At 40.5% G+C, this 116,275-nt stretch overlaps 2 protein-coding genes and 1 long non-coding RNA gene across 10 annotated transcripts; 2 read left to right on the top strand and 1 right to left on the bottom strand.

The window, feature by feature from the left end:
• Nucleotides 1–6,352: 6,352 nt before the first annotated feature.
• On the top strand, nt 6,353–51,465 carry SLC26A4 (solute carrier family 26 member 4). The gene is made up of 20 exons (XM_058523249.1): nt 6,353–6,516; nt 8,287–8,426; nt 15,232–15,342; nt 17,245–17,429; nt 18,032–18,196; nt 23,529–23,681; nt 23,791–23,873; nt 29,007–29,154; nt 30,562–30,675; nt 34,484–34,561; nt 34,704–34,799; nt 35,840–35,946; nt 38,042–38,111; nt 40,099–40,191; nt 41,444–41,539; nt 42,465–42,695; nt 44,746–44,800; nt 45,939–46,084; nt 48,459–48,542; nt 51,212–51,465. The coding sequence occupies exons 1-20, from the start codon at nt 6,353–6,355 to the stop codon at nt 51,233–51,235; spliced, it is 2,343 nt and encodes a 780-aa protein (XP_058379232.1). The 3' UTR covers nt 51,236–51,465.
• On the bottom strand, nt 28,593–77,787 carry LOC131392938 (uncharacterized). 5 transcript variants are annotated; one of them, XR_009215813.1, is made up of 7 exons: nt 77,541–77,600; nt 61,048–61,195; nt 55,696–55,974; nt 51,460–51,722; nt 32,531–32,699; nt 31,711–31,819; nt 28,593–30,658 (listed from the first exon to the last, which is right to left on the bottom strand). It is a non-coding gene; the product is annotated as an uncharacterized LOC131392938 (long non-coding RNA). The 5 variants fall into 5 exon arrangements; XR_009215811.1 differs by lacking the exon at nt 28,593–30,658 and having other exon boundaries at nt 31,628–31,819; nt 77,541–77,787; XR_009215812.1 differs by lacking the exons at nt 28,593–30,658; nt 31,711–31,819; nt 32,531–32,699 and adding an exon at nt 44,630–48,559 and having other exon boundaries at nt 77,541–77,784.
• Nucleotides 76,764–96,377, top strand: CBLL1 (Cbl proto-oncogene like 1). Of its 4 annotated transcripts, none has more exons than XM_058523215.1 (6): nt 76,764–76,888; nt 83,702–83,869; nt 87,920–88,020; nt 88,421–88,504; nt 89,890–89,963; nt 92,867–96,377. In XM_058523215.1, the coding sequence occupies exons 1-6, from the start codon at nt 76,840–76,842 to the stop codon at nt 93,900–93,902; spliced, it is 1,512 nt and encodes a 503-aa protein (XP_058379198.1). In that variant the 5' UTR covers nt 76,764–76,839; the 3' UTR covers nt 93,903–96,377. The 4 variants fall into 4 exon arrangements, with proteins under 4 accessions (XP_058379198.1, XP_058379216.1, XP_058379206.1 ...); XM_058523233.1 differs by lacking the exon at nt 76,764–76,888 and adding an exon at nt 77,801–77,903 and having other exon boundaries at nt 87,923–88,020; XM_058523223.1 differs by lacking the exon at nt 76,764–76,888 and adding an exon at nt 77,801–77,903.
• Nucleotides 96,378–116,275: the final 19,898 nt, after the last annotated feature.

Raw genomic sequence — 116,275 nt, 5'->3', positions numbered from 1 at the left:
CTTCAAATCTCACCTCCTCAGGAGAGAGGCCATTCCTGACCACCCCACTGAAAGCCGTCCTCCCCACCCAATGCTGTGCATTGCCCTCATCAGTAATTCTACACGACATCATTCTGTTTATTTCTCCCATAGATTTTATCATAATAGAATAGTATCTATCTATTTACTTAAAGTCATTGTCCCCCACTAGACTATAAGTCCTTTGAGGGCAGGAACGTTGTCAAACTTGTTCACTGCTTTATCCTCAACACTTAAGATGGTGTCTGATACAAGTAAGGGGCTCAATAAATACTCACGGAGTGAATAAATGAATGGATGGATGGACGAATGAATGAATGGAATACTTAAACTTCCAACTCACGACAACACAGCAGATAGCCTTTACTTGAAACATCCATCAAATTTCCCTTCTCGCCCTCCATTGACAAACCACAGAGTTCATGGGATAAGGTGTGCAAGGAAACTTTAAAAGTTAAATACATTTAAATAATAAGAAACTTGGATGGGCCCTCAAGTTACTCTTTGCTTAGAAAACTATGCTATTATTTTATGCTAATGAAAGACAAATGTACTAAGCCACATATCAAATTTGGATTAATATTAAAGAATGTGATATTTCTTCTACTATCTGAGACATTGAATTATATTATTTTTTTTTAATTTTTATTTTTTTATTTTTTCCTCCAAAGCCCCAGTAGATAGTTGTATGTCATAGCTGCACATCCTTCTAGTTGCTGTATGTGGGACGTGGCCTCAGCATGGCCGGAGAAGCGGTGCGTCGGTGCGCGCCCAGGATCGAACCCAAGCCGCCAGCAGCGGAGTGCGCGCACTTAACCGCTAAGCCACAGGGCTGGCCCTGAATTATATTACTTAAAAATGAATTTTATTGACACTGAAAGTTGTTTTAAATTGGAATGGACAGCCACATAGGTTTAGACCAAATTCTTTTTTTTTAGTGCTCTTTTTAAAAAAAAAAAAATAGATTCTCATCTTTTTAAATTAGTTTCATTCCAATTTACAATTTACAATTTACAATTTCTCAAGATCCCATCATTAAATGACCAATCGATTAATAATTTAACAAATATTTCTCCAGTACCTATTACGTTGTCATAATTTGCCAAGGTATTATGGAGATACAAAAGAAGATTGGCATTATAATCTTACTTACTTGAAACATATACAAAAAAGACAAGCAGGAAATAGCAAAAAGCTTAACGATGACTATCTGGGTAATGAGATAAGAAGTGATGGCTATTTTAATATATTTTCCAACTTGTCCCCTATAGGCATGTCTTCTTCTTCTTCTTCTTTTTTGAGGAAGATTAGCCCTGAGCTAACATCTGTTGCCAATCCTCCTCTGTTTTGCTGAAGAAGATTGGCCCTGGGCTAATTACATCTGTGACTGTCTTCCTCTACTTTATATGGGACGCCACCACAGCATGGCTTGATAAGCAGTGCATGTGTCTGCGCCCAGGATCCGAACCTGTGAACCCCGGGCCACCAAGTGGAGCACGTGAACTTAACCACTACGCCACCTGGCTGGCCCCTTCTTTTTTAATACCATAAAAGACATATAAGGTATTCCTTCTGTCTTCAAGGAGCATATCTAACATCTGGAGAGGGAAAAAAGTAACATACAGGAAACTAACAGAGACCATTGAATACAAAACTGGATGGTTACTGAAAAGCAGCCCAATCAGTTGTTCGGAGCAGAAATCAGAACAGGTGAGAGAAAATTTAAGTTCTCTTTTTTGTATAAATATGGCAGAAATTTTGCATCTATTGTCCTGAGAAAATTAACAAGCACAGTGAAAATAAAATCTCAGAATTAGAGTTAATCTCCCTGGGGAAAATGACCACTTCCTCAAGCAATTGATTTTTCGGAGTTTCTATTGATCACAATGCCAACCCGAAATGTGAACACTGTTTCTGTTTGAAATGCAGATATCAGTGGGTTCCAAACACTGCCTCCAAACAGAAGTGATTTCAATTCTACATAAAAAATAATAAATAAACTACAAACACTACAATTCAAAGGTAGAAATGATAAAAATCAGAATCTAGGTTGCTTTTGAAAATAGAATTTTTTGGCATTATTTGCATGTTTCCATTATTTTGCAATTCTTCTAATTAGAGAACTTTTTAATTCATAAAGAAAAAAACGAAAGTAAAAATTTACACTGCAATATTTGCCCTCTAGACCAGGAAAAGGTAGCAAGATGGACTGTTCTCAATTCAGATTAACACAGGACTCAATTAAATCATTCTTGTAACACACAGTTACAAGATACAGATACACTTATGATATTATATATATATATCCATATTTCGTCAATTCTAGTATGCCCTTGGTTCTAAAACTCACAATTATTTTATGAACCACTAAGACAGAAAAAAATGCTGCCAATTGAACTATAGCACATAATCAATTGTAAGATGAGTTCTGATAAATGTGAAAAATGTACATTTTAGAATCGGTGAAATAGAGTATACATTTTGTGACCATTTGATGCACGTCTGCTGCACCCGTACATGTGAGACAAGGGTCCATACTTCTTTTGTTCATCATTGTATCGATGGCCAGCACTAATAAATTCTCAATAAATCCTTGAATGAATGAATGAGCGAATGTGTAGATCTAATAGTGGAATATGTCTTACACTCCAAATGCCTAAATGATAAATAAGAAAATGCATTTTAAATCAGCATTAACTGCTAAATAAGTGCTGGAAAGTAACAATAATACTGTCGGACATTTATTTTCAAGTGACACATCTGTCTCTTTGGAAAGAAGTTCTGGAAATGATTCAATTCTGGTAAACAAGAACCACCCACCTCTATGTGAAAGAGGTGAAGCTTAAATCAAGCTTTAAGCTACAAATCGTAAAGCCTAAGTGAGTAATTTGAGGTGTTTAATATAAAGAGCAAGTTGGGTGGGGAGAGCAAGCTGTTATCACCGCCTACTCTTCTCTGTTTTTAAAAGACAGCCAAATTCAGACCTGTGAGAAAAGCAGCTCTATAATTTTAGAGAAACCTGTAAGGGAGATGTCATTCTGTCCATGCACCATTTATTTGTTCTGTAGAAAGGGCATTTAACAAGAAAGCCATATCTTCATCCAGGTACTTGCAGGGGCTTATTATGATGTGATGATTATTAAACCCAATTCTTACATAGAAAGATGCAGTTCAAAGAAGAATTCTGTATATTCTCCAAGGGAAGTTACGCCCTTGCCTCCTGGTGTTATTTGATAGTCTATTTTCTCCTCTCTTCTCCTGACACCTCTACCTCACTCCTTATTCCTTTGAATCACTACCACCACCACCAAACCATCACCAAGTTCTGATACAAAGTGGTCCACAGAGCTGACTGGACCAGACCAAAAGTGTTCAAAATGGCAAGTAACAGGGAGCAGAAATCCCTATCAGAATGGGATATGGATTATATTTATATTAGCACAGATTGCCTCCAAATTAACTCAGTAAAGAATTGTGAGTCGTCTATGTGAGTTACCGTGGAACTAAGTATACGAATTGATAGTATGAAATCCTAGGCAGCCATTGACAAAGTTAAGAAAAATCCATATGTACTCACCTGGAAAGATATCTGTGACATAGCCTTAATGGAAAAAAAAAAAGTTGTAGACCATATGTAATGTAATTTTTAGTTTTTAAAAAAAAATATGTTTGGGCTATAGATATATCTGTTTGGAAAACATAGAAGGTAATAATGGTTGGAGGGAGGCATAGTGCTTGCCCTCAAGAGGTTTTTGTTTAGTGAGGGAGATAAGACTTGTATGTAAATAAAGTTATGATACTAAGGTAGATAGTGAGAGGCATCTTAAGAGAGGATCAGATAAAGTGCCAAGAGAGTCCAGAAAAGGGACTGGATTAATTCTGACTGAGAGCATCAAGGAATGTTCATGGAGGAGATAGTGCTTTAACTGGATCTTGAAGGTGTGTGTGAGGGTATACAGAGTGCTGTACATTCAGAATCTACTTTAAAATAAATACTTGCCTCTATTTCAGTGGAGTTGAGTTACATATCCAAGAATAACGTGCTGCATACAGAAAATGCATGTATAGTGTATATATATACACTATATATACACGTGAGAGAGACGTGTATGCTTATTACATGTAGCAATTTATTAATAAAAGTACATTTTGAATAACATACAGAACCTTAGAGGGACTTCAAACTCCATAGTAGGATGGTCAGTAGCATCCCTGTCCTCTATCCACTGGATCTCAGTAGCATCCCTTCAGCCATGACAACCTAAAATATCTCTAGACATTGCCAAATGTCCCCTGGGGGGCAAAATAGCCTTAAAGAACCCCTGGTATATATAAACAAAATCTCCTCTGCAGGTGAATAAGAATTCTAAAGTCCATGACCTGGATTTTTCTTTTTAGGCTCTTTCTTCAATGGTTTTTAACCTTATTTGAGTCATGTAAATTTTTGAAGATCTGTTGAAAGCTGTTGACTCATGCATTCCTCAGAAAAATGCACATGCTCACGCCGTGTGGAATACAGTTTCAGGGAACTCACGCTAGGGCTCTCCTCCAAGGAGTTCTACTTCCTGGAGCTTATAGAATTGTCTTGGCCTGTATTTTCCAGCTGGGTGGGCCACTGAAGGCTGGTGTCCAGAAGGTCCATATTTTGGAGCCTCTTTTGCATTTACCTCAGAACACTGACAATCAAGGAAGAATCTTCCCATTTACCAACCTCTCCCTCCTTTTATCTTAACCTGCATTCATAGTTTTAGCAAGATTCATCCCAGCAGAAGACAAAACCCTGATGAGGCAGGATAGATCTGGCTCCCCTGCACTCCTTTCTCGTCCTGATTCCTCTCTAGTGCAGCTTATTCCCTTCTTGATTGTCCAGATGAATGAGAAGAAAGATAGAAAGAACCAGAGTCAGTCAGGTAAGAAAGGGAGCCATCTGGACGCTTGATTTTGATTGTGAAATATAACACACACACACAGTAAAATGCACAGACTTTGTATCTAAAATTTATGAATAAATTATGAACTCTCTATAACCACTATAATTACGAACTTTGGGTACTTCTAAAGAAAGACTTTCTAGAAATCCAAAGCCTTATTAAATACAAAACTGGCCTCTGCTCCTTTCCTCCTCCCCACCTGGTATGAGAGCTGTGTGCCACCCCGTGGAGTTTCCTAATTCACACAGCCTAGGAGTCAAGGTCCGAGCTCCCAGCAATCGCTGACCTCTTCTTCCAGCGGGCTCTGCTCCCCAGGGGCTGTCTCGCCCCAGTCCTCGCAGCCCACGTTAGTAATTAGGCAGTGAGTGAGGATCCGGGTGGCCCCTGGGTGACAGCCAGTAAGATTGTCAGCCCTTCTGGTTAGAGAAAGGGAAAGAATGTGGGAGGGGTAGGATTTCTTTCCTGGTGGGATAGGTGAGGAAAGACCGCTGCCTGTGTGTCCCTCTTTTCGACTAAGGTGTCTCTGTTGCTCCATAAATAAAACGTCTCCCTGCCTTCTGCGAGCGCTATAAAGGCAGCAGAACGGCCATCCCGGGGGCATTCCGGGCGGGACACGAGCTGAAACAGGTGAGATCGCCGCTGAAGATGCAGTCCACCTCACCCCGCTCTGGCTTAACTTCCCGGGAGGCATCCGTAGGTGGGGATGGGACCAGTGCGGGGCCATGGAGCGGGTGGGCAGGGGGCAGTACAGCCTTCTTTCTGAGAAGCTGAAAGCGAGAAGGAAGCTACGAAAACGCCCGGGGAAGAGATCTGCTCCACCCGCCCCAAGTTCTGTCCCCAGGAGAGCTTCGACCTGCTGCTGGAATTTGCCTGCAGGGCACGCAGCATCGGGACCCCGGGAGCGTGGCCTCAGGGTCCCATGCCCCGCCCTGGAGGCCCGTGCTTCTCTCCCAGTCCGCGCCTGGGGCTGCGTCCTGGGTCGGGTGCGGGCAGAGAGGGGCTCGCACAGGGTCCGCTGCCCACCTCGCACTCGCCCTGGGCCCCAGCCCGGGTTTGGGTAGATTTCAGGACGCGGACAGCGCCCTAGCTGCCTCCGGAGGGGACTGGGTGGAGCTCCGGGAGCCCCCAACGAGAGGCTCACTACCTTCAGAGTCCGGGAGCCCCGGGCAGCAGGCGTAGGCTAGGGAGCTGAAGGTCCCCAAGTGACCCCCTTGCAGGCTGGCGGTGCGCCTCGAGCGTGCAGGCTGGCGGTGCGCAGACCAGGCTCTCCGGGACCTGCTGCAACAGGTGGGGCGGGGAGGCAGCTAACAGGCGGTCGTCTCTTCCTGTCCCTTCCCCTTCACCTCCTCCTCTCCTCCCTCGCTCCATCTCCTCCCTCATCATCGTCCTCCGTCTCGAAGGTCATGGCAACGCCGCGCGGCAAGTCGGAGCCGCTGCCACTCCCCGAGTACAGCTGCAGCTACGCGGTGTCGCGGCCGGTCTACAGCGAGCTCGCCTTTCAGCAGCAGTACGAGCGGCGCCCGCAGGAGCGCACGACGCTGCGGGAGAGCCTGGCCAAGGGCTGCAGGTAGCGGCCGCGGCGGGTCTGGCGCGGGGAGTAGCGGAGCCGGGCGGGCCTGTCCTGCGGCGAAACGCCCGGCGGGGACGTCTGGGCTGCTACCGGAGGACCGATTCTGGTTCTCCCTTCCGCAAAGCTGTCCGTCGTCGGAGAGTGGCTCCATCATTCTGGGCTCGAATTGACTCTAGTCTCGGAAACTCATCTTTGGGGAGGGTGTGTTCCGGGAGACCCATCTCTCTTTCTCCTCTCTGGAGGACACCTGGAGTGCGCCTTGGGGGACAGCGGGTCCCTATGGCCTTCTTGTGAAGGTCAGGCTGAGGAGAGTGGGGAAGAAAGGGGCTCGATTGAAAAGAGATGATGGGTATATCCGTCACCTGACCATGCGTCCTTGAAAGCCCCAAGCTCGTCTAGGGAGGATAGCACTCAGTTAGGGACACGGAATGAAAGCCGGAAGGCAGGAGAGCGCAGTGTGCGCCAAGTTCTTTACTGTCAGGCAGTGGGACCCCCCCAGGGAGAACTCCATCCGTCTCTAAAGTCAAACGGTCCAGTCGTAATCAGATCCCCCACACAAAGAACTAGAGAACCGTCAACTGCTGCCAGATTTTCTTTCTTTTTAAAAACCTTTTATGATAGAACATTTCAAATATATACAAAAGTAGACATAGTAGTATAATGAACCCCCCTCTATGTTTTTACCCATCACCCAGCTTCAACGATGATCAACTCAAAGTTAATCTTGTTTCACCAACCGCCACCCACTTGCCCCCCTCTATTTTTTTGTGTGTGTGTGAGGAAGATCAGCCCTGCACTAACATCTGCCAATCCTCCTCTTTTTTTGCTGAGGAAGACTGGCCCTGGGCTAATATCCGTGTCCGTCTTCCTCCACTTTATATGGGACGCCCACACAGCATGGCTTGCCTAGCGGTGCGTCGGTGCGCGCCCCAGATCCGAACCGGCGAACCCTGGGCCACCGCAGTGGAGCGCGCGCAGTTAACCGCTTGCGCCAGGGGGCCCGCTCACCTCCACTATTTTTTTTGAAGCAAATCTCATAGAGTGTACTTTTCGTCTGCATATATCTCTAGGGACACTTTTAAAAACATATAACCACAATTCTGTTATCACACTTTAAAAAATAAAATAATTCCTTAATATCAAAAATTGAGTCAACATTAAGATTTCCAATTGTCTCATAAATATAATTTAAAAAATAATTTATTTGAATCACAAGTCAAATAATCTCCACCTACTGTTAATATATTTTTTCTTTTATCTATGGGTTGTTGAATTAAAATTCTAAGTAGCAAGTTACAACAAGGTATACATTCATCATGTTAAGATTTTTGTAAAAACTGGCTCCAAACTTGTATTGCCAAAATACACAGTGCATGTTTATTTTTCTGTGAAGAAAAAGGAAAGAAGTAGAAGGTGCCTGGGATTGAAATATGAAAATTAATCTCCATTTAGAGACTCCACATCGATCAACCTGTGGCTGGACCAGAAAATGGGTTCTTGTGTAGGGATATTTTTGCAGAGGATTAAGAAGGTGAAAGAGGGGAGGGAGCACTTAATCCTGTGTTTTCTAGTACAGTGCATTTAAAAGGGTAGATGGAGTTCTTGGCAGAAGCATGGCAAGCACTTCAGTGTTAGTATTTTCCACGCAATTCTCCTTCTTTTTCTAAATAGTTATAAACATCAGTAGAGTTCAGTTCAAAATTTTGTAACTTGCATTGGTTGTGACCAAGAGTGGATTGCAAACCCAGTTTTCTTGCCTTTTCACAGTTGTTCAAGAAAGAGAACCCTTGGTGTGCTGAAGACTCTCCTGCCCATCTTGGACTGGCTCCCCAAATACCGAGTCAAGGAATGGCTGCTTAGTGACATCATATCAGGAGTTAGTACTGGGCTGGTGGGTACGCTGCAAGGTAAGGTTTTGGTGGATTGGCTCCCAAGTGATTGAGAGTCACGGTCTCCAGCAGCAGTTCATAACTTCCCCCTGACTCCCATGGGTCTGCTCCAAATGCTTGCTCACACTTCAAGGCCTTCAGCTTTCCTCTAGCGCCTCTCAGTGCCCCTTAATGGAGAGATTTGCCTCTTTTCTCCTCTTCCTTAGAGTTCTCTTCCTGGGAAACCCTGCTGCTTCTCTAGCTGCATGGCTTCAACTAGAGCCCCATCACCTAAGCAGTGGCTTCCCAACTTTTATGGACCACAACCCACAGTAAGAAAGATGTATTACATCATGATGTGGAGACACATATCTCAAGTGTTATGAAATAACACTGACCCTCACTGAAGTGATACACTCTAATATTTTCTATTCTGTCCCATTCTATTCTGCTTATATGTTTTTAAATGATGATTGCAGCCCATTAATTTTACATCCCACATGTGGTCTTGACCTGCAGATTGAAACTGACAAGGGAAAGTGAAGGAAGTATTTTAGCCTGGACTACACTCAAGTGCTTTTTCTGCACCCTCCATCCTCGCCTATTTTATATCTTCCCCTTATTTTAATCTTCTAGAAAAATGTCCCAATAGAGGTGTTTTTTTTTTTTAACTAGCTTTATGCCATATTTCCATGAGCATCTTGGAAATATGTTGACTAGCTGGTAAATAGCAGTATGGGCCTTCTCCTTTGTTCCCTATCCCCTTCATATTTCTTTTGCCCTCCACCTAACTCTACAAAACCCCTGGACCATGACAACAGAAAGCTCATGTATTTATCATAATTTTATGGAGCACCCAGTATGTGCCAGGCACTAGGTATGTGGACATGAATAAGATGCACCACCTGCTCTCAAGGAGCTCATAGTCCAATGGGGAAATAGATAACAAGTCAACATAAGGACTATAGCAGGGGTAACATTGCCTGCTCAGGAAGTGCACACAGGGGCACTCAACCCAGCCTTAGGGGATTAGGAATGGCTTCCTGGAGGTTGAGTTGTCAGGGCTATTTCCCTGAAGGTTAAGTCTGAGTTTGCCAAGTGATGAGAAGGAAGGTGGGGTGGGGATATGTGTCAAAAGATGGCTTGACCATTTCAGAAGTTAGTAATAATTGTTGAGCAATATCGTGAGCCAAAATTTGCCTGTGGAGCTTTCAAGATTACTCAGGGCAGGCCAGGCAGATGTGCTGTGAGAAGGATGTGCTGTGGCCCTAGTGTGGAGCCCCAGCCTGATCAACCATGTTTTCAGTCACAAAGGTGGATGAGAGAGAGGTGATGGGGCTCTCATATGCAGTTCATCAGTTAAATGATGCCAAGTGCCCGTGTGCGCGGCAGACTCTGATAGCAGTGATGTGGCAACACCCTGTGACTCCTGGGGGACAGGAACTGTCTAATTCGTGTTTGTTTAGCTATTGCCTCATTCAGAGACTGGCACAAAATAGATGGGCCCATAAACACTTAGTGAAGAGGATCAAATTGCATTCCTGATAGTGAATCATCTTTATATATGAAAAAAGGATATTTCAATCTCCGTGTCTCCCAAGTTTTCATAGACAAGTATCTTATGGTAATTAATTTAAATTTTAGTTTTATTTATTAAGTACCAGATGCCAAGCTAAAGGCTTGGCCAGGTATCGCAATTAATTCTCACAACAACTACTATTATATCCTTTTCAATAGACGAGAAATCTACTAACTCTTGCCCAAGGTCATGGAGCTGGTAGGTGGTAGAGCTGAGATTTGAACCCAGAGTCTAATTCCTAGGATCTTAATTTATACACTGTGCAGTTCCTTACTTTATGAGTAATATGTTTTCCAGAAACAGTATCTCTATAAAGTTATCTTTGTAAGGTGAATTTCTGGGAGGTTCTTTTATACATTTGTCATCATTCATTCACTTAATAATACTGATAGACCAATTCTGTAAGCCAAGAGTCCAGCCATGGGGATTCTGTGGCTTATTGACAGGCACATGTACTGACCTCACGGAGCTCGTGTCAAGCGGTAGACAGAGGAATTCAATAAATAAATAGATAAATAGAAAAATAATTACAGAGGCTGGCCCCGCGGTGTAGCGGTCAAGTTTACACAGTCCGCTTCAGCAGCCCAGGGTTTGCCGGTTCGGATCCTGGGCACAGACCTGCTCACTGCTCATCAAGCCATGCTGAGGTGGCGTCCCACATGGAAGAACTAGAAGAACCTACAACTAGCATATACAGCTGTGTGCTGGGGCTTTGGGGGGAAAGAAAAAGAAAAAGAATTACAGATTGTGATATCTTTTGTGGTGGATTAAATATGCTGTGATAGGGTTTAATTTGGAGATAGAGGGTCTGTTTTAGGTAGAATGGTCGAGGAACGCCTTGCTGAAGGGATGAAATTTAGTCGGAGATCGGAGGATGAGAAGGAGACAGCCATGTAATGAGCAGAAAGAAAAGTGTACCAGGCAAAGGTGCAAAGGCCTTAAGGTCAAAAAGAGTTTAGTATTTATTTTCAAGGGAAGAACGGGAAGAATTCTAGTGTGGGTGGAGTTCAGTGAGGGGAAGGTAGGTGGACAGAATGAGATAAGGTTAGGTAGGGCTGGGATGGCGCTGAGGAAGTGAAGCACTGAGCACTCACTCTCAGGCGGCCTCCTTAAATATTGCGCCCCAGGCACCTCACTGGCCTCACCCTAGTCCCAGCCCCGAGGTTAGGTATGTCAGCTCGAACCAGATCAAGCAGGAGAGCTGCACAGATCTGACATACATTTTGGAGCAAGAATCACTGATCTGTGCCGATGGATTAAGACTGGCTGAGGAGCAGGTTTGGGACGGAAAATCCAATTTCCTTTCGGACATGCTAAGTTTGAGATACACTTGAGACATCTCAGTGGAGATGCCCAATACAGAGTTGGAGTTACTAGAAGTGTGCAGGTCAGAGGAGAGGTCTGGGCTAGACAAAAACATCCAGAAAGCATCAGCGAGAGGTAGTGTTTAAAGGAGAGCGAATGCCTGAGACTACGCAGGGAGAAAGGGCAGATGGGGAAGAAAAGCGGGCTGGGGGAGTTAAAGGTTGGGGAGATGAGGAGGCTGGGCTCAGGAAGTTAGAGGAAGAGAACAATTGGAGGAATATGGGATCAGAAGCCAAGACAGGAGGTTTTTTTACAAAAGGCTAGAAGGGCCGATGGTGCCGAATACTCTCGAGGGGAAGAGTACGATGACGGAACACAGAGAGTGCTTTTAAGTTTTGCTGTGAAGCAGAGGGGAGAAATGGCTGTCAATGGAGGGAGATAAGGGATGAAGGTAGAGTGAAGGGAGGTCTTATTTTTCTTTTAATATGGGAGATACTGGAACATATTTGTGACTAGTGGGAATGACCTAGTAGAAGGAAAGTGGGTCAAGAGGTAGAGGAGAAACAACTAAAAGTGATCAGAAGGGGCAAGTGTGGATGGGTTCAAGGACAGGAGTGGGAGGGTTGCTCCTTAAAGACAGGAGGGATCTTTCTTTCATTTTCAAACGAAGAAAGACAGACAAAACAGTGCAGATGCAGAGATGTTTGAAATTTTGAAGAAAGGCAAATTCCGGGGGCCGGCCTGGTGGCGTAGCAGTTAAGTTCACGCGCTCTACTTCAACCGGCCGAGGTTGGCAGGTTCGGATCCCAGGTGTGGACCTACGCACTGCTTGTCAAGCCATGCTGTGGCGGCGTCCCATATAACGTGGAGGAAGATGGGCACGGATGTTAGCCCAGGGCCAATCTTCCTCAGCAAAAAGAGGAGGATTGGCGTCAGATGTTAGCTCAGGGCTACTCTTCCTCACACACACACTAAAAAGGCAAATTAGGGGCATTTAACAGATTCATCTCTGAACCGCATCTGCATGGAGAAGGGGGATGGGCAGTTTGAGGAAAGTAGGAGAGGTGTGAGAATTTTTTTTCTCGGAGAGATGAAAAGCACACTTTCTGAGGAAATGAAATTGGATCACCAGGAAGTGTTGCTGCCCATCTGGGGCTCATGATCATGCATTTTATATGAAACTGGTCAGCCCAAGTGCAGATGTCTCCAGTCCAGTTTATCTAGCTGCTTGAATAGTGTCATGGAAAAGGTGGATGCTTGGGTTCAGCCAGATTGCAGTTTTGCCAGACAAGAGGAGGGATGGAGAGAGAGAATGAAGCAAGGGACTAAAGAGTATTTGTGAAAGTCTACGGACAAGGAGGCAAGTGAAGACAGAAGGGCGCCAAGGAGAGAGAGAAAGTGGATCAGTTGATGGAATATAGAAGCCTTGTAAGGACAAAACACTATTGCAATAAGAATTCTGGAGTAGGTGAGTGGAAAGGCTAGGTGGCTAGTTGGAGAGAGGGAGGCTCAAAATTGAGATTTCAGAGGCGGTCCTGCAGTTTCTAGTGATGGCAAGGTCCATGATACAACCACTGGCTGGCAGCTGAGGAGTCGGGGAAGAACTCCTCAGAGAGGACAGGCTCCAGTTACTGAGAAGCCAGTAATGCTAAGGATAATGGGGTCTTTTGGACTTTTGTTGTTAAAAAAAAATTCCCACCAGGCAGCAAAAATCCAATGAAGCCCTGCTGTTTTTAGTTACAGCTATGGGGAGCCTGCTCTCCACTTTCTACTTTTGCCTTCTAGATGCTTCCAAATGTTTGTTAGCACCATTTTCATCAGTATATACCACCATCCTACACATGAAAGGGACCAACACAGAGATTCCATAGTTTAAATCAATGGCTGAGATTTCTTTACAAATTGTATAATTTCAAAATTGTTGTACCAACTTCCTTTATAATAAAGATAATTACAGGGGCCGGCCCCGTGGCATAGTGGTTAAGTTCACACGCACTGCTTCAGCAGCCAGGGGCTCGTGGGTTCGGATCTTGGGCACAGACCTACACACCACTCATCAAGCCATGCTGTGGCAGCATCCCACATACAAAATAGAGGAAGATTGGCACAGGCACTAGCTCAGGGACAATCTTTCTCACCAAAAAAAAAAGATGATTACAGTATATTTGAGTAGCAGTTGTCCCTAAGTGGGACACTATATGAAAACTGAAAAACTCCCCATTTTCCAGGCTTATAAGAACGGCAGAGCCCAGTTTAGGGAAGCGAAAGTTTGAGAAGGACTTGAAAAAAATACATAGGAGGTAGACAGATTGTTTTCATTCCTGGCTCCTTCTTTTCTTGTCTTCCCTTTGTGGAGTCACCTTTCTATTCCTTGTTCTTGGGATGAGTGATTATTGCAATTCCTTGTTGTAATTTTTATATTAAAATAATTGCATCGGTAATATAGATTTTTCCAGAATGCAAACTCTGTAAGGGCAGAGACTTTGTTTTATCCACTCTCATCTTCCGCCAAACCTATACCAGTGTCTGGCACATGGTAGGCACATAATCATAGTTGTTCAATGAATGAGTGCTCATTATAGAAAACATACATAAAAGGAACATGAAAAAATACCTCCTCCACAAACCAGAAGTTTCTTCTGATCCTACCATAGAGATAACCCATTAATGTCTTTGTAAATATCCTACTAGACACACACATGCATATCTAAATAAAAGTATAAAGAAACGTCTGAGGATGATAAGCACTAACTTCAGGATAGTAGTCGCCTTCTAAGGGTGGAGGCAGGAAAGAGGATATGATTATGGAAGAGTATACAGAGAGTTTCAACTCTACTGGCAATAATTTATTTCTTAAGCTGAATGTTGGATACATGGGTGTTCAGAATAATCTGAATTATTTCATATTATATTAAAAGTCTTTCCAGATTTTTTATGCATATAACACATATGTTTACTTTTACAAAAGTGGGAGCATGCATCCTTTCCACAATTTTGAATCTTGCTTTTTCTCACTTTTTTCCCTTTTACTTTACATCTCTCCATGTTAGTACATGTATTTCTATACATCACATCAATTTCATTTCATAGAACTGCTAAGTATGAAGTATAATTTAGTTACCCATTTCCTGGTTTGGGGACATTCATTCAGTAAATAATTTTGGGTGCCTGTGGGCCACAATATTTGGTTGTTACCACTGCGTTTTAGTGTTATAAATGTAATCCTCTATTCATGACCCAAGGGTCAGAGGGCTTGATTTTCTCTCACTGTGAGGGAGTGAAATGTGGAAGGTAATGTGGAGTAAGATGTGCTGACTACTTAAGAACTATTTAACCAAGGAAAAGAATACATCATTATCATCTTCCAACTCCCATGTCCACGGCAAGGTTGAGATTTTTCCATACAGCATGGCATTCATGGACCCAGAGCTGCTGGGACAGCCTTGTGGAGGAGTTGATCTCCTAGTGGAGTTGTCTTGCCTGCTGCTATGTACAATTGTCATATCTTTTCTTTGTTTGGATCTAACTTCTGTTCTCTGACAAGGAAGGAGAAAGGGTGGTGCAACAATCCCCGTGTCCCTCAGAACACAGAGAAATACTGAATTCAGACGAAACCGTCTACGTGCAAAACCGGTCTGAGCCTTTGGGCTGAACTGAGGAAGGTTTTAATCAACAACTGACTTGACTTCTTTTTTCCACTCAGCTGATCAGTGGATGATTGAATTACTGATCAGTTTAGTCAATTCATTTGAGCAGGTGCTGCGTGTAGATGCAATCATTATCCCAGCTGATTCAGATCATGTTCTGTACCCTAGCATAGCCAGACACTGTGTGCAAAATAAGGAGACCACTCAGGACAAGCTGCACATTGGGGTGATCTATGAAAAGGCCTTTTTTTGTATAGTAGAAACATACCAGAACTTTTGTTTGCGAATTTAATGATTTTGGATGTACTTCCAGGCATGGCGTACGCTCTGCTGGCTGCAGTTCCTGTTGGATTTGGTCTCTACTCAGCCTTTTTTCCTATCCTGACATACTTTATCTTTGGAACATCAAGACATATCTCAGTTGGTAATTATAAGCATGTATTACAATTGTATTTATCCATGTTTAACGTGTTTTGGCTATATTACCGGTATTATGCTGCCATATCTTTGTTAATGGTTTCCAAGGAAATGGGGCTTCGGTAGCTGGCCTGCTTTTCCTGTTCAATGATGCAGTGGTTCTTCTTATAGAAGAATAGCTCTTTCAAAATACTATGCCTTTACTTAGCTTTATACTTAGCTCCATCTTTTAATGAAGAAGAGAAAATTGAAAGATTGTTAAAATTATAGCTTACCTTCAAATTTTAGCATGTTTTGATTTTTAAAAACATAATAAATTTGACTCCATATTTAGAAAGTATTCTCTTCTGAAATAAAAAATGACAAGGGAAAAAAAATCTTCAAGAAGTCTTTGAATCTACTGTCTTACTAGATTAACTTAGCATTTACTAAATTATGTTCATCAAATACATATTCATTATTTCATTAAAGAGCATATTTATTTTAAGTCACTAATATTGGAAGACTGGCAAAATTGTACCAAAACAATTTAGAAACTAAGCTTGGCTTTCCTTCTTGGTATGGCTCAAAATAAGCTTATTTCCTGCCGTTCCTAAAATTTGAATTCTCCTTTGCTAGGATGTTCTAGTAAATGAGTGTTTTAATGCTATTTTATTACTTTGACATTTATGTCTGAGATAATTTTGCACCTATATCCAGCTACTGGCTAGACATGTCTACCTGGACAATCCTCTTGAAACAAATACAACCCTCTCCTAGATCCCCAACCTTGTCCTTAGTGGTATTTTCCCCAGTATCTGGCATATTGCCTTGTCTGTGGAAGGAGATCAGAAAGAGGTTATTGACCGAAAGAACTTTCCCACCTGGGAGATCAATCAGTATCAAATGCTTGATAAAGTGATTTTTTTCTCTCTGGTATTCTATACATTCAGACACTCCAGGTTACTGGATTTTGGTACTGAGGCCTCCCAACTCTTAAAGCCTTCCATGATCAAAAGATAGGATCTCATTATCATGGATAAAAATATCAGTAGTGAATGGAGCAGTTGCTGGAAGAAAAGGAGTACTTTTTAAACATAGAATCTTACAGACTGGCATTTGATAAGAAAAATAATTTGTCTTGGAATGAGAAAAAGAAACTATACATTCCCTTTGCTGTTTCTTTATCCTAATTTGGACCCTGTGATATTGATCAAGGAACTCAGCTGCACAGAGATCAGGGCATTGGATACTCCAGGAAATAAGCTTATACGGTATAAAAATAAGATGGAAGGGGTAAGGACTCAGCTTGTATGCCACCTCTGCCAGGAACCATTTCCTGACAATTCTTCCCCCACTCCAATACCCCCATCCCTGCCCATCCACATGAAGATTACACAAAGATAGGTTAGACACCCTTCCTGTGCACTTAAAAAGCATCCTGGGGGCCGGCCCTGTGGTGTAGCGGTTAAGTGTGCGTGCTCTGCTGCTGGTGGCCCAGGGTTCAGATCCTGGGCACGGATCCCCGGTACACACGGATGCACCGCTTGTCAGGCCATGCTGTGGCGGCATCCCATATAAAGTGGAGGAAGATAGGCACAGATGTTAGCCCAGGGCCAGTCTTCCCCAGCAAAAAAGAGGAGGATTGGCATGGATGTTAGCTCAGGGCTGATCTTCCTCACCAAAAAAAAAAAAAAAAAAAAAAAAAGCATCCTGAATGCTGAATTATAATTCCCTACCTACATGTCTCTTGCTCATTTCTGGGTCATGAATGCCTTGAAACATCTGCATTTTAGCCTCTTTTGTGAACAAACAATATTTTCTCAATCACAGCTAATTATTTCACACATCTTTCTAATCCTATGTAGACGTGTTGATCCTAAACATTTATGATTAATAATTATTAATTGATAGAGGCTTTTTTCCCCAGGACCTTTCCCAGTGGTCAGTTTAATGGTGGGATCTGTTGTTCTGAGCATGGCCCCCGACGAACACTTTCTCATATCCAGCAGTAATGGAACTGCATTAAATACTACCATGATAGACTATGCGGCTAGAGATGCAGCAAGAGTATTGATTGCGAGCTCCCTTACTCTTTTGGTTGGAATCATACAGGTAATGGACTTACAAGTAAAATATAGATTGGCATGATTTTTATTTGAAATAACTAAGTGTAAAGCATGTGGACTTAAAGATTATTTAAAAGCAAAACAAAGCAATTTACTGGACCTCCAAAGTTATTTTCTAAATTATATTGTTTTAGGTCAGATGCTAAAATAGTCAGCAAGACCCCACTTATTAAGGCTCATTTATCATCAAAGTCAGAGACAGAAAAGCAAAGCAGAAGAACATGTGTGATTCGAATGAGGATGAGGGAAGGGAAGTGTGCAAGGACCCATAAGGAGAAAAAAGTGTTCTGGTGAGCGGAGCCACGGGACCTGAAAGTCCCAGAAATAAGCTACTTGGTTTTTGCTTTTCTTATTACATATCTAGACATACTTCAAGGTTCATATTACACATGGTTTTCAAATTTTAGAGTGGTGGAAGGGAGAGATAGGACATTAAGAAATGTGGATTTGTTTCCTACAAGTATTTTTGTGTTATGGGCAGGCTACCAGAGTTTGGATTGGTGTTAAGTTTAATTTGTTAGTGGTTCAAGAGAGTTGGTTCTTCTCCTAGGCAAACATTTAATTTTTCCTTCCTCCTTCTTGTTCTAGTTGATATTTGGAGGTTTGCAGATCGGATTCATAGTGAGGTACCTGGCAGATCCTTTGGTTGGTGGATTCACAACAGCTGCTGCCTTCCAAGTGTTGGTCTCACAGCTCAAGATCGTCCTCAATGTTTCAACCAAAAACTATAATGGAGTTCTCTCCATTATCTATGTAAGTGTTGCCTCTTACTCCAGGGGTGGTTCATTGAGAAAAATGTATTCTTTTCCTCTTTAACCTGACTCTGGAGACTGTACGTTCCTCCATGCCATACTTTGGGAGCCACTGAAAGCATTCTTCTCTGAAAGAAGCAATAGAATCAGGAATAAAATTGAAGAAGGCAGATTTTGCAAATCATTGTTCTCAATTGGTCAAAATGGTTTCAGAGGTGTCACTGCACTTAACAATATTAATGAAAACAAGTAATATGGTAAAGTGAAGGCTGGTCTGGGATGCAACAGACTTGAGTTCTAGTCTCAACTTTGCCTCTGACAAGCTAGGTGACCTTAGACACATCATGTAGGATAGTGGCCGAAAGCTCAGGTTCAGAGCTGGATGACCTGGATTCATATCCTGACTCTATTGTTTACTAGTTATTATTATTATTTTTAATTATTTATTTATTTATTTCCCCCAAAGCCCCAGTAGATAGTTGCATGTCATAGTTGCACAGCCTTCTAGCTGCTGTATGTGCGACGCGGCCTCAGCATGGCCAGAGAAGCGGTGCGTCGGTGCACCCCCGGGATCCGAACCCGGGCCGCCAGCAGCCGAGCGCGCGCATCCAACCGCTAAGCCACGGGGCCGGCCCCTACTGTTTACTAGTTATATGAGCAAATCACCATGCCTCAGTTTCCTTCTCTGCAAAATGGAGTTGGTAATAATATCTACCAATTAAGTTGAATAAGGATACATGAGAAGCACTTGGCCCAGAGGCTGGCACATAACATGCACTCAATAAAAGTAGTTATTTTGAAATTATTATTTCAGATCTCAAAGCTTCTTTTCTTTTTTGTTTGTAAAATAAAATGATTGGAGATGTATCTCTAAAGCCCTTTCTAACTCTGAGAGTCCATAAAATGCATAATGTAAATGTCTCAGCAATTATAGATGAAAAGGAACATTACACTCAGAGATGATGCAACATGCAAAAGAGATGCAAAAGAAGGGTGTAGATCACACTAATTAGATTTGAAAAAGTTCTTGGATCTAAATATGTGTTCTGTATGAAGCATGTTACTGATGCTTGAAAAATGGTGATAATGGTAACATGATGTCACCCTTGCTGGGGGGGAGGAATGATACTATGCAAAAATAATGTGCTAGCATTAACAATGGAGTTTGAGTCCTTTAATGACCCATGTATTAGCTTCTAAAACAATGTAACGCCATGCGTGCATATCTAAAAATTAGTGAAGTGGTCAGGAATTTTCTCAATTTCACAACAGTGCCATAGTCCCACATTACTCCATCCATTCAACAAATATTACCATGTCTATTACAGGCCAGGTGCTATGCGAAGCAGCGGGCAGAGGCAGAGGAGGCAGTATAAGACAGTGATTAAGATCATGGACTTTGAACTTCAATAGACTTGATTTGGAGTCTTGGTCCCACCACCTACTACCCATAGGATTTTGGGCATGTTATATTTAACTTCTCTAAGCCTCAGTGTCCTCAATTGTAAAATGGGGGTAATAATAGTAGCTGCCTCTTAGAATTGTGAGGATTAAAAAAGACAATTTGTATAAAGCACAATGTCTGGCTCACAGTAAGAACTCAGTTTATTATTATTATTTTTGTCATCACGATGAAGAGGCCTCATGGAGGTTACTGTTCATTTCCCAGGACCCAGCCAGTCAGAAAACATTAGCATTGGCTGTTTCTTGATTTGGCATTATTTTTGTCATTGTCGTTTTTTTTCCTTCCAAGTCCTTGGTTCACTTGAAGCTTTCTGACTGCCTTTTTCTGACAGGCCCTGTCACTTTTGCAGTCCCTGACACATGTTGCTTTTTCTTGCTTTCACACTTTCCCCATAAACTGTTCATTCATTTATTCCTTCACTGTCATTCATTCAATTCATCTATTCAATAAGTATTTATTGACTACCTAGGTAGGCACTGTTCACTCCCTATACAAACCCACTGACCCATAAATCCACCAAGACACCCCTTGCTGAGTGTACTTGCCTCCTTGCGTGAACATTGCTAGGCCTGCATCCACACAGATTACAGGAGGCCAGACCAATGGTTAACCTGGATCCCTGGCCATTGCTGGACCTCTGCAGACAGGAGACTGAAATAGTTCTTCTGGTCTCCTAGGACTATGTTTAAGATGAGGCTTGCTGCAAATAACCCCACTTTCAACAGGGACAAAAGCAACCAGGAAACACTAAAACAAGGTCAAAAATAGCTTTTAAACCAAACACAATCATTATGTGACTTATGTCCTGTTGAACATTATTCTTGAAGTCTTACATTACAATATGTTGTAGAATTTTGCAAGAATTTTCTCCCAGGCCAGCCAAGTTAGATGAAGATATTTCAATCATCCCTGTGTGACAGTGAATAGAAGCTTGCTCTTCGGAAAAGAAAGAATCATCAGGTCTTGAAATGATTGCATAAGGGTTGAATGAGCCACTCAGTACCTGAACAGAGAATTTTGCTTATGACATTATCAGCTGTAATCATTCATGAAAGAATCCTTCAACAGATGCAGAGTAGTAGTGGATTCCTCCAGCAAGGACTGTTGTAAGATGCTTCCCCTGGAATGTAGTTAACTAAACATCTCTTTTGTTATAAGGTTGTATTTTGGATTGTCTCCCTCTCCCTGCTCCCAAAAAGGAAATAATGAATACAAAGAATTGGAGGAGCAAATATTGGGAAAAATAAAAAGTAAAAACTTTAATTCACAAATGCCAGAGATGCTGGGTATAGGATGCAGAAGGAAGAATGACACAGTGTTGGCAGAATTCAGAATTAGTAATACTCTTTATGCTACCATGTAGCTACTCAATTAATTATGTAAGTAAATCACAGAGTCCTTTGAAGAGTGATTACATTTTCCTACCATTCACTTTGAATGGTTTGTCTCAATAGACAAGGGAAGGCTTTCTGTTTGCTTACTAAATTGATGCCACCTCCCCCATTTCTTTCCCTAATGAGGTGGAAGCCCACATTGAAATGTTCTGCCCTAATGGGTGAAAGTTTTGAAAGCCACCACTAAGCTTAGTCAGATTCATTACTTTGACTCTATTTCAGTATGTAAAAATTAAGCCATTATAATAAGTATTATAACACTTTAAGGATTGATCTATATATGCACAAAAGTTCTGGTAGGAGGAAATACCTGACAGCAAGAGGTGATTATGAAAGGTTTGTTATATTCATAGAGATAAGATGAATTAAAATAAATTTGGCTCCAAAAGTTAACCAATAAATTTCCTCATACATAATAATATCACACATAACTTTTTCTTCATGGCTTCATACACCCATGTAATGCAGGGCAAAAATGAAGAAGTTATTTAAATGAAAGGGTCCTAAAATTCTCCAAACATGGTAGGAAATAGAGTAAAATATTATCCCTTACTGAAAAGCTCATTATCGTGATCTGAACTATTCAGAATACTAGGCTGGATATGGAATCATATGTGTATCATATTTTAAACATATTTTAGTAAGTATTTTAATAGTAAACTAAATTAGAATTACTTTTCAGTGCTTTCTTAGAGTCTCATTTCTATATCTTTGAGTACAATCTGACTACTTCCGTTTATATGGGTGAGTTTTATTTCCACATAAGTTAAATTTTCTGTTGTAAAGCTTTTCATAAGAGATCCTGAGTGATTACTCAATATATAGGCAACTAATATATTCATATGCCTTGTTTGATGCAATTGTGTAATATAAACTGATTTTGTTTTTTGGAACTCATTTACATCTTTAATAAACCAGAGGTGATTTTTATTAAAAGGTCTAAGTGACTCTTATAGATTAAATGGGAATCTAGTGGCGATCACTTTTGTAAGGTAAAAATTTTTTTATGGTTGGAATAATTATTCTGATTGTTTTTAAGTAAACCTTTATTGTATAGACAATTAATCAAAATATTACATCTCGCTCATGAATTAATGAGGGTCATCATCAGAAAATTGGGTATGTTAAGGGCCAGAGAGCAATACCTTCAAGACTCTGAGGTATGTAGGGCTGTTTACTGCTCTGATAGATCCCTAAGTTCTTGAGTTATTGTGTCTCCTTGTGGTAGTTTCTCTGTCTTTTCTTTTTCACCCTGCCATTACTTGCTTCATCTTGTTACCTTCAGTGTATCTGCCTCTAGCAATTTTACTGACTCTTGAAAGCAGACAAAGTAAACTTAGTGTTGGGTTTAAAGCAAGAGCAAAACTACTCTCTGAGTGCAAGTCCAAGAGGCTGCCTACGCAAGTGTTCCTACAAGTGTTCCTGCAAGTGTTCAAGCACTTGGTGGAATGTATTTTGCTTGCATGATAACTTCCCCCTCACTCCCTTACTCTTGAATGTTTTCTAGAGAGTTGAGTTTGCTGGCAAAGTGACTCTAGATTACTTAATGTTCATTATACATAATTGTTACTGGATTGCCATTATAGTTATTTTAAGTATAGTTTCTCTATAAAAATAAGTAAGATACATGTTATAAACTATAAGATGCTCCATTCTTTTGTCTTCATATAAAAATATATTTATAAAAGGACTCATTCAAAGAAAAGTGACCTTCACTGGGAGATTACTTGTCTCAAAGAATTGAGGAATGAATACCTTCTCAAGTCATGCCTTCTATGGGATTGAAGTTGCTATAACAAAGATATTAGTGTTCCTTCCTGGGATTCCCCTTGTTAATCTACATTGATTCCAGGAAACCTCCTATTTACAATACAAAACTAGTTTCTCCTAACCTGACTTGTCTGTCCACTTGGAAAGAGTTACTTTTATTTAAGTCATCTTAGTTCAAGTTTGAACTAAGTACCAAACTAATTTCCTAAAATGTATACCTGACCTGTGTATCAATTCAACAGCTTTTCTTTGCTATAATGAATGGATCAGTCCATATGTATTTACATATGAATTATTTTAGGTATTTTTATTATCACCTATATCATTCAGGTTTAGGGAAGAACTTTACCTAAAACACTGGCTAACTGGGACTTTTTGGTTTATCAGCCTTTAGTCTCAAAAATACCATAATCAACATGGTAAAAATTAGGCCACTTTATAGCACCTATAAAACCACTTTAAGATATAAACTTTTAAAGCTTTTCTGCAAGTAAAAGACAGTATATAATGATATCTTTTCTTTTAAAAGATTTCATTTTTACTGTAAAAAATAGAGATAAGCAAAAATAAGAAAGTAGAAATCACCTATAGTTTTACCACTCCAAGTTAACCATCATTAAAAGCTTGATATATATATGTGCTGTTTGGTGATGATATCATAATTTTTCATATGAGAAGTATATAAAATTGTTTTCTTTTTACAGACTCTGATTGAGATTTTTCAAAATATTGGTAATACCAATCTTGCTGACTTCATTGCTGGATTACTCACCATTATCATCTGTATGGCAGTTAAGGAAATAAATGATCGATTTAAACACAAAATCCCAGTCCCTATTCCTATAGAAGTAATTGTGGTAAGTGGAATACGTAATTAGAAAATTCAGCATTACTTAGTTTGACAAGAAAGGAATTGTTACAACAAATGGAGTTTTGGGTTTTTTTACCTCTTTTGTTCTATTTCAGACAATAATTGCTACTGCCATTTCCTATGGAGCCAACCTGGAAAAAAATTACAACGCTGGCATTGTTAAATCCATCCCAAGGGGGTGAGTATGGCATTCCTCTTAGGCAATACTAATATATTAAGTCAGTACTTTCTATTTAAATGAAACCTTTTATTACAAGCTTCATTTCATTGGTGCTCCTTCAATAGTCTTATTTGTGTGTGATCTTAAAGAAACACCCATTTGTGCACACTATCAGATAAACAGTATATGTGTAGATAAAGTTCAAGCCATTTGTTCAAAAGCAGCCCCCAAATGCTCTCTCTTTTTTCTTCCTTTTCTTAAAACACTTCAGGATAGGTACACCAGACTCGTGATTTAAACGCATATGGATAATTACAATATAATACAAATAGAATCATGGTTAATACCAGACTCTTGATTTAAACTCATAGTATAATTACAATAAAATATAAATAGAATCATGGTTAGTAACATTTATTGCACTGAGAACAACCTGCTTGAGGAATAAGGGACATCTGGCCTAAATTCTCCACCATTTAGTTTAATCCATCTTAGTTAATAATTATATTATTTGTTCTTATAAATAAAATGCATTATCTTCAAGGGAGGTTTTATATATGTTTGGTAGTTTGGTGAATTAGAAGAGTAAAGCTCTAAGGCTCTTTGTCCATCTCTGTCACCATCTAATTCTGTGGCCATGGGAAGGTTCTCCTATAAAATAAGCGTAATGACAACTGCTGAAATCTCAACTCTGCTTGTTGTGAAAGGCCAATGAGATGGTTCATAAAATGCACAGAGTGGACCAAGCGCCCTACGCTATGATTTTATAATGTGGCGGTCAAAAGAAGCCCAGATGTTCATTAGATGTGTAACATTAACTTACAGCATTTATGACTAGACTTGCTGTTAAGATAACCAATAAGTACTAGCTTCCTCTCCCTTCATACTAGCTGAGGGACCTTGTACCAGTCTTTGTTTCTCCATGCTTTTAATAGAAACTCCTCAGGCTAGCTAAGTTCTAGTGCTGATTCCATGGGGAACTGGTGCCTTTCCATTTGATTAATCTTACGATTTCTTCCAGTATCTCTTCAAAAAATATTTGAAAAATTACAACTGGCTACCTGGGGCTTAATTTACATATTACCCACTCTAGTGTTTCTCAAATTTACCTTTTTGTAAGAATCACATGAGATCCTTGTTAACACAGATTTCTGGTTCCCACCAAAACCTATTGAATCAGGCTTTCCAGAGGAGGTGCCTGGGAATTAATATTTTTCAAAGGTGCTTTAAGTGATTCTTATGATCAGGTAAATTTGGGAAACTCTACATTAGAGAATCAACATTCTGATAGTGAATCCTAACGCTGGAAGGAATTTAATGATAAAAGATGCAGTGTGGCTACCTGAGTTATGGCATTTTCACCCTAACAATTAGATAATTTAAGTAGTTATAAACAACTACACAAAAAGTACATTTTATAGATCCCTTTTGACAGGCTTCCTAAGATGTAACACTTAGAGGTGGTCCACAACAAATGCTCCGTCCCATAATCCATGTTCCATTCATAGAATTGGGGAACTCATTTTTGCTGCCATTAAGTTATCCTCTCTGGCCCTATCCAGAGCTTTCCTGGCTGCTCTCCTCCTAAGAATGGATCTCTAGCCTCTTGTTCTCGGGTTTAGTTGAGTCCTCTAACAGACCACCTGGTATGATCGGTCAGCTAACCTAACCTGCCTGGCCCCAAGCTATAAGCTCCTCCGTGAGGGCAGCGAGCCCAATTGTCTTGTTCAGCTCTGTCTTCCTAGCACAGGACCTCTCCCATAGTGGGATCTCAGAAAATATTTGTTGAAGAGATAAAATAGCCAAGCCTATGCCATTACAAACAAGCCACAGAATGGCCTTTATTGTCCGATCTCATGTGGTAGCACAGAAACAAATCCTGAAAAAGAGAGGGTAGCGTGGAGAAACTGGAAAAGAGCAAGCAAAGTAGAATGTTAAAGGTGAGCAAGAGGGCCGGCCCCGTGGCTTAGCGGTTAGGTGCTCATGCTCCACTGCTGGCGGCCTGGGTCCGGACCCCGGGCGTGCACCGATGCACCGCTTCTCCGGCCATGCTGAGGCCGTGTCCCACATACAGCAACTAGAAGGATGTGCAGCTATGACATACAACTATCTACTGGGGCTTTGGGGGAAAAAAAATAATAAATAAAAAAATAAATAAATAAAGGTGAGCACGAGAAAGGCAGAGGAACAAAGAGAAAGATTGTGCTCACCCACCTTTTTACCGCCTCCCCTCTTCAGTCCTCCCATGAGGAAGTGGAAGCAAGGCTGCTGTTGGCAGCTTTCTTTTACCCTATTGAGGATCAATGCCATATGTTAGGATCCCTCTGTCTCCAGTAACACTGTCCCATTGGACAGCCAAAATTGTGACTCTATGCTCTTCTCTCCCACTCCCTTTCCTGGCCAAGCATACAATTTCTCCATATCCAGTCAGCGTCTGAGTCCCACTAGGATTCCCCCAAACCAGGAGCTCTCAGTCTCTCATTAGGGCTTTTTCTTAACCAGCAGACTCTAAGAGGGCTGTTCCAACATGCCTTTCTTCTCATGCAACTGATCTTTATCCTGCAGCTCTTAATGTGTCATCACAACCTAGGCTTCCCTTTCACCTCTTCTGACATCATTTTTTTTTAACCCATTTGAACAAGATGGACTGCTTTCTCCTCTAACTTTTAATCCCTGCTCTCTCTCCTCCCTCATCTCTCAGCCCACCAGTGACCAGTCCCCTCCTCGCCAGTGCTGGAGGTCCTCTTTGTCATCATGTTTGTTACCACTGTTTTTATTTATTTATTTATTTTTTTTTTTAAATTTTTGTGTGTATGTGAGGATGACTAGCCCTGAGCTAACATCTGATGCCAATCCTCCTCTTTTTTGCCGAGGAAGATTGGCCCTGGGCTAACATCCGTGCCCGTCTTCCTCTACTTTTATATGGGACACCACCACAGCATGGCTTAACAAGCGGTGCGTCAGTGTGTGCCCAGGATCTGAACCTGCAAACCCCGGGCCACTGAAGCGGAGCGCACGCACTTAAGTGCTACACCACCGGGCCGGCCCCCACCACTGTTTTTAAAGTGATGTGCTTTGCACTTGTACTTGAAAGCATGACTCAGGGGGGAACAGTGGGGTGAGGCCGACAACGTCACAGAGGTTCTCTCCTGGCTGCCTTCTGAGGGCTGCTTCTCCCCTGTCGCCAGAGTGGTGGTGCATTTGCCAAATGTTCAGAGCCAACCTGAAGTAAAAATGTGCAGTTGGCATCATGTTTCTCAGGCCCGACTCTCCTTTATGGGTCCTTTGTCCCTCCCTACCCTCATCTTTTCAGAAAAGTGTGCCTTCACACTTTCACACCCCTTGGTAGGGTTATCTCATGATCAGGCCAGACAGGGAAGGGTTGGCTGCAGCCCAACAGACCCACTGAGTGAGCATAAAATTTGCAAGGAGTTATATCCACTGAAGGAGGGTAGGAGCTAGGGGAAAGGCTTACTCAGAGGCCATTAGAAGCATGGCCAGCCAGGACTCCAAGTTGAATGGCTTGGGGCAAATAACTGGCTCCATTAAGATCCAGCAAGACAATACAAATAGGTGGTAGGAGCATGGCAGACTTAGGTTCTCCCAACATTTAATGAGTATCTACTATGTGTGTAGGCACTACCTCATTTAATCCTTCTAATAACGCTATGAGAAGAGTATATAGTCCCGATTTGACAGCTGAAGAAACTGGGACTTGGTAGGTTCAAATAATATTCCCAAAATCATAAAGTTACTTGCAGAGTGATGGAGCCAGCACTCAGGTCCTTTGATTGCAGGACTGGAAAGTTATCCTAACAGACCCCATTATCTGAAGTAGGGTTGATTGGGACTCAGGAACAAGTCAGAAGCTTGATTTTAAGAAGTGAGGTCCAAAGTCACATCCAGACTAGGGGAGATGTGATACTGAGTCACTCAAATGCTGGATCAGGGTTTCAAACGTCCTGTCCATTCCCAAGCTTCTGTGTGGGTTAGGATGGGATGTGGGAGAAAAGGAACCTGAAATTAACCTCACCTGTGGGGGAAAAAAGGCTACAAGGGCAGAGAACCAGACAGATCTTGTTTCCTAGGAAATCATCTAATACGGAACATTCATACCCAGACCCACTAAATGAGCTCGAGCAAGCCACTTCACTTTTCTGGGCCTCAGTTCCCTTCTCAACAAAATGAGAGAGGTAGATTCAACAATTTCTAGGATATTAGATTAGGATATTAATTTGAATAATATTAGGATATTAGCTAGCTCTAAATTTCTATGGTTTTCTATAAGAATCTTGTTTCTACTATACCACTTCCCTCTAATTATAGGGGAAAAAATGTAGTTTCCTATTAAAGGAACTTCAGGCATAAGTGAGGTAGGTGGGGGAGTTGTTTGTTTTTTGGCTGGGAACCTCTGGAATTACACCATATGCATAGTCATCAAGATTAGGTGCATGAAAGTCATCCCTCAAATTTTCATATTTGGGGACAACCACGTGCTTATAAACTTGTAGGCGTATTTCTTTATAGGGTTTGTAGAGTAGCTCTGGTTTTGTCAAACAGTCGTTTGGCCTCACAATCATTGGGATGTCTTAGTCATTGTGACTATGGAGCATTCTATAATTACATAAATTTAATCTTTTTTGGACTCAAGGAGATTTTAAATATCAGGGATCTTAAGATACAGATTTTCCACTTAGTTCTTTTAACATCTTATATTGTCTCTTTAACAGACCTGACATCTCTTCAGAAAGGGTAAATCTCATCTTATGGTTAGGATATCTTTTAAATTCAAAGACCTTTAAGGAGAAATTGTGTAAGGAGAAGCGCTAATGTGTGAAATGGCATGGCATGGGATTGTCTGATATTAAAGAATCAGTAATGACAGGTTTATTCACGTCAGAGCCATAGATAAGGCAGCATTTGTAGGCTTTCAAATAGACGACAAAGAAACCAGCCAGTGAGATAGCACCAACTTCTGATTAAAAATGGTAAAAGCGATGCCACCACTTACCCCACTCATGTGCTTTTTGCCCTCTTGGATTAAGTGCTTCATGTCTGACTTGTGGCTGGGTTCATATAGCATTTAGTGAGGTGGGAAAAAGAGAATTGTGGTCAAATCTTCACAGCATTTTTCATTTAAAAATTCACTAGGTTTTTGCCTCCTATACTTCCACCTGTGAGCTTGTTCTCTCAGATGCTGGCTGCATCATTTTCCATCGCGGTGGTGGCTTATGCTATTGCGGTGTCTGTAGGAAAAGTATATGCTGTCAAGTATGATTACACCATCGACGGGAACCAGGTATGGTCACCCTTTTGCTGAACTGCTTTTGTAGGGCCGAAAATCAGAAAAAAAACCCATAAATGGGAAAGATTTTGTTGTCTGCTAAAGAAGGGATTGGTTTCTTCCACCAGTCGTTATTGAGTTGGTTTCTCTCTGGTACATGCTAATTTGAAATTATTTTGAAATATGTATGCGGCATCACTTTGCTTTTTTTTTTTTTGTGAGGATGATTTGCCAATCTTCCTCTTTTTTTGCTTGAGGAAGATTAGCCCTGAGCTAACATCCATGCCAATCTTCCTTCATTTTGTATGTGGGTCGCAGTCACAGCATGGCTGACAAGTGGTATAGGTCCACGCCCAGGAACCAAGCTGGCAAACCTGGGCCACTGAAGGAGAGTGCTCCAAACTTAACCACTACACCATGGGGCCGTCCCCCACTTTAATTTTTTTGGGGGGGAGGAAGATTAGCCCTGAGCTAATGGTTGTTGTCAATCCTCCTCTTTTTGCTGAGGAAGATTGGCTCTGGGCTAACATCTATGCCCATCTTCCTCTATATGTGGGATGCCTGCCACAGCTTGGCTTGATAAGTGGTGCGTAGGTCCGCGTCCAGGATTTGAACCTGTGAGCCCCGGGCCGCTGAAGTGGAGCACACAAACTCAACCACTACGCCACTGGGCTGGCCACATCCCACTTTACTTTTTAAGAAATAAGTTGAAGTCATCCTAATTTTAAGAGTTCATTCAGTCAGGTCATAAATAACATTCAAAGTTAACATGTTAGGTCAGAATAAGAATTCTTCATGTAATCCAGTATCTCCTGATAATTTTTTTAAAATGGCAGCTATAATATGGCAAAACAGCGCAACAAACACCATCGATAATAGTTGTGGCCATCTTAAATTGAGGTGGTTCACTGTGCAATTAATACCTAGAGGACAGTTTTTGTAGGTGTATGATACATTGGCAGGCGAGCTGATTTTACACTGCTCACAAATCTGCAAGTATGGTATGTTTCTGAAAACACAGCCTAGCAATTAGAGCAGGGAAGCGATTAGAAGTCAAGCAGAATAATAGCTCTCCTGGGCATTATATGCTTCACAGCAAATATCCAACCACAGAAAAATGCTTAATGTGAGAGCTACAGATAATGCCACTCACCAGGAAGTGAAGTAAGCATTTTAGCAAAAGATCAGTTACTATTCCTTGTCAACCTTGGAAAGGATTGAGAGCAGTGAGGCCTCTCTTAGGTCTATGCAGCCCAAACTCCTGACATCTTTCAAGGTCCCCAAGCACCTGTAACTTCAGTTGGGACTATCAGGCAGGATGGGTTTGGGAGACTGCTTTCTTAATGTTCTTCCTTAAACACTTGGTGAGGGTCTTGAAAAGATTCTATTTGTAGCGTCACTGTCATCCGGTCTCTCCTGTAGGAATTCATTGCCTTTGGGATCAGCAACATCTTCTCGGGATTCTTCTCTTGTTTTGTGGCCACCACTGCCCTGTCCCGCACTGCTGTCCAGGAGAGCACTGGGGGAAAGACACAGGTACAGAACAATAGCGTGATAAGACTTCGCAAAGAACGAGGCGGGGAAAGGTGGAAAGGTGGCTCAGAAAGGCTTGCACGAGAACCGAGCAGGCCAATTAGTCTTTGAGAAGCAAGAGACGTGCTTCCTGATCTGATTCCACTCGGAGCCCGTTCATCTCCTTGATCCACTCCCTCACCGAAAAACCCCTTAAACAACAACATTTATGGTTTTCTGATGTGGCAATTCTCAAATCTCTTTGTGTCAGTGCTCAGCTGGCAGATAGCTACACTTACCTGCTTTTCCAAGGACAATAACAATCGACAAGGGCTCAGTAATGAAGAACGCTGATTTTTATCTATCTGTTATCTGGGGACAGAGAGGGCCTAGTAAAAGCACTTCATGGCTTAGTGAGTTGTTATACTTTCAGGGAAATGAAAAGTGTCTATTTACATTTCCTTTACAAGGATCAGGGACTTCCTCCAGATGCTTTTGTTCCTACAGAATAACAGTTTGCTAGCCAAGAATATTTTTATTGTAACATTTTGGCATTTCCTCCTGAGTAAGATTTTTGTTCCTGAAGTTCTGAATGTGGGTTTAACCTTGCCTTTTAAATGTGGCTTTAAGTTGTTGCCTTCACAAGGTGACCCCAAAACCAGCATCCCAGTTAATCTCTGGATAACCCCTCCTCGAATCAGCCAGAAAACTCAGAAGCCGTTCTCAAAGGCCATCCTTTCCAGCCGCCTCCGACCATGACGAGGACAACGGGACGGGGGACAGGCAAGGGCAGGGTCAGGAACTGTGTTTCTGTTATCCTGGAGGGTTTTCTCCTCCCAACACAGGAAGAGCTATTAATTAAGAGGAAAAAGTGAAAGTGCATTGGGACTATAAAGAACAACAAATTCAAAGTAAATAGTATAATACACACACACACACACACACACACACACACACACACACACACAGTCTTCAAATAGGGTTTTATTACGGCAGAGATATTTTCAAGTAAGTATAAGAGAATAACTGAGAAAAGTGACGACTCCAACAGTGGCTTACCCATGGCGACTTTTAATTGTCTCCTAGGTGCACGTGATTCTCCTTGCCCATTGGTAACGGATCTTTAGGACAGGGTTGGAAGAATTGGTCTCTTCCAATTCCTTGGCTCCTGTTGAACAAAAATTTAAATTTTCAGAATTTTTCTTTGCAAAATTGACTTTATGTCTTTTTTTTGTTTTTTGCAAACATTTCTAGCCCTGAGGGAGCAAATGAAACAATACAGTCCATACCAGGAGGTGTAACTACAGATCTGTGGTCAAGAGGAAAGGTCAGAGGTGATTTCCAAAGTTGCACCCGTGTTCAAGGGGCAGCTGTCAGCAGCAAGAGTTTCTGCTGCTTTCATTTGAGATGGGGCATTGACAAGCTCTCCAGGACACATGGCTATAAGCAGGTGCAGGCAGATCCCCCACGGCTGATGTCCACTCTCCTGCTATTACCTCCAGGCTCAAATGAGGCACGGGCTGGCTGCCCCAGTAAGAATGCCCATGTAAAGTGATTCCTTGGCAGAGGGTTCAGGGATAAGGGTGTACTGGTAAGCTAATCTCCCCTGCCACACACTGGTGTGTATTATATTTAGGAATGAAGGAGGCCAAGATTTCAGTATTGAAGAATGAAACAAGCACAGAAATGGCTTGATATTTAATCACTGAAAAGTATACTAAGTATTGGTGTTAAAAATCTAAGTGCCTAGACTGAAATCCAGGGACCCACAACCACATAAACCGGCAGGTCTTCCCTTGTCGTGTAGCCTCTCCTGTTCTCTTTGATGCTGGAGCCTCAGTTTCAGCATCTACACAATGGGGATAATAATTGTGTCTACCTGATAAGGATGTTGTGAGGATTCAACAAGAAAACGTTTGTCAAGTCCTGGCACACACTTGTAAATGCTCATTGTTCCAGTCATTAACTCCTCAAGACAGGAACAGTGTCTTAGTCCTCGTGATGCATACGCGGTGCCTGACACATAAGAAGCGCCCAGCACATGTTTGCTGAATGAATGAATAGAAGAGTGTTAGTGGACATCGACCATTTTCAGCACATCTACAGGTTGCAGAAGAGCTCAACATTGCAATCTGTTCTTTCTCTCACCCCCAGCGGACTCCTACTGATTTGTGAAAAAGAAATTCAATTACAAACTATTCTCTAGCTCTGATTGCTCTCTCACTTAACAGAACAATTAATTTTCTAGTAATTTAACTCTGCTCATGGATATAAAATCTACAGCATTTCCCACAAACCAGCCTTAGAAAGTAAGTACAAGTAGTGGGTCCCTCACAGATTTTAATATAGTAACCAAAATTAGTCTTGGTCCTTATATTCCGAGGCTTATTATCACATATACTTGGTGAGTAGGTGGCCATCCTCCTGGCATGAGTTGGGCAGATGGCTGTGGTCCCTGTCCCCAAACCTCCATCTCTCTCACCAATTCACAGAGTCCTCCATCCACAGTGAGATGCAAGTGGCCCATGCTGGGCAGTAAGTGTTGGTTTAGTAATTGCATGGAAGGAAGGGAGGGAGGGAAGAAGGGGAGGAGGGGAGGGGAGGACGAAGGGAGGGAGGATATTAACTTCTCTGTTTAGATAGGAGGGAGGAAAGCTCACCAAAATACTGGGAACCTGGAGGTGTGGTGCTAGGAGGTAACAAATTGCCTAGAAAACAGGATCTGGATGTACAAAGCAAACTTTTTAGTACATCAAATACATAATATTGCCTCAGCTTGACCTAGCTATACTCTGAACACGAGTGATCAATTTAACAGGTGGAGTGAATGAGTGTGATTGAAATTTCCTTCAGTTTTCAGATTTTCTACTTATATTGGCTTTATCTGACTCCTTTAACTCCAACACCTTGCACCAGGCGGTACTTGTGCCCAATACCATCCGCCCTGTGGCTTCCTCTCTGATTGCTTTGCTTCTGCTTCCCTGTCTCCTTTTCTCCTTTGTTTCAGAGCTTCTAGTCTTCACCTCGGCCATGCCCCAGCTGTCTCAGCAGAGAATTCATTGGTCATCTAATCAAACCAGAGAGTAGTCCCCACCCCCTCAGCCTCTCTCCTAACTATTTATGGATCTTAGGAGAGCTTTTTTGCCAGCGAAGGTAAAGTTTCTGAAGCTTCCTTTACCCCTGCTATTGTCCCGTCGTCACTCGGGCTGCTGTGGGCAGAGCTCTGAGCCCGCATCTGTGGAACTGTTCGAGGAAGCAGGAGATAAGCTCCCACCTCTCAAAAGGCTCATGTGGCAGTTTGATTTGCAATTTATTTTCCCTGAGACTTTCATGGCAACCATGTGCTACAAGCACAACGTTATCAGAACTGCTGCTATGGCTGCTGATTCAATAATGCAGAAGAATCAGATGCGTGCTGTGAGAACTTATTTCCCAAGAACATCACAACGATCTGTTGTTGGGGAACGGGGATGGTCCATGTTTCCCGGTATGGCAAATAATTAGAAGTTTATTTGATTTGACACCAAAACTGTAGGTCTGTAATATAGCCAAATGAAATCCAGATCAAATTGGCTTTACTTTAGCAGGCTCAGTCTCCACGTTTCCTTTAATTTCTCTGCCATAGCTACTATATATATGGTTTCCATTTCTCTTCAGTTTTGTAGAGTTTTAGCAAATAATTCTCATTTCTTTCGACAGTATTGAGCAGAAGGGGGGAGGTGAGAAGTGTGAAGTGGCCCCGTGAACAGGCTCCCTCACGCACACGTCCAGCGAGCTGGAAGACACGAGGGAGAGGGACGAAGCCTGTTCATGGGAGACGTATTTCTTTCAGATTGCTGGCATCATCTCAGCTGGGATCGTGATGATCGCCATTGTTGCCCTGGGGAAGCTGCTGGAACCCTTGCAGAAGGTACACCCCTGCTTCTCAGCACACTGATTTCATAATTTCCCTTCACTGCTCTGCCACCAGAGAAACAACAGGAGATTTAAAAATCATCACCTGGAAAGCCATTCCCCCTGAATAACACAGCCTTCCCCATCTCTCTTGGCAGTCGGTCTTGGCAGCTGTTGTAATTGCCAACCTGAAAGGGATGTTTATGCAGGTGTGTGACGTTCCTCGTCTGTGGAGGCAGAACAAGACTGATGCTGTAAGTCACTTATCTCTCATTTTTCTCCGAAATAAGATTTGGTCCTTACATGCTTCCTGCCATATCATTATGTCCCCTTATCTCCTAAGTTTTAATCACATTCTGGGAACCCCAGAGCAGAAATTAGAATTGTGTGGATAAGCCAAAGCTGGGAGTTCTGCCACGTGAACTGTGTTTTGTGAAGGTCCTGTTATCTCTGGAAAGATCTATTTCCAGCAAGAATTCCATATGAACTCACTCACATACCCTTGTCCTTCTAAAGCCAAAAACCAAACCAACAAACAAAAAACCCCTCTAATTTCAGGACAAACAAAACAAAACACAAAACAAAGCAAAAAACAAAAAACCAAAATACAAAAACCCATGCTGATTATAATTCTGACCAAAGTAACCTTCACAACTGTTCTGAGGAATTGCAAAAACCAGAAGCTAAATCCTTTACAGTTCTGCTCTAATTTAAACCAGAAGAGAGAACGAATGAGAAAACTTCCTATATATCGATATGGAAATATCTACAAGACAAATTAAGTAAAAAAGAGACCAGTGCAGAACAGAATAGTGTGTATAACACACTAAAAGGTGGGAAAATAAAATAAGCTTTGTAGTCCTACTTGCTTGTATTTGCAAAAAGAAATGCTGGTGAAAAGTGCCCACTGTGTATATATACACACACACACACACACACACACACAGAAAGAAAAGAGGACACAGAGTTGGGAGGAAGGGTGGGAACGGGTGGAGAGGGGAGAGGGTTGCAAGCAAGATATGTCACTGCACACCTTTTTTATATTAATTCCATTTTGAACCATGTTAATATATTACCTATTCAACAACTAAATTAAAAAATATTTAAATGAGATGGTTGGTCTTTATTGGGAAGGCCAAATTCCACTTCCACTTAAATGTGACATGAAGTCAGAATATTTTTAAAAGCTGTGATTTGTTCGTGGACAACTGATCTTATTATTTTTATAGGTTATCTCTCACCTGATGGTACCTGAGGAATTAATATAACTCTTTTCATTTCCATTTTTTCCTAGGTTATCTGGGTGTTTACGTGCATAGCGTCCATCATTCTGGGGCTGGACCTGGGTTTACTAGCTGGCCTTGTATTTGGATTACTGACTGTGGTCCTGAGAGTTCAGTTGTGAGTAAAACAAGACCTATAAACAGACCAACACACCCTGAGATTTCTTATACCATTTTGATAAATGTAGTAAAAGCGCTCCCTTTCATAATTGTTACTCTATATTGAGTGTGTCTAGGAATTAAGTACATGGTGCTTCATACATGTATTTTATTCTTCAAAAAGAATCCCGTGAATAGGTTTTATTATTCTCATTCTACAGTTAAGAAAACTGAAGCTCAGAAAGGCTAAGAACCTTCTCCAAGATCACACAGCTAATTAAGTGGCAGAGCCAGGATTTGAACCTAGATGTATCTCACCCCAAATCTGTGTACTTAGTCACACGCTTTACTGCTGCACTCTCCTTTTAGTCACGATAAGACTAACAGATACATGATTCAGCGAGTGGCTGAGGTTGCTTCACAGTGTCTTTTGTAAATGAGATGAAGGCTGTGAGGCACTGGGCCCAAGGCTTGGGACAAGACAGCTGTAAATTTATTATAGCCTATTTTCTTTTGAAGCTAGTAATGCAGAAGTTATGTAAGCCAGCACAGGAGACTTTAAAACAGTTGATTGTAGCCAAAATGCATTCAAATCTGCCAAATAAGGCATGGACCCAATAAGCCACATAATTATGTGAAATAGATGCAATTAGATCACATGCAGAGTGAAAGCAGCAAAGACACAGTTTAAAGTAATAGAAAATAATCTGCGAGGGAACCTGGAGGTGTATGTTTTTTGTTGGTTTTGTTTTGACTCTTGAGAGGCTTTTGCTATGTGCCTTCCTGGGTCTAGGAAACTGTCTGAACAGAGTGGGAAACAGCGTCTCTTCCTCCTCAAACTGCGGTTATCTTTCCAGACTTCTGGCCCCTTCTTTGCCTGTGCTTTGGGCCATGAAGGAATCAGAAACTCGGAAAAACATCAACATGGAAGTCTTCAGCTTAGCATAAGCCCAACTTTCCTGTTCCACCAACCACTCCTTCTCTCCTTCCTTCCCTACCCTGGCATGTTGGAGCCTACCCAAAATGCTTGTGTTGACTGCCTCAGCACCCTTAAATGGAGGCCCCCGGGCCCGAAGGAGTTCATAAGCTCCCAAGTGCCCCATTTGCTGCTGGGAAAGAACTCAGGAAGTGTCCCTGGAAGATGCTGCCTGTCGTGCTCTGTCTGGCTCAGTGTTTATGTTTTCCTGTGCGGGTGAGGTTAGGAGAGAAGGGTTTTGTAGAGAGAGACTATAGAGCTTATGAGCTTCAAGTTAAAAATCAGCACAGCACAGTCAGCCAAGGAGAAACTGGTGGCACGTTTTAGCTGCTGATTTGCTAAGTGGGCTCTTAGCCAACAAAAAGCAGAATCCTCCAGTTAATTTCCAGCAGTTAATTTCCAGTAATTGTAAGGCTGATCCAGAGAGCACATTGCTGAGAGTACCCCAAACAGACACTCTTTCTTCAGGAATTGTAGTTAGCATATGTCCCTAGTCACATTTGAAGAATCATGGAATTTATTTGATTGCATCAGGAACAGGAAATCAATAGTCTGGTTGATGGTAAGGACTTATTTCTGGTCCTCGCAGGCTCCTATTTCTATAAAATGAGTCTAATTGGATCACCACAGCCTCTCCAGACTTCATCAGAAAGTTGCCATAACTCACAAGTAGGTTCCTGGCACTGTGCCAGGCGCTGAAGACCCATGGGGTAAAGACAGAGGCTGGACCACCCCCGACCTCCAGGGCCTTTTCAATCTTCTCTGAACCTCAGTTTACTCATAAATAAAAATGAGGATAATACTGCTGCCCTTTCAGGGTTACGGTAGGGCTTAAATAAGATTTGACACGTGTGAAAGCTCTTTGCTTATCCTATAAAGTGTTAGAGACATGAGAGTATGATGCTCATTATTTCCCTCAGCCATCAGAAAAAAGTCACAGTTCCTCTTTCTCCCCCAATTCCACACAAGCACCAGCTGTTCATTTCAGAGTTAGCTACAGGAAAATGTCAGCTGCAATAAAGACAGAGTCCAAAAACACCAGAAGGATGAGCTCTTTAGTATCTGTTATTTCTTCTAACTTTTTATTCTAAAATATGCCTGTTACAAAAAATCTTGACCTTAATTTTTCTTGTTTTAGTCCTTCATGGAACAGCCTTGGAATCATCCCTACCACAGACATCTACAAAAGTACCAAGAATTACAAAAACGTAAGTGTCTTTCTGAGACATCTGCTGGACTTGGGTTTGCCAGCCTGGAGTTTTAGGGGTCACATATTTCTCTTTTAGTGTATTAGGGACAAGCCAGCCAGAGGGGAGCCTTCTGTCTGTTGGGAATGTCTAGAAGTCCACTGGGGTGTCATAAAACTTTTGACCCAACGTGCCCTCTGATATCCATGGTTTACATGAATTTTGTCCATGCTAGTTGAATGCCATTTTAATGTCAAACCATTAAGAGAAATTTCTAAAAACAGGCAATTTGGTTATTTCCAGAAGTTGAATCAAAATTCTATTTCTCCAGGTGAAAGGGGTCAAAAGGTACAAACTTCTGGTTATAAAATAAATAAGTCATGGGGATGAAAAGCACAGCATGGTGACTATAGTTAATAATACTGTGTTGCATATTTGAAAGTTGCTAAGAGAGTAGATTTTAAGCGTTCTTGTCACAAGAAAAAAGTTTTGTAACTATGTATGGTGACAGATGTTAACTAGACTTATTGTGGTGATAATTTTGCAGCATATACAAATATTGAATCATTATGTTATACACCTGAAACTAATATAATGTTATATGTCAATATACCTCAATAAGAAAAAATGGACAGAGCCTCAGAGACCTCTAGAACAAAATAAAACATATCAACATATGTGTAATGAGAGTCCCAAAAGAAGAGAAGAGAGAAAAAAATGATAGACACGATATTTGAATGAATATAAAAATTTCCCCAAATTTGATGAAAAACATGACATACAAATCCAAAATGCCTACTGAATCCAATTAGAGTACACACAATGATCCGCACCTAGACACATTATAGTAACACTGCTGAAAGCCAAGGCATTAAAGAGATTTTTTAAAGCAGCAAGAAAAAGAAATTCTATTTCTCTGCTATGTAATCCTTATCCTCTATGAAACTGCCTGAAATCCCTGTTAAGATTTTCTTCATTCAGTTCTAACAAGAGACTTTCACGTTCTCTGTCATTAAGAACCTTACTTGACATTTTCCTCTAGCCTTGAAACTGGAAGAAATAATATATAATACAGGAAATAAAAAACAAAGAAAATAAACATCCCACTGATGGACTTGGTTCCTTGCAAATAAGATTGCTTAGTGACCACCAGGGGAAACGAAGATGAAAAAGCAGAGAAAGAATGTCAGGAAAAACACCAATTTAGGAAAAAAAAATTTTTTTTTAATGTGAACCCTAGGAGGCTGCAGTCTAATTTTACCTTAACATTAAAAAAAAGTTGGACCCAGCATCTGGAATTCTAGTAGCTGCTACTTCTTTCCACAATCATTCTCAGTTATGTTGAACCAAGTGCCATCAAGAGCTAAAAACGACTCTAGAGAATCTTCTGGTTCTGGGGCAAGGAACCCTGGGCTGACTTGGGGAGTTCTGAGTTCTAGGCTCCAGCTTGTGGAGACCTTGCCCAAGTCACTCAGCCTCTCAGGGTCTCAGTTCTCTCATCTGACGGGGCTGGACTAAAATTGCTGATTCCTAAAGACTAGAAAAGCCTATGATTCCGTGGGTTCCACTTTTGGTCTGGCCACTGAGTGTCAGGGTAAGAACAAGCAAATGACATCATAGGCCTCAGTTCCTGCAAATCCCCTTGATTTTGCTACTTTTTTTTTTTTTTTGCTATTTTAAAAGAATTTTGGGGAAAAAAAGGGGAGCCAGTGGTATGAACTTGAAGCAAATCATGTCACCGTTCTGAGCCTCAGTTTCTTCATCTGGAAATCAGAGGGTTGAATAATTGCTTTCCAAGGCCCTTTCTAACTTAACCTTCCATGGGACTGTGGAGGTCAGGTAACCTATTCCCTCCCAACTGGGATGAAGCCCCTATTCAAGGGAAGCTGAGTGCTGCTGCCCAGCTCTTCTGAGCGATTGTAACTCAGCCCCTAGCTGAATAGCCAGAAGTTTAATTGAATATTTGAGGCCTGAAATGATTTAACCTCAAATTTTTTTTTAATGCTAGATTGAAGAACTTGAAGGAGTGAAGATTCTTAGATTTTCTAGTCCTATTTTTTATGGCAACGTCGATGGTTTTAAAAAATGTATCAAGTCCACAGTAAGTATTTTATCTCTCAAAATTTGGTTTCTAACCTCCTTTGAGACTTCATTCATTCTGCAGGTATCTATTGGGCTCAAACTGGACATAAGGCCTTATACCCTGTTCCCTTTGTATAGGGCATTAAGAATTATAACATCCTTGCCCATAAATAACTTATAATCTATTTGGGGATAGGCAAAAAACAACAATACACATATGTTAAAATCCAGGTAGCACTAACTATGCAGGATAAAAACACTAGAGTTGGGCTGGCCCCATGGCTTAGCGGTTAAGTGCGCGCGCTTCGCTACTGGCGGCCCAGGTTCAGATCCCCAGCGCACACCGATGCACCGCTTCTCCGGCCATGCTGAGGCCGCGTCCCACATACAGCAACTAGAAGGATACGCAACTATGACATACAACTATCTACTGGGGCTTTGGGGGGAAAAAAAAAAAGGAGGAGGATTGGCAATAGATGTTAGCTCAGAGCCGGTCTTCCTCAGCAAAAAAGAGGAGGATTAGCATGGATGTTAGCTCAGGGCTAATCTTCCTCACAAAAACAAAAAACAAAAAACAAAACACTAGAGTTGTCTCCAGGCAAAATTTGAGTAAGTTCCCAGTAACTAGTATAGACAGCGTGAAGGGTTTACAGAAGAGAGCCATCCATGTTAGCTGGACTGATCAGGCTTTGTGTGGCAGTTGGGCAGAAGAAAGGAGATTATGTTGGGTGTTTGGGAACTATGTGAGCTGAGAGGAAAAGGTGGGAACACATATTAGGGAGAGAGTTGCCCACTTGGAGTAAAAGGTAAAAAGTACTAAGTGGAATATGTAAGCAGGAAATTCTGGTCTTCTAGCAGGAATTCCATGCTATGGTTCTAAGTTGGGGTTTGCCTCTAGATCAGTGTTTTCCTAAAGTAAGTTCCAGGATAAACTGGTTCAGAGGAATGTTCATAGATTTTGCAATAACAAAAAGGCTCTACAATGTCACGGAAATTTAAAAAACACAGACTTAAAGCTAAAGAGATTGTTTTTTGCTGTTTTGTTTTTTACCGTCTTGGAGTCTTTAACATGCTGTGGTCTTTCCTGAGTCTCTGAGTGAGAGGGGCAGGGTGGCCCAGTAGTGGAGATTCCATCAGATCTCAGAATTGGGTTCTTAGCAGGATGTCTCAAGGAATAATACCACTTGAGAAATAACCTTTACAGATAACAATGGCCATTAATAAGCATTAGGAACCAGACGTTTTAAGTAACTTGACATTTATTTCCAAAGGTTGGATTTGATGCCATTAGAGTGTATAATAAGAGGCTGAAAGCACTGAGGAAAATACAGAAACTCATCAAAAAAGGGCAATTAAGAGCAACAAAGGTGAGGCAACATCTTTCTTTCCCCTCTTAAATTCTTTTCTCTCTCAGATGAAAACAAAAGCAGTTAGATAGTTGAAAATTAAGTCTATCCCTTTCAGTACCCAGATGAGTACAAGCAGTGACATATGTATGTCGGAGAACAGCTGAGTTGTTCTTGTAGGCAAGAGAGAACGGGAGGGAATAAGATGAAATCAGCCGAGCTCCCTGGAAACATAGGGGGTGATTTTGTTTTTCCCATCAAGAAAGAAACCTTATTTTTACTGAAAGGAATAAAACAAATGCCAATTCAACCCCAGAAAATTACTCCCAATAGAAGGCAGTAAGTTCATAAACTTTTAGTCCTATTACCTTTTATTCAGACTCTCCTACCAATGTATCTCTTGGCCACAATCTTCCAGAAATTATGAGTTTCCTGGCTTCTCTGCTCTTCCATTTTTCTTCCTAGAGAATCTCATAATTTGGGCTGAGGTAAAAACCCCATTCCTTAAGAGTTCATTCCCTCGATGTTTTGCTTACCAAGGAACAGCGTGTGGGGACTTTTAAGTAATTGAAATAAGCTGTTGAAAGACATCCCAGGGCAGCCCCGTGGCTTAGCGGTTAAGTGCGCGCGCTCTGCTACTGGCGGCCCGGGTTCGCATCCCGGGCGCGCACCGACGCGCTGCTTCTCCAGCCATGCTGAGGCTGCGTCTCACATACAGCAACTAGAATGATGTGCAACTATGACATACAACTATCTACTGGGGCTTTGGGGGAAAAAAAAAAAGGAGGAGGATTAGCAATAGATGTTAGCTCAGAGCCGGTCTTCCTCAGCAAAAAGAGGAGGATTGGCATGGATGTTAGCCCAGGGCTGATCTTCCTCACAAAAAAAAAAAAAAAAGACATTCCAAACCATTGGCAAGTAAGTTGGCAGTGTTTTCTTTGTTTAGAATGGCATTATAAGTGATGCTGGTTCATCGAATAATGCTTTTGAGCCTGATGAAGATATTGAAGATCCAGAAGAACTTGATGTCCCAACCAAGGAAATAGAGATTCAAGTGGATTGGAACTCTGAGCTTCCTGTCAAAGTGAATGTTCCCAAGGTGCCAATCCATAGCCTTGTGCTCGATTGTGGAGCTATATCTTTCTTGGATGTTGTTGGAGTGAGATCATTGAGAGTGGTAAGGTTCTGGTGTTTTGAATTATAAATGTGGAGCTTTGGCAATAGTAAAATGATATGGGTTGCCCAGTCTTGCAAAGGGGCGATCGATTGCATGTGCTCTGTAATTTTCCTAGGGGAATGCTTTGGCAATGGAGTGTAATGTTTTAAAGCCTAGGCTATGGAGCCAGACTGCCTGGGGCTGAATCCTGGTTTTACCACTTACTAGCAGTGTGACTATGGGCAAGTTGTTTAATCTGTCTGTACCTCAATTTCTTCATCTGTAATATGAGGATAATGATGGTACCTACTTCATAGGGTTGTTATGAAGATTAAATATATCTATAGTTTAGAAGAGTGTCTGGTATATAGTTACCCTTTAGCAAATATTAACACTTCTTATGTATTATTTTTCTGAGAATACATAGGAAATGGAATATGAAAAGAAGAAAAAGGGGGCAAAAGTTTGTGTTAAGTATTATGTTTTTATTTGTTACGTGAACAGCAGCAGAATGAGGAACATCAGGTACATGGTAGGACTGTAAAAGCCAGGCATTACTAAGAGTTTAGAGCAGGTAGCAGGTCAGGCCTCTAGGAAGTCAACGAGTTGAGGAACATGCAAAACAGAAACATTTCATGATATCAGAAACCAGTTATGCAAGCTCAAGTTCATTGATTCTTTCAACAAATAGATGTGAAATGCCTAATATGTGCCAAGCACTTGGCCAGGCACAAGAGAAAAACGATGAAGTAGCCATAGTCCCTACTCTCATGGGACTAAGCAGTCTAGAGGGGAAGGCAAACATTACTGTAATCTTTTAAAGCATAACTGTATTAAGTGCTCCAAAGCAGACTAACTAGGGTGTCAACTTGACCAGGAGTGTCAAGTCTAGGTGAAGCTTCAGGTAGGTATCGAGAGAGTCAGGCAGAAAAGTAAGCAGGTTCAAGGCACCAGCAATCAGATGTAATAATACGAAACTGACCCCAACGAAGGTAGCCAAGAAGCCCCAACTAAGGGGCTTCTTGGCTACCTCTGCAAGGGCAGGAAATGATTCCAGGGTGCAGGTACTAGGCAGGGAAGGTAGAAAAGTGGTTATACTTGAGTGATCACACTTCTCACACAAAAGAGTGTGAGAATATGCTTGACAGGTTCTGTTCCAGTTCTCTTAGCAGACCTGGTTATTAGCTTGTTTGAGAACATACTCTTGTTCTTCATTGTGCATTTCACTCTAGGCGTTGGCTCAGATCCACTGTAGATTGTGTCAGCCAAACTGTTTAATGAATTACTTTTGGGAAGAGTCTTAACATATTTAAGGCCAGAATATTTTCCACACCTGGCAACTAGTTGCTTTCAAATGCTATAATGACAATCACGAAAACTCTAAACTTTATAATTGCATAGAGGTCTTGATCTTTTCCCCAGAAATTTCAAATTCTATTTTACTATTGCCCATAGGTCTTGTGTCTTGAGTCTTGATTTTTTTTTATTAAACTTATTTTTTTCTGAGATAGTCGTAGAGTCCTATGAAGTTGTAAGAAATAATACAGACAGAGCCTCTGTACCCCTTAACCCGTTTCTCCCAATGGTAACATCTTGCAAAACTATAGTACAAAATCACATTCAGGATATTGACACTGATACAGTCAAAATACAGAGGCCTTGGTTTTTAGGTCAGCTTTTATATTCGGAATCTAGTGGCCACATATCCATACCCATGTATCTTTCACTCAAAGATGTAAACTTATACTCTTGTCAATCAGCAGAGGCTATATTAGGAAGCCTCCTGTACTCTCTTCTTTCCTTCCTTCCACAAATATTTATTGAGCACCTCTGTGCTATTGAGCGTTATGCTACTGAGCACTGGATGTTGCCACCTCTTGAGTCTTTTCATCCCTAATCACATCTTCACTGTAGGTTGAAAACCTCTATGGTTTTCCAATAATGAACTTTTCTCAAAGTCCTGATTAACCATGAAAGTGTTGAAGTTGCTCCCGAGCAAGTAACTGATTGCGACTGAATTATGGGCAGATAAAGTTACTCATTGTTACAAATCTCCTTTCTAATATTTTAGGTTGTCAGAGAATTCCAAAGAATTGATGTAAACGTGTACTTTGCATCGCTTCAAGGTAAATGCATATACATCTATCTATCTATCTATCTATAAGACTTTCCTCTAAGACTTTCCTCCTACCTTGGAATGTGGGTACATGATGTCCAAAGGCGTTTTTTTAAAAAAAACTATTTTTTATTATGGTAAAAGATGTATAACATAAAATTTGCCATTTTAGTCACATTCAAGTGTACAATGAATTCAGTGGCATTAAGTACATTCACAGTGTTGTGCAACCATCTATCTACGTATTTCCAAAATTCTTCATCACCACAAACAGAAACTCTATCCATTAAGCAATCACTCTGAGGGCCTTTTTGAACTGAGAGAGATATTACTTCCAATCTGTGCCACAGAGCTGTTAATGCATGGGAACCTATGTCCTGACAGTGGTGCAGGATCAACGGGGAAAAATGATCATGGAGAGAGCAGAGCTAGAGATGACTTAGATCCCTTAGAACTAGAGGATCCTGCAGGGTATGAGTCTGTGTCCATGTATGAGTGTATGTGTGTAGGAAAATATTAGTGCTTAGGCTGAGTTCTCCAAAAGCAGAGCCTGAGATAAAGATTCTTGCCCAAGTGATTTATTGAGAGGGTACACTCTGAGAAAATTCACGATGAAGTGAGGAGAGCAGGATAGGGCAGGGCAAGAAGCTGCAAAAAGACACAGTTTTGGAAGTCTAGCCTGATTCAGTTAGCCTGATCCCACAGAGCACACACACAGAAGGTTATGCCTCCTGAGGCAAGAGGGATGGCCTTGTTACCCCCACATCAGTCAGTCAGTGGCTGCCGGCCACCCAAGGGTAGGGCTGTAACCTCCCAGGCTTTTTCAGGTGAGGAGGCTCCCATCCGCCAAGGAAAGTTCTCCCGAGAAGGGCACAGCTGTGAACCATTAGCAGCCAGGCTCACAGCAGCTGGAGGATGGGTACAATGGCAAAAGGGCCCTGGTCAGGAGCCAAGGCCATCTGCTAAACCAGCTGTGATATAACCATTCCATGTGCTACTGGAAAAGAAACGCAGTCAGTTTAGAGCAGAGTCACATTTTGGAAATGAGAAAGAAGAGTTAAAAGGAGGAACTACCAAAACTTAGAATTGGTTATTATAAAAATATATTTTCCTAGAGACTAACTAAACATTATCTCTTTCTTTTGAAGATCATGTGACAGAAAAACTGGAGAAATGTGGTTTCTTTGATGATAACATCAGAAAGGACATATTCTTTTTGACTGTCCATGATGCTGTCCTCCACGTACAGAACCAGGCAAAATCCCGAGAGGTTCAAGATTCCATTTTAGAAACGGTAAATATTTAACCTTTCTATATATGTATCGTTCCTAAACTATCATGACTTCTGTAAATGGCAAAAATTCCACAAATCTAGGTTTGAATCCCAACCTAGTGGGATTTGAAGCCATCTGCTTAACTTCTCAGAGCCTCAGTTTTCTCATCAGTAAAATGGGAGTAAAAACATTTACCTTGCTGGGTAGATACGAAGACTAAATATGATAGTTTAGAGAAAAGCACCTAGTTCTAGTACCTGGTACTATCAATTCTACAATGTGTGGATTTACTGAGGAAAATAGGCATTAGCTGTAGTGCCGTTTTAGAACACAGGCACTCAATCTTGGATCTTCTGTGATTTGTATGTACAAATGCAATTTAAATTCTCAACAAACTGGAAACTCTTGATTATATATGTCTTTAAATAGGATCCATTAGGTCATAAGTGATTTTTGAAAAAGAAAAAAAAAAATTAAAAGCCATGAATCAGCCCAGAGTTAATTATTCCCCACAAAACAGAAAAGATAGTGATTTCCCTTGCGCCTCCTCATTCTGTCAATTCTGCTGTCAAATACCCAGGAGAGTTGAGCATTCTGGTCTGGGCCATTGGGCTGGGCCCACTGGTGGGCCTGGTACAAGAACTTCATCTCTCATGGACCCTTTCACAGTGAATCTGGGAAACTAAAACAAATACCCATAAAAATAACAACAATAATTATTCCAGTGACACAGTCTCCTGTGTTTTGGATTGCTTCCTTTTTTTTCCTAAAATTAGGATAAGTAGGTTCTTATTATAGATTGGAAGTTAATGTTTGAAGTAAAACTAATTTAGAAAACAATAGCACATTATTCTTTTCAGCTATTGTTAGTGGAGAAATTGTTTTGCTTAATGCTGCTGGAGAAAATACTTGTCCTAAATACCAAGATGTGGATTTTAAATACAAATAAGGAAAAAAAGAAAAGTAGTAAAATCACAAATCTAAAAAAAACAAAAAAGCTACTGCAAGATGCTAATCTTTGAAAATTCAAACCTTTTTCTTTCTAATCTAAAATTCTAACCCATAGGTAACAACAACAAAGCAGGATCATATAAAGAAGCTAAAAAAGACTCCACATTAAAAGTAAAATAGAACCAAGGTGTCAAGTTCTTTCTCAACATGAAAATTGTTATTTGTTTACACCCTATTCTGATCCAAGATCTCAGATCCCATGAATGTCACAAAAACCACTAACCAAGAGTGCCTCTACCAGTGTTAGACTCAATGGTCTTCGCAATCAGGGAGGCACTGTGAATGGCTGGGATGGATTTTTTCCCCCTGAACAAATGTCAGACCGAGTATAATTGAGTGCTTGTATTATACACTTACTGGTTCATTGGATTGAGGGTTGAGCACTACTGGTGGCCTGTCACGTCGGAACCATATACTTGTGTGTACCCTCAGTGTCTAGCACAAAGCCCTATATACGGTAGATGTATGGTAAATGATGATAAATCTCATGTGTGGTGCTTTCCTTTTCTTCAGGAAGGGTAACATGTATTATGGATACTGTGGATGCAGTGATATGACCCTCTCCCTATCCCTTTATTGACCATCACAAGGACTATCCCAGGACAGCCTCCACTTGTAGTCCACACCTATCCTCTAACTTTCCCATTTCGTCATGACCACGTGCACAGGGACTTAAGTTTCTAATTCATTTCCACACTAGTAAAGAGAACTGGGCTATTTATTTGTGAGATGAAAAGTGACTAAAAAGCACTTTGAAATGTCACTTTTGCCTTGATATACATTTGGAGTTGCTTTGGGAATCTCATTCTTTATGCATAAGACAAAGCCTAAACTGTTATTGGTTTCCTCTGTGTAGAAGATTAAATTACATACTACCACTAAAAAGCATAACTTTCCAGAACAACCAACTAGGTCCATAGACATTGGTTTCAATCGTCAATAAAATTAATTTCCATCCAATTCAACTTGGGACTGTTTATTGTCATTGGTCACGAGCCTTTCAGTGGGCCTTCACTGCATGCTCAATGCTGTACTAAGTGCTCTTAGCTTAGCCGTTGAAAGAAAAACACTATTGACTGCTGAATCACTTAGGCAGACAGGGTGACTCGTTAAGAGGCACACGCTTCAGAGATTGGGGAAGAGAGCTGAAAAGGAGGTTAGACGATGGAGAACTAGACCAGTTCACACTTGACTGTGAATAAATGGTATAGGGGAAATTCTAAGTGGGAAATGTAAAAGGACAAGAAAGCTGAAAAGGATTGTGAAGTATGTAGATTATAGATGAGAAGCACCAGCAAAGCTTCAAATCATTTTCAGTGGAGTATCAGGTGGGTCGATGCTATTATATTTCTAATAAATATTCTCTGTGTGCTCTTTGTCAAGATCTCTCTCATCCAAGACAGTAAAGATCCTCTTGAATTAATGGAAGCAGTGCTGATGGAAGAAGAACTTGATGTCCAGAATGAGGTATGATCATTATTTTCCTTCAAAGAAAATAATTTGGATTAAATCTTGAATAAATAAAATAATACATATAGTGACTATGTCTGATAAAAACTATTCACAGAAAATAATTTCTAAAAAATACCAAAAGGATGGCTTCATAGAAACGGGAAAACGTAAAACGAGAATTCTCCCTTGAAGAATTACGTACTTGGGGACCTTTTGCCACAGGCATATAGGCATGATCAGCGGCTGGAAGCAGCCAACACATTGGTCCTGATTTTATACCTAAGCCTCCACGTGCTTTCTCTTCCAGAGACATAAGGCCAGTGGATGGGTGAAAGGTGCACAGAGGGAATTTCTAACCCAGGAGTTTCATAAGCTTCAGGAATAGTGTGTGAGGAACAGGAACCTCATGACTTTTCTTCATCTGACTGATAATGGCTTAAAAAAGACAGTCCCTCCATTTGAGATGATTCTATGAATTTCTGACACTCTTGGGGCATCAGAGCATTCCTAGGACACTTGACTCAAACTTGTAGTATCTGAGTGGACTTTGTGGTTCCGCCTCTGAGTAAAATGGGACAGATAAAAGAAGATCACAGAAGTTTAAAGTTGAAAGACGTCTTAGAAATCAAGTAGTCCCATGTCCCAGCCCACACGAAATCTCTCCTACGCCATCCCTATGGATGTTTACTCAGCTTTTTTGTAAACATTTCCAGACATTGGCAACTAGTAGCTTTTCAAGGGAGTTTGTTGCACGGTTGAAAGTCTCCAAATGTTGCGCTTACAAAACTAGATTCAGCCTTTCTCTATTAATACCCAGTGGATGGAGATCTGTCTTCTCCAGCAACACAGACCCTCCCACTGAACAGCCCTTAAATATTTGAGAGTAGCTCTCATGTCTCCACCAGAGTCTACTCCAGGCTAGACTCCTTCGGTTCCCTTTACTGTTGCTCATAGATACAAAATTTGTCAATGCTTCTCTGACCAAGAACAGGTCACAAAACTCCAGATGGGGTCAGGTCAGCATGGAAATTATGCAACCATGACCTACCTTGATCTTATCGAGATATTTCTATTACTGCAATTTAAAAATGTGTTTATTTTCATTATAGCTACATCAAAATCTTGGCTTCTATTGAGCAGGAGTCAACTAAAGACTTGGGCATTTTTGCACAAACTATGGTTCATCTGGGCTCCCCATTTATACTTACGTAATTTTTTTTTTTTAAAGTCCTGCCATGCGTTTTTTTTGTTTGTTTGATTTTTATTTATTTGTTTTTTCCCCCAAAGCCCCAGTAGATAGCTGTACGTCATAGCTGCACATCCTTCTAGTTGCTGTATGTGGGACGCGGCCTCAGCATAGCCAGAGAAGCGGTGTGTCAGTGTGTGCCCGGGATCCGAACCTGGGCCGCCAGCAGCAGAGCGTGCGCACTTAACCGCTAAGCCACGGGGCCGGCCCTGTAATTGGTTTTTGACCCTAATGCAGGACTTCACATATTTCTGCTAGGTTACGTCTTGTTGGTTCCAGTTTGTTGACATAGTTTTGAATTCTGAATCTGTCATCCAGCATATTAACTATCCACCCCCACTGGTGTCATATGCAAATCTGATAAGCATGCCTTCTCTGCCTTATTCCAGGTCCTGATAAAAATGTTGAAAAGAGGAGCTGGCCCTGTGGTATAGTGGTTAAAATTCTGCACACTCCTCTTTTGTGGGCCACGGTTCGTGGTTTTGGATCCCAGGCGCAGACCTACACCACTTATCAGCCATGCTGTGGCGGTGACCCACATACAAAATAGAGGAAGACTGGCACAGATGTTAGCTCAGGGCTTATCTTCCTCAAGCAAAGAAAGTGGAAGATTAGCAGAGGATGTTAGCTCACTGCAAATCTTCCTTAGCAAAAAAAAAAAAAAAAAAAGTGTTGAAAAGAATAACATTCAAACCCCTATGGTAAAATAAGGCAGTGAAGATGACAAGCAGAGAAGATTTTTGTGGAGAAAATACATGCTAGAGTGAAAATCAGAGGTACTGCATCTTAGCTCACCAGCTCAGTGAGCCCAGGAACGTTGTTATTGAGGTGTGAAGTCTTTCCAGCTTTCGTAGTTTATGACTATGGTTTTAGGGCTGAATTAGTTGAGTAAAAACTTACATTTCAAAATTAGAATTTAAGAAGTTGCCACATTATAGAAGTATTTTCGGCTGCCACTTAACAGGACCCTTCAGGTAGGGTTTCTGTAGATAGGGAAAGCAGTATGGCAGAGTGGTTTTAAGGGTATAGGCTTTAGAACCAGACAGACTTGAGTGCTAGCCCTGATTCTCCTACTTACTGGCTGCGTAGCCCAGGGCTAGTTACTTACCCTGTCTTCATTTTAGTTTCTTCATGTAAAATAGAACTAATGATATTTCACAAAATTGTGAAAATTAAAGGATGCATGTAAAGTACTAAGAATAGAGTCTTATACATAGTAAGTGCTCAATAAATAGTAATTATTGCTTTTAAATAAATCCAACTGAAGTATAATGAGGTACAAAATTAAGCTTTCCCCCTAATTTTATTGTGATGATATACACCTAAGATGAGTAAACGTAAGCACCCAACACTATCAAAACATATTTGTAAGAAAGCTAATGTAGACTTAAGGAGAATTCAGTTGTACCAACACTTTGTTTCCCCTTTGCTCCCACAGGCTATGCGCAGACTTGCTTCCTGAAAGTGGGCTCAGGAGATCACTACAAGCAAGGACTGAAAAGCAAAATTTACCCACCAATGGAATTCTATGCAAATATTTTCTGCATTGACAATTTCTTTGGACTTGAAACACTCATTCTTTTTCTATTAGATTTTTAAAAATCTTTAATTTTTTAAAATCTCTTAGCCATGGAAAGAGAAGCACTAAGACTGTTTTTAGGCTTTATTTTAAAATAAATAGCTGACCTCTAAGATGCGCAAAATGATGAGGAGAATTATCCAGCAATGTCCAGGATCTGCTGATGTTATGCTGCTGTTCCTCTACGACAGATTTGCTAACAATTCTCACGTGGGCACTGGTCCCTCTGTTCAGTCGGGGTAAGTGTCATCCAACAGCCTCTGTGAGCAGGTGAGTCAGGAATGCTTATCATAAAGAGAAATCCATTTCTGACTGGCCTTGATACCCAGGAGCCGCACTGATCACAGTGTAAGGCCACGCTGAGTTAATGCTGAAATATAATTGTTAATGCATTTATCAATAAAGCCTTCAAAAATCACTTTTGGTAAATACATCAAAAAAGCTTTTAAAATGCAAATTTAGTTAGTACTTAATAATAAATGGTATTATATGTAACCAGAATGCAGAATTAAAAAAATGGTTCACTTAAAAGCTTCAGAACTGGGTAGATATGTTTTAGAAACATTGATTCAGAGAAGTGAAGCAATAAGAAGATTATCGTGGCTTATAGAAATCATTTTTCAATGACATAATCATGGATCACAATTAAGATCAAATAAAATATATGACAGACTATCTCTAGCTTAAAAAGGCAGTTTTAATTTATCTTTGTTTATAGCAATGATCACTGTGTAGAGATATATTTAAGTACGGTCTATTTAAAATCTAACACAAATATTGTGTTATTTTGAACAAAAATTAATTTGATATGTTTATAAGATCATGGTGATTAAAAGGAGTTTATATTTTCCTCTAAAATTTTAGCAGTACGTAAAGTAAGTGATCCTTAACTGAATTCTGACCACCTTTCAAAAAAAATGGAAAAAGTGAACAGCCTGTTTATAAATCTGTGTTTAAAATGAGTTTTTAAAGACAAAAACCTTCTAAATGAACTCAATATCAAAAGAAAAAGATTAGTTTGGAATATACACATTGAAAATATATAGGTTTTAAAAAAATCCATATTTTAACCTAGAAAATATTATTTTATATCTTTTATTTTTACTTAATCTTTTCTGAGTGCCAACGATATTCTAGGTGTTATATATAATATATAGGCTTTGGTCCTGTGGACTATTCCCATATATTTCATGCTTGAGTGAATGAAATTATACTTCATTTCTAGAGAAAAATAATTGCTCAGGTCCCCAGTTGAGCCAATGTCTTGCTTGGTTGAGAATTATATTGTCCCTTTGGCATGGATGTGTGAAATTCCCAAATGTGTTTGGCTACCCAGGCAGCATGTCTTATCTGTTTTTCTTCTTAGATACAATCAGAAACAAGGTATTTCTGAAGAAATATTCTATTTCTGAAGGAATATCATCAGTGATCATATCAAATTGGTTAACTTAAAGCATCATCATCATCTCCCCTTCCCCCTATTCTGCATAGTCAAATTTGAGCAAGTTGTAATGGATTGTGATGTTACAACATTCCTTCATGCTCTTGGGTTGTACTGTCTTTACTGGACTTAGATTTCTCCCCATGTTGAGTACAGCTAACCGTATTATAATGTCATCCCATTTTTACAGTAATACCTGCCTCTAATGACAACAAATCATATCTCTAAAGAGTGAATATAATAGTCTTGCAGAAAATGGATGAATACCTCTGTTCAATAGAGGAAATATGCACACACTGCTCATTTTCTTTTATTAGTTGAAGGAAACACGAAAGTTGCATTTTACAATAAGGCTCGAGTTTGTAACATCTTGGTTCCATTTGTAACTATTTAAGGGCTCAGTCTATTTGAGTCGTTTCCCAAACACACTCTAGGAATAACTGTCTCTTACGTGCATGTTGTGAATAGTTAAGCACACTTTTAATTCTGTAGTGTCAAAGGAAATTTTACTTGAAATTAAAGTTGTCTTTTGTTATGTTTTTAACCTATAAGATTCCAGTGTTGTATATGAATTTCAATAACAAGTGAAAAAATCAAATCGTGTACATTTGGAAATATTTGCACATATTTTTTATTAAACATAAAGTTGCCCTTTAAACTACTCTCATGTGTCCTTTCTGAACACACTATTAAATATAATAAAAAATGCTACATTTTAGGTTTGCCATTACTCTTATCAGTCATCATTTTGACATATCCTTTCCGGCTCCATTCCATTTATTTGTGTGCAAAGAACTGATAATGCAATAAACTATGTTACTCACAAACTCACAATGTTACTCACTCAGTTAAACCTTGTAATTCTTACCCAAATATTTCCAGCTCATTTTGTACAATGATTTTCATTATTTTAAGCAGACTTTTCATGCTGGTACAACATACATATCAAAAGAATACAAAGCATAGTGTACTGCTTGCAGAATTTTCACAAAACAAGCACATCAGTGTAGCCAGCACCCAGATGAATAAGCGAAACATATCCAGTACCCCAGAAACCCTCTCATGCTCCCTCCCAGTAATTGCCCCAAGGGGTAATTACTGTCTTGACTTTTAACACTTGTTTTTTGAACTTCAGAAAAGATTATTTCTTTTTTTTTTCCCCTTCTCTTTAGTGTCTGTCTTGTTTCATTCAACATTACAATTGTGAGATTCATCCATGCTATTACATATAGCAATCATTTATTAATTTTTCACTGCTGTATAGTATTCCATTGTCTGAATTTACCATCACCTATTTATCCATCCTACTCTTTGTGGACACTTGTTGTTTCCAGTTTTTGGCTTTCATAAATAGTCGTGCTATGAATTCTTGTTCATTTTTTTGGTGAATATGTGCACACAATTCTGTGAAGTATATACCTGGGAGTGGAATTGCTGGGTCATATATGTATGGTCTGCTTCTGTAGGTACCTAGTATCTACAGCAGACTGTTTTCCAAAGCCATTGCACCAATTTATACTACTATCAGATGTGTTAGAGTTCCACTTGCTACACATTTTTGCCAACACATAGTTTGTGTGTCTTTTTCATTTGAGCCGTTCTTGTGGGTGTGTATAGCACACGTGGTTTTTTTTGGGGGGGGTGGGGAAGATCAGCCCTGAGCTAAAATCCATGCCAATCCTCCTCTTTTTTTGCTGAGGAAGACTGGCCCTGGGCTAACATCTGTGCCCATCTTCCTCCACTTTATATGGGATGCTACCACACCATGGCCTGACAAGCGGTGCCTCGGTGCGCACCCTGGATCCAAACCTGGGCCGCCAGCAGCAGAGCGCGTGCACTTAACTGCTATGCCACGGGCCGGCCCCCACACCGTGGTTTTAATTTGCATTTCGCTGATGACTCAAGTTGAGCACCTTCTCAGATATTTATTGTCATTTAAATATCCTCTTTTGTGAATCATCTGCCCAAGTCATTTGCCTATTTTTCTTTTCAGTCACCTGTCTTTTTCTAAGGGTCTTTAAGAGTTTATATAGTAAGGATACAAATCTTTTGTTGGAAATATGCATTGTAAATATCTTATTCTATTCTGTGGATTGCCTTTTCACTCTCTTAATTGTGTCTTTTGGTGAACAGAAGTTCTTAATTTTAATGTAGTCCAATTTACCATTTTTTTCCTCAGCTTTTTTTTTTTTTTTGGTATTTAGTTTAAGAAATCTCTGCCTCCCTAAGATAAAGAAGATATTTTCCTATGTTTTCTTCTAAAAACTTTGTTTTACCTCTCACATTTAGATATACAATATATCTGGAGTAAATTTTTGTGTAATGTGTGAGGCAAGGAGTGAAGAAGCATTTTCTTTTGTTCTCAAATGGATATTCCCATTGACCCGCACCTTGCAATATAAACACCATCCTTCCCTCTTCTTCAGTGCAATGTCACCTTTATCATAAATCAGCTGACTGTTTACGTTTGTGTCTGTTTCTGGACTCACTTCTCTGTTCCATTGGGTCTATTCTTCTGTCCTTGTACCAATACTTTACTGTCTTAATTTACTATAGGTTTTTAGTAGCTCTAGATATCTGGATGTGTAATTCTTCCAGTTTATTCTTTTCCTACTATATTTATGATTAGCCCTCTTGCACTTCCATATGCATTTCAGAATAGCCTATCAATTTCTAACCATTATTATTCTTAATATATTTTCTAGAATTAGCAAAAATTTTCATCAGAGGCCACTGACCCTCAAAAAATTAGACAATACTTTACATTAAATGAAATAATATATGTTGAAAATTAATCATGGTTATGTTTTATTAAATGATACCAAATGCAAAAGAAACTTGAGTTTTGTGTTTGTTTTATGTTAGAAATATAAATTTCAACTTATCTGCTGCATAAACTTACATGGTGGGCCTCCTGGGTTGAGGTCAAGTTGTGTCTATTTGGCATTGAGATGTGTCCAGGCACTGGCACTGATGGGCCAGGCTAAACAGAAGTCTGTTTAATGACTGAGGAGCCTCCTGGGAGAGAGAGAGTTCATTCTAAAGCAAGAAGGAGCAGGCTTAAAGAGCTGACCCAGTAACAAGGCTTAGTTGTTGGTGGACAGGGGCGATTGGGGGTGATACAGTGCGTGTCCCTCTGGCAGATGTTCCAGAGCCAGATTCATGAACTCATGTTTGGGTCCTAGGAAGAAAAGAAGCTGAAAAAATATAATCCAAAAGAGCAGCTTTACTGAGATCTCTATAAAAGGGTGGGGCACATGCAACGCTCTTGGTGACCACTAAAACAATATAACTCCAAAGGTAGAGGAAGGCCCTCTGCCCTGGTCTCAGGCCCATCTATAGCTCTGGAGACACCTCGGGTCTTAATGATGGTGCCCTACAAGAGTGCATGGAGGAGAACAGTCCTTGGTAGAATGGACTTGTTCATGAAATCATGTGAGGCACTCTTTGGAACTTCTAGAAATATTTGAGGGATCCTCTATCTGGGGCTTAGAGCTATGTGAACAGATGAGATGAGAGTCAATAAATTAGGGCTTTTCTCCATTTGCATCAGGCTGGGTTGCTGAAGAAAGTTTGGTTTCATTTAGAAAAGAAAACATTTATCATGCAAACAATAGAACAATGGAAAAAAGCCACATGAACTTTAAGCATATGAACTTCAGTTCCATAAAAAAGCCATATAATGACAAACAGCTAGAAAGAATGGGAGAGCGAAAAAAATAAAAATAATGAGGAGGGAAGGAAAGGAGGGTCAAAGGGGGGAAGGAGAAAGAGAAAAAGGTGAAAAACCACTGATGAAGAAAATGGCATTAAGGAAGGGAGAGAAGTGAGAAGAGAAATTAACTGAAGAAAGAGAAAAAAGGTAGGCTAAAATGAATGTGCAGAGAAGAAGAGAGAAATCAGGAAGAAGTAGAAAGGAATGACGAAGGAGAGAATTTGGTAGTGGGAAAAGAGAATTCAAATAGAGGATTGATTTCATATCATATCATTTAAGAACTCAGAGAATTTAGCAGCACTCTCCTTCCACACGCCACACTCTCTCCTGAATTCTTGGTCCCCCTACCTGGCTCTATTTTCTCCCCCTTCATAGTTATCACCTTCTAGTATGCTCTATAATTCACATATTACTGTTTATCTTCTCTCCCTGCTCCTCCCCTATGCTGGAACATAAGCTCTACCAGGGCACAGTTCTTTTTTTTTTTTATTCTACTCCTAGACATAGCCCAAGCACTCGAAGAGTGAAGTGTGCCAGGCACACTGTAGGTGCTTAATAAACATTGTTGGACGACTGAATTCCGCTACAGCGATGCTGAATAAGGCCAACGTGGCTTGAGAATGGCAGTCATCTGAGTATACAAGACATTCAGAGTGTCCTGGGCACTCAGGCCTATTCCTATCGTCTACCACAACCCACCTGTCTGCGTATTCTCCCTACGGTCTCCAGAAAAGGGGCTGGGCATTCACTTGGATGCTCATAGAGCTTCAGGGAGGTGAAAGCCCTCCTAGACTCTATATCCATTTTGAATCTGCTGACTGAGGTAGCCCACTCCATCCTTTTCTTCAAGAACGTCTTTGGGCCTGGACACACAGGAACTGTTTTTGCATAGGATCTTCTAGCTCCAAGGTCATCCCCGATGCACTGTTTTAGGTCAAGTACTCCAGTATTCTGAACCTCCACCCCCACTTAAAAAAACTTCTTATTTTGAAGTAATTATAGATTCACAGGAATTTTCAAAGAAATGTATGGTGAGGTTGCCATGCACCCTTCACCTGCCTCCCCCAATGTTAACATCTGGCATAACTACAGTACAATATAAAACCCAGGAAACTGGCATTGGTACAAACTATAGAGCTAATTCACATTTCCCCAGTTATACATACACTCCTTTGTGTGTGTGTGTGTGTGTGTGTGTGTAGCTCTAGGCAATTTCATCCCAAGTATAGCTTCATGTAAACCCCACCACAATCAAGATGCTTAACTGCACCATCAGCACAGTTAAGAGCCCTTTTAAAAAGCAGTTTTTTTCCCTTTCTTTTTCTTTCTTTTCTTTTTATTGTATCTATACAAGAAAACGGATGTTAGCTGAACCTATTCTGGTAATCATTTCACAATATATGTAAATTAAACCATCATGCTGTATGCCTTAAACATATACAGTGATGTATGTCAATTATTTCTCAATAAACCTGGAAAAAATATACTAAGTAAATAGCACTCCAAGTGCAGATACAGCTCTCCATATCACACCATGCCCAGACTTACAGCTGAACGAGGACACTCTGAGTCCCTGTTCAGAGCAGCATCTCTGATCCTCTGATATTACACTTCCTACAGCCAGGATAAGCTGACCACCTAATGCTCTATTTTAGAATTTGTTTGCACATTTTTCGATTTTTACTCATTACTATCCCAGTCATGGAGGAGCTCTAGGCCAGGAGGAGCCTCTAAAGGTCACCCTTGAAATGTAAAAGCATAGTACAAGTCCTTGACGAACCAGTGCTGCAAGCTGGTGGGGATTCTTCAGGACGGAGACCAGGAACGGCTCTTGTCTTGGTCAGTTCAGGCTGCTATAACAAATTACCATAGACTGGGTGGCTTAAACAATAAACATCGATTTCTCCCAGTTCTGGAGGCTGGAAGACTGAGATCAGGGTGCCAGTGTGGTCGCGTTCTTGGTGAGGGCCCTATTCCTGGCTTACAGAGGGTTGTCTTCTTGCTGGGTCCTCACATACCTAGCTCTCTGGCCTCTTCTTGTAAGGGCACTAATTTCATTGTGAGGGCTCCACTCTCCTGACCTAATTACCTCCAAAAGGCCTCATCTCCAAATATCATCACTTTGGGATTATGGTCTCAACATATGCATTTGGAGGGGACACATTCAGTTCATTGCAGCTCTCTTCAAGGCACCTGTGTACTAGGTGGCATTGCCACAAACTTGAGGATGGATTCTGACCTCTGTGTTGATCGAAGTAGTCAACCCTACCCCTTTCAGGTGAATTCACTCCCTAGCTCCTCAACTGGTGGTGAATCTAGCACATCAGGATCCTTTAACCTATTCCCCCAAGCCTATGCCATATATAAAAAGGAGGCCTGGGCATCCTCGATAGGCACAGAAGTGTTCAGGTGAATAGGAGAGGTCTGGCCCATTAGAACACACTTGTGTGCCCAGGACTATTCCCCAGTAAGCTTCTAACTCAGGGAGTGAGAGAAGGAAGTGGTGAGAAATGAGGCTGGGAGGTGGACTGGGGCCAGAGTATGAGGGGCCTTGTGTACCACATTAAGGAACTTGGATTTGATCCTCTACTCTGGTTAAGGGATAAAGGCAAAATGGCTGGATTACATTACCTAGCTAATCCAATCAGCTGACCTGAATACCTAGAAATAATTTCAGACAGTGAAATTAAAGTAGAGATGAATGAAGCTTTTGTTGTTTAGTTTCCAAGGAGAGAGTAACAGATGAAAGCAGACATACTAGCTTTTGTTATATAGAAACAAAAAGCTTGTTCCATGGATGTGATTTTTATTTCCCTAGTTTATCCTTTTAAGACAATTTTAGTATTCTTTTATCTATAATGATATAAGGCATTACTCTGATGATTAGGGAAATACGTGCTATATTAAAACATTTAAGGCAGAAGTAGATACTGACTTGAGATTGTGGAGTTAATATTTCCTTATAAACATGTTGCTGTTTCTAGGTGGGAGTCACTATCTTTTTTGGTTTTACTTGCTTGTCAAAGGAAAAAAAAGAACGTTTGGTCCCTAAAACAAAGGAAGAAGTGATGCTTAGTATTTCTGTTTAAACCAGTTATTAAATGTCTGACAAAATACAAGCTTTCACAAACGAGCACTCTGTGCTTGCTGCGACTTCCTCCCAAAGAATTCCAGACCCTAAACCTTTGGGAATGATGTCGTTCTTCTCTTTCCTCAGCTCATCTGGTCAGGTTGGCCTGACCAGAGACACAGTGTGAGGAAGCTCTGGATAAAAATCTATACAAGAGGAGAAAGAATATGGAAGCCAAATTTGCCTGCTTCTAAAGTTGAGGCTAGTTCCCCTTTTTAGTTTCATCTGCCTTTTTTTCCCCCAGGGCACTAGTTTTTCCATTAGTTCCTTATTCATTCATTCATTCATCAAGTGTTTACTGTGCACCTATTTTGTGATGGGCACAGAACTAGAGGCTGGGTACACAGTGAGTGGTAAACAAAATAGACACAGTCTCCATTCTCACGGAACTTACAGTCTAATGTGAGAGACGGTCAGTAAACAAGTAAACATCCCAATCAATACATGATGACTACTTGTGGTAGAGGCTTGAAGGCAACAAACTGAGGGCCTTCTGTCACACAGAATAACAGGGGTGGGAAGGCTGTAGGCTCTCTAAAGAGGGAATATTTAAGGAAGGATTTAGCATGCATAGATCTGGGGGGACATTGTCCAAGCAGAGGGAACAGCATAGGGGAAAGCCCTAAGGAAGGAAAGATCTCCACTGAGAAGCGGGGTGTCTGGAACTGAAACATGATCAGCAGAAGTGAGGAGGTTGCCAATGCAGGGTCCTAAACATTCAAGAGTTTGTAACTGGAAGGCACTGATGGGCTTTAAACTGGGAAAAATACAGCCAGTTTTGTGTTTTTGAAAGGTGACTCTGAGAGATACATAGACTTATTTGTTTCTATGTGCAGAGAGCATCTCTCAAGGGAGACACAGGGACCTGGATATTGAGGTTGCCTCCAGAAAGAGGAACTGGGTGGCTGGGGAACAGGGCCGGGGGCAGAAGTTTTACTGGAGATCTTGTATTAACTTCTGATTCTGAGGTATATATATTCTAAGACTGGAAGCAGGAACAGGAAGAAGGCTATTGCAGACGTCCAAGACAAATTTGAGACATACTTAGGAAAACCTAGTGATCAGACTGTGGGAGTGAGGAAGAGGGAGAAATTAAGATGATCCCTGTTCTTGGATTCAGGATTGAGCAACTAAGTGGACGGTGATGATAAGTGAAATTGGGTAGAGTTGAAGAGGGTCAGTTTGGGGGTATTGGCAGCTCCAGAGTCTCTATTTAGGAGAGGCTTAGGGGTGGCCAGAACTGGGGGCTGGAAGAGATTTGTCTTGAATATGCATTTGCACAGCACTCATCCGTCAGGATAGGTTTGATTATACTGCAGTAATCTAAAATACACACACGTGTTCACACCTCAGAGCTAACCATGTTCACACAGCTCAGAACTAAAAAAAGCAAAAAACCTTTGACTTACATGACGAAGGTTTTTTCTTTTTTGTGTTTCTTCTTGCTCAAAGTTTGCTACAGGTCCAAATGACTCTCTGGGCAATTTTCCTCCACGGGATGACTCAGCATTCCAGGCTGCTTTGATCTTAGGCATCTACAGCTCAACAAATGATAACCTTGGAACAAAGAAAGGGAAAAAAAGACAGCAAGGAGAACTGTGCACCTGCTCTTAAATATTTCTGCTCAGAAGCAATACGTGTAATTTTCACTCACATTTCAATGGCCAAACTAAGTGCCACAGCCAAGTCTAAATTCAAGGGGGTGGATAGATACCATCCTCTCAAACATCTAGGAAAGGAAGGAGAGCTAAAAATACTGGTGAGCTTTAGTAACATCTGCTATGATACTTTAGGTAAAAATGAAAAAACTTCAAAAGTCTGTATCAAAGAACTGGGTGGAGGTTATGAAGAGAGGTAGAACTGATGCCGGCCCTGGTATCAGTTCCCCTACGGTAAACCCAGCATATGTGGGGTTAAAACCAAAAGCACTCATCCCCTTTCCCAGCTTCTCTAAGTTACATTCATATGTAAATATTGGTTTTTTAAACCTTTTATCCCTGAACTTCACAAGGCAAATAGAAGTTACAAATTATTAGAGCCTAGGTGGCCTCATGCTAACCTTTTGGTTAGTTACAGGTCCTTTGAAGTTTGTTTGTTTTTTTCATGAGGAAGATTGGCCCTGAGCTAATATCTGTTGCAAATCTTCTTCTTCTTCTTCTTTTTTTTTTTGGTGAGGAAGATTAGCCCTGAGGTAACCTCTGTTGCCAATCCTCCTCTTTTTGCTGAGGAAGATTGGCCCTGGGCTAACATCCGTGCCCATCTTCCTCTACTTTATATGTGGGACACCTGCCACAGCATGGCATGATAAGTGGTGCGTAGGTCTATGCCCGGGATCTGAACCTGCAAACCCCGGCTGCCAAAGTGGAGTGCACGAATTTAACCACTACACCACTGGACCGGCCCCTGAAGTTTTATTACAGGGAAACTGAGATCCAGAGATATCAAGAAGCTGAAGCTTCCCAGACCCCAACTCCTTGGCTTCCTGGCACCAGAATCCACCCTCCACCATGGAGGCAGACAACCAGCGACATCCACCTGCGGATTCCCTTATCTCACCATCCTCCTCCCTGCAAGCAGCCTCACAAGGCCAAACGCAGGCTGGTGGGAAAGTGCCAACCAGCAAGGCCACAGGCTCTACCTTCCTACAAGCAGCCGCATTCCTCACAACCTTTAAAACCCCTTGCCTCCCATCTTTCGGGGAGATGGGACGAATCTGAGGGCTCACTCTTGTCTCCCAGCTGACGTCACCCCAAATAAAAACCCTTTCCTTGCCATAAGCCTGGCGTTCCAGTTTTTATTTGGCCCCTCTTGTGTGGCGGGTAAAGAACCTGTGTTTGTGTCCAGTAACAGAACTTCGGCCATCGATGAGCAACACCCTCTTCCAGTTTAGTCTTGTGTTTTGCACGCACCTGCGTGTGTGTGTGGGACTCAAGAATCCCGATCTTGGACACATTAAATTCAAGATGCCTCTATCCAAATGGAGGTGTCAAATAAGCAGCTAAGCCGGAACACCAGGGGACAGGTGTGGGCTGGAGACACAATTTGGGAGATTAAAAAATATATATCTACCGTTGGATAGCAGAGTGTAAAGTCCAAGAGAGTGTCTAGGCTGGTGTGGCTAGGGATAAGATTGTCTAGGGAAGATGGAGAGGGGATAATTAGAAGACAGTCGTGGACAGAATGCTGCTGACAACCAAAATTAAAGAGGGGTCTGAAAAAAGATGGAGAAGGAACAATCAGAGAGGAAGGGGGAGAATCAAGAGTGACATTGTTAAAACCAAGGGAAAAGAGCTTTAAAAGGTGTGTGTGTTTCTGCTCTTATCAAAGGAAATCCCTCCCACCCCTGCTGCATCTCAGTTCCTCTCTCTCTACTGAATCATATCTATCAGCATTTAAACATGCTCTAGTGGCCATCTCATAAAACAAAGCCCACCTCTTCCATCCTCCTCTCTAACCACTATCGGATCACCAGGCTCTAGGCACACGGGGCTCCCTTCAGCTCCTCCAGCATTCCAAGTTCCTCAGTGCCTTTGCACTTACTCTTCCCTATGCCTGGCAGGCTTTTCCCCAAGCTCTTCTAAAGATGAACTCTTTTTCATCTTTTCAGCCTCAGCTTAAATGTCATCTTCCCAGAGAGGCCTTCCTTGGCCATACAATGTGAAGCAGCTCTCCATCCCTATCCCACTGCCATAGGAGCTTGTGTGAGTCCATTCAGGCTGCTATAACAAAAATACCATACACTCGGTGGCTTACAAACAACAAACACTTATTTCTCACAGTTCTGGAGGCTGGGAGGTTAAACATTATGGCTCTGGCAGATTTGGTGTCTGGTGAGAGCCCAATTCCTGGCTCACAGAAGGTGCCTTTTCATTGTGTCTTCACATGGTGGAAGGGACAAGGGAGCTCTGTGGGGCCTTTTTTATAAGGGCGCTGATCCTATTCACAAGGGCTCCGCCCTCAGACCTAATTACCCCCCAAAGGGTTAGGATTTCAACATATGAATTTTGGGGGACACAAACATTCAGACCACAGCAGTGCTTTATATCACGTTGCCCTGCTCTGTTTCCTTCTCAGCATTTACAATTCTCTGAAATTACTGTTTAATTGTTTGCATGTATACTGTGAGTTCCCGTCCCCTAGAAAGCAAGCTACAAGAGGATATAAAGAGAGCCTAGTTGGGGGAGGGGGTGGGGGTTGAGGAGTATAAGGAGAGGTCATTTTCTCCCAAAGTACCACATTTTCAGCAATTTTAAGATAGTATGTTGATAGAAGAGTTGTTAATAATATGGTGCAACTAACACTTGAGCAAGCAGTCTGAAATTCAGATTTCGACACAAGCCGAGAAGTTAGTCACACGCTGGCACCTTTGTAAGTGCTTGCTGTCCCACCAACCAAAGTTGTGGGGCTAGCCACCCTCCTTGCCCCGGCCCCAGGCCAGATAACTCCGATGTTATAACCTGGCTACACCCTTGAGGCAGGACCTCACCTATACATCACAGTGCCTAGAACAGCGTCAGGCACATAGCAGGTGCTCGGTAATTACTGAATAAATGCTAACAGCTGCAAATGCTGCAGATGACAGATTGGAGCTGAAGACCACCCACTGATTTTGACATGAAGTTCACTGGTAACCTCGGAGGGCATTTGTATTTGGGTATTGGCAAAATGGCCAGATTGCAGGGAGGGCATAGAAAGGGAAGAGAGGAAATGGAGCCAGGGAGACTGCTCTTCCTAGAAGCTTGGTTGCAAAGGGAAGAAAAAACAGGACAGTAATTACAAGATGCAAAATGGAGAGAGTTTTGTTTTGTTTTAAAAGGTAGAAATGTTATATTTAAAAATATATCAATATTCAAACATACATACACACACCACCCAAAAGGTAGAGACTTCGTTTTATTTTTTTTATCTATTTATTCTTTTTGCTGAGGAAGAGTTGCCATGAGCTAACACCTGTGGCCAATCTTCATCTATTTTTTTTGAGTCGCCACCACAGCATGGCCACAGACAGACGAGTGCTGTAGGTCTGTGTCTGGGAACTGAACCCGGGCCACCGAAGCGGAACATGCTGAACTTAACCACTAGGCCACCAGGGCTGGCCCAAGACTTTGTTTTTTTATATGTCTAGAGAATAGAGCCAGTAATGAAAGAACTGAAGAGGTATGAAAGGGAATTGATAATTGATGGTGTGTGGACAAGAAGAGATTTAGCGGATATAGGACAAAGAATTCCCTTTCCTCTGGGAAAGAAAGGGTGTGAGGACGGGTTGGAGGTGCGGGTCTGGAAGCTGAAGGAGTGGGCCTGAGACCAGCCTCTATTTTCTTTCTAAACAGAAAGCTCAGAAACTTGACTTCCCAAACTGCTCTTCTCAGTTTCTCCTCTTAACCAATTTAATTCTGTTGCTCATTTGTTTACATCTTCTCTTCACTTTTGCCCTGTTACGCTTTGTCTGTCAACCCCTCCCCATTCTGGATCCACCTGCAGCCCCTAGATCTTCAGCTGGTTTAGTGCCATACCATGGCCCATCTTCTGGGATCGCCCTGCTCTTTGATACTCAAACGACAAAACCTTCTATCCTATGAAATTGTAGGGTTTCCAGGCTTTTATCTGATTTCTCTAAGTATCAAAGAGCATTGCCACCAAGTGCTTTCACATTTCACAAACTTGATCACCTGACTTCTGGAACTCGGTTCCAATTGGTGTAATAATTCAGCCCAAAGATGGACACAAACCTCCCCCTTAATTCCCTAAAATATAACTAAGATATTTTAAACAAGATTTTATTTGAAGGCTTAGGAATAATAGACAGAAATGACAAGAAAAAAAAGTAAAAAAATGTTGTAACTCAAATGTCAGCCCATTCTATTCCTGCTCAGCCTTGAGATCATTTTCTCAGCTGTCAGAAAAGTATATCTAATTGCAAAAGCACTGTTGATGCTTATCAATAGATAAACTTGCTAAAAACCCTATTTTAACTCTTCTGCACTTCCAAGTTTCTGTCCCTATGTCAGCTGTCTGTCCCTTGTCCTTCCCCGAAAAAGTTCCCTCCCACAGCATACAAAAATCTCTGGCCTCCAGCAGGGTCCTTCTCCAAATCACCCTGCTCAGCAAAACAAAAGCTGGAGGACCAGAGTTTTGCAAAACAAAAGCCCAGTTGTTAGCCAAATCTGACCTAGCATCACACCACCACACCAGACACAGAATAGGTTTCTCAAAGTTTCTCTGCCTATCCCCTGCATCAGAACCTCGCGTGGTCTGGGAGTCAAACCAGAACATGTTTGACTTGTAATTGTTTTAGACATGCTTTAGCTAATAATTATGGATCAAATGCTTGGTTTGGGGGCCACAATATATTTATATCTATATAGGTACATTGCTTTATTACCACTGCAGTTTTATTTCTCTCTTCATATGACTTCCAAACTTTAGATGAAATACAGTGTGTGTGTGTGTACATTTGGGAGATTTGGGATATATATTTAGGAGATTTTATTTACCTGTAGCTGGTGCCACCTAGTGGACATCACCTCCTAAACAGCTTTGAGTCTAGGATTTTTATCTACCTGCAAAGGTGGTGAGAAAGATGAAGATGGCTAACAATGGTTAGGTGCTTATTATTTGTTAGGCATTGTGTTAGATGTGATGCTAATCCACTTAAATTCATTGGCTAATTTAATCTCCAAAACAACACTAAGAGGTGAAAATAAACCTCCCCATTTTGTAGAATGAGACAAGGAAAGCTTAAGTGAGTTGCCTAAGGCCACTCAGGAAGTAAAGGCCAGAGCTAAAATTCCAGATTCCAAGCCCTTAACTAGTATGCCAAAACACTGAGTCACTTCTATTAATGAAAGAATTCAGTACAATGTGTTTATATATTGGGAGGTGAGTGGATGTTGATGGTGTGGTTTAGCACCTGGGAGATGGTTGAAGATGTCTTAAGTACTAACAGGTTCCAAAGAAGCAGCTCGGTTGTCCCCTGTGGCATTAAGGGTTCTGCACTGGACAGTGGGCAGACAAGATTCATTCTGAATTCCTCTGGCGCCCTAGGCAAGGATACAGGTAGACCAGGCCATCATTTTTATTGTCTTTCGTTGCAAGAGATAAGCAAATATTCACAATAAATGGGATAGCTAAAGGGGTGAAGGCTGACACTCTCCCTGCCCCCACATCAAGCTAGAAAGCTCTATCCTAACAATCTGGAGTCTTTATTCTTTTCTTTTTTTTTTTTTTTGTGAGGAAGATCAGCCCTGAGCTAACATCCGTGCCTATCTTCCTCTACTTTATATGGGACGCCGCCACAGCATGGCCTGACAAGCTGTACATCGGTGCGTTTCCAGGATCCGAACCTGGGCCGCCAGCAGCGGAGCGAGCGCACTTAACCGCTACGCCACGGGGCCGGCCTCTGGAGTCTATTCTTGACACAGGAAGCGTATATCACTCTCTAGCCTTTCAGTGAGAAGTTCAATGCACTCAAGTGCCCATCTTTTCTCTGTCAAGTAGACCTTACAGCTATCTTCATGGTGCTGTCAAGGATTTTCTGTGTAACTCAGGAAAATTAGGTCATTCCCAGATGTATTAGTCAGCTCGGACTGCCATAATAAAATACCATAGACTGGGTGGTTTAAATAATAACTATTTCCTCACAGCTCTGGAAGCTACAAGTTTGAGACCTGGGTGCCAGGGTGGCCAGGTTCTGGAGAGAGCTCTCTTGGCTCACGAGGCCTTTCCTGGGTGCATGTGCAGGAAGAGAGACAGCAAGCTCTCTGGTGTCTCTTCTCATAAGGGTACTAATCCCATCCTGAGGGCCCTTCCCTCATGACCTTTTCTAATCCTAATCACCTTCCAAAGGCCCCATCTCTAAAGACCATCACGGTGGAGGTTAGGACTTCAATATAAGAATTTTGGGAGGACACAAATATGCAGTCCATGACATGCTGCCACTGGCCCACTGAAATTCATGTCCTTATCACTTTCATTCCATCCTAACAATTCCAAAAGTCTTAATTCATTCCAGCATCAACTCTGAAGTCTAAAGTCCAAAGTCTCATCTAAATATCATCTAAATCAGATATGGGTCAGACTCCAGATAGGATTCATCCCCAGGCAAAATTCCTCTCCAGCTGTGAACCTGTGACACCAAGTAAGTTATGTGCTTTCAAAATACAATTGTGGGACAGGCATAGGATAGCACTCACATTCCAAAAGCAAGAAACAGGAAAGAAGGAAGGGGTGACGGGTCCCAGGCAAGTCCAAAATCTAGCTAGGCAAACTCCATTAGATCTTAAGGCTGGAGAGTAATTCCCTTTGGTTCGATGCTCTGCCCTCCAAGCTCAGAGGTGGCGGTGTCACCGCCACAGCTCAGTGGGGCAGCCCTGTCCATGTGGCTCTCTGTGAGGGCCCTGTCCCTGCAGCTGTGCTGAGCAGCGGTCCCACCCTTTGAAACTAAGGTAGAGGCAGCCTCACCCCCACCCCGTGCCCTCCCCCCCACTCCCACCCAGTCTTGCCTGTGTACTCAGGGCCTGTGGTCGGAGTGGCAGCCTTGATGATCCCTGGATTACCTGTGGGGTCCTTCTTCCCTTTTCTTGAAGGATAGTCCACCCACTCACAGCCAAATAGCTCTATGGCCCCATCCTATAAAATCCAAGGAGTCCAGGAGCCAGCCCCGTGGCTTAGTGGTTAAGTGCGCGCGCTCCGCTGCTGGCGGCCCGGGTTGGATCCCGGGTGTGCACTGACGCACCGCTTCCCCTGCCATGCTGAGGCCGCATCCCACATACAGCAACTAGAAGGATGTGCAGCTATGACCATACAACTATCTGCTGCGGCTTTGGAGGAAAAAAATAAATAAATAAAATTAAAAAAAAAAATCCAAGGAGTCCAAAAGCCTTCCTTCATTCCATCCTACCTTCTCTAGTGTCTCCTGATATAATCCCATCTCTGTGCCTGGCTTCTGTTGAGATGGCCGATTAAGTCCACACACTCATGATCTCTTTATCAAATGGTTGTTCAGCCATACCTTTAGTGTTCTCTTCAGAACAAGCTTTCTCATTCTTTGCAATATGGAAAGGCTTCAACTTTTCCAGATCTTCAAGTTCTGGTTCCTTTTTGCTTAACAATTCATTCTTCAATTCATCTCTCTCCTTCACATTTTACTAAAAGCAGTCAGGAGGCACCAAGTTGCTCCTTCAACAGTTTGCTTAGAAATCTCCTCAGCTAAATATCCAATTTCACCACTTGCAAGTTCTACCTTCCACAAAACACTAAAACACAATCCAGCCGAGCTCTTTGCAACTTTATGATAAGGACTGCCTTTCTTCCAGTTAACACATTCCTCCAATATAACACGTTCCTTATTTCTGTCTGCAACCTTACCAGAACTGCTCTTAATGTCCATATGTCTAGCACACACCTCTAAACTCTTCCACTCTCTACCCATTACCCAGTTCCAAAGCTGCTTCCACATATTTAGTTATTTGTTACAGCAGCACCTTACTTCTCAGTATCAAAATCTGTATTAGTCATCTTGGGCTGCCACAGCAAAACACCATAGACTGGGTGGCTTAAACAACAGAAATTTATTTCCTCACAATTCTGGAACCTGGAAGTCCAAGATCTGGGTGCCAGGGTGGTCGGGTTCTGGTGCGAGCTCTCTTCCTGGCTGCCTTCTTGCTGTATACTCACGTGGCCTTTCCTTGGTGTATGTGTGTGAAGAGAGAGAACCAGTTCTCTGGTGTCTCTTCTGATACTAAACCCATCAGGAGGGCCCCACATTCATGACCTCATCCAATCCTAATTACCTTCCAAAGGCCCCATCTCCAAATACCATCACATTGGGGGTTACAGCTTCAACACATGAATTTTGGGGGGACACATTCAGTCTATAACAACACTTAATTTTTTTTGTTTATACTTATTACTGCAAATGAGTCTGTCTAGAGTTTTTTTTTCCAAATCTTTATTATATAGTATTTTTTTTTTAATTTTATTTATTTATTTTTCCCCCAAAGCCCTGGTAGATAGTTGTATGTCATAGTTGCACATCCTTCTAGTTGCTGTATGTGGGACACGGCCTCAGCATGGCCGGAGAAGCAGTGCGTCGGTGCGCGCCCGGGATCCGAACCCGGGCCGCCAGCAGCGGAGCGTGCGCACTTAACCGCTAAGCCACGGGGCCGGCCCAATTATATAGTATCTTAAAGAGCAGAAAAGTTGAAAGAAGGGGACAACAGTATACCACCACCTAGATTCACTAATTGCCATATTTGTCTTACATATAGTCTATATGCCTATCTAGCTATAAATTTTTTGTTCAAAGTATCTTGCTGACATGATATTCTACTCCTATTCAGCATGCATCTCCTAACTAAAATACCATTATTACACATAAGAAAATAATTCCCTTACATCATCTTCTAGCCAATCCATATTAAAATTTCCCCAATATCTTTTATAGCTGTTTCACCCTGAATTTGGATCCAATGAAGCTTCAAGCATTGCATTTAGTTGTTATAATTCTTTAGTCTTATTAATCTAGAAAAGTCCTCTTACCATTTTTTCCCCATGACATTGACTTTTTAAAGAGACTAAGATGTGATAACGGCATTGTGACTTTATTTTCTCAAAAAGATTTATACAGAAATATTTACCAAGGAAATGGGGGAAAGGCTGTTACAGAAATACAAATGCATAATTAATTGGCTTCAGATTTAATTTAAACTTACCTGAATGGAATCAGAAAGCTTATCAACGGCTGAAGTTAAAGTGTTGTAACATGGTGATAATACTGAAAAATACTGTATGTTCATAATTCTAGAATTCTGCCTAAATTTACCATAGCTTTAAACTTATGTTCATTAATGGTACAGCTCATCAAAACACGTGGATGAAAAAATTTAAAAATCCAAAAAAATTCTCAAACAATGCAGAAAAATACAAAGATAAATTTGCAAGAATCACTTGAAATCAGTCTATTTACAAATAACTATTATTAACACCAGGTGAACAGCATGTCCAGCTATCTCTCTATACATCTATACAGGCAGACAGGCAGCAACACTTCTATAAAAATAACACTCTATATTCAATGCAAGCCCTGTGTGCCCATTGCTTGGCCTGTCTCGGCTCTGTCAGTACTGTGGAGGGTTGATCCCTGCAGGCTGCATTTCCCTGGCTCCTGCGATGGCTGACATCTGACTGGAGTCAATTAGTGGGAAACTGATGGGAGACTGGAGGGTACGAGAAAGAGAGAAGCCAGGCGTATATTCTTCACAGCAGTTGTTTTCTGGTCCCCTGTTTCAGGTAACACTGCTTTCTCCCTTTGTCCCTTCAGCCTAAGGGCTCAGTGGCTTCTGGCTCTTACACTAATCACTGGGTTACCTCATTGTCATATTTGGCTTCTTAGCTCTTCCATTACCTGCATAACCAATTCTCTGCATTAAATTCCCTCACTGAAAATACGTCAAGCAGTTTCTGGTTAGACCCTGATTATACCTGATGCTATTTTTAATGAAAATATTATAATTTTCATTAATTTTACTTGAATTTGATACAACAAAAGAACATGAAGAAGAAAATTTTTTTAACACGAGGGGTATTACTTTCTAAAAGCTTTTTCTAGGTTAAGAAATTATTAAAACCTTCCAGAAGCTGGAGTTGTTATTCTTAACATTTTTAACTATTGTTCAATTTTACACAGTAAAGGTAGATGATTCACGAAAAATTAGTACTCATGCTTTCTGTCCTCTCTATTCACAATTTTTAAGTTACATATTTATTTTGTTTAGGTTTATAACATTCACATTGTATTCTGTAACCATAATTTCCATAGTTTCTTAGTATTAGTAAAGTTATATATTTAAACCAGCTATAGTTCACTACCCAGCCCTGGTGGTTTAGTGGTTAAGATCCGGCGTTCTCACTGCTGAGGCCTGAGTTTGTTTCCCAGTCAGGGAACAACACCCGTCTGTTGGTTATCACACTGTGGCAGCTGTGTGTTGCTGTGATGCTGAAAGCTGTGCCACCAGTATTTCAAATACCAGCAGGGTCACCCATGGTGGACAGGTTTCAGCGGAGCTTCCAGACTAAGACAGACTAGGAAGAAGGACCTGAGTACACACTTCCGAAAAAAATTGGCCATGAAAACTCTATGAATAGCAGTGGAGCACTGTCTGATACAGCATCAGAAGGTGAGAAGATGGCACAAAAACACTGGGCAGGGTTCCACTTTGCTCTACACAGGGCCGCTAGCAGTCAGAATCAACTCAATGGCACTAACATCTACTAACTACAACAACATTTCACTAGAATGTAAGTTTCACACAGGCAAGGTGCGTTATTTGCTTTGCTCACTGATATATTCAAAGTGACTAGAACAGTAGCACTAACAAACGCTTGAATATTCACCACAGTTTTTCACTTTCTTAGTTTTAAATTTTAATTTCTCTCCTAAATACCTGGATTTCAAACACTCACTCACACATAAGAGTTTTTTTCTCACTCTAGTAAAGCTCGGCCATGCTGTGCTGCTCGAGTTCCTTCATGTTTGAACACATGTGCCACTGCCTTCTGACATTAGATAGTCTTTGCTGATTTTATCGGATGAACTCTAAATATTGGTGTAACACGTTGTCACTAATTCTTTACAATCCTAGTGGTCAGTGCCCTCCTATAATTATTTTTTACTGTAAGCTTTTATCTAGTTGTTCACCACCTTCATTTGTGTGCAAAAGTTTTAAATGTTTATTTTGATAGGGCCATATTATCTTTGATGACATTCTTCAGTAAGTCAATAAACATTGTGGAGCACCTTCTGCTCAATACTGTGTATTATACAAATATGGATGACCCATGGACCCTAGCCTCAAGGAGCCTGTCTTGTAGGGTGGATAAAAAAAGCAAGGTGCTACAATATGAAGTAGAGTGATGTCTTAAAAGAAACACAGTGCCTGCATGTTCTGAAGGGGCAGTAATTACCAAGAGGAATGAAGGAAATGAACATTTATTGAAAGCCTGTTATTCGGCAAGCAATAAAAGCCTTCACAGATGTTATCTCCTTTGATCTTCAGGACAACTCTGCAAGGAAAGTTATCATTATCCCCATTTTACTGATACAGAACTTGAGCTTAAGTAATTGCCCACTATCACACAGAGAGAGTGGAGATTTGAACCCAGTTCTGCCTGATTCCAAAGCTCAGGCTCTTTCTCTACTACATATATCATTACCTGTTGCAAGAATGAGTCACAGAAGGCTTGGTGGAGAAAGCAGCATATGAGCAGGTGCCTTATGGGTAGGTAGGTTTTAAGGTGGGAGTAAGAACTGCAAATCCATGCCTAGGATTTTCCTTAACTGAGGGACAGATGGGTGTTAAATCTACTGCCAAGAAATTGTTTTGTTCATTTTGAGACCCAGTTCTGAGGAAGGAGTTATTACCAATTACAGGAAAGAAACTTCAAGTAGACTTATTCTTGAGTTTCCTGGCATTCTTTGGTCTTGGATATCTATCTTCTTCCTTATCATCTCTTTGCACAGCCACACAAGGATTAAGTCCTCCCAGTGCTAAGATTTATCCTTTTGCTCAGACATTTCTAGAATAGTATAAGCTTTTCAAAACACCATGGGAGATATAAAATAGAGATTTTCAAACTTAAATTCCAAGCCATTAGTGTACTTTGACATTTTAGTGAATCATAACCAGCATTGTTTTTAAAGGGACAGACTAGAAATAGCAGAGAGCACTGCATACAGTAAGGCTAAGTATAGTTTCATGATACTTATATGTATGTATATGCATTTGTGTTAATGTACTTGGCTATGATGTAAAATATATTTCTGATAGTGAGAGACATTTATTTAAACAGTAACAGGGCCTATTTACAAACCAAGTATACCAGGGAAACCTGAAAATCCCTTCCAACTGGCATGGAGTGGCAGCTGGGGATAGGGTCAGGAAGCCCTTGGACTAAAGCTTTCTCAAGTCTAGGAAACAGTATCACAGACTGCTTGCTTACAGCAGTTTACTACCCTAAGCATTCTTTCAGGTGTGAGCTGAATAGAAACGTAAGGAGAAGAAACAAGGCAATTTTCTCTAGCAGAGGAGCTGCAGGGAGGGGCAAGAGGTATCCACCTCAAAGGATACACACTGCAAAATGTCATTCTCAGAAGAGAAGGAAGGCTGCAGGCCCTCTCTAGATCAAAGGACTCCTATCCAAATGAGTACGTATATTGCCAGGCCTCAAAGGATGAGTAGGGAAATGTCTTCAACCTGCAGTGTTCAGTCCTTGTAGTCTTTACTTCCTCCTTATTCCGTGAATCTGTCTCTTGCCCAGTTTTTGATAGTGTTTGGAAAGCCGGCTGCCATACTTGATAAGGCTTGGCTATGGTAATACGCTAGGGCTCAGTTTCAAGAGCTGGTAGAGAGAGGAGGAAGCTGGGACTACGTGGGGCTGGAGTTAAGCTTGCTAACCCAGCTCGAGGGCAGATCACTCAATTGACTCCAACATAGAGAAGTCAAAGAGCCTTGCTTTGAGTCTGCATCAGCAGGCTAATAAGTCCAAAGCAGCCCTAGTGACCCTATCTTCAAAACCTATCTCCAAACCATTTCTATAGGTAATAATAATGAAATTGCAGCAAACATTTAATAGTCATTTAATAATGTGCCAGCTGCTATGTTATCTCATTTAATTTTCATTATCACCTTAAGAAGCAATGAATATAGTAACACCATTTACCAGCTTACTGTGTGCCAGAGGGTGCCAAATGCTTTTCATAGATAACAACATTTAGTTCTCTCAACCACCCTAAAGGTAGGTACTATTATCCCCATTTTACAAATGAAGTGAGCCAGCCACAGAGATTAGGTAATATGCCTAAAGTCTCTGGTAAATGACAGTGCTGGGCTTGGAACCCACAGTCTTTAACTTCCAAGGCCATACATCTAACCACTACATTTCCACTGCCTTTCCCATCCTTTTCTACTTCTCAAACTTAATGTATAGTGGACACATTCCTGATCAGTTCTTCTCTAAGTAACAGTTCATGCATACCTGCCGGCGTTTCAGCCATCACAGAGGTCTCTGGCTTCCTGGTCAATTGTTCTTCTCTTACATTAGCAGTATTGAGCCACTCCCCCCTCCCGCCCCCCCAATTTAAGTTTTGCTCATTGGTTTTGAATATCTCTTGCTGAATTACGTTGTTTACATGAATACACCATGCTAGGTTTTGTTTATATGCGCCTTCTTAACTGTTACTCTGAAATCTTACTTTTCAAGGTTCTCTACAATCATACTTTATTTTTCAATACTCCCAAACATGGATCAACAGTACAAGTCAAGCTGATCACTGTCCTCAATAGAAGCTATAACAGTTCTCACCTCTGCACCCTTGCTCTTTCCTGTTTGATATGCCTCTTTCACTGCTCTCCACCTCTCCAAATCCTATCTGTTCATCAAGGTTCAGCTCAACCCCTCCGTAAAGCCTACCTAACTACTAAGTCCTACTGCTCATTATTGTCTCTGAATGGAGGTAGCACTGTATTCCCTCAAAACACTTCGAATTTAATCATATTTGTTTTAAATTATTTCTATAAATGCTAGCCTGTATGATCCTTCAGGTAGGGATCTTTATTTACCCAGTTCTTGCCTTCTGCAGTATCAGTGAGTACCGTGTGATACAACTGAAAGAGCATTAAGGAGATGAAGGTTATTGTCCTGATCTGGTCCTAAGGAGTCTCAAACAAACTCTTGGGGAAACAAGGCCTCTGACACAAAGCCTATTTTTCTCATAATGTAAACAGTGCTATACAAATGGAAAGCTATTAAGACACCTTCAAGAACATCAGCTTATAATTCATAGGCTATCAGATGGTCTGTCAGTAAGATGAAACTATGCACCTCAGGGCTTCAGATCATCCGTCACAACGACAGTTCATTTTTATAAACCTCAAGACAGTACCATGTTATAAAATAAATATGAAAGTCCACTTTCAGAAAAGAAAGTGTGACTGAGTACAGCACACGGGTCACCAACAATGGATACCAGAGTGCAGTAATAAAATATAAGTCTATGTACAGTGTCACTTATCAATTTAGGCAAAGGGATTAATTTGTCACACTGCTGCCACTGCACTGGTAAAGTGAGGCAACTACAGTTAAGGGGAAATGGATATAGAGCACAGAGGCTAGAGCAATGCATGAAAGCAACAGGTGTCAAATGAAATCAGCAAATGTTTATCGAACATTTTATCAACAGGAAATCTAAAATAAGTGAGTTTTCCCTCAGTAAATTTTCAGAACTTGATGCACCATAAAATGCTGACAAAACTTCTGACTTACAGATTAAATTATGTAAAATACAGTCTGAAGGCTCTTTTTTATTCTAATTCTTTACATATTAGAATCAGCAGACACTAACAATATTATTCTGAACCTGGATTTGCATCAATCTGAAGTATGGCTGACAGGCTAAATATGAGAATAGAAAAAATAAAAAGAGCACTTCCTTCTTTCTTTTACAACCCAAATTGGTGAAAAAATACCCAATCATATCAACACTGTCTTTAGAGAAACAGGAAAGTATGGGAGAAAGGTTAAGTTTCCCCCAACCTCCAAACCAAAAAATAAGCCCAGCAATTGAAAGCATCTTGAAAACCACTTAGTAACACAGAAATTTACATTTTGACAACAGTAGGGTTAACTTTGATTCACAATTGTCTTTAATTGTGAACGTACCTAAAAACTTGTTTACAAAGCGGCAGAGTGGGAAAGTCTTTTAAAACACTCCAGTAACATATTCACCAAATAACACAGAACACTTATAGTACTGATCCTATTACTCAAAGCTGTTACTATACAACCATACAGATGTAGCACATCGTTGCACACACTTTATTCGGAATTCAGTACCGTGAAAACGTTTCTATAGGAGGTCAATACAATCACTTCTTGTCGATCTAATAACACTGGCACTGAAAGTGTGAATAACCCAAGGTAATGATGTCGTCACCAAGGGACGACAAGAATAGAACCCAAATCCCTTGACTCCCAAGCTTGTGTTTTCCACTAATTGTGCTCCTTTCTTCTCATCCGAGAGCATCAAGTGTAAAAGGTTGGAGAAGGCAGTGGACGCAAATGCGCCGAGTTCACGCGCTGGAGGCGGCACTGAAGGTCCCCAGGAATCACCCTTTGGCACTTTTCTTTTGTTTTGGCTGAGGACGATGAAAGCAGCGGCAACCACAAACCCCTGGGACCAAGAACTGGAACTAGGTACTGCCTGTTGCGGTAACTCTCTCTTCCTCATTTCGGGCCTTTCCTTTTCAGCCTCTCCCTTCCGGCAGCCCTCAGCTCTGCGTGCGCCGCTCCGCGTCTACCCGCTCCTTCTCTCCGCTCTGCACTCCACCGCCCGCGGGGCCCTAGCAAGACGGCTGCGCCGCTCGCGCCCTCCCGCCAGCCCCGCGTCCAGTCCTCGGGAGAGGTGTGCTGGGGGTCCCTAGCACAGGCGTTTTCTCTAGAAAAGGAGTGCTACTTAAGCATTATAAACATGTTTCAACTGTTAGAAACTTAAGCGCTGGGAACGGGGGCAGATACCAAGTCTGCTCTGCGTGGGTCTGTGTAGCTCGTCACGACAAAGCAAAGTCGAGCCTTTCTTTCTGGCTGGGAGCTCCACGCAGATCAGCATCCCCTGGGCAACCTCCCACTGGAGGACGCCTTTCGGAGCGCGCGTGTTTACACTTTTCCTAGACCGCGGGGGAGGAGACAGCGCCTGCCCACTCTGGGGGATTCCAAACCGTTACTCCGCCCGCCCGGGTGAGGCCAGCCCAACGGCCGAGCCTGCGCAGTAGGCGCGGCCGGCTCCAGGGCCCCGGCGCACTACAAGTCCCAGAAGGCAACGCTCCATGGGGGCGGGCGGCCGCCTTACCTGTCGCAAGCTTATTCCTCCGGCTACTACTGCTCTCCCTCTCCCCCGTTCCCGAGGGTCTCTCTCCACAGTTAAAAGGCTTCTTTCTCTCGAAGCACGTGAAAAGAAACCTTAGTAACCTCGACATCAAAGCTCTTCGCGTACTCGCTCTTTCTTCTTCTGCCCGAACTATGCCTGACTCCCTCACCGCAGTTGTGTAGCGGACGCCAGAGAAGGAGGCCCTGGCAGGCTAAAGCCCGGGCAACCTGGTCACACTTCCGCCTGGCGGGCTCCGAAAGGTAGCGCGCACGCGCTGGCTGCGACTCCGGCGCAGTTGATTTCCGCTCCCACTGTGCCCTGCGAGCCGAATCATGGATCACACTGGTAAGGAGGCGGAGGCAGTGGGGGTCTCGGTTCCATGCCCCCTTGGCCAGCCTGGGACTGGTCGCCCAGCAGGCATAGAGGGGTTACCCTCGCCCTACAGCACTGGGGTGTGGCGGTGAGAAAGAAATCGCACAGAGCTTTGCCCGCGCCCGGCAAGGGCCTGCTACTTCCCGGCCTACTCTCCGGCGTGATACCCACAGCCTCCGTGCCGGCAACAGCCTCTTCTTCTCTGGTTCTGCTGAGCTCCGAGCTGGGACGGCGGGCGGCGCGGGCCCGTGGGGAGGAGAGAGCTGGCTCTTCTCTTCTTCCTCCCGGGCGCTCTGCCCTACGTATGGGTACTGGCGGGTAGATTTCCAGTTTCGGAATGGGGGAAGCCTCCTTACGGTGGGAGTCGATGCGCGAGAGTGGGTTGGAGACTTCCTGCTGCCTTAGTCGGCTTTGGGCGGGTGCTGCGCTGCTCACCGCCGGTCTTTATTGTCTGTCCGGTCCTTTATGGACTAGAGGTGGGAGAATGGGGTCGAATATGGTTTTCGGAATCATACTCGGAGCAGCTTTTCTGCCTAAGCGCAAAGCATGCCCCGCGCTTCGGCTGTGGTCCTTACGCATCATTTGGGGACATTTACAAAGGAGAGCTTAAAATTAAGATATTCTTTTCTCCAAGTAAGAATGGCTCCACTCTTTGTTATGTGTTTTTTAGCTTTTGCTTTCTTGTGGTTTTTGGATGTTGAGTGAGTGCGCTTGCAGTTAGAAAGTGCTCTGTACAGTTATACGAGCTATATCACAAGTAGGGAAAAAAGGCTTTTTCTTGTATTAAGTATTGGTTAAGATATCCTTAGTTCATATATCTACTTAATTGTATAATTATGTATATGTAATGAGTGCTAGTCAACATGTAACTTATAGCATGTGCTGAATATCTGCAGACCTGGAAATGGAATGATGGAATGGTAAATAAGACGGACTGAGTCCTTGTCCCCATGAAAATTACATTTTATTGGGGAAGACACAATAGACAGGTTTTAAAATTTTTATTTATTTATTTTTTTCCCCCAAAGCCCCAGTAGATAGTTGTATGTCATAGCTGCACATCCTTCCAGTTGCTGTATGTGGGACGGGGCCTCAGCATGGCCAGAGAAGTGGTGCGTTGGTGTGCACCCGGGATCCGAACACAGGCCACCAGCAGCGGACCGGGAGCACTTAACTGCTAAGCCACCGGGCCAGCCCGATAGACAGGTTTTAAAAAACCTAAATGTTTACAGGTTGTGATGAGTGCTTTGAAGAAAATAAACGGGTGCTGTGGTAAAGACTAATTGGAGGAAGGTTAAGAGAGGATAGTCAGGGAAGGTCTCTCTGGAAAGGTAACATTTATAGCTGAGATCTGATGGATGAGAAGAACCTAGCCATGGAATAAATCAGGAGGAAAGCATTTCCAGCCAAGTACAGTCGTTCCTAGTTTTCTCCACGGGCGGATTGGTTCCAGGACCCCTCAACCGATACCAAAATCCGCGCACACTCAACACCCTTAGTCCTCCCTTGTTTCCCGGGATTCTGCTTCCGCAGATTCAGCCAACCGCGGGTCATAAACATAAGCACCTACAGGATCCACAGTTGGTTGAATCTGGGGGTGTGGAATTCTCAAATATGAAGGGCAGACTGTACAAAGACTCTGAAGTAGGAAAAGAAGAGTCTGAAGTAGACCAGTTGGCTGCAGCTTTAATTAGCATGAGGGAAAGAGCCCTGGGATGAGATTGGAAAGGAAGGCAGGAGTCAGGTTGTGTAAGACTTTGAAGGCCGTGGTAAAGTTTTGAATTTTATGTTAAGTGCCATATGAAGCCTTTGAACAGAAGTAGAGGAGGAACATAATCTCTCTTAAAAATATAATAGGTTGTTCTATGGAGAATGGTATAAGAGAGGGAGGAAAGAATAATAGAAAATAGACAGTTTAGGAGGTGGATGCAGTAGACCAGAAGGGAGTCTTGACTTAGTGAAGGTAGCTTGGTTTAGTGAAAAGGGGACTGGCAGATTCAATAAACATTTTGGTGTAGAACTCAAAACACTTGCTGATGGATTTGTTCAGAAGTATGTTAAAGAAAGGAGAGACGCCTGGATTTCTGGCATCTCTTTTTGAGCAGCTAGGTTAGTGCCCTTTACTAAGTTGGGGAAAACTTGGGGAGAAAAAGAGGCTTTTCTTTTTTTTTAAGGTGTAGAGGTGGGAATTGGGAAACAAGATTTTGGACTGCTAAGTATGAGATGTATATTGAGACATACAAGGGGAGATGTCAAGTGGCAATCAAAGGAAAGATCTGGGACTTAGTACCACATAGGTAATATTTTAAGGCATGAGAATGGATGATGAGATCACTTAAGGAAAGGGAATACAGAAGAGAAGAGGGCCTAGAAAGAACCAGGCTCTGAGGAACTTTGGTGTTTGGAAATTTTATAGAATTGAACTTCTGCAATCTTGATGTTAGAGTAGCAAACATTCAATGTTAGCAAAATATTTCTCATTTGAGCCTATTACTGGAATTGGGAGTCAAGCCCCTTCCACAGTTTAGAGGATGTTATGTTAGGAAATTGTAATATGGGTGGGTGTGTATCTGAATATTTAGTATCCTGCTTCTTTAAGTTAAAAGGTTGCCTAAGAAAATAAGTCATCCTAACGTGAAAATATTCACTAATGAGCTGATCACTTAAAAAATTAGTTCCTGGTCAGATATCCCTGCTCCTTAACATTAGTGTCTTTTCTATTCATTAGTTAATTTCATTATAAGTCAGTGTCTTTCATGTTTCATATCAGGAAACAGTATCAATGCTGTACATTGATTGTGATTACAAACCTTACAAAAGAATAAAGTTTTCATGACATTCATAAACGTGAATTTGATAACTATTTAAATCACAAATAAAATCATTGGCAAGTGAGGAAATGCCAGTTAGCCAGTTAATTGAAAACATTATGACAGGATAGGCATCTTAAAAGAATGATTTTAATATCAAAGAATTAAGAGAGACCCTTAGGGAAATTTACATAACCCTTGAATGTTATGCAAAAATGACTCATTTTGTGATCATGCTGAAAAAGTCAAACATAAAATGAAGGCTATCCTATGATGGTCTAACAGAATTTTGCCTGAAAAATTACTCCAAGAAACTCCCAGTTAACACTTGATTCATTCTTTGGTCGTTCTAAGAATTAGCACTTAGTTGTAACTGTAACCTAAATTTTGTAAAATATTTCTTGGTTCCTTTAATTCAAGATAAAATTCTTTTTTTTGTGTGAGGAAGATCAGCCCTGAGCTAACATCCATGCTAATCCTCCTCTCTTTGCTGAGGAAGACCAGCTCTGAGATAACATCTATTGCCAATCCTCCTCCTTCCCCCGCCCCCAAGCCCCAGTAGATAGTTGTATGTCATAGTTGCACATCCTTCTAGTTGCTGTCTGTGGGACGCGGCCTCAGCATGGCCGGAGAAGCGGTGCGTCGGTGCATGCCTGGCATCCGAACCCGGGCTGCCAGTAGCGGAGCGCGTGCGCTTAACCGCTAAGCACGGGGCCGGCCCCAAGATAAAATTCTAAATAAATCTTTTAAAAAACTATATAGAAGTGTTATTCCTTTTTAAAGTGGATTCACCTTAAATGGCCAGTTATATCTTTAGTTCTCACTTTGTGTATAATATCCAAGGACTTTTGTTATGGGCTTTATGTTTTTAGTTGGCATATTCAAAAGGAAATTGTGCCGTATGTTTTGATTTTTAATTAAAAAAAAACAAACCCAAGACAAACGCAGAATGATGTCACACTATTAAATGCTGTACTTTGTTTATAAACTTGCAGTCTGTGAGGTAGGCGGCAAGGTGTTAAGGGGCCACACGCAGGCTCTTGAAAGTCGTGGTAGGCTGTGCAAGCAGCAGTGTGACCTCAAGTGTTCAGGTGTTGTGAAAAGGACTTGTAGCAATGAAGTGTTGGTATTTTGATCATTCACCAAGGTAAACCTGTTGAGTCCTTTTTTTTTAATTCGTTATCTTTTATTTATTTATTTATTTTTTGCTGAGAAAGATTTGCCCTGAGCTAACATCTGTGCCAGTCTTCCTCTATTCTGTATGTGGGTCACCGCCACTGCATGGCTGACGAGTGGTGTAGGTCCGTGCCTGGTATCTGAACCCGTGAATCTGGACCACCGAAGTGAAGCTCGTGGAACTGTACACACTCAGCTGTGGGGCTGGCCCCATGTTGAGTCCTTTTAATTTCTGAAGGACAACATTGAACTGTTAACTAATCTGTCTACAACAACTTGCTCTTTTAGTTCTTTGGAAAATCAGAAATACCTCTTGAGCAAAAAAAAAATTCATCCTGTCATATCTGTCTTTTGGCCATTACGTTGCTTGTAGGTACTTTTACATAAATAAGCAGCTAGAGTGAAAGCAGAAGAAATACAATATTCAGCTTGCTAATACATTTGGTAAAGTGATGAAAGTTGATCAAATTGGGTTTATCCTAACTCAAGATTTTAGCTGTCCATGTAATCGTTTTTCCATGAATTTTTTAAAGGATTAGCTATTATAAAGGTAATAGTAGAAATTACCCTGGAAGATATTTAAATTAATTATTAAAGACCACATTTGAATTTTGTTCTGCATATTGTTCAGAAAGAGTGCAAAATCAGTGTGAATTTAACATGTGTCTGTAATCCTAGTAGCCTTGGAGGTCATTAGTACCACCAAGTTATTGCTTTTGAATTTGGCTTTGCTGAGTTTCATGTGGACAGTTTGGCTATGAGTCTCAATTGTACTGTCTCCTGCAGGAGCAGTTACAAAGCCTTGTTCAATAACTTGACATGTTTAAAACGTTAGTATTTAAAAAAATTATTTTATTTGCATTTCCTATGTTAGGGCATTTCCTTTTGTCTTTAGTTGGTAGGTGAATATTTTCTGTATCGTAATATCTTGTTATAGACTTGAAAAAAGGTGACTTTTAAGCTTCAAATGGAGTCAGTTCTATGAAATAATGCTACTGTTACTCATGAAGTGAGTTAACTTATTTCATAACTGATAACAAGCAGGGGCTGAGAAAGGGTCAGTTGTTTAGACCTAGTTGAAACCTTGCATCCTCCTAAACTGTGATTTCCTGTTACAATGCTAAGAGCACACTCACCTGTGTGTATCTAAAAATGTTACAGCACAAATACAAGATCATCTGTTTCTAGTAGTAAATGGTGTAATAATTTTTACTATATTCCTGAATGCTTTTTAGAAGAAATGTTTTGCCCTTAAGGGAATAATCACCTTCCTTAAAACTCAAGTTATTTAATTTTGCCGTTGTCAGTGTTAGTTTTTTGTTTCCAGTTTTATTGATTGTGCTGATAGAGGTTTTGTTAACTAAATTAATGAGTGCCTACTTTGCATGCTTGATGGAGATAGGGATGGTTTTCTTTCTTTTCTCCTTATCCTCCCTGTTACTCTTCTTTTTCTTCTTTTTAAAAATCTCTTATAGTTACTTCAAGACAGAGGTTCTTAGGAAGAGTTTTGTGTTTCTATAAACTCCTCTGGGATCATATGGAAAATTTTATAGTCCCTTTTTTTAGGGAGAGGTTCTGTAACTTGTCAACTTTTTAAAGGGTTCCATGTTTCAAAAAGCATTGCTTTAATAGTTTATTCAGAATAGAAAAAATTAGTACTTAAACTTAACATAATTAAAATCAGAACCCAGATATTCAAACTTTGATAATGTTGGATGTGTTGCTTGTGGCAGAATACTCTTCAAAAAGTAAAACTAAAAGAAATTACAACTTTTTTTCTAACAGACAATGAGTTACAAGGCACTAACAGTTCTGGATCATTGGGTGGTCTTGATGTTCGAAGACGAATTCCTATAAAGCTCATCTCCAAACAAGGGAACAAAGCCAAAGCTGCGCCTCGGACTCCAAGGACTGTGAACAGGATGCCTGCCAAGGCTCCACCTGGGGATGAAGGTAATTTGTTTAAGCAGCAGGTCCAAAAGTCTTTCTCGTGTATCCGATTCCACTAAATAGCCCATGGGATCTTAGTTACTTATAGGTACTTTTTTTTTTATCTTGCATACTCTCTTTATTCTTCAATCTTTTGGTTTGACATCTCATTTTGGAATGTCATACTTTTCTCTCCCTTTATAAATATATTTGGTTTAGTTTCTTTTGTTGTTGAAAGTAACACTGCCTATTCTTAAGTAAAAAAAGTAAACAATATAGCAGAAAGCATAATGTTTAGAAGTAAAAGTTGTCCCTCTCTCTCCACAGTCCTTCTCCTCCAAAATAATCTGTTACGACTTTTTTGTAGTTACTTTTTTATGTATAACTACACTTTTTTCATGTAAGATGCATTTGAGCTTTTGCCTTAGCAGTATGTACAGGTACCTCATTTAGGAAGATAGGTTTAGGTACTTCATTTATGGATATGCCATAATTTATTTAACAATTTTTCTGATTTTTTGCTGTTAAAAACAATGTTGCATAGATATGGAGAACAGATTGGTGGTTACCAGAGGGAAGGGGATAGAGGGAAGGCGAAATGGGTAAAGGGGCACATGTGTACAGTGACGGCTGGCAACTAGACTTTTGTAGTGGTAAACACAATGTAGTCTATACAGAAGTCGAAATATAATGATGTACACCTGTAATTTATTTAATGTTACAAACCAATGTTACGTTAATTAAAAACAAAAAAACCAATATTGCAATAAATATCCTTGTACATGTAGCTTAGTATGTGTACTTTGTAGGATTTAAACTTTGCATGAATTTTGGGCATTTTAAAACCTGTTGAAGACACTGCATTTTACAATTTAACAGATATTATCAAATGGCTCTTCAAAAAAAGTACATCAGTTTATACTCCTACACACCAATATTGGTACTATTAACTTTAAAAAATTTTTCTTTTGATATACTTTCCTTCAAGTAAGATTGCATATCTTTTCGTAGAATTGGTCATTTCTTTTGCCTAGGATCTACCCGTTGATATCCTTTTCCTGTTTTTTCTGTTTGGTTGTCTTTCTCTTGATTTTTATGAGTTCTTTGTAAATTAATAAAATTGGCCCTTTGTCATACATTGTGCCTATCTCCCATTTGTCTTTTGAATTTTGTATGTAAAATTTTTATTGTAGAGAAGCTTGAAGATTCTATGTAGTCAGATAGCCAGTCTTTTCTGTTACGACTTCTGGGTTTTATGACATTCTTAGAAAGGCCTTTCCTGTATTCCGTGAGTATGAAAGTTTTCTCATCTTTCTTTTTAGTACAGGCTCAGCAAATCTGGCCCTGTTTTTGTAAATAAAATTTTATTGGAACACAGCCATGCCCATTCATAAAAATATTGTTTATGGCTGCTTTCACACTATAATAGCGTAGCTGAATAATTGAGAGAGACCATATGGCCTACACAGCCTAAAATATTTACTTATCTGGTTTTTTACAGAAAAAGTTTGCTGACCCCTGCTTTGGAACATTTATAGATATGTATTTGGTTATTAAAAAAAAAAAAAGTGGAGGGGCCGGCCCGGTGGCGCAAGCGGTTAAGTGCGCGCGCTCCGCTGCGGCGGCCCGGGCTTCGCTGGTTCGGATCCCGGGCGCGCACCGACGCACTGCTTGGTAAGCCATGCTGTGGCGGAGTCCCATATAAAGTGGAGGAAGATAGGCACAGATGTTAGCCCAGGGCCGTCTTCCTCAGCAAAAAAAGAGGAGGATTGGCGGATGTTAGCTCAGGGCTGATCTCCTCACAAAAAAAAAAAAAAAAAAAGTGGAGTCTGGCTCTATTTTTTTCTCTAAAACAGCTAGCTATTTGTCCCAACCCTTGAGTAATCTGTCTTTTCCTTGTTAAATAGGAATCCCACCATTATCATATATTCAAGTTCTAAAAGTATTTGTGTCTATTTCTAAGATTTTCTGTTGTATTCCAGCAATCTGCTTATTTTTTTTTTTTTTAGAATCAAACTGTTTTAATTATACCTTATGTTATGGTTCCTTTTATTGTAGGGTATCTCTCTCCACCTAAACAGGTATATTTGAATTCAAATATTATAAATCATGGTACTAGTAACTTAGGGCTGCTGCTGCACTATTATAACCTATGGTACCCCTCTTTGGCCTTTCTGTTTTTTTTTTTTTTTTTTGGGTGAGGGGGATCAGCCCTGAGCTGACAGCCGTGCTGAGGATGTCTTTTTTTTTTGCTGAGGAAGACCAGCTCTGAGATAACATCTATTGCCAATCCTCCTCCATCTATTGCCAATCCTCCTCCTTTTTTTCTTCCCCAAAGCCTCAGTTGTATGTCATAGTTGCACATCCTTCTAGTTGCTGTATGTGGGACGCGGCCTCAGCATGGCCGGAGAAGCGGTGCGTCGGTGCACGCCCGGGATTTGAACCTGGGCCGCCAGCAGCAGAGCGCGCGCGCACTTAACCGCTAAGCCACGGGGCCGGCCCCGGCCTTTTTGTTTTTTAAATAATTTTTAAACACTACACAGGAATGTAAAAATAAATTATTGTTGTAATAAATCCAAAAGCTAAAATCGCTTTTCTACGTTTCCTTTGAGGTATCCCTTCATCCCTTCTCCCCCAGCCCACACCCTTTTCTAGAGGAAACTACTGTTACCAGTCTCTCTCTTAATAGGGCAGACTAAGGCTGAAGATAATTTTTGGATACTTCAGATTTACCTCTCTGGTATAAAAAAAAAAAAAATTTATTTTTTTCCCCTAAAGATTTGATTTTTGGGGGCAGGTTGAACTACTCTGAAAAATGATAGTGATCCTAATTTCCTTGGCTGTTGTGCTCAATAATTTTTTGTTTTAGATAAATAGGAAAAACTGATTTTCCTTACTTTGAATTTTAAATGACACCAGCTTTTATAAGTTATAAATGGGCCATATAAGAGCCTAGAGTCACTCATTTGTAACTTATAAGAACGCCCTTTGAACTCCACATTTGTATTGGAGGTAATTAGATAGCTGTACACTGGAGTGTCTATATCAGCTTCAAAAAATTCTTGCGTGTGTGTGTGTGTGTGTCCGTGTCCGTGTCCCCATGTCCGTGTGTCCATCTGTGCACAGGTGCTGTAGTTTAGCCCTGTGGGTGGAGTTACAAATGTTACAAATGTGTGCTTTGGCTACTCTGTTTACCAGTACTAGGGCCAAGAGTCGTGAGAAGCCTGGCACTTTGGAGGGATAGATTTGTCTTCTCAGCTTTACTTTAGGTAATTGGATTCTACCTAGACTCCCCATCAGACTTTTCACTTGTTCTTTTCCTCTGCATGAGATGAGAGGATTATCATCAACTTTTTAATTAGGTCAGAGAAATTGAGGCCATTTGATCTTCATATTGTCTTAAGTTTATTGATTTTGATATATGCAGTGTAGGGGAGGATACTTGTAAGTGGATATGATATGGCTTCTGCTGTTTGGGTGATTAACCAGGGAGAGGTTGTAATTGAAAGGATGAAGTATGAATATGTTTTTTCTAAAATCAGGCTCAGTTTAAGGCAGAAGGAGAGGATACCTAATTTACTAAGTCATAAGAAAATCTGCAGAATTCTTTATGTTTTCATGATATTGTTTTGGTAATAAAATCAACCTCTTGCAGCATGACACCACTTTTTTAGATAGATTAGAATAAATAGTGATCAGTATCTTAAAAATTTGTGCAATAAGCATGTAAATAGTAAAGTTTTATACTAAAGATAGTCTGGTGAATTAATAAGAGCACTTGAATGGGAGTGAAGAGATCTGAGGTCTGTTTCTGGCTCTGCCACTAATCTTCTGTGTGTTATTATGGGTCTCCATACTGCAGTATTCTCAATTATGAAGTAAGAGTTGGACCAGATGATTGCCAAGATTGTTTCTAGCTGATGTTTTAGACTAGTCTTGATTATCTTGTTCTTAGACAAGCTTTGAAAGGCATCAGGTGGGCTTTTTAGTGAACAGGCCTGTTTGCCGTGTACATGTACTTCAAAAATGAATTTAAGATTTGAAAAGTTAATAGGTAACACTTTCTTTTCTCAGAAGGATTTGATTATAATGAAGAAGAACGGTATGACTGTAAAGGGGGCGAACTGTTTGGAAATCAGCGAAGATTTCCTGGACACCTTTTTTGGGACTTTCAGGTATAATTAAAATTAAAAATTTTATTAGAACAATAACATATTTTATTAGAACAATTCAGAATACATAAAGAATGGTATGAACTTTTATTGTAGCTATGCCTTTTGGCACACACAAATCATTTGTTTATTAATACCATATTTTCACCATTTCCAGAAATAATCTGAAGTAATTTTCAGTAAAGTCAAGTAAAATCAGTGACTATAAACACTATTTAAGAAAACAAACAAAGTAATGGTGATACAGCTAATGGTGTGGAATATGTGGAGATTATACCAAGAAACTTTTATTTCTAATTGTTTTAACAACTTTTATAAAATACTGACCAATTCATTATGTAAATTATAGATATAATTTTTAGAAATGTCTAAAAATGAAATTTTAATTATATTGTTTCAACAGATAAACATCTTAGGTGAAAAGGATGATACACCAGTTCATTTCTGTGACAAATGTGGATTGCCTATTAAAATCTATGGGCGAATGGTAAATATAACTAAATTAAATTCGGTTTTGTAGATGTAAACATTTGCCTAGAGGTAGGATTCTGAAATTTTAGATAGATTAGTAGATAGATTTTAGTCATTTAGTAGATAGATAAGTCATTGTTTAATGACTAAGTTTGTGACATTTGAAATAAGTATGAAATAGCTAAGGGAAATTTTCAGATAATATGCATTTAATATAATTACCTTGACAAATTCTTGAATTGCTTTTAAAATATTTATTAATTAAGGAAATAAACTTCTGAAAACTCATTTCTTTGGACTGTTTGCTATCTGTTAGTTAACATTCTAGTTTATTAAGGAAAAATGTTTTTTTCTTGTTTAAGAGAATAAAATCAGTTATTCATTTCTGAAGGCTATAATTTTTAATGTCAAACTGAATTTAAAAATAATATTTATAATTTCTGAGAAGTGAATTCTAATCACTAAAAAAAATTACAAGTCTAACTGTAATTTTATAGTAATTTTTGCTTTTTTTTTTTTTTTTGTGAGGAGGATCAGCCCTGAGCTAACATCTGCCAATCCTCCTCTTTTTGCTGAGGAAGATTGGCCCTAGGCTAACATCTGTGCCCATCTTCCTCTACTTTATATGGGATGTTGCCACGGCATGGCTTGACAAGCGGTGCGTCGGTGCGTGCCCGGGATCCGAACTCGGGGCTGCTGCAGTGGAGTGCGTGCACTTAACTGCTACGCCACTGGGCCGGCCCTTGTAGTAATTTTGACACATCCTCCTTTAAAAAAAGATAGTTTTACGTTTGTGTTTGAAAAAAATTGAATTTAATAATATATCTGTGATGATAGAAGGCATGGATTGTGCACTATTGCTTTGCTGTATAACATAGCTAGATAACAGTAATGGACTGTGAGTTTTAAAATGGTCTAACATCATTTTACTGTGTACTTCTGATTTATTTTTAGATTTTTATAAGTTCATTAACTTAAGACTACCAGGGAAAAATGCTACTTATATTAAATGTAGGAGATAGTTGTTATTTTACTGCTTTGGAATAGTGTCTGGAGGAACAGGATAAGATAAAACATGGTTACAGTATTCTTCTTCAGGAGCTTTTAACCTTTAGGGACCATGGATGAACTTCCCAGGGTTTATACCTCCAGAAAGTGTGAGCAGAGGTGCATGTATACATTTAGTGGGTAAAGGGCCAAAGCTTTCATCCCATTCTCAAAGGGCTTTGTGACTGAAAAAGGTCAACTGTTGCTTTTCTATAATTAGTACTTAATAAATGTTCATTTTAACAAACAGTTCTCAAGTGCCTTCCATGTCTAGGTTACTGTGCTTACTGTTATTTTTTTATGGAAATGTTTGAAGTTGCTCTGTGCTTAACTGTAATATGTTTTTGTTCACAGATTCCATGCAAGCATGTTTTTTGCTATGACTGTGCTATTTTACATGAAAAAAAGGGAGATAAAATGTGTCCAGGGTAAGATCATCATTACATTTTTAAATAAGAAAGTTTGTGATATAATGAGTTATAGTCTAGGTTAAAGGTCAGGGTGTGGTGTAAGCCAGCAGCAGAATGTCAAATGTGTAGACATGGCTGATCTTTCTCTATGAGCCCACAGTTGGTCTTAGCCATCTCCTTAGGATAGAGCTAGGTAGCTGTTACCTGTCAGTTCAGATTGGCCAAAATGACAAAATATATTTGCTATCACAAAATTAGCATTACAAGCCAAAAACAGTTATTTTCTTTTTTTGATGGGATACTAGAGAGAGCCAGTATTGCATAGTGATTGAGAGCAGACTGGAGTTAGAATTCTTGTGTTCAAATCCCTGTTCTGCCGTTTGTTAGCTGTGTGATATAGGCTGTTTCTTCATCTGTAAAATGGAGCTAATAATAGTGCCTACCTCCCTGGGTTATTATTAGAATTAAATAAGTTAATATATGCGTAGCACAGAGTAAGTGCTATGTAAGTATAAGCTCTTATTTATTGCGTTCAAATCTGATTGTTATGTCTTGAGTTTATCTTAGAACACCATCATGGCATTGACTCAAAAGTTATGAAGATCTAGAGATCTTGGTTGATATTGATTCATTTTTGAATAGGCTTGAAGGATCTAGAATAAACTAGGAATTTTTATATCAATTTAGAACCCCTGATAGAAGGCTTGAGAAAAGCTTTGAGAGACACTTCCTTGGAACAACTGTAGGCTTCCTGTATTCCTTATAACCTGTATCAGAAGCTGTCCCAGGATTCATGATATTGGTTGATAATAAAGCTATGGACAGTTGTAAGGGATGATTTCTTTTTATGGTGTAGGAAGATTGGATCATTGGGAGGGAAAGGATGAGTCATAACAACTAATTCTCTTGGCATATTTTTATTAGCCCTTTAACAGATTATAAAATCTGTAGTGTGGATTTGAAGAATATTTTCTCCCTGCAATTATAATTGAGAGAGTTATGAAATTGAAAGTGCATATTCACTTGTTTGCCTAATTTTCTCTAGTGCCTAATTTTCCAACGCAGTTTACATTCACTTTAAATTATATAGTAAATTTGATTATTTCATTGGAAAAAAGGATTTTAGATGTTATAAAACACTATGTAGAGGATATTAAAAGGTTTTCTTTCTTATATAAATGTTCTAATGATAATATTTAAAAGATAATTTAGTTTTCAAGGTGTTAAATGTAACTCTAGTAGACACCTTACTGGTTGGCCCTTAGCTATTTTAGAATATAAGCCTATCTTGATTAACAAACCCAGATCAGAAAGTGAAGAAATGGCAACCCAAGTTAATGTAAATATTATATACTACTGCTTTTAATCACCCAAGAGAAAGTGCCTCACATCTTGTTACTGTGGAGCTATTTCTGAGCTTATAGCCAATTAGAAGAAAATCTTGGAAGTGTGCCGAATGGCCACTAAAGGGAAGCCTACTAGTATCAAGGAGTGCCAGCCTTGCAGCAAAGATGGAAATATAGACACAACTCAAAATCAAGAGTATAGAGCCATTTAATATAGTGTTAAATGATATGACACATATATTCAATGATAATAACTTATATCTGTACATGTATAGTGCTTAACTAGTGATTAAACACTGTCACCTTGATTATGCCATTTATCTTAAGGATACTCTTTTAAGTAGGGTGAAGTAGATATAAAAACATTGTGAGGGGGCCGGCCCCGTGGCTTAGCGGTTAAGTGCTTGCGCTCCGCTACTGGTGGCCCGGGTTCGGATTCCGGGCGCGCACCGACGCACCGCTTCTCCGGCCATGCTGAGGCGGTGTCCCACGTACAGCAACTAAGAAGGTGACATACAACTATCTACTGGGGCTTTGGGGAGAAAAAGGGAAATAAAAGGAGGAGGATTGGCAGTAGATGTTAGCTCAGGGCCGGTCTTCCTCAGCAAAAAGAGGAGGATTAGCGTGGATGTTAGCTCAGGGCTGATCTTCCTCACAAAAAAAAAAAAACAACATTGTGAGTTAGGTAAAGTAGATGTTTAACCCCGTTTTACAGATGAAGAAACAAACAAAAAGATTAAATGACTTTAAGGCTACAGAGCCATTACTTGATCCCAGTTCTTCTGATTCCTTGTTCAGTTCTCTTTCCACTATTTCAAGAAGACTTAGAGGCAAGAGTGGATTTAATACAATGAATGAAGAATAGTTATAATTTTGACCCTGAGTCATTAAGAAAATGCTTAGTTAAATTTAGTGCTTACAATGTAGAAAGGCAGGAGTGTGTAACGCTTTAGTAGTAAATTTGTCTACAATTCAGAAAGATCCCTTTCTTAAGGGACTCAGCTCAGGGATTCAGTCAGGGTTTGAATTTAAATTGTTTATGTTGTTTGATGTTAAGAATCCTGATGATTAGGATGATCTTATTCATTTTTGTAGTCCTTGCAGCTTTTTCTACTTAATGTCTTCCACTTAGTATTAAGTATTTGCTTAGCAAATACTGATTGCTGAATAAATACTGTGCAAGTTTAAATTTCCTGATTGTGACATCCTTTGGTTTGCCCTTCCTGGTTTTTTGGCAAATGGATGCAAAACATAGAATTGTTTGAGACAGTCAGATAAATTCGAGGTCTTGGGAAGAAGAAGGTCTTTTCCTAAAACATATTCTATTTGATAAACACTTAATTTTTCTTGTATTAAGAGTTCTGAGGTTGATAGAGATGCTGATGCTGCTTAATAGCAAACAGACAACAGAGTGGGAAAGATTAAAGGTTCTCTTATAGTAACTATAACTTTTAAATGTGAACTTTTGCAATATTTTCCATAACAAATTTTAAAAATAGGCGTATCTTTGAAATTAAGTGCATTATTTTTATAGTCTGTTTTTAGTAAATCAATTTTTTTCCCCTTCTTATTTAGCTGTAGTGATCCTGTGCAGCGAATTGAGCAGTGTACACGAGGTTCTCTCTTCATGTGTAGCATTGTTCAAGGGTGCAAGAGAACATATTTGTCTCAGAGAGACTTACAGGCTCATATCAACCACCGCCACATGAGAGCTGGAAAACCTGTTACCCGTGCTTCACTTGAAAATGTTCATCCTCCTATTGCCCCACCACCAGCTGAAATCCCTGATCGTTTTATAATGCCGCCAGACAAGCACCACATGAGCCATATTCCGCCAAAGCAGCACATCATGATGCCACCACCTCCTTTGCAACACGTGCCACATGAGCACTATAATCAGCCACATGAGGATATTCGTGCTCCTCCAGCAGAATTGTCCATGGCTCCACCTCCACCTCGTTCGGTCAGTCAGGAAACCTTTCGTATTTCAACAAGAAAACACAGCAATTTAATAACTGTCCCTATTCAGGATGACTCAAATTCAGGTGCTAGAGAACCACCACCTCCTGCCCCAGCACCTGCTCACCATCATCCTGAATATCAGGGTCAACCAGTGGTATCGCACCCTCATCATATTATGCCTCCACAGCAACATTATGCACCACCCCCACCTCCTCCACCACCAATAAGCCATCCAATGCCACATCCTCCCCAGGCTGCAGGTACTCCTCACTTGGTTTATAGTCAAGCTCCACCTCCACCAATGACCTCTGCTCCACCACCAATAACCCCTCCCCCTGGACATATTATTGCCCAGATGCCACCTTATATGAATCATCCTCCTCCAGGACCTCCCCCACCTCAACATGGTGGTCCACCTGTAACTGCACCCCCTCCTCACCATTATAATCCTAACTCTTTACCCCAGTTCACTGAAGATCAAGGAACTCTGAGCCCTCCATTTACACAACCAGGGGGAATGAGTCCTGGTATATGGCCTGCACCAAGAGGGCCACCACCTCCTCCACGAATGCAGGGTCCGCCTTCTCAAACCCCACTTCCTGGACCACATCATCCAGATCAGACAAGATATAGACCGTATTACCAATGATTATAGTATTTTGAACTGAAGATATGATGAGGAAAAAAACTTATGTATAGTCAATCTTTTAATTCAGCTTTGACTGTTTGGGGAAGGGAAAGCACCTCTTAACTGAGGTGGCTGTAAAACACTTAGGGTCTTGTCTCTTAAAATGGTTTTAAATCTTGACCTTAGGATTGATTTCAAGTACTATACTGTAGTGCAGATAAGTGGCTCAGTTGAGCACAGTTATATTTTAACAACTTTGTTCCCTTAGAGTGGTAAATTGACCCAGAGGTGACCATTTGTAAAAAAGTTGAAAAAAAAATTTTCATTGTTCCACTTTCAAAAGTATTGCTTTTGTTAAACCCAATGTTTAGTTTTTCTTGTGATACATTTTGTTAACCTGTGTAAAAGGATTAAATTTCAATATGGTTGTAAAAATGCTATTTTTATGTGAATTTAAGTGCAGCCACATACTGTTTTTTAAAACCATATGTTTTACCACTAATTTCCGAAAGTTACAATAAAATCCTGAAAGTAAAAATCTACTAGAATTTACTGTAAGGCAGACTGTTAAATGGTAGAGAATTATTTCACATTTTAGGCACTGAAATTTTGAGGTATATTAAGTATATAATGCACTTCACTTGGATGCCTTTTCCTTTTTAGGCAGCCTCAGGAGCACCAAAATACATTGGAATTCCAGTATACTAAGATATATTTGTGTTTGTAATATTAAAAGGCATTATTACTAAATATTTGAAAAGATAATGGCCAAAGTAATTAACTCTACAGGCTCCAAGCTGTTGGGGATGCTGTCACTTGTTAATGCTTTTTACTAAATGGTTGGAATCACATGATGCACCACCCTTAGTAATCTTAAGTAGCATTATTTTATAGAACTGTTTAAATGGTGTTTAGATAAAGTGTGTTCTGCTCTGCTCATTAAATATTTAGGGCTGAATAGGCTTTAAATAATTTCTCATTTCGTAGTAGAGCTTGATTCTCTGCTTAAGTGGGTTCTTGTTTATTGGGTTTTGAACTGTAATTTGAATGCTGTGGAGGGATTTGAATACTGTATTAATGAAGGACATTGTAATCACAAACTTGCATTGCTCAGGTTTCATTACTGTGTGATAAGGGTTATTTCTCTAACTTGAAATTTAAAAACTATTAATCATTTTCTGTTCCTTTTATTGGTTAAACAGTCTAAAACTTGCAACATTTTAGCATGGCGTCAACAGTGAAGACTACCATATGATTTTGTATTGGAGAAGAGAAAAGTAATGACTAAATTGTGAATTTCAGTGCTTTATAAGGTGCCTTTAGAGTCAGCTTTTGCATTATAGGGGGCTTGTTACAGTCCAGCTAAGATGACCACTTACAGTTTATACAGAGCTCATATGTATAAATCAACATTCTTAGGGTGTTATTATATATCCTTTGAATAAACCCCTGTGAAGTATTTCCTCTCCCCTAAAATGGTGCATAATATAAACATGAAATGTGTAGTATGCAGATATCATTTATTAAATAGTTTGTAGTGTATAAATTTAGAACATATTTCTTTTTGACAAAGGGTGAACTGATTGCTAATTTACCATTTAATTCTGTCAGGTACAGGAAAAACAATTTCTCATCTTGGATAATCGGATGCAAAGTCATCTATGAACTTAGAGCTGAAGTTAGACATAATATAAATGGCCATTTCAACTTTGACCAGCTGAAAATAACTAATACACTTTTTTTTAAGTTAAGTAAGTGATTTTTCATACCTAGCAGTTTGAGAGTCCAGTGTTAATGCAATATTTCTAGTGAGAAATTCTTGTTATTAGAAGCATGGGAGTGAAAAAGTGTGAAATGGCGGTGGTAAGTGCTTCTATTATATTACTGTAGGTACTCAGACTGGTGCAAACTTGATTCCCTTTCACGCCCTATTTAGGAAGTGTTAAAATATTACTACTGAAAATCCAATACCATTCTTTGTTTCATGTAATAAGAAAATAGCCAAATTCACTTTAGAGCTTCTCAACTATTTATGAAGAGCTCTCCTGTTTTTGTTGAAATCCACTAGAGTTGACTGGTATAAAACCACTTAGCCTATGTATTGAACAAAAAAATTAGTATCATAAAATTCCACATGGTAGGAGAATTCTCGTAGGCTTTTTAAAAAATGATTTATTTTCAGTTAGGTTTAAGAAATATATGTTATGCGGGAGGCAGATCAGATGAATGTGTTGTAGCAGACAAAATTTTTAAATGGTGTTAGACTTGAATTCATCCAGTTTGAATGAGGGTGGGTGGGTAGAAAGCAAAATTCCTGTTAGTGTTTCTTTCTTTAAGGAAAAAGATGTGAATTCCAGCCTTATTTCAGGGAAGACTTGGAAGCTATGATGGACATGAGTCTAAATTAAATGTATGTATGTTTCGTTATATTGCTCTGAAGACTACTGAGGTGGCAGTTTAATTCTTAAAAACAATAAAATGGAAGCATCAATACTATTTTGCCTAGATGAATTTTTACATAATGGTGATACCTTTGGGAGAATGCAGAATTTTCTGTGTTTATGTTGATAAAACATTTACAGTACAATTAGATTAACTTTTTTAGAGAATAAAACCGGCAAGTTGAATGTTAATATTTCTTCAGTGGCATGCTTGTTCACAGTATAATATAGTATTGGGGGAAATACTAGTTGCCAAGACCATGAAAAACTCTTTATATCCATTTTGCCCTTTAAAAGCCACTTGCTCAAAATTATTGTATAAATACTAACTAGATACCACTGAAATAGATAAATGGAAAACATATTTGAACCTATTTTTAAACTCAGAATAAGTGACTTGATTGTATGAAGTATACAGGGCTGCTTTATGCTTTGTTCTGCCAGACATACTGCAAGAGTATCTTTCATACATCTTTTTGGAAAAGCCTTATAGTCCTATGTATCGTAAAATTTTTGAAAAAGCTTTATGAGTACATGAAAAAAACTAACAAGTACTTAAAAATATACTTTTCTAATTATTAGATTAGCATCAAATTAGTATATTGACTTTGAGGTTTGACAATCATACTCAAACATACCAAATTCTGAGTGAAGTAGATTAATTTTTTGTCATTGGTTTGTAACTAAATTGTGGCTTAGAAACCAAGTAGAATTTACTTGTTACAATATATGCACATCTAACAAAGCAATATTGGATATACTGAGCTTAAAGGGGAGAGAGAGATAAGCCAGTTAAAATACTTGGTAGTGATACTAATAAAACCATTTGGATTTTCAAACATTTTTTATTTTGATTCATGCCCCTTCAGTGTTCCATCATTGAGGGAAAAAGTGTTAAGGCAGAATTCTTAAAGCAACATTTTAGTGTTAAAGTTTAATTTTCCCATCTCCCTGTCTTTAAGAATTATGAATTTTTAGGAGTTACAGAAGCACAGGATTGAAATGAACAATTATAGGTCATGGGTTTAGCTCTTACACTGGGGCAGGACCCTGTCTTTTAAAAAATCTAGCATTTTGAAATGTTCGTCTATTCTGTGACTTCAGAATGTCCCATTTCTATTCTAGGTAGTTGTAAGCACCAATTTTCATATTGCATTTAAGCCCATTTTCCTATTAATGTACCTTTAAAATAGTTCTCCCTTTGCCTTCCTTCAGATTAAAAAGTTCTGCCTCCCTTTTACTTTTCTTGCTAAATGTTACTTTCAAAACCTTTAATTTTGTTTGTTTTAAAATTTATACTCATTTCAACTACATAAGCAATAAATCTTTTGGGGAAAAAATGTGATATTACAAATAAAGATCCCCTTGACCACTATGGCAATGAACATTTCCCTTCCAGAGATAAATACTGCTAGGACTTTGGTGTGTATATCTCTCTAATCATTTTAGTTACAGTGCTCACAGCTAAATAGGCTCCATGGGCTGGTTAAGCATCCTAATCCATGGTAAGTAATAGTATTTCATGACCTATACTCAATAAGTATGTACTGAGCACCTGCCATGTGGGATAGAAAGATTCATTCAGGTATTTATGTGCTAGACACCATTCTAAGCACTTGGGATGCATGAGTATTTAGAGGTAGATGATCAATAATTATTAAATATATAACATGTTAGAAGCCTGATAAAATTCTGTGGAATAAAGAAAAAGTAAGGATAATCAGGTGATGGTAGGTTCACAATTTTAAAGAGAGTAGTCTGGGTAGAACTCATTGAAAAGATGACATTTGAGCAAGATTTGAAGTAGGTGAGAGTTAACCATGTAAATAACAGGCAGAGGACACACTGTAAAGGCCGTAAAAGGGAGTTGCACCTGGCTTATTGAGGAACAGCAAGGAGATGAGTGGAATGAGTGAGACAAGTAGTAAGAGTAGGTCAGAGGTAATAACAGTGGGGAGGTCACAGGCTGTCTCGGCCATCCTGAAGATTTCGACCTTAGTCTCACATGGGAAGCCATTAGGGGGTTCTGAGCAAAGGAGTGGAATGATTTGGCTCTTATTAAAAGGATTATTCTGGCTGTGTGTTGAGAAGAGATGAGGGAGGCCAAGATAGAAACCAGTTGGAAGGTTGTTTTAATAATTTATACAAGAGATGATGGTGGTAGCATTATAGGTATCAAGAAGTGGGTGACCTGTGGGAGGATATATATAAAATAATATAATAAATATATATAATATATAAAGTATAATAAATTTATATATAAATTAAGCACTTATTCTATGCTAGACATGAGTAAATAATGATGAACAAAATAGATGTGGTCCCCGCCCTTTAGGAGCTTACATTCTAGTTGATTTAGGAATTGTTCTTGATAGTCATTCCTAAATTTTCCTCAAAAAAATTTCTTATATATTTTTTAAAAGTGCAGTGGCCAGTTAAAAAATATTACATTTAAAGATGTATTACCAACACACAAACATAATGAGAGAAATATTAAGTTTATTTAATTCTGGACACTAACAATATATTTCCTATTAGCTCTTCTGGGTATATTTAATTGAACAATGTTAAATTAGCAACTTCAGAAGAAATCTGTAGAATGTGCCTATATCGTTACTGAGTTTAGTCCTGCCTTGTTCTAGATGAGTTTTTAGACAGGTTTCAATTTCTTTGGGAAGGTAATATTTACTAATGATTTAGAGCATGGGCTCTGGAGTTGACTGTCTACACTGAATTCTGGCTCTACTACCTGCAACTATATAACTTAGACTAATTATTTATCCTCTTTGAGCCTTGATTTATATTGTTTTTCTAAAAAATAGGGATATACATAGTACCTACCTTATGGGGGCTATTTTGAGAATTAAATGAATTGATTCTAGATATATTTTGTAGAGTCAATAGAATTTCCGGACAGATTTCTCAGCCTGAGCAGCTGCAAGGATGGAGTTGGTATTAACCGAGGTGGAACAGATGCCAGTGGAGTGAATCAGGGGGAGGTCAGTAGATCAGTTTTGACATGTAGATGTCCAGATGAAGATGGCAGAAAAATGAGTTCAACATTCCTCTTCTGTGTTCTTGTTTATGCAGTGTAAGGTCAAGTTTGTATTTAAAACATTTCATTTACATTTCTAAGTGGTAAGTTACTGTGTTTAAACAAGAATATGTACAAAATGCTTAAGTAATTATTGGAAAATGGCTTTAAAGATAAACTACTCAACGTATGTTAGCTTCAACCTTTCTTAACTTCAGTAATATATCTGTCTCTTCACAAGTCATTCTGTCTCCCGGTTGTATCACTGGGTATCCTCTCCCCTTCAGTCTTGCTCTTGTTTTTACAGGTTTTATCTTCCAACACAATCTCTTGGGCTCTTCCTAAATCAGGGATCAGATTTTTGGCTAGTCTATTTCTCATATTTGCCCTGAGGCAGGCAAGTAGAGGCCCAGCCGCACGTATTCCCGTTACCCAAAGCACATCCACTGTAGAGGCCTCGGAGAAAAACCATTCAAGGGTGAGGATAAGTGAACCTCTAAGATGTCAAGGTTGAATGCATTGTGATGGGGCACAACAACTGGAGTGCTTGTTCCCGCTCTATGTTACTTTGGTTGGCAAGAAGAGTGTAGAGGGCACCTTTACTTGAGAAGATACAGATATCAGGGACAAAATCCTTATATAGCCAAATCCTTATCCACCCCCAAGCCAAATGATCAATTAAGCAGGCCCATGTTTTCAATTTCTATTCTCCGCCCTCTGTAAAGGAAGAGCTCTTAACCTGAGATTCATAGGGCATCATATATAAATGTATATGTGTATATATATATTTTTTCCCTAGACTCCATAGGGTACATGGGGCTCAATAGTGTGTCCATGACTCAAAATCTTTAAGAAACATTGCTATGAAGAGTGCTGATATTCTAGTTTTTAATTAAGAGTAGCTATGTAAATAAACCTTTGTTTTACCTTTCTGTAGTTGGTTTTATTCAATAGATAAGCCCTCTCAGTCAAGACACTAATAAAGATTGGAAGGGTATTTGACAAGAAACATTTAGAGGTGAGAGCTAAGACAATTGGGACAAATTTTTCCATTGACAGAGTGGTTTGATGTTGAACAGAGTGTGCTGAATCTTTTTCTGTTGGTGCTGATGTTTAATTTCTAAGCATTACATAAAATAAATACAAATTTACACCAAGAACAGTGCCAGTGAAAAAGAGAAGCATGTGTGCTGATTCTCATTCTTCAGCTACACTGACCTCTAGAGCTGTGATTCTGCCCCGTGAGTTAACAAATACTGACCAGCAGTGAAGAAAGAGTCACATTTTCTTCTACTATCTTTTCTTTCCTCCCAGTAAGACTGGGGAGAACTGGCTACCCATCATATTTTCTCTTTACTTTCTGCCTTCTTGCTTTTTCAGTTTATGTCTTCCATTAGCTTATACCGTTTTTATACTAAGAGGTGGAAAAAAAACAAGGATTTGCTGCAAAATCTAGTTATAGTTAAAGATATGGCATTAGAAGGACTCTGTCTAGGGCCCGGCCCCGTGGCGTAGTGGTTAAGTGCGCATGCTCTGCTGCTGGCTGCCCGGGTTTGGATCTGGGGCACCACTTGTCAGGCCTTGCTGTGGCGGCATCCCATATAAAGTGGAGGAAGATGGGCACAGACGTTAGCCCAGGGCCAGTCTTCCTCAGCAAAAAGAGGAGGATTGGCTTGGATGTTAGCTCAGGGCTGATCTTCCTCACCAAAAAAAAAAGAAGGACTGTGTCTAAATCTGGATATGATGTTGGATGTTTTTTTTGGGGCGGGGGAAAATCCCCCTTCTTCCCTTCTTATGTTCTTGAGGCTGGACTAATAGTAAAATTGACACAAGACCAGATTAACAGCAGAAAAAATCCAATTTAATTACGTGCACTTGGGAGAATCAGCAAGATGATGCTCTGAGAGTGAACGAAGCAGGCAATATATATATCTATTACACAAGGAAACAGTAAATTTGTGAAGAATTGACAGGACAAGGAAACTTAGTTTTGGGGTACGTAATTAGCAAGGTTTGTTTATACAGGCTTCTCGGCCTGGAATACCCTCGCTCTAGTGAAAAGGATGCAGGGAGAGCACCTTTCACATGGGAGATTTATTTCCTGCTTTCAGTGGGAACAGAGACAGGAGGGTCAGAAAGCCCTTTTTGCTTTTTAAGTAACTTTAACTGAAAATGGTCAATATGCCACTGTGGAACATCTTGAGGCGGCCTGTCCTGGGTCCCACCAGTTCCCTTCTCTGAAACTTCCCTGTAAGCTTCACATAAAAGCTGAACTAGTGGCTGTGGAGAGAGAGTGGGTTAGGAGATGAGTGGTAAGAGATCTGCAAAGAGAAAAGAATACAGATTAGCATGAAAATGAAAAGAGCAAATCGAAACACATTTCCCCACATGCCATTAAACTAGCTCTGTTCCTGGGAATAGATCAGTCCAATAGAATGTCTGTGCTTTATTTATCTGATAACAAGCATTAATCCTCTCTTTTAAGAAATTGAAGTTAGATGCTACTTGTCCCATTTGATTTATGTAGAAGCAACATTTTTCACCGGTGATTGCACAAGCTCCTCCTTGCTGGGCAGTCAGTGTATCTAGAGCACAATTTTGGAGAACCACAGAGGCTGAGCTGTTAACTTCTGACTGGATTATTTTTTTTTAAATTGAAGTCATAATAGTTTATAACATTGTGAACTTTTAGTTGTACGTTATTATTTGTCAGTCACCATATAAATGCATCACTTCACCCCTTGTGCCCACCCCCAACCCTCTTCCCCCTGGTACCACTAAACTGTTCTCTCTGTCCCTGTGTTAATTTATCTTTCACATGAGTGAAATCATGCAGTGTTTGTCTTTCTCTGTCTGGCTTATTTTGCTTAACATAATACCCTCCAGGTCCAGCCATGTTGTTGCAAATGGGACAATTTTCTTTCTTTTATGGCTGAGTAGTATTCCGTTGTATGTATATCCCACATCTTCTTTAACCAATCATCAGTCAAGGGACGCTTGGATTGCTTCCACTTCTTGGCTGTAGTGAATAATGCTGCAATGAACATAGGGGTGCATAAACCTCTTTGGATTGTTGATTTCAGGTTCTTTGGATAGATACTCAGTAGTGAGATAGCTGGATCACAAGGTATTTCTATTTTCAATTTTGTGAGGAATCTCCATGCTGTTTTCCATAGAGGCTGCACCAGTTTGCATTCCCACCAGCAGTGTATGAGGGTTCCTGTTTCTCCACAGCCTCTCCAACATTTGTTATTTTTTTGTCTTGGTGATTATAGCCATTCTAACGGGTGTAAGGTGATATCTTAGTGTAGTTTTGATTTGCATTTCCCTGATGATTAGTGATGTTGAACATCTTTTCATGTGCCTATTGGCCATCTGTATATCTTCCTTGGAGAAATGTTCATATCCTCTGCCCTGTTTTTGATTGGGTTGTTTGTTTTTTTGTTGTTCAGTTGTGTGAGTTCTTTATGTATTATGGAGATTAACCCCTTTTCGGATATATGATTTGCGAATACTTTCTCCCAGCTGGTGGGTTGTCTTTTCATTTTGATTTTGGTTTCATATACCTTGCAGAAGCTCTTTAGTCTGATGAAATCCCACTTGTTTGCTTTTTGTTTTGTTTCCCTTGTCCTTGTAGACATGGAATTTGAAAAGATCTCTCTATGACCAATGTCGAAGAGTGTACTGCCTATATTTTCTTCCAGGAGTTTTATAGTTTCAGGTCTTACCTTCAAATCTTTGATCCATTTTGAGTTAATTTTTGTGTATGGTGAAAGAAGATGTTCTACTTTCATTCTTTTGCAAGTGGCTGACCGGTTTTCCCAGCACCGTTTATTGAAGAGACTTTCCTTTCTCTGTTGTATGTTCTTAGCTCCTTTGTCAAAGATTAGCTGTCTGTAGATGTGTGGTTTTATTTCTGAACTTTCAATTCTGTTCCATTGATCTGCGTGTCTGTACCATGCTGTTTTAATTATTATAGCTTTGTAGTATATTTTGAAGTCAGGGATTGTGATGCCTCCAGCTTTGTTCTTTTTTCTCAGGACTGCTTTTGTGATAGGGGTCTTTTGTTGCCCCATATGAATTTTAGTATTCTTTGTTCTATTTCTGTGAAGAATGTCATTGGGATTCTGATTGGGATTGCATTGAATCTGCAGATTGCTTTAGATAGTATGGACATTTTAACTATGTTTATTCTTCTGAACCACGTACATGGGATGTCTTTCCATTTCTTTGTCATCATCGATTTCTTTCAATAATGTCTTATAGTTTTCATTGTATAGGTCTTTCACCTCCTTGGTTAAATATATTCCTAGATATTTTATTCTTTTTGTTGCGATTGTAAATGAGATTGTCTTCCTGAGTTCTTTTTCTGTTAGTTCGTCATTAGAGTATAGAAATGCAACTGATTTTTGTAAGTTGATTTTGTACCCTGCAACTTTGCTTTAGTTGTTGATTATTTCTAATAGTTTTCTGATGGATTCTTTAGGATTTTCTATATATAAAATCGTGTCGTCTGCAAACAGTGAGAGTTTCACTTCTTCATTGCCTATTTGGATTCCTATTTTTTTTTCTTGCCTAATTGCTCTGGCCAAAACCTCCAGTACTATGTTGAATAAGAGTGGCGAGAGTGGGCACCCTTATCTTGTTCCTGTTCTCAGATGAATCGCTTTCAGTTTTTCCCTGTTGAGTATGATATGGGCTGTGGGTTTTGTCATAAAAGGCCTTTATTGTGTTGAGGTACTTTCCTTCTATACCCATTTTGTTGAGAGTTTTTATCATAAATCAATGTTGTATCTTGTCAAATGCCTTCTCTGCATCTATTGAGATGATCATGTGGTTTTTATTCCTCATTTTGTTAATGTGGTGTACCACACTGATTGATTTGTGGATGTTGAACCATCCCTGTGTCCCTGGTATAAATCCCACTTCATCATGGTGTATGATCTTTTTAATGTATTGCTGTATTTGGTTTGCCAATATTTTGTTGAGGATTTATGCATCTATGTTCATCAGAGATATTGGCCTGTAATTTTCCTTCTTTGTATTGTCCTTGTCTGGCTTTCATATCAGGGTGATGTTGGCCTCGTAGAATGTTTTAGGAAGTGTTCCATCTTCCTCTATTTTTGGAATAGTTTGAGAAGGATAGGTATTAAATCTTCTTTGAATTTTTGGTACAAATCTCCAGAGAAGCTATGTGGTCCTGGACTTCTATTTTTTGGGAGGTTTTTGATTACTATTTCAATCTCTTTACTTGTGATTGGTCTATTCAGATTATCTATTGCTTCTTGATTCAGTTTTGAGAGGTTGTACGAGTCTAAGAATTTATCCATTTCTTCTAGATTGTCCAATTTGTTGGCATATAGTTTTTCATAGTATTCTCTTATAATCCTTTGTATTTCTGTGGTGTCTGTTGTAATTTCTCCTTTTTCATTTCTAATTTTATTTGAGGCTTCTCTCTTTTTTTCTTGGTGAGTCTGGCTAAGGGTTTGTCAATTTTGTTTATCTTCTGAAAGAACCAGCTCTTTGTTTCATTGATCCTTTCTACTATTTTTTTGGTTTCAATTTCATTTATCTCTGCTCTAATTTTTATTATTTCCCTCCTGCTGACTTTGGGCTCTGTTTGTTCTTCTTTTTCTTTCTTTTTTTTTTTTAATAATTTTATTTATTTATTTTTTCCCCCAAAGCCCCAGTAGATAGTTGTATGTCACAGCTGCACATCCTTCTAGTTGCTGCATGTGGGACATGGCCCCAGCATGGCGGGAGAAGCGGTGCGTCGGTGCACGCCCGGGATCCGAACCCGGGCCGCCAGCAGCGGAGCGCGAGCACTTAACCGCTAAGCCATGGGGCCGGTCCTGTTCTTCTTTTTCTAATTCTGTTAGGTGTAGTTTAAGGTTGCTTATTTGGGCTTTTTCTTGTTTGTTAAGGTAGGCCTGTATTGCTATGAATTTCCGTCTCAGGACCACTTTAGCTCCATCCCACATGAGTTGGTATGGTGTGTTTTCATTTTCATTTGTCCCCAGATATTTGTTGATTTTTCCTTTAATTTCTTCAATGATCCATTGGTTGTTCAGTAGCGTGTTGTTTAGTCTCCAGATCTTTGTCACTTTCCCAGTTTTTTTTCTTGTAGTTGATTTCCAGTTTCATAGCATTATGGTCAGAAAAGTTGCTTGTTATGATTTCAGTCTTGTTAAATTTATAGAGGCTTGCCTTGTTTCCCAACAAACAGCCTATCCTTGAGAATGTTCCATGTGCATTTGAGAAGAATTTGTAATCTGCTGTGTTTGGATGGACTGCTCTCTATGTATCTGTTAAGTCCATCATATCAGTTTTTCATTTATGTCCACTATTTCCTTATTAACTTTCTGTCTGGATGATCTACCCATTGATGTAAGTAGGGTGTTAAGATCCCCTACTATTATTGTGTTGTTGTTAATATCTCCTTTTAGGTTTGTTAATAGTTGCTTTATGTACTTTGGTGCTCCTGTGTTGGGTGCATACATATTTATAAGTGATATGTCTTCTTGGTGGAGTGTCCCTTTTGTCATTATATACTGCCCCCCTTTGTCTCTCATTACCTGTTTTATCTTGAAGTCTACTTTGTCTGATATGAGTACGGCAACACCTGCTTTTTTTGTTTGCCATTAGCTTGGAGTATTGTCTTCCATCCTTTCACTGTGAGCCTGTGTTTGTCTTTGCAGCTGAGATGTGTTTCCTGGAGGCAGCATATTGTTGGATCTTGTTTTTTAATCCATCCTGCCACTCTCTGTCTTTTGATTGGAGAATTCAATCCATGTACCTTTAGAGTGATTATTGATATATGAGGGCTTAATGTTACGATTTTATTGCTCATTTTCCAGTTCTTTTGCATTTGCTTTGTTTCTCGTCCTGTGTGTTTCAGACTACCAATTCAGTTTGGTAGTTGTGTATGATGGTCTTCTTAGCTTTCTCTTTATTTATCGTATGTGTCTCTGTTCTGTTTATTTGTTTAGTGGTTACCATGAGGTTTGTATAAAAAATCTCATAGATGAAATAGTCCATTTTCTGATGGCCTCTTATTTCCTTAGACTAAGTCAACTCCATCCTTTCCTCTTCCCCTTCTAAGTTATTATTGTCACAATTTGTTCCATCTTGTGTTGTGAGTTTGTGTTTAAAGTGATAGTTTATATTTATTTTTGGTGTTTTCCTTCCCTTAATCTTTGATGTTATAATTAAGTGTTTGCCAACCTATTCTGATAGAGAGCTGCAATTTTTATGATTTTTTCTACCTGTTTTTCTCCTTGCTCAAAGTTTATATCCCCCTTCTCTCTCTCTCTTTTTTTTTTTTTCAGGCATGAGGGCTTTCTTGAGCATTTCTTGTAGTGAAGGTCTTGTGGCAATGAACTCCCTTAGCTTTTGTTTATCTGGGATAGTTATTATTTCTCCATCGTATCTGAAGGATATTTTTGCTGGATAGAGTATTCTTAGCTGAAAGTTTTTGTATTTCAGAATTTTGAATATATCATTCCACACTCTCCTAGCCTATAGAGTTTCTGCCAAGAAATCAGTTGAAAGCCTGATTGGGAGTCCTTTGTACGTTATTTTTTTTTTTTGTCTTGCTGCCCTTAATATCTTTTCTTTGTCATTGACTTTTGCTAGCTTTGCTACTATATGCCTCGGAGAGGGTCTTTTTATGTTGATATATTTAGGACATCTATTGACTTCATTCACTTGTATTTCCAGCTCCTTTCCCAGGTTTGGGAAGTTCTCAGCTATTATTTCTTTGAACAAGCTCTCTGCTCCTTTCCCCCTTTCTTCTCCCTCTGGAATACCTATAATCTTTATGTTGCATTTCCTAATTGAGTCGGATACTTCTCGGAGAATTTCTTCATTTCTTTTTAGTCTTAGTTCTCTCTCCTCCTCCATCTGGAGCATTCCTATCCTCAATAATGCTAATTCTTTACTCTATGTTGTCAGCTCTGACCTTTCAAGATTTCAGATTTTTCTTTATCTCCTCCATTGTGTTTTTCATCTCCAACATTTCTGATTGGTTTTTCTTTATAGTTTCAATCTCTTTTGTGAAGAATTTCTTGATTTCATTGAATTGTCTATTTGTGTTTTCTTTTAATTCATTGAGCTTTTTTATGATAGCTAATTTGAATTCTATATCATTTAGGTTATAAATTTTTGTGCCTTCAGGATTGATTTCTGGGTGCTTGTCATCTTCCTTCTGGTCTGGAGATTTAATATATTTTTGCATAGTGCTTGAGGGTGTGGGCTTATTTTTCCTCATTCTAAAAATAACTGGTTGCAGCTTCCACCTGCCGCCACTAGGCGGGGGTCAAGAGCTGTGTATTCTGAACCTGCTACAATCTGTGGGCGCTCTGGTCAACTGGCTGTGCTGGTGCACTGGGCGGGGGAGGAAGAGCTCTTTCTTTTGCCTGCCTGATCCCAGGGGCTTCTCGTGTTTCTCTTGCTATCTGCTCTCGTGGGGTGCTAGCTTGGTGAAGGCACCCATGCAACAGTTCATTCCCCTCCATATGGGACTTTCCACAGGCTGTGAGAGAACTTGAAGAGTGACGGTTTTCCCACAGAGGGCTGCCCTTCCCCCCTCTCTCTCTGACAGCCACATGGACCTGGTCCCAGTGTCGCTGTCATTCAGGAAGGAGAGGTGTTCTGCTTACCTCCTTGCACTTCCTCTGGGGGTTCCAGCACCTCCACCTTCAGATGTATGGCTGTGTTGTTTTCTCAGTCATCTTTTGTGTTGTGTGAATGTCCTCTGTTGGTATATGAATGTCTTTTTTGTTGTATCTTAGGTGGGGAGAGTCTATGGGGAAAGCTCACTCTGCCGTGATGCTGATATCACCTGAATGCAATATTTTTAAACTTTGCATGGTGGTATTGAAGATAGCATTTTCCAATTCATAGTCTCCAAAGATTGGGAATAAGACCCTCAAGGCTGAAAAGAACTTGAAGTTATGATACACAAGAGGGTTGTCTACAGTTTCTTGCCTGGCACGTTTATGTGGCACAACCTTATGAAAAAAGAAGCCCAAATTTGTAATTTGGCTGGCATTTAGAGTGGAGTGTATGCTGACAGAAGGAGTCAGGTATCCAAGTCCACATCGTCCTGACCATTTAGATGGGAATCCTTTATACACTTTGTTGCGACACAGAATGAAGAGGCCAGTGTGGTTTATAGACTAAGTTAGGTTAGAACTTTAATTCTCCAGGTCTGGAGTGTTTCATGACCTTTGTCATTGACAATGTTAACATCCATACACTTCCAATTTCCATATGTTCTTGTCAGCCTGTGAGACCAAAACAGATTGTGAAATAGCTGATGTAGGAGGCCTGTAGTTTGGTTCTGACGGCTATAAAGCTTGGTTTTGTCACCTAGCTAAGTAAGTCCTGATCTTTGGTCTACCCAAATACAGTCAGTGGTGTTGGGCAGTCTAACAAGAGGGGTAGCTGAGATACCCCAAGTTGTGTGGGACTGCTCTGTAAAACATCTGATGATTTGGCAAATTTCTATGCTAGAGTTACTTTTAATCTCTTTGGCAAGTTTGAAGATGCCATCCTTAGCATCAAACCACAGAGTTTGGCTGCAGTACAATTTTGGTCTATCACCCAGAGGAAATCCAGTGCCATGTCTGTTTTCAATTCAAAGGGAAAAACTTTCAGCAATTGTTTCTACTTGGCCAAGGGATAGTCTTTGAGCTTCTGCAGAGATTTTCTGGGGCCCACGTAACTCACCAGAGGAAGAAGTAGAGTGACGTTCTTCTGGTCGTGGATACCATACCTTGTTGTCCATCCATCTTCCATAGTTAGTCCACCAGGTATTCACATCAGCAGGAACAAAAACTAGTTCAGGTTCCTTTGCACTATCTAGATGTTGACATAACCAACAGTCAGACTGATTAGTTAATGTGGCCAGGGTTTGGTAAACTGGCATAAAAGGGTGTATGGTCTGTGCCCGACTTGTTGAAAAGGAAAGGGTTAATAAGAGTAAGACACAGGTTGAAAAAGAGCCCATAGTGGAAATTTAGAAAGGAGAAGTAGGATAGATAGAGACCAACACTGTCCAGTTGGCTTTTAAACAAGTGTTCATTAATAAAAAAAGGTGTTTTTACTTGTGTTTGTGTGTGTGTGTGTGCGTGTATATATATGTGTGTATATATATATATGTGCGCGTGTATATATATATGTATACATATAAAGTCTTAAAAAAGATTAAATGAAAGCAAAATTTCTTGATCTGTGATCTTGGGAAAAGCTGTCTACATTATGGTGCTGTCTGCTCCTGGAGCCTTGGGATTGGCCCAGGAAATCCTTAATTTAAGATCACCTGTAGGGACTGCCCCCCAGCTGTCTTAAGAGTGGTGATATGGGTCTATTTGGACATGGCTTGCATGGATGCAAGAGGGTTTTTCCTTTATTTTAATGGCAGTGTAAGTGGTTGGTAGTACCTCATAAGGTCCCTCCCAGCAGGGTGACAGCAAGTGTTTTCTTCTAAAGACCTTGATGTATACCTGGTCTTCTGGTCGAAAAGGATGGCAAGGCCTGTCAATTGGTGCAGGCCATGCTCCTTTTACCTGTTGGTGGTATACTTTAAGTATACTAGTTAGTTCTTGTGTAAAGCTAGTCATAGCATCAAATTGTTCACTTAATTTCACATAATGGTTGCTTAGCTTAGAAATAGAAGGTTTAGAGTTGCCAGTAGGCATTGGGTGTCCAAACACTATTAAAAAAGGGATCAATCCATGTCTCCTATTTGGGGTGTTCCAGATTTTTATAAGGGCCAAAGGCAATGCTTCTGGCCATTTTAGTCCAGTTTCTTGACAGATCTTTCCTCAAGTCCTTTTTATGTCTAGATTTTCATGTTCCACCTGCCCTGATGATTGAGGATGGTAAGGGGTATGAAATTTTAACGAGTACTCCAGAGGTTTTGCAAGCAGGTGGTTTATCTCTGCTGTAAAATGAGTTCCTTGGTCTGATTCAATCCACACAGGAAGGCTAAAATGTGGGATAATTTCAGGTATTAATTTCTTTACCACTGTAATGGCATCGGCATGTCTAGTTGGGTAACATTCAGTCCATCCACTAATCATGCAAACAATAACCAAACAGTGAGAATAGCCTAAAGCTGGGTGCGGATCTATAAAATTCATTTGGAGTGCTGCAACAGGCAGTGTAGGCCTTGGAGGACTTCCTGGAGTAAATTTATTTCTTCTAGAAATTTGGTGAGATTTACAAGTATTGCACTGGGAAGTAATTTGGTCAGAAATTTTATGGATACCAGGGTAAAACCAATTATCTTTTAGTTCCTTAATTAATTATCTCCCGTCTGCACATATGTCCTATTTGGTGGGAGATGCAAGCTAAAAAGTCAAAAGAAAAGGAGCTACAGGAAGTCCGTTGGGCCCGATGTATAATCCATCTGATAATTGTTTGGCACCGTTTTGTATCCATTTATCTTTTTCAGATTGTAGGGCATTTGCCTGATAGTTAACAATATCAGTCAGGGATAAAGGCAAATTTAAAAATTGGGCAGAGAAAGGATAAGGGGTCCATTTTGAGCTGCATATTTAGCTCTGTCAGCCCTGTTAGTTTCCTAAAGATACAGCATCAGTCTCCTTAGTATGGGCTAAACAATGAACAATGGCAATTTTAGCAGGGAGGTGAATAGCTTTTAATAGGGTGGCAATTATACATCCATTAACAAGAAGAGTAGTTCCTGCAGAAGTTAAGAATCCACGGGATTTCCAAGTTGTGCCAACAGCATGGCAGACTCCAAAAGCATATTTACAGTCTGTGTGAATAGTGGCAGTCTTTCTTTTTACCAATGTGCAAGCTCTAGTAAGAGCTATGAGTTCAGCAACTGGGGCTGATTTTACAGTAGGGAAAGAGTATGCCTCCAGAATTTCATGTGGGGAAACTATAGCATAACCAGTTATCATGGAGACTATAGCATAACCAGATATTATGTTTCCCCGGATGTTTCATTTACAGGAGCCGTCACAAAGTAGAATTAAATCTGGGTTGTCTAATGAGATATCTGAGAGACCCTCTTGTGGCTTTGAGACCATTTCTATAGTAGCAAGGCAATCACGTGGAATTGAGTGGCGCTCTCCGTCATCAGGGAGGGGTAGTAAGGTAGCTGGATTTAAAGTGTTACGATGATGTAAGATGATGGAAGCGTTAGTTAAAAGAGCTTGTTCACAGGTGGTCTGTCGTCGTGTAGAGAGGTGTTGTGTCTTATGAATTTGCAAAATAGCAGACACAGCGTGGGGAACATAGAGATGAGTGGGGGAACCTAGTGTTAGAGTACCGGCTTTGTCTATCAAGGTGGAAGCTGCAGCTACAGCACACAAACATGAGGCATACTTGATGCCACAGGGTCTAACTGGCATGAGGAATATGCGATAGGACATATCTGAGAGGCAAAGAGTTGTCCTAGAATGCCTGCAGCAATTCCACTATTTTCATGGCAATATAAATGAAAAGGTTTGTCAAACTTAGGTAAGCCAAGAGCTGGGGGTGGACAAAGCTAATTTTAAAGCTTCAAAGGAGGTTAATGCCTCCATAGGCTATGAAATAGGCTCTGGGATGATTTCTGGGAGAAGGGCATATAAAGGTTTAGCAAGGGCTGCAAAATTAGGAATAAATTGGTGATAGTAGCCAGCTGCTCCTAGAAATTCATGTAACTGTTTTTTTGATTTGGGGAGAGGGATGGATAAAATTGACTGAAGGTACTTTGGGGTGAGCTTTTGAGTGCCCTGAGATATCGCAGGCCCTAAGTAGGTAACAGTTGTTTGTACCAACTGAAGTTTAGATCTGGAGGCTTTATGGCCTCGTTCAGCTAATCCCTTCAGCAGGAAGAGGGAGTCGGTAAGAGCTCCCTGCTTAGTTTGATTACAAAGTAAAAGGTCATCAACATACTGAACAAGTGTGGAGCCTTGGGTAAAGGCTATAGAATCCAAGTCTGCTTTAAGGACTTGGGAAAATATTGAGGGGGACTCACAATATCCCTGAAGTATGTGAGTCCACGTTAATTGTCTCCCTTTAAACCTAAGCACGAAAAGAAATTGTGAGTCAGGTGCGATGGGATTGAAAAAAATGCTGAGCAGAGAGCAATCACTGTCAAACAGGCTGCATCAGCAGGAGTTGAGGTTAGAATAACAGCTGGATTAGGGACCACAGGATGGCGAGGGATCACAAAAGAGTTTATAGCTCTTAGGTCCTGTACAAATCGATAGACACGATTTCCATCTGAATCCAATTTAACCTCTTTTTTACTGGCAAAATTCGGGTGTTGTAGGGTGAGGAGGAAAAAATTAAAACAACTTCCTGTAAAAGAGAGTTAATTATAGTGTTAATTCCTTGCCCTGCATCTCTGGAGAGAGTGTATTGGGCTACTGATGGAAACGGTTTATTTTTTTTCCAAGTAATGCACACGGGCTTTGCACTTAGTGACAATCCTACTTCATTTGCATGTGTAGCCCAGAGTTTGCTTGGGACATCCTTTAAAGATTCCTCTTTTTCAGAGGAATTTAAGTTGGGATAAGTTCTAGTAAGGAAAGTAGGTAATCTGGGGCTTGGTCCAAGGGTAGGAAATAAAAGCGCCTTTTTCATTGCAATTTATAGTGGCATTAAATTTACATAATAAATCTCTACTGGGAAGGTTTGCTGGTGAGCAACTGGAAATGAGAAAGGCATGATGAGTGTTAAGAGGGCCTAAAGATACTGGCGGGGGGTGGCGGGGATGAGATACAGGGAATGAAACAGAGACTCCTACTGCTTGAATTGAATCAGAGGTGACAGGTGGGGATAAATCTTCTGAGCAGATAGTAGAGAAAATTGCACCAGTGTCAATTAAGAAATCCAGTTCCTGGGGCCTGCCTGGTGGCGCAAGCAGTTAAGTGCTCGCGCTCTGCTGCGGTGGCCTGGAGTTCGCTGGTTCTGATCTCGGCCGCACACCAACGCACCACTTGTCAAGCCGTGCTGTGGCAGGCATCCCATATAAAGTGGAGGAAGATGGGCATAGATTTTAGCCCAGGGCCAGTCTTCCTCAGCGAAAAGAGGAGGATTGGCGGATGTTAGCTCAGGGCCGATCTTCCTCACAAAAGAAAGAAAGAAAGAAAGAAATCTAGTTCCCGATCCTCTATTTTAAGTAAGTTTAATGGTAGGTTCTGGGGTGCGACCGAAGATCGGCTGACCCCGTCAACTGAGGGGAAATTGCCCCTTAGAGGGAGAAACATGAACTTTCTGAGAGGACTGTTTGCACTTGGAGGGATTGCTTCTTAAATTTTCCTTTTGCTTTAATACAGGACAATTTCTCTTCCAATGTCCTGATTTTTTGCCATATCTACAACTGTCTGAGGATGATAGAAAGCGCTCTGAGTGGGCTTTAATTTACTCTCAGAGTCATACTTTTGTTTTTCTAAAGATTCAAGCTGCAGAGCAAGAATTGTAGCCTTTAACTCCTTTTTTTTCCTGCATTCCTGCGAACTGTTTTCAAAGAATTGTGTTGCTGCTTCCATTATTACACTTAACTTTTGCCCTGACCACCTAACCACGCTATTTTGAATTTGTTTTTTAATATCAGGGAGAAAATTTCCCACTAAAGCAGAGATTAGGAGATTCCTATGCTCTGGGGCTTCTGGATTTAATGCAGTGTGCCTCTGGAAAGTTTGTATTAAACATTCAACAAAGGCTTTTGGGTGTTATCCTTCTTCCTGGGTGCATAATTCACCTTAGACCAATTTACTTTGGGAGAGAATGCCTCTAGTATTGCTCCTATTAACCATTGAATATCAGCCTCCTATTGAGCTACTTCCTGGGCATTTGTAGGCAGGCCTGGGAGAGGTTCTGACCATCTGAAAATAGGCCTTTTCCCCTATGGGGGAGGGTTTCTCCTGGGGGCCATCTGGCTTCTCTGATAATTACAGTATAATCATGGGCTGGAAGAACGCCCCATAGTAGCGAGTCAAGGTCTCGATAAGTTGGGTTATGGATAGCCACTAATCTTTCTAATTCCTCTCTAAATTTTATAGAATCTTCTGACAATGGAGGTAGAAAGGTTTTATAATTTAAAAGATCAGTTGTTGTCCAGGGGACATGAATTCTCTGTGGCGATGGCCCAGGATACATCCGCAAAGGACACTGCATGGGGTATTGAATAGGGATGTCTGAAGTTGGCATGGTCTGTTTATTGAGCCCTGGAAAGTAGGAGGAGTCATAAGGGACGACAAAGCAAGCCTGACCACCCCTCCCAGGTGCTTCTGTCGACTTTACTTCCTGACTTTCAGCATTTATATAAGTAACCTGTATTCCTCCAGCTTGGAGTTCAGACTGAAGTGCCCTCTGTAAACGTTGTCAAGAGAGGGAAGTTAAATTAGGTAGCTCGGCATTTAAGGGGTTTTCTGGGGAAGTCAGAGGATTTTTAGGAGTTAAGAGAATTGGCTGAGGAGCTGGAGCTGGGTTTTGAACTGGATTTTGAGGGAGGGGATTTTGACCAGGGGCCCAGAGATCTCAAGGATCTTCTGGGAGGTCAAAGTCAGGAAGTTGAGGAAAAAGGGGAGTATAAGAGGGAGGAGTGGGGGAATTTACATCAGATTTGGTTTTTAATTTTTGCTCTAATTCTGACTTTTCCTTTTTAATTTTGTCAAGGGAATCTCTAAGGCTAGCTGGTGTACTTTTTTTGTGTCCTCCTTTCCATTTGATCCTCCCATAAATACGAATAAGGCAGCTGCTTATGATGAGAGCTCTCTAAAAATTTTTTTAAATATAGAAGTTTTTCCAATTCAAAAGATTTGTCGTCTGGCCATTGACAAGTAGGTTCTTTATTAGTATATTTATTTCAATAGCGACTCAATCCAATAAGCCTTTTTGGGAAAGACCAGAGCTAACTTTCCAGGCTTAGACTAAATCTTCACCGTGGAAGCAAGAGGTGTCCCTGGGGTGGGCGTAGATGATGCAGCCCCCATGATCCTATAGTTCACTCCCAAAGATAGTCTAGAAAGAAAAGACTTGCGTTGCACAGGTGGTAAGGATGGTGTAGTGAAAATGGTGTCTCTGGTCTCCCATGGGAGTGTGGGACGCCTCCAGTCACAGACCCGCTAATCTGTGACACCAGGTAGGTGCTACTGGAATGGGATTTTTCTAGCACCAGCAAGCAATGAAGGCTGAGACGACAAGAACCCTTATGAACTGGACCCTTTATGACAAACTCCCCTGACAGCTGGCACAGCCGGACAAAGAGAGTGCTGCTTGTGACTGTGTGTCTCAGAACCCCAGTCTTTCCACTGGCCGCCAGGTGTACCCCAGTTAATGCACCTTCCGGATGGTGGAGACCAGAGAAAATGTTTTCACTGGTCACAAAGCCAAGCTCTCAGGACATAGAACAAGATGGAAGGAAAAATCTCATCTGGTTTTTGCAGAGGGGACCCACAGCAAAGTCTAAATAGACACTGGTCTGGTGAGAACCACAAAACTCCCCAGTCGGTGAAGCCGGCTCGAACAGCAGGCTCATCAAGGGCCTGCTGTCCTGCCCTCTGCTTCTTCCTCCTCATGACAAACGACACAACAGACAGAGACAAAAGAAAACAAAGACCTTCTCTGGGAGGAAAGGATCAACAAAACCAAGAGTACTCATTTACCAAATGCCAAAGTTGCTAAAATCCAAGAAACCAGTTTCACAAATATTTTCTCCTGCCAATATAAATTTAGAAAGAGAGAAAAAGATTCTCACCATTTTCATTCCCATCAGAGCGCGCAGACAGAGACCTGGGAGGCTGACATGGTAAGAAGGCTTACCTTCTTGCCGGTTATGTGTCAGATGTCCCAGGATCTCTGAGCTGTAGCAGCCCAGGGAGAAAGCAGTTTTCTAGCCGATGGGTCTCCTGGCTGGCACGCCAAAACTGTCGGGGCAGGGAAAATCC

Source organism: Diceros bicornis, chromosome 3 (genome assembly GCF_020826845.1).
Source record: "Diceros bicornis minor isolate mBicDic1 chromosome 3, mDicBic1.mat.cur, whole genome shotgun sequence".
In the NCBI taxonomy this organism is placed as follows: Eukaryota; Metazoa; Chordata; class Mammalia; order Perissodactyla; family Rhinocerotidae; genus Diceros; species Diceros bicornis.
Note: the sequence above shows the minus strand (reverse complement) of the source record. Positions and strands in the feature narration are given on the sequence as shown.

Coding starts and splice junctions, on each gene's coding strand:
- SLC26A4 (XM_058523249.1), top strand. CDS start 6,353: ATGGCAACGCCGCGCGGCAAGTCGGAGCCGCTGCCACTCCCCGAGTAC. Junction 35,947..38,041: donor GTGGTCCTGAGAGTTCAGTT/GTGAGTAAAACA, acceptor TTCTTGTTTTAG/TCCTTCATGGAACAGCCTTG. Junction 41,540..42,464: donor GGCAATTAAGAGCAACAAAG/GTGAGGCAACAT, acceptor TTCTTTGTTTAG/AATGGCATTATAAGTGATGC.
- CBLL1 (XM_058523205.1), top strand. CDS start 77,938: ATGCCCCCTTGGCCAGCCTGGGACTGGTCGCCCAGCAGGCATAGAGGG. Junction 83,870..87,919: donor GGCTCCACCTGGGGATGAAG/GTAATTTGTTTA, acceptor TTCTTTTCTCAG/AAGGATTTGATTATAATGAA. Junction 89,964..92,866: donor GGAGATAAAATGTGTCCAGG/GTAAGATCATCA, acceptor CTTCTTATTTAG/CTGTAGTGATCCTGTGCAGC.